We start from the raw sequence: 144,179 nt of genomic DNA on the forward strand, positions 1-144,179 counted from the left end.
CATCAGTCAAGTTCCATCAGTCTCGTGGTAGTTATGCCGCAAGAAAAAGCATTAAAATGGCAACGCATCATCGGCAAAGGCGCTAATATCTTTCAACATTCAGGGAGTGGTTAATTGACCCTTGACTCACATACTGCATTTGGCTGTGAGTTTTCCCTCAGTTGAGTATTAATTGAATGAGTAGGTTCCATTACATTTCTTTCAAAGTATGCTTTTAGATTGAGTGGAAAGGTTCACACCGATTCCAGACACTTTGCTTTAAAAAATTAAAATGCAACCTGCTAAAAAAACAGCATCTATGTTGCAGCGTCTTACGTTCCATATTACACTTCTCAGTCCACCCCAGATCCACTCTCGTTTTGGAACGAGCTTTGTCCGCCTGGTCCTTCGCCTCGCTATATTCGCTCTGTCTGTCATTTTTGTAGCATCCTCTTGCAGCGGCGCTGACAGAATTCCATTTCATAGTACCTACGTTCCCCGATTATAGGCCGCCCTTCCTCTAGGTTAGCTAGCAGGAGAGAGGGAGAGAGATTGTTTCATGTATTTTTTTGCACTTGCTTTACCCATAAAACACTATCCTAAAACTCTGACTTCAGCCTCAGTAAGCCCTTGCTTAAGGCTCCATAGCCCACATAGAAAAAATGTGCAATAAAAGTCACTGTTAAGCGCAAAAGCAATGGATTCCCTCATGATAAGAACAGTCAGACCACCAAAAAAAACCCCGCCCCAAACACAGCAAAAAAAGTGAGAAAATAAGAAAATACAGGCAGAGGGCAGGTTCTCAGAAACAGACACCACCACACACTTCCAGTTAGTCCTAAGCTATGCAAGAAAAATATTGCATAGTATAGCTTTAACTCACATACGTGAACACGTGTCTTGTCCTGCACCTTAGCTTGTTGAATGACTTTGAAACGGTTAGTTTACAGCAGAAAAATGTTTGTCCTTAAATCTGCACATTTTAATCTAATAACTGTACATTCTCCAGCTTCCATCGCTCTCATCTCGTCAGATCGGCTCGAGGATCTAACAGGTTTTCAAGGGAAGGACCCTCCACATCGGATGCTCACGTGAAAGTTATCCCCAAGCACCCTCCGGAGGCCTCCTCCTCGCTCCTCTGAACAACATTAAGAGACGATTAATGATGACAGAGCTTGATCGCTTTCAGAGTCACGCATGGACGGGAAGATAGAGAATACGCACAAACATGATGCAACCGCACATCCTTCATGTTCAAGATGTTCAGTGAAGTTCAAGAGCTGTCGTTATGTGTACAGGTTCACCCATGATGCCACTTGCCAGTTAAAAGTTAAGTGAACATGGAAAATGGTCGTTTTGTAATCTATTAAAAGTGTGTTGTCAAGTCTCTGTTCTTTCTCTCTGACTCAAGAGTTATTCAACACTTAGACTTCAAGTGAAAAATTGTCCACTGTGAAGTAAGAAGGTCAATAAATGCTGCTGGGCTGAAGAACACCGACCAGTAACAGGGACAAATTAAGGGAAATCTTAATTTATAGACTTCATCTTCTGAACTTAGTTGTATGTGGGACGTTAATGTAGGAACACGACCACTAGGAAGAGCACGTGTACTGTATATCATTCTGTGAGGTGAATTCATTGAATGGGTTGGATGAAGACATTAAACATTAATCAATTAAAGAAACTATTTGAAAACATTCTTTTTTTAAAAGGTGTAGGGATGAGGAAGGGGCGTCGTCTCTCTCAGGATCGGCGCTGTTCATTTTATTGGGTATTCTTGTTTTTTGTTAAATGTTTGTCTGTCTACAATCGGGGGTTATGATGTTGATTTAAAAAAGCTGGAATAGTAAAGATAAGCGCTAACAGTGACTGCACATACACTGGGTTTTCATGGTTGCTTTTTGTTAATTTGGTGCATTTTGTTTTGTTGCTTTGTTTGAGGCATCTTATGGTCCATAAAAAAAAAAAAAGCGGCAATGTTCTCGGTTAAGTGGCGATGACAGTTGTACAATTTGATGCAATCCAATCCAGCCTTTACGAGGCACACAGCTTCCATTTGTGTGTCGGAGACGTTGATTCAAAACTAACAATCATTTTTAGGTGGATAGAACTGCATTGTGTTTTTCCTCTTCCTGCTAATAACCCAACTTTACAATACCAAATGCCCCGCAGTTACATGTAGGATGCATGAAGCGGCATCAATTTCCCATTAGCAGCCCCTCGCTCAGTGCTTCCTATGTAATCGTAGACAGGGACACTGAAGCCGTCTGTATTACTGGTGCTAAAATGAAATTAAAAGGCACAGGCCTGTAGATTATGCTAGCTGGTGATTGGAAATGCACAAATGGGTAATAGGATCTAACATTGCCTATAATAAAAAAGTCCCTATACACACTAAAACCTGTATCTTCTTGGCATTTGTGCTTTTTTTTTTCACAGGCATGTCTAAACATTTAGCTTCCTTCGTGAAATTGTAGACTCAGGCGGAACATTAAAAGGCCACGCTCGCACGCTGCTGTATTCACAATTGAAGAGCATCACGAGTAGCTTTTGAGAGGATATGACAGAACCTTGATGGCGCAAAAGATGCACATGTGCAACATCTCTGCCTTAAAACACGAGCCGGAGGAATTGAACATTTCTGTCTTTCTTTCCAGCTCGGGGGTACTTTGTATTCTGGTGAACGATTGGCACAAATCGGGACACAGACGACACCCTGGACACTCCGGCGTCCGCTATAATGACGAGAGATTTCAAACGAAAAGGAGTTCTCTCACGCTGAGAATCCGCTGACAGATGCAAATGCTGCCACCGTGTCTGTGAGGACTTTGATCAAGGAGTCAACCTGCCACAAAAGAAAAGAAAAAGAGCCAGTGTCATATAGTCAATACATGATCCTGAGACTTGCAAAGATGGGTCATTAAAATGTTTGAATCCACATCCCAAACATCTGGTCTGCATTTCTTATGTTGAGTTACTGGCTAATCAGCAGCGTGATATTATTTTCTGTCTAGATTAAAGCAACAATATGGCAAGGTCACAGCAGCCTTTCATCGCATATTAGAGGCTTCCCATTAAAAAAACCCTCTATGACTGATTTATGCAACTGTCTCTTTTAGCTCACATCCATTCACGCAGACACTCACAGATTGCACCGGCAGTACAAGAAGCAGCCATTGCTCTTAGCGTGGTAAATGCTCTATAACTGCCTTTGTCAAGCAGCTTGTTTTTGCTACCAATTTGTCTGTTTTTTTTTTTTTTTTCAGTCAGCAGGATATTTCAAGCACTACTTAATGGAACACTTTACAAAACAAGTATATTAGCATAAGAGCATAACATTGAAAAAAAAATAAACAAGGAGTTACATAACTAAGTGCTGCAGAATCACTCATTTGTCCCTTATTACTACATTTGTATCATGCAACAATTGCAGGAGCGTAGATACTATAATACTGTAACGGAGTCGTGTGACATCATGCCAAAGATGTTGTGGTAAGGAGTTCCCCAAAAATATACCGTAGGTCTATTTACAGCTTGACCAGCAACCCTGCAAATTGTGATGGCTTTTCACATTGATGTATATTTTTTACAATTCATCCATGTGAAGAAAAAAAAAAGTCCTGATTATTTATAATTGCAGCTTTTTATGATGCAGGTCGTGATAAAATATTCTTTATATTTAATGTTATTAACAACGGATTTTACAGCCTCAGCAGAGCCCTTTGTATAGTTGTTAAATAAATGATCTACTTTATGCACTCGTTTTGAATTTTACTAACCGATTGAACGAGTGCCATCAATGGTTATCACTACCGTTCTGAAGCGTCAGACGGGCCAAACTGCACCGATCCATTGAAAGTAACATAGATATAGTTACTGTGACGTCACCAATCAGGTTTGTGTAATACAGTTTTGAAGCCTGTAATCCGGCATGTCGTCGTCCGTCGCCATCTTGTTTTTTTTGGAAGCGGAGGGGACGCGAGAGGGTGGAACTTGCTGAACAAGATCATTTTAGATGATGATTATGATACAATTAACTTTCATAAACTGAAAACACACTGTGAAAGGTTTGAAGTTCTAAGATGAAAACTCCCAAACCAGACAACGCAGCGGTAGTAAAGCATCAATGCTTCATCGTCTAATTTACGTCTAATTTACGTCCAATTTACGTCCAATTTACGGCCAATTTACCCAGCGCAAAATTCCTGTATTTTTTGGTTGTTCTTTATACTATGTCACGCTGGCTTTCTCTTCCTCTTCCAAGATCCTCTCAAAGTCTACGTCATCTTCTTGTATTCATATGATAATTGCCTTCTGAAGCTATTCTTTTCAATGTAGCTTCTAAACCATATCTATGAGGCTGATAACCGCTGATAACGCCCATTCAATGGGCTGATAACATTTGAAGCCGGTGCTTTATTCCATTGTAATGGGAGCTGTTGCAATATTCATTTCTAACATTTAAGCCATGAAAAAAGAAAAAAAAAAAAAAATCATCCTTTCATCTATCCATCCCATTTCCAGAGTCCTGGCTCCAGTGGCAGCAAACTAATAAGGGCAGCTCAGGGATCCTTTTTAACCAAGCCATGTCCTCCAAGCTCCTTCTAGGCGATCCGGAGGCATTCCCAGACCAGTTGGAATATTTAATCCCTTTGAGTCTTCTGGGCTTCCTCCCAGTCAGACGTGCCCAGAATACCTCCACGGGGATGCTTCGGGGGAGAAATCTTAATCAGATGCCCCCAACCACCTCCTCAGCATGCTCCTCAACATAAAGGAGCAACTGTTGCAAGAGTAGTTTAGGAGCTCAGATAGAGTATCAAAGAATCTCAGCCCCCCAGCCTATCCTTGCTAGGAAAAGTAATTTCAGATACTTGTATCTGCAGTTTCATCCTTTTGGTCATGACCCAAAGCTTGTGAATAAAGGTGAGAGTTGGCGCATAGATCAGGGGGGTGAATCTCAAGCTTCTCCTTCAGGCTCCAAGCAAGGCCTGAAGGTGAAGCCAGTACAGCGAATTAAATTGAATACAGAAAAAAAAAGATACAGGGAATTACTGAGGTAGCTCAATGCGTACTTGACAAACAGAAAAACAGATAAAGAGTAAACATTTGCATAAGAGAAGAAGGGAGAGAGAGACAAAGGAGATGGCATTAAAGTCCCATTTCCTACGAGCTGTAACACAGCTAAATGTTAGTCATTATCAATTAGGCATAAGGCTTATCTGCAGTGCTAAATCTCTAATTCATTGTTTTGTAAAGGACTGAACTAATTATCATTGTGAGCATAAATAAGACCAGCCATGCTGAGAGAAGAGATATTTCACGTAGCAAACAAATGACTTAATTTAAGTGCTCGGAGGGGTGACAAAAATCACACATTGGAAAAACCTCAAGCGCCTCAAGAGGAATAAAAATAAACTGCTAAATCTGTCGTTAGCCGTGGAACTGTCAGCAAAAAACTGCATTTTTATTCACCATTGGATGTTCACGAAAAAGAAACAATAGCTGTGTTTAGTAAAAAAAACCAAAAACATTTTAACATTCATTCGGTGCATTCGAGTCTAGCAGAAAAACAGAGCTGAAAAGCTCACTTGATATTTTTGTAATTCGCGCGAGGTAACGGCAGTGTGAAACGCACAAAACTAACGCCTCAAGATGAAAAGGGTTGTTGCTGCAGTGTGACTTTTGGCTGTAAAAAAAAAAAAAAAAAAAAAAAAAAATCCTTTTACTGCTTCACAGCCATGGGGCTCGGCGTTGCCGTGTTTGCTGGTGGAGGAGTGGGTTTATGAACGTGTGAGAAAGAAGACGGCTGACACGAAGTGAGGAAAAAGTAGACAAAAGGGTATTGTACACAGAGGAAAATTATGAGTTTGGAGGGCACAGAAGGAATTGATGGTGGATCCAGTGTAAATGTATACACATAACTTTCCGCTTAACATGCCACACGGCCCATATATTCCAGATAATAGGATGTGAGGAAACCATTGTTATTAAACCTCTCGAGAGTGAGTCGAGGGTTACAAGGTGCTAATGTACAGACTGTAAGCTTTTGTGAGGCTTGTAAAGCTGCCCGGTGTTAGGTTCCCAGCACAGTTTTCGTCTTATTCTGTCCATATTAAATCTGTTCATGACCCACCATCAAGCTGTGTACTAAGGGAGTCCAAACTTTTCCTCCCAGGGGCCACATGGAGTAAAAAAAAGGATGTTATCGCAGGCCATTTAAAAGACTTAATGTTTTCAGCACTTTATGCTGTGCGGTAGGATGATTTCATCACTATTAAGAGAAAGTGGCTCTCACGTCTATGTAGAGCCAAATTAACTGAACACTCGTGGCGCTTCATCTGGGGCAGTCTGGACTTTTCCAAGCCCCTGTAGATCTCTGAAAGTGGAAGCTGCAGTTTTGTATTATCACGTTGTATTTCAATAAGCTCTAACCGCACGTCCTCCTATAATCCTTCCATATCGACAGAGAGTCTGAGAACGGTCCTCATCAAGGGCGGCGGAAATCACTGGTTGAATTCTGTGATCGGCGATGTAAATCACATGTTTCTCAAAAGTCCCAGAGGTGTTGGCGTTTGACAAAAACTGGAGATAAATGCTAGCAGATTTGGAAAGTGTGCAGCATTGCTCCTCAAAAAGTTGTAGCTTCGCAACAAATTGTTTCATGTGTGCATACATTTGCCACACAAACTCATCTTTTCCTCGCAAACTGCTGTTCAGTGGGCTCAGATGGCCAGTGATATTAGTCTAATTTTCAGATAGTTTGAACACCCCTTCTGAATACCATGGGGCCATAGCCCAACCTGTTGAACCCTGGGCCTATTTTTAGGCCTCCGCTCGAAAATAACATAGCCATACTAAAATGAGTATAGTTTTGCAACTGCAAGGGCTATTTTAATAGTTTTGGTATTGAAATAAAGGGAACACTTGTGAGATGTGTTAAGATGTGTAAATATCAGTATATATATTACTGGTTAAGAGTACATTAAGATGGCACACAGCACAAATTGAAAATTTTAATTTTCGCTTAAAACAAAAGCAAAACAGTAAACTGAACAGAAAATCATGCAATTAATCGCAATTAAAAATTGTAATCGTTGCCCGGCACTAATATATATATATATGGAATATATATAAATGAATGGTACAGTTGATGTCATAAACCAAATGTATTACACAGAATATAATGTTGCCCTCATGGGGGCACTGAAGGAAAAGTCAGCGAACCACTAAAATCATTTGAAGACATAGTTTGAGAACCATGAGTTCATGATGTAGACGTTGAGATATTTGGGCATTAATGAGGGATTGGCGACTAGAACGACATCAATGATGATCTCTGGATTCCATATTCTTGCTGAATATTGACCCATAATAAAGATCACATATCATTTTTGTTTGCCCGATCGGACATCTGCTTGAGGCCTTCCGTTTGACCGAACATAGAGTTTACCAGCGACGGCCAAGTGTTAATGTTGAGCCCTGGCTCTTATGATGCTAATATGACTCATGTTAAAATGTACCCTCCTTTGTCCTGTGCTGGCACTGTAAAAACACAGTAGAGACACGTAGGTTTGGCATTACATGACTACCTCTTCCCTCGTATCCCAAAACATTAACGAGAACCATTTTTGTCATTTTAATAGCCCGTCTGTCAGCCAAAACCTCACTTTCCTTTCCGCCAACTTCTTTACATTAAAGGCTCTCATGGGGTCTGCTTACTTATCAGCCACTGCTTCATATTTGTGAGGTGTCACCGGTAATAAGCAGGTACCGGGTTACCTCTGGCTGTGTCTGTCAGGCAGAATATTGAATCCACATCTCCCACAAGGCCCCATTGGGACCTTCTACCTGCCAGCGCCATCAATTAGCGTAACGCACAACAACGGGCCACAGGGAGAAGGGGACTCCTGGGTAGGAGCTTGGAGACACGACTGGCCTGTAGTATTTTCACATATACTGTCCCTCAATAACCAAAGATGGGGGGCTGCACAATATAATTCTTGCAGACAGGTGGAGCATGGATGGAAGCATGCAAGCATACACCGAGACAATGATTTTATATAGAATGTTATTAAATATTTCAAAACTCAAAAAAGCTGAAAGGATACTTTTTTTCTTCAGTCAATACAAGAATATCGGCAAAACAAGACTTGCATCAGATTTTCCTATGATTGCTGAGTTTTGGTCATTTCACATGAAAGATTTCTGTTTGAAGGGGGCGGGGCTCACTTACAAAAAGGTAGCGTGATGTACTACACGGCTGATTTAGGTTGTCTGAGGGCCGGGGGGGGGGATATATTTTTAAAAAAGGCACCAGCTGCATGTGGCGGGGAACGTTTTCCAGAATGTAGGGCGGCCTGTATAGCACCGCATTTCATCCACTGGAAGGACACCCTAGAGATTCCTTTATCTCATTTTATATCGGGGGCGTCCAAGAAAAGCCTTAATAGGCCGGGTAACTGTAAAATATGTAATGTGCAGGTGAAGGTCTCGTGAACTCACCAGTTTTCTGTTCCCTCCATGTCGGTCAGCAGGTGAAAATTCGACATGAAGCCGGAATGTTTGACATTTTTGTTTTTGGTTGTTTGGGGGTGGAAAATGAACCCACACAGTCATCTCAGACATGTTTTCTTTTTGCCGTCCAACTTCCAAATATCAATCGGGATACAATCTGAATATGCCAAAAGACACATTTGATCTGGCTGTCTACATACACCTGTAGAGTTGAGACAGCTCAGCTGATAGAGGAAAAAGTATACAGTCTGAAGGATGCGGGTTCAAATCCCTCCTGGATTGTTGAAATTTTGTTTCTGTCAGCCCCTTAAAAAGGCATCTCTTATTTTGAAAGGCCTCTCTTATTTTGAAAGGCCTGTCTTGAATGGGTGGAGCTCAAACAGAGCTTAAATTCATCGAAATGTGTCACAGACAGTTTTCTTTCATTACTTAATAATAATGTAATTTGCTATGTAGTTGGTGATTTATTTCAATCCACATTTTTACTCTTTTCAATTATATACCTGTAGATTGACAGAGGCAACTACTGACGGGGAGTTATATAGCGGTCCGCTTCTGTTCTGTCACAACACCAAATCACTTCTCACATGCATCAAGTTGAACTCTGCTAAACTTTCTCCTGTTTCCAAAACCACTGAGATCTCTCTCTCTCTCTCTCTCTCTCTCTCTCTCTCTCTCTCTCTCTCTCTCTCTCTCCTCTGTCGCTCTTCGTGTCCGGGTGCTCATTTGAAATGAACGACTCAGTTGCTCAATTTGTCTCTAGATGTCACCGCCGAGTGTTCGGCTATAGAGGTTGTCACATTTTCTGCCAAAGATGGACCCTCGAAAAGGTTTCCTGTCGGATATCTGCTGAAAACAGCATGTTGTCCAGACAGGCTGACTCAGAATCAGTTCGAAAGGTTTAGCTGGATGTTCAACAACGGGGTCAGGACGGCCTGCCTGGATTTTCTGAAGTTCCAATTTCCTCACAAAAACTCTAGTACTTTAAAAATGCTGCTTTAGAGTTTCCAGGAAATGAAATATAGCCAGTCGGAGGACAAATCCAGGGTTCATGGTTTCACGAGTGATTTATAAAAAAAAGAAGACGGTCAGGTAAGGCCGAGTAAAACTATTGCCTCAGTATTTCCTCATCCATTCCCGTTCCCTCCTTAGATTATTATTCCAATTAAGGTCCCGACATGTCAAGAGCCGGCCGCCGTCACGGTACACAATACAAGTTGTAATAAAACGTGTGCGGTTTCACCCTGACATTGCTAGTTTGATATGACACCCCTGCTGAGGTTGAGGAGAACAGAGCTATTTGAAAATAAAAGCTTTGCCAAAACTCAAAGTGATTTCTGCAAAGGAGAAATTCACAAACCCGAACACCTGAAAGCTCTTCAGAGCCAACCTGCAGGAACATCAGCGCTGTGCGAAGAGGCGGAGAGCGACTGCCGCTCTCGAGCCGATCGTTGCAATGAGTCCCCGTCATTGCTGCATCACGCCCCGCGCCGAGAGTCTTCGTGAGATAATGGGCTCAAAGGAACCGACTCCGGCGTGATGCAATATCTGCGCTGCAGCACTCACTAAGAAAGCTAATTTATTGCTTGTGTGTGTGTGCGTCCATGCGGGAATCCGAGAAAACCGATTGGAAAACATGTTGACGGCTTGATTTGTTTTACATCCAGATTCCATAAATGTAAGAGGATCAAAATGATGAAATAACTTAAACTGCCCAACTTGCTTTACACATAGAGATGTCAATTTTGCTCTGATAAACAAATCGGCAAAAAAAAAAAAAAAAAGATAAATCCCAATTTCTCATGTTTCAGAAATGATTCCGTAAAGTCCTGCTTCATATGGAAATCAGATGGAGTTATTGAGACTAGATATTTATTGACAGAGCCCTTTGAGGGGATCACAAATCCCCGTGCGGCCTAACGACGGATCCCAATCCATGCCAAACACTATCAGCTGTCCGAGCAACACGGGTGACATGGAACGAAGGCGACGCTTACATCAAGGAATATTAAACTCTTATTAAACTGTCTCTCTGGCTCCAACTCCAAAGAAATCTAATTCCATGTAGAGATGCAACACTAAAAGAACAAAGACACTTACAAGGAAACGTTTAAGTCTAGAGGACATTTTGTAGATGAACATATTTAATGCACGTGGTGTTAAATGTAGGGCTGATCTGAATTTATACAGCTAATAGTACAAGATGTTGTAATGTATAGGGCTGCGGTTATTGTCATTGTCGATTAATGGATCAATTAGTTTATTATGGATCAATCAATTACTGTTTAGTTCAGAAGTGAAATGCCCATCACATGTTGCAAAAACCCCAAAATATATTCTATTTACTATCGTAGAAAGAAAAACACAAGATTTTCACATTTAAGCAGCTGGAACCAGCAAATTCTGGCTAAAGAACAATTGGCAATTTTGAGGTTAGCTTGAATTCACGGTGTGTGAAATAGAACCCGATGGCAATGAGGTTTCCCTGCAGAAAAGTGTAAAATATAGATAAAATAAACTTAAACCACTCCTGCAGCATAAACCACCTCTTCGTTCTCCATCTGTGCGCTCAATATGTTCCGCTAAAGTAAGGCGAAATAAACTTATTTCCGTCGGTGGTCGTCGAAAACATCATGTCGAAAGGAAAGACGCCTGGGCAGTTTGCAGTGAACAGAAAATAATTAGAGTGGCAAAAGTTCACGTTTCAGTAATGCAAGCTATGTGCACCACCTGCTTAAAAAAAAACAACCATTATCTCTACTTGAATATGGCTCTATACTACTGCTGCCACCAACGTGAAGGACATGCTGATGCAGGTTAAAAGGGTTCTTTTCATGCACAAAAGGAGAGTGCGATTAAATCACCCAATTTAATTAATGTCACCTCAAAGTTACACACAAGAACAAAACAAAAATGCGATTAATTGAGATTGCCGAGCAAACTTCCAGACTGCAGGGAGAGCGGACGGCTTCCCGGTCCACGCAAACACACACACACACACACACACACACACACACACACACACAAGCTCCCCTCTGAAGTCGGAAGTGCTCCACGGGCCGATTCATTGTCATTTGTCCCAAAAAAAAAAAAAAAAAATCGGACTGGTCTCTCTGGAAGGTCTTCCAACAGCACTGAAGCAGACATTGAGTGGTCATTACTCATTGTGATGACAGCGCAGTTACTGATCACACATGAAGGAAACCAGCATATCTGGCACACTTTTCTGTGTTAAAAGTGTTTTCCGCAGAAAAATCATAATTGTGCCACACTGTGAGAAAAATAAAAGAACGTTGGTTCACAACAGCGATCCCATTACCAATTCTAATTGCTAAAAATGTCATACTTAGCAAACAAAATAACCATTCAGCCTGAAAGTAGGCCTACCGCAGAGCATGTAGACAATACGCACTAAGTAATGTCAACTTTATTATTCATGAATACAAACATATTCGCATCTTCTTGTGTGTGTATGGCCCCAGTGTGTGTGTGTGTGTGTGTGTGTGTGTGTGTGTGTGTGTGTGTATATACACAGTATGTATGGCTCAGGGTCAGCTAGATAAAGAAATCAGAGAATCATGTGGCGAGAAAACACGACTTAAAACAAGAAAGGAACAAGGAGGAAACATACAACTACAACTGCTGTAATGAGTCCGTGCGAGTAAACAGCGAAACGTGTCAGCGTCCACCGGTCCCACGACGTCGGCTGCGAACAAGGCTGTTCACCAGCGGGAGACGCAAAGCCTGCGATCTGTTTTCACAAGTTTGCCCGTACGAGCAGATTTGACTTTGCTAGAGCACACTGGCCAGCCTTACCGACACAAGGTTTTTTGACGGTCTGGCGGCTTTACATATTTTTCATATTTAAGAATTGTAAAACCGTGTCTACGTTTACACCTATGTGTTGTTTTGCAGACTGCAGGATCATCAGGATTTAGGTTGCGGTATAAATCAAAGTGTCTTAAAACATAGCAAATTGACGCGACTAAAAGAAAAAGCAACATGCATTTGATTCGGCGGGTAAATGCACCAATAACAGAGCGACAAGCAAAGCAACACAACAGTAACACACGGGTCCATTTGACATTCCTGTCTCTGCAGCAGGCTGCCCTCTGCTTTCCCAGCAAGCATGCTGAGGATATAGCCAGGCTGTAATTCGAATCCCCCCACGGGTGTTCACGGAGTAAAGCCAGGGCGACAACAGTGCTGTGTTATCGGTGTCAGAGCCACTGGGTAGACTATATCAGATAAAGGCTCGGGGAAGGTGTGTGTGTGTGTGTGTGTGTGTGTGTGTGTGTGGGGGGGGGGGGGGGGGGGGGGGGGGGGGGGGGGGGGGGGGCGAAGCTTTACCTTGAAGCAAAATGGGGTTACAGCAGTTCACACGGCAACAATGTAAGAGTACAGCAAGTCATCCAAATAGACTGATGGAGACTGGTCTGTGCAGCGATTAGCTGATAGATTAGCAAAAGCGTGACATGGGCGCTCTGCCTGAACTAATACAACGCTCTCTTTCGGTCAGGTGTTTAGTCGCCTGCTGGAACGCTGAAAGGAGATACTAATGGAAAGGACTGCTAATCCCCCCCCCCCCCCCCCCACCCCCAGAACTGTGTGGCAAATAAGGTGGAGCAGATGATTCTTAGCGAGCGACCAACAAGTCTTCACACCCACCAACCCAGACACAAGCCTATACCTTCTCTTTGAGTTGACTTCTGATGACTTAGACCCTTTGTGTTTCAGTCAGAAGTTATTCACTTACTTGCTAAGAGCGACATGAGGAGAACCGGGTTGTACACCTGTGCATGGAACTTGAGCAAACAGTTGATTAGCTTAGCATCTCGGGGAGTTATCAGGAAGTCATAAGGAATGAGTGAAGATCCAAGGCGGCGCCCCATTCATTCCTACGACAGTCGGTCTGGCAAAACAGTTTTTCAGACTTCTGCGTTACTGAAACCCATAAAGTCAAAGCGTTAAACATTTCCTCCGGCTGAGCTCCATAAATACACATCTGTGACTTATTCAGCCACAAAATCAAGCATTTTTATTGTATCAATTTGGAGATATGCAAATAATTATAATGGCACCTCACGTATTCAGAGACTCTTGCAGGTGTGTCTTCTAGCAGGTTCTTTATAATCTTTCTCCGATTATTACCCCCCCATTACCCTACTCCGTAATAATAATACTCTTTAATTATTGTATTTATATTATACCTGGTGCTCTGATACGCCATCACGGTCACGTGATCTTTACGTGCTGCAATTATTTCCCTCCTCATGCAGTGACTTCCTGTTGTCATTGTGTGCGTGTGTGTGTGTGTGTGTGTGTGTGTGTGTGTGTGTGTGTGTGTGTGTGTCTCCAACATAAGCTCGTGCAACCTTGTTAAAACGAGTCACCTAATAAGACTTTATAACTTATTGCACACAATATTACACTGCATCGTCCTTCCTCGACGGATCTCGGGATGAGCGGGTTGGAATGACATTTAAAACAACTTGACGCCGTTCCACAAATAAGCAAAACACGTTCGCTGCCAATTCTGCACTTTGAAGGGGGCTGAGGAGATGACGCAGCCAAGCACCGCGCGGAGTGTCGAGACACTTTTAACGTCGCGCGCATCTAGTGGCTCTACAGAGACAGAAACTCAGTCACTGACATCATTTGCTCCCTTTTGAACTATGAATCGACGAGCGCGATCACACGCCTGGCGTGCCCCCCCCCCCTCGGTGTTACTCTTGCAATTTGCACCCTCCCAATCATGAGTCACACTACTTCCAGGGAATTAGTAAGTGCACTGTATACCGGCTTGGCTTTTTGATCAGTGACAAGTTGCATTGTGTTTTGCGGCCGGGTTTCAAAACACCAGGGCAGGTCTCGGGGAGGATGTTCAGCATCAGGAGACGGTTTTTGAGTTACCCCTGCTGGAGAGGACGCCCGTGATCCTGGACAGTCGCTCCATTAAAGCTAATTATCAGCATGCACCTTGATGAGGTGGGTAGGATGAAACCCCTCATCCACGTCGTTGGTGATGTTGGAGGAACATGTATGAAAAACTAACGAGATTGTAACCACACATAAAACTATAAAAGCAATAGAAACCGTAAAACAGAAAGCAATGAAACCAGTCAAGCAAGACTTGAAGGCTAAATAGCTGTGGAATTACAGCATTTCATACAGGAACTAATGGATAAACATCCGCAGCCTGTCTACGCTGTAGTTAAATGTTATGTTGTTTATGTTCCTGAGACATGAGAGCTACAGTAATTATATTCTTCGCAGATTGGTAGATAAGTAGGCAGCCCTTCCAACCTTGTTGCAGTGTTGTGACTTATTGGCCCATGAAGGCGCAGCTCCGTGACGCTCGTACCTTTTGGTTGCTTGCTTCTTCCGTGACGCTGTAGTTGCGGATGGCCGACTGCAGTTTCTTCCGCTGTGTCGCAATATTTAGAATCTGGCTCATTGTTTTTGCTGTCGTGTAATTGAGTTTGTCTTTGCGATCAGTCTCCGGCTGTCCAAACACGCAGAGACGCCCGCACCTGTGTCGACTTATGACTCGATCGTCGCCGTCATGTTACCGGCCCCCTTGCGGCGCGGCACGCCAATTCCACCCACACAAATTTAGACTAAGAACCCCCCAAAAAAACACCCAACAATGAGCCAGCTGAGGGAATCATCACGGCACAGATTCATTTCACTGTCAGCTTATTTGGATTGATCAATAATCAAATGACAAAAAGTGCAGCTTTCATAAATATGACATCCAATTTTACAACGTTTCCCCTTAGATTTGCTTTTCCCCCCACATTGAATATGCATGACCTACTTTTCACACAACTGTAAACGTCACGTGGAACTGACCCTGGATTGCCCTAAAACAAAGCAGGACCAAAGAAAGTCCACCCATGCTGCAAGTCATCAGCACCTTGTCTGTGGGAATTAAGATAATACATGATATCAGAGAAAGTTTATTAAAAGCTAAATGATTTCTGCTATCTTTAAATTATTTGTATTCAACTATATTGCCAATTTCGAGGAATGCAATTGCATTGTGTAACCTTGTCCTTGGTAATAGCAGCTCCTCATGGGTTGATAATGCAATACGGGCCAATATTTTTTGTATTATTATTGGGATTATTTTTCGCCGTAAATAAGTTGAGTAACTGGGACACTGCATATGGAAAAGACGCGGTGCTGCTGAGTTCATGTCTTTCAAAATGCCATTTTCTAAAAGCTGCACAAACAAAACAACTGCACCTCTATTACAATGGGTTGGCAGCAGAACACTTTGAGATGCTATCTAGAAAACCTTTTCAAGTAAAGCCTTAACTCGTTGCGTGACCTCTGACCTAGAGCATTTTCACACCGTGGGTCTGCTCAGGCTGCCTTTCTCCCCGAGCCATGTGTCCTATTGTCACGATACGAAACATGAACAGAGGGTGAAAGGCTATCAAATGTCCCGCTTTCCTTGTTTGCCTTCAGCTCGATCAAACCGAACCCACAACCGCCGTAAGCATGCGCTGAGAAAAACCCCCACACACTTCAGGGGTGTTCCCCATTTATAAAATGTGAATGTTTATTAAATGTCGACAAGAACATTAAAACACAGTATCAAGATTCAGCAAAAACAATCTATAGTACTTCACCAAAAAGAAAAGAAACCAAAAAAAAAACAAAAAACAGAGTTAGTTCTGCGCTGGGGCTGAAGGAAAAGGGGAGGACTGAGGGCCGGGGTAGAGGAGAGTGGTGCAAAAAAAACCTCCAACAAGCAGAGCAATAAAGAGGCGGAGGAGGGGGAGGGAGGGAGGGGGGGAGCTGGGAAGAGAAGAAAGGGGAATTTAGGAGCTATGGAGTGAGGGGGAATTGGCAGCAGAGGCTAAGGCAATTAAGGAGGTACGGAGTAAGAGAAGTAGAAGGTTTGGGGACCTGGGGGATCGATCCGGGTGCTGATGCACTGTAATGAGCGGGATAACCGGGAATGATTAGAGCCTCTGATTTCCCTCTTTTATCATCTCTTCCATTGGAGACCTAGCAAGAGAGAGTGACTGCAAAGGCATCCACTCAACACAAACACAGACGGGGGAAGGGGGAGGGAGGGGGGGGCGGCCATGGCAAATAATACTTTACATTGAAATAACAAGGGAGCATCAACATATACAGTGAGCACAACGTCGTGTCAGAGGTGACCGAAGATTTTGGAGTGGTTTTCTCGGGGGAAGGAGAGGGGGGGGGGGGGCGCGCAGTTCAACACAGTACCAGAGGGGGGGGGTGGTGTCCACTCTTATGGGTTTCACAATCACAATAAGTAATAGTTCATTATAATTATGTAAATCTCTCTGGTATCAACACAAATAGCAATGGGGGGGGGGGGGGGGGGGGGGGGGGGGGCAAGTTTTACAGAAGCATCACGTTACTCCAAAACTCCACAGAGAGACGCACTCGGCCTTCCGCTCTGTCGTCTGGCTCATGCACACAGAGCATGTACAAACCGAAGCATGTGCATATATGCGTACACACACAGAGACGCTGCAGACGCACACACACACACACACACACACACACACACACACACACACAGCCTCTGTCTAGCACAGAGACACACACACACACACACACACACACACACACACACACCCACACTGCTCATTCTCCTCGAGTGACCTCACACGTTTCCAACGTTTACATTTGCTATATCCTCTGACACATTATCAAACCTCAATGCTCTGTGCCGTAATAACGCCAGGCGAGTATTTGCAACACGTGTCCGTGCTTTGACGTTTGAAGAGAGGGTGGCAGCAGTCCACCGAGCTGTGTGCACGCGCACGCGCACATACACACACACACACACACACACACACACACACCCACACCCACACGCGCGCGCACAGCAATGGGAGATCCTTCCTAGCACCGGTGATGACAGGAAAAACTCGCAGCTGTTCAAGCGTCAGGGGTATTCTGTGCAACATCGCTGTCAGCTGGGGCAACACCCTTGAGCACACATTCAAAAATTGTCTCCCAGTGCGACGGGACTTTCCAAAAAAAAAAGCCAAGATAGTCAGGAAAGATCCCATATGTCCAGCAAGGCAGCTAATGTGCCAAGGGGTTTAAAATCTCTCTTGTGTTGCGCCTCCGTTTTTTTTAGTTTTTTTTTAGGATTTGTATTTGTGCTGCAGGTTTGAACGACGACGTTCCTCCTCTTCACTTGTTTGTATCCGTCCTCCTGTTGTTCAGGTAGAGGAAGGGGGGGGGGGGGGGGGGGGGGTTCTATAAATACTTCTTGCATCACTTGATTCTTCTTTTTTTTTTGAGGGATTTTTGTGAAGTCCATGTGCTTGAGTATTCTTTGTGTTTTAGCATAGTAAGAAAACATCTTCACATGCTCTAAAAGTCATACACACTGTACAATAAAATCTACAGATACTTTTTTTTTAAAGCTTTTAGTACATCCAAATAAACTCGATGGAAAAAAAAAAAGCTTCAAAATAAAAAATACAAAATTAAGAGAGACGGAAAATCAGGAACGCACTATTTTCTGCCCACAGTTTGCCTTTGTGCTTTTTCCTCATAACACTTTTTTTTCTTTTTCTTATTTTTTGTTTTTTTGTTTTGCTTTCGGCAATTTAGTTTTTGCCAAAACACATTGTGGAATCGCTACTCAGAAGAAAAAAAAAAAAGAGTGATTGAGAGCGTCAAATCTTATTTTACAGCAACTTTCTCCCACCTTTGCATGACAAGAGAAACTGTGTCACTTAAGAATCACCCAGAATGGAGGAGAAACAACAAGAAAAAGAGGACAAACCAAAGAGGTGAGAATGGGGGGGGGGGTTGTTTCCTCGACAGGTCTTTCATTCTGTGATCCACCGGTCTCCCTTCCTAACATGCGTACGCACATTACAGTCTTTGTTATTTCATGGTAACTACAGAACCTAAATGCAGAGTGCAGCGATGCCGGCCATGCGTCACGTTCAGCCCGTTGGTGCTAAACATTGTAGTCAGTCGAGACGCTCCGCTGAACTCATGACAGGAAATTGATAATGTTAGAGAACTCTGTCTGTCTCGCTCTCTGTCGAAGACACACACACACACACACACACACACACGCACACACTTGCAACACACACACACACACACACACACACACACACATACAAAGTGCTGGGTTACCATCTGTGAATGCTGCATCAGTTGGCCAGTACTCAGCTGGCAGGCAGATCAGACAAAGTGCCCAATATGCTTCCTAATGGCCCAAGTCAGATGAATGAGATCCTCCGTTGTCTCTTTCTTTTTCTCATTTTTCTCATTTATCCTTTTTGCACCTCGTCTTCTTCCACTTCCTCACTCCCCTTTGATTCACTCCCCCCCCCCCCCCCCCCCCCCCCCCCCCCCCCCCCACACACACACACACACACACACACACACACTTCCTTCGACTAATTCAACTCTTGTCAGTTTGCTTCCTCGTTCTCGCCGTCTCTGTCTCCCACTAATTATCTGAGACCTCGCCACTTCTTGCCACTACGCCCTGCTGGGTCGAGGACGTGAATGTGACGTAGCGTACCACTGCGCTGTCCCTTCTCACTGGTGGAACTCTGGACTTCCTTGCAGTAGGGAGAAAAAGGGGGATTTGTATCTCCTTTTTATATTTTGTTGAGGGTTTGTTTCTACCCTCTCCGTTCACAGATTATACAGCAATGGGCGGTGAGACTGAACCGCAGTGGAAGGGCCATGGCGGCACAGATGGGGGGGGGTCAGAGTTACATGTCAGGAGCGAACTACTGGTGTGTGGTCCTGCGGGCGATGCTTGGACCACCACGTCAGACTGAGTAAAGCTAGCGCAGCGGACTGTGGCTTCGAAGCTCTGGTGCGCTGCTTTTCGTGAACTGAATGATCAACAAAAAAAAACAAAAACTAAAAAATATGCATGATGCTTACGTTTTCAACAAAGGGAGCTGGGGTAAGGATTATGGTAGCCAGCATGACACCGGTAGCTGAGTGATGGAGGAAGAGGAGCAGAAAAAAAAAAAAAGGGAGCGAGACATCAGGAGGCAAACAGCAGAGGCAACTAAACTCAAAGAGGAATAGTGAACAAACGATATCAAGACAAGTAACTCCGTCTGGCTGTCAGAAATTGTGGTTTGTAATGTTTGAAAAAACTTTTTTTTTTTTTTGATCTCCTTCTTGTCCTTTCTCATTTGTTCTCCGGGTCGCGGGTAGGCCGTATTTTCATCTCGGAGAACTTGAGGGAGTACTGCCAGCCGGTCCAGGAGGACCACTCGATGCCGTCGGCGTAGGAGGTGTGCTGGCCGCGCAGGTACTGCCCGTTAAGGTTGGAGGTGTGACAGTTGCGGTACCACCAGGCACCGTGGTAGAAGGAGGCGCAGTTGTTCTCCGAGTGGTCGTTGTCCCGGTCTTTGGTGGTGAACTTCATCCCGTTGTGCTTCAGCAGAGAGTCACCTAGGGCGGGAAAAGATGTGCAACACAAATTGAATGTTTGAGTAAATATATAAAGAAAAAGGATAAAGGGGAGATAGCGCAGCTTTTGCACCTCCTTTGCGTTTTTTTTTTATTTGAAATCCATATCGGTCTGGAATCAAAAATGAAGACAGAGAGGCAAAACACTACATTTCTGTCTTTCACCGACATATTCTTGGATCTGCAACGAGAAACCAGTAATTAGATAAAGCCACAGGAGATCAACTTCAAAATAGTATAGGACATTTTAATTCATCATCTCTATAAACAGAGGGAGATGATAGAATTAGGCTCCCCCAGTCCTCCAGAGTATCGCTTCTCATTATCTAAAGCAGGGAGTCAGACGGCTTTGTGGCCAATTTATCAAAAGGTTCCGCCGTGACCTTTTTTATCTTCCACTTCTTAATGACACACAGCCAGGGATTTCATCAGGATGTCTGTCACTTAATGGACAGACATGTTGAAAGAGAGGAGAAACGACACAGTTAATGGACTTCATCGCACATGTCGATATCACTCTCTTTATGTTTATCTTTCAAGCATTTTTGTAACTGGTACGGGGGAATCTTGAAAAGCCTGAATAACAGTGACGGGGCAATTCTTTCCCTGCATCCTGTGATCACGATCGTGATGATGTAAGACCACTGCAGGCGAGTCGAATCGTATACGTGCCCCTTAACCGCCCGTCTGCAGGGTTCGTCTGATCCACACAATCAAATTGCCCGAGCTGAAAATATCTACTCGCTATATAAAGATTTCTCACTGGCAAATTCTCTAAATCGATAACTGCTTCGCAAGCCATTGCTCTAAGAGGCTTACAAGTAAAATGAAAGCAACGCCCTCGCAGACACTGCGGTAGATCTAAAGTTTTCAGCAAATGGATGTTCAAACAGCTCGTAATGTCCATTGAACTCCCCATACCTCCGCTGCACTCTCTGTCCTTCCCTTTCTTTCCAAAGCGGGCTTCACACTGCGACCAGAAGTGGATAGAAGGACAAAGCTGAGAGCGGAATGAAAGACGGCTCAACCAGCAATCAGGTGATGGCTAACGGCCCGTCGGGGCATCAAACAACCCTTAATTGCTCAGGATGTGGCCGCCCAGCTTCTTACCCTCTCACTCTGCCCTGTACGCTGCTCTCCATTTGGCATTACCATGGTAACAAGTCAGCCGGAGAAGTATGCTGACAGCCATGGCTGATATTAATGTCGTGTGCTGCTCGACATTAGGGGAAAAAAAAAAAAAAAAAAAAAGAGACAGTAGGGGAGAGAAGAGAAGAGAAAGCAGCAGCTCAATGGCAGCGACAATGGTGTGATGTCCAGCGGGTCTAGAAAGGAGGAGACAGGGAAGAAAAAAAAGCCCAAAACAGAAGCACTTAAAGGCTCATTTGCAGCATGCTGGATGTCACCTTGGTGGCAGGGGGGGGGCAGCATCCTCTGATGTCCATTAAGATCCAGCTGCTCCCAGCCCAAAATGAGCACCTGTCAGCTGATCGGAAAAAGCAGCCACAGCAGAGCAAAAATACTACTACTAATAATAATAACAGCACTCCGTCTAGAGGGAGGCCAAGGTGAGAGCGCGAGCGTCCTGAGAGACTTTGAGCAGCCTTAATTCGACTGCATTCAAATGTCCAACAGGCGGATGAGTTCAAGGTCAGGCCACGCTGGGGACCAGGGGGACCAGGAGGACCAGGGGGACCAGGGGGACCAGGAGGACCAGGGGCGTTACAGGACACTGTGTCTGGGGAAAAAAGCTGTTACACACAGCACATTGTCTTTTTTACCTTCCCTACTCCCTTGTCCCTTAATAAATGCCTGTATCCTCATTTTTATTTACCTCTCCCCTGTTACTCCCCTCTTTTTCTCCACGCTTGTCCCCTCCCTCCCTCCCTCCCTCCTTCCTCTCCCCTCCTTTTTCTTGCCCCATCTCTCATAGCTGTCCCCATTCTCTCTCTCGGTGTTCTCGGAGCAGCGCTCCCCAAAGGTTCTTTAAATTGCTTCCTCATTTCAACGGCTGGTTTCTGTTTACGCTGCGGGTCAAGCAGTGCAATTAATTGGCAGTAATTTAATCAAGGTGACAGGTAGCTGGCTTGGATCTGAAGGTTTGGGGAGCAGAGACACAGTCCCTCTCCCTGTGCAACTGTCTGCACGGTTTAACAAGTGGGCACATCTACTGAACTGTAAAAATAGAATTAGTATTTCACTATGAGGCAGCATAGTTGTCTGGAGGTTTCAGCCACTGCTGTGGCTTTCACAGTAAGGTTAATAGAAAAATGAACATACAAACATAGAGTTACAATTAGAGTACAAGCACAGGAAGCCTTGCAAGCAAAGTCTGACTAGCTCACAGAGCTTACATACCTGCATTGCCGGAGTAGTCTCCCACAGTCAAAGGATATCCATCATCATCAGGGTCTACTGAGAAGAGGCCTACTCCAAAGGTTCCATACTGGGCATAAGCGGTGCTATTTTCAAAGTCCTCCAAGTCGATACGCAGCTCATAGTTCCCCTGGATGGACAGGGCATGGATCTGCTTCAGCCCTGCAGGGAAAAAGATTGAGACACAGACCAAAACAATCCATTACAGAGTGCTGCCGTTGTTCTCAGCAAACAATTTAAAGCCATCTCAGCAGCCTCTCAACGCCGCACATTTTCTGGAAATAAGATGTAACATGGTTTTTGGCCCATTTAGAGTCTCCCGCCGCATTTTTCTTTCTCTCGAAAACAAGATTAGAGTTTCTTTTCAAAAGTGCGCGGAGCGTCCACCGCTTCACAGAGCTGTTTGACACGAGGACAGAGAGACCAGCCCCAATCCCCTAAAACTCTGCATGTGATTCGAAATGAAGTGGTGACACCAGCTTCTTCACGTTGGCACGCAGTTGCAAAACTGCAACTCAGACACATCTGTCACAGCAACAAAAATTAGCATCAGGACATTTGCATCAACATTGCAAAATGTCTCCTTTGTGTTTAGTATGCTCTGCAGATCATCTCAATCTCACAGGAATATCCTAATTCTCTCTCGCCCACCTCAGCCTCATGCCGGTGGGTATAGCTCATCCATTGCCTGCCCTGACTGTACACGATTGTGAATTTGTCTTTAATTGCTCTGAACTCTCCATGAAATGGTGGAGCGAGGATATGCTTTTTTTTATAGAATTTTATGGAATATATTTTATAGAATTTTATGTGTTCCAAAATATTTTTGGGCAATTTTTTTGGACTATATTAAAAAAAAAGAGGGAAAAAAAAGTATTTTTGGAACTAGCAGGGCTTCACAGACTTATCCAGGAAGGTGAATTGCTTTTTGAACAAACGGATTCTTATTTATTCAAATGAAAAGGTATTCATAATTCAAATGTACAAAAAAAAAACCAACGTCATCTGTCTCAGAACCATCAAAGCCAATCCCCTAACACTCACAAGGATACTTAGCTTGATATAAAAGTTGTATTATCGAAGAGGAACATTTTACAGCAGGGTCAACAACATCTGCGGCCTCTCGGTAATGAAACATGCGCAGCATTTTTGAAGTCAAGTGTAGTCTGGTTTTTTTTTTTGTTTGTTTTTTTAAATGGACTCAAGCTTCTTTCAAAAACACACTGATGAGAGACGAGTAATTCTGCTCTCACTACAGAACTAATCATGCGATCATTTCAGTTCCCTTCAAATCAGCTCTATCAAAAAAAAAAAAACCCTGCTATGCACTCATATTTACCAAAGCAATGAAATGAAGGCTCAATGGCCTAATGGGATGTACATTACCAAAGAAAAAGAGTAGTAACGTGGTCGGAGGCATCATTAGCAGGAATAGGTATAAGTCTGGTTGTTTCCTAGTTTTTAAGGCAACACTAATTTGCTTTGCAGAATAATAAATACATACATAAATCCTCATTAACTTTTGATTGCACATGTATGATTAGGCATCAGATCATTCATGCTCATCATTAGTCGTGACTGGAAGAAACACCCTTGAACTGATTTGCATATTAACGTATATATATATACATATATGCTATGCAATAACATTGTCCCTGTATCTTAAATTCATTTTCTTTTTGTTTCAGGAAAAGTATTTTATGAATCCTCGATTGTGGGTCCATGCTTGGAGTCATTACTTCCCTTCCGTAAGCCACAGACATCTTAGTTCACATCCACCTGTCTCAGCTATTCCAGATCCCCGTTTGCCATCGCTACATCGGATGCCCCGAACAGATCTTTTAATTGTTGCTCAATCCTTTGGAGAGAATGCGTTCGACAGAAAGTGCCAGAAGGAAAAAAATGGTTTCCATCCCTTCTTCCTTGCCCCCCCCCCCCCCGCTGCTCTATGTTTCCCCCTGCTGCGTTGGACTGATGGTGCGTCCCAGGGCAAGTTTCACTCTCCCGAGTTGATCAAAGGCACAAGAGGAATAGTGTGTCAGGAGGAGAGGAGCAGGAGGAACTCAACCTGGGTGTCTGGAACGCAAAACTCAAGGCAGGGAAGACAAACAAACGTGAACTCAGCCTCGAGACGAAACAGCCTTCCTCCATGCTTATGGATGCACTCGATGCGGTTGCAGTGTTTATTCGGGAGACGAAAAAAAAGAAAGAAGAAAAAGTTGAAATAATGCACTGATGGAGGGGCTTCAAAGGCTCCATAGTTAACACCGAAGGTTGGATTTAGAGCATGAAGAGGAAGCTATAGGCTGCAATTGCTGGTTTAAGGTTTGTTTTCCTGGCACTCCTGCTGTAATGTGAGTGAATGCAGCTGCACCGCCCGACGCACGGTGATTCCATGAACCTGAACACTGTCATTCCACCTCCTACTGCAATCATCCCGTTCACAAATGAAAAGCCCTTCTCCCTTTTTAAAGCTTACAATCCTCGAACTGACATTTGCCTAATTTGAATTCCGTCGTCGTCGAGAATTGCACTCCGAGAGCGCCTCGTCTGAAGTAGAGGGCTAATTTGATGACAAACACAGCTGAAAGAAACCCATTATTATTCAGAGACAGAAGCTTGCAGTCTGGGCCCAGGCACTTAGTTTGGGTTTAATCTAGCCCAATGGGAGGTTGATCCCGCTCTTTCCATTTTCACAGCGGATCAGGAAATTTGGAGGCGGAGGATCAGTCATTCACGCATTCATGGGCAGGTAACTTCACGCAAGTCCGCTTTCCTTTCATTCTTGCACGAGGATATGAACATGCGCGATGCAGAAAGACACACAATTTGACACATTTTCACTCGGAAAAAGAAAAATGGCTCATTTTCAGAAATATTTCTTTTTTTTTTTTGTCACCTAGTCCTTTGAGAAAAAGTATCAATCCACACAAACACCGAAAGGGAAAAGTACCCTGCAGTGATTTGACAAACTTCAAAAGAAAGACTTAGGATGTTTTCTCTTTCAGAAAAAAAAAGAAAAGAAAAGAAAATACCAGATGCAACACAACTCTATTTAAAGACTCTGCAGCTTCCAACTGTATTTACATAACTCTTATTCAGTCGCTAATTAAAGCCCCAGAGAATCTCAGTGAGACTCTAATTCCGAATAATTAAAGCAGAAGACAAGCGGAATAACAACGAAAACTTCTTTGGTTAAAATCTAAATGCTCAGGTGTAACTCCCTGTTAATTAAATGCTATTGTTAGGTTATTTAAAATGGGTTCTAATACAAGGGAGGGTTTTGAGGTGTTTTGCTTCAATATTAACATGCTGATTGCTCCGCCGGGGAGAGACGCTCCTCTCTTCTCACCGATTTTGCCGTTTATGGAGAAGCTTAGCAGAGGGTCCAAAAACGTCGGTCCTCCTACGCGCTTTAGGACGGCAAATTAGGGCGTGTCTTCTCTATTCTGACTGCTTCTATATCTCGGCCATGTTACGGGTTAGATCACTTTTAATTGCTGTTTGTTTTGATTGTACGGTCTACTTTGTTTTTAACTCTGCAGGACATATTAATAATAATGATAATAATAATAATAACCACCGTGATCATAATCATAATATTAATCATATTGACAATAAGATATGACATTTTTAATAATATCAGTATTTTAAAAGAAGTCTTCATTCACTCCAGGGTACTTCTCGCTTAGGTGTTTTTGTGGATTGATTATTTTTCTCAGAGAAAAAAATATTTCAGCGTCATCGTTGAAATATTCTCTGAATGTGTGTGAAAAAGTGCTGAACTTTGCTGATGTGTGTGTCTGTTTCCTGCATATATATATATATATATATATATATATATATATAAAAAACACGGCTGAGTCTATCACCGTGTTAGCGGCTCGGTGAGGCTGTACTTGATAAATGCTAAATTTAGCACGGTAGCACACACTGACACTGACGGTGATAATGTTAAACATTATCACCGTCTAAGTTTGGCGTGTTGGCGTGCTAACTTTTGCCAATTAGCATTACACACAAAGCACAGCTGGGGCCGTTGTTACTATAGTTTGATCAAACACCAAAGTGTTGGACGGATTCAAAATTTGACCTGATGACGGCGCAATAGAAGGGAAAAGTTAGCAGAGTGGACCCGCGCCTCTTTGTCTCCCTATTAATCCAGCACTTCAAATAACAATGAATGAATGATCTTCTCTGAACTTCTTTCTCCATATTACACAAGCAGCACAGCGCCATACAGGAATGATTACTCAGTGTCACCTAAAGAGAAGATTAATAACACTGGAAAAATCAGCATCTCATTTTGAACAATCAATGTGTTTACTGATAAGGAATCTCATTTAGAGCGTGCCTGATTAACAAACACGTCGATGGGACAAAAATCTTTAAGCGTTCTTTGGCATTAAATCATCCGCGTCTTTACGGTGTCCTTTACAATGTCCATACGACGGAGCTGAGGGACGTTGTGTGTGCAGCACCGTCCACGGTGTCCACTGAAAGCAACACATTATCGTCTTTGTGTCCTTTGTGACGACTGTGAAGCACTTCAGGTGGCGAAAAAGACAAAGAGCATCCTCTCTTCGACAACGTGAAAAGCGGGCCGATGTTGCGATTTCAATAAATGTGATATATATCTGCAATTACCTCATTAACACTAGGCCACGGCAATCCATAGCTCATTTTCACAGCTCTGAGGTTCACAGTAAAGGGGACATATTTAGCTTGTTTAGAACATGAAGATGGTAATTTGTCATATTTTTCTTTTTATCTTTTATTCATTCTAAGAGGGCATGCTGTGTTCTCCAAAGAAACCAAGCTGAAAACCTCCATTGATTAAGCCATTACCACCAGAGACTCCTGCTCCTTAAACGTGATTTTACAGTTAATGAGACTGACATCAATGACTCGATTAAAAATGGAGAAGACCTCTTGCGAGATGTCTGTGATTCCGCTAAAAGGCCCAAATATTAATGATTTATTTGCTTTTATTTGAGAAGTATGTAGGGGAATGTATCGGGAGGCTTTTTTCGGGGACGGCTTACAGTCTCAGCGTAGTGCAGCACTACAGGGCATAAAGGAGAAGAATACAAAAAAAAAAACCAGATCTCTAAACCCAACAGAGAAATGATTACACTTCTCTCTGCCGCTTGTGACATTTCTCAAAGTTAATTATTCATCATGCTTTTCTCCCTCTGTTGCTGGGGGGCAGCTCCTGAGACTGTTTCGAGCTGAAAAGGAGAAAAGGAGCAGCGCTCTTCCGTCTCCTCCTACCATAACTCAACCCCTCCCTCGTTTTGTCTCTCTCTCTCTCTCTTTTTTCCCTCCCTCCGTCTCTCCCTCTTGCTTGATCTTGCTGTCAAGCTCTTTTCACTCGCAGATTGTTGATGGGGAGGAGTTAGAAGGCGACGGTCTATTTCCACACAGCCACAAGGACAGTCGCCATGCCCTTTGCCGCTGGGGGGGGGGGGGGGGGGGGGTCCGTGAACACGCGTCTGCCGAAAAGGCCCGCTGTCGTCGGCTCTTAGGGGGAATAGAACAGAGGCTCGCTTTCGGCCCGGCAACTCCCCTTGTCATGAAAAGATAGGAGCGCAGGGAGGAAAAACAGAGACAGGTGTGCGCTGAACCCTTGCTGCTCCCCCGGAGCCGACGATGACATTTCGTGGGACAAAAAGTAAAATAATGTTAAGATTAACTGTCTCACCTCTGACATGTCTGCCTCTGTTTTTTTTTAGCATATTCCTTTTAGAAACCTGTGTCCTTTATCATTAAAAAAGAAAAATAGTATTGATTTCTAATGTTTGCTATAGGGAGGGATAGTTTTAATGCATTTTTCCTTTGTATGCTTTGAAGTGTAAGCTCCTAATCCGCCTCGCACAAACAGCCATAACTTGGAAAGGTCATATCCTCACTCTTCACAGTGAATGCTCAGACTAGCAGTAGATCAATCGAGGTATGGCCTGTTATGGGCGCTAACAAGGTCCGAATTCTTTCACGCTTGTTGGGAAATAGAAACAAAGAGTGCGAGAAGCCGCACTTCCTTTTTTTTTTTTTTTGCTCGGTTGGCTGGTTTGCGGTCGTGCGCCGCTCGAGCGCCCTGCATTCCGCTGATAGAACAAGTGCATAAGAGGCCGATTCCACTTATATTCAAAAGCAGCGAGATACAGAATAATCTTTCACTGAACGAACACTTTTGGCGGCACTATTTGTTCAGCGGCGAACACACGGTGCCGTTCCCCAGGCTGCAGTCTAATTTGGGAATAATGATCTTGGGAATGTTTGTTCACTTTGCCCACAGCGCCCTCATTACTGCTTTCAGGAGTCACTTGCTTCATCTTTGAAGATAGATACATTTAGCGATATATTATTAATACACATTGTTTCCTTTGAATCCTTACGGGTTTCTGAAGAGACTGAAGCTCGCCGAGTTGCTGTTTTCAGACCTGCAGCATTTTCACTGAATTAAATCCAGCGGCCTTAGTGGGAGTCGTCTCACTGTGGCACAGATGGAGGCGGCTCAGTGTGACTGCAGGTCTGAAGATGTGTGGTGTGTAGGACGACAGTCAGAAGAAGGAACGCTTTTTTGATTTCGCAGCCAGAACGATACGTTAATACAATAATCGTGAGAGCAGTATAACATATTTGAGCTTTTGTTCATTACTTTTCATATTCAAGGCCAAAAGGGCCATATTTAAGTGGGCAGTTTGTGCACACAAAGCTGTACAGGAGCACAAAAGGCAGACGGCCACTGAAAGCAAAGTTATTTTTTTGCGACAGTCCGGATGAGCTTTTAAGTGACGGAGAGACGGTTATTATGTCGGTGTTCTAATGCAAGGTATAATTAAATGTTAATCCACCACAAAACACGTGTTCACTGTGCTTTAAAATGCTCTTCCTCCATCAGGGACGGCTTCAACTGCAATACCATTATTCTAAGTGGCAGGACGTATTTTGGTGTTGTTTTTTTTTATCTGCTTAGAGCAATAAAATACACTATTTTAGCTGTATCATTACATAACGTGAAGGAAATAGAAATCAACAGAGCTGTAAAAGATATATATATATATATATATATATATATGGCTTGTTCACCATTGAGTCAATACCTTTAAGCTAGCTAACTGTTTATCAACCCTCTTTTTCAACCGTTTATACACTACTGTCATCTTACTATTTCAAATATTTACCTAACTTTCAATTCATTTCTTTCAAATCTGGGGTTTTTTTTGGGTCAAATTAGCGACAGGTCTATGTAAATCTATAAATCTATTGTCTGCATGTGGCTGTGAGATGGAGCTGTGGGTCTGTGGCTAACAATGCACCGACACCAGAAGCGACACCGCGGTTGTGAATCGCCACGAAGCTGCTCTCTCACTGCTCTCTCACTGCTCGACGCTTTCCACATTGTGCGGCATTTGGGGAAGTTCACAAACCCACACAGCCTGTTGCCGTTGTTGAGAATCCCTGTATGTGTTAATGTCATTTTCAACGAGCTACGCAAACAACGTGGTGTCTTTGACTACAGCTCAGCCCTGCTCATTTAAAATTGAACTCTGTTTAACTTTCTCCTGTGACTGAAATCTCTCCGCCAGCTGTCACTCCGTTTTCTGTCGCACCACGTCTCCCGGCACTCATATGAAATGAATGAGCGCCCGGTCACTTTGTCTCTTGTTGCTGCTGCCAGCGTGAGCTCACAGTAAGACATGAAGGAGGTGACAAGTCTGCTCGTGTTGCTTGTGATGTAGCTTGAGCGGTTTATTCTCACGTTTGCGCTGTACGGTTCGACTGCTAGTGAGCTCATTTTTCCGGAGCTCCTTCCACGAAGACGCTCGTCTGTTTATTTGAAAAAGCTTTTTTTTTTTTTTTTTTCATCCGTCGCATCGCATTTCTCTGTCATGGCAATAATTGACGAGCGGGTACATTACTTTAATAGATGGGGACAGGCAGATGTTATTGTAACAGCAAGATGCATAGCTAATTGGCAGTTTACAATGATGAATAATAGCGATGAGGCTTGATTAAAACTGATTAATTCACCCCTCCAACTAACATTTCTATCAAAGAATTATAGCAACCAATAATACATCAAGACCACACACACACACACACACACACACACACACACACACACATTTCAATTCATCGCTGACTCCCTCCCATGTTTATTTCCTTCTCATCATCTCAACATTTCACCGGTAAGATCCACGTGGAATTTCCTCGTGGGACCGTTATGATATATTATGTATAAAACATTGCCTTTGCTCCAAGAATAATTCACGCAGACATATTTGAGCACAGAAGAGGATATCAAAAATGTCAGCTGTGACTATGCAGTTTGACGGTGATTACGGACGGTTCTAAATGGAATAGGCGTAGAATGGATATTCCCATTAAACTCACGGCAAGACGGTCAGAGCGGCGGCCATCTTTATGTGTACCGTTGCGACCGTTGTAGCGAGCTAGCGTCCGTTTGAACTGAACCCGACTTACAGCAAGTCGGGGAATCACAAGGTGAGGTTTGCAATAGCGACTAAAACGAGCGAATGAGAAAAAAAATGGAACAACTCCGCGCAATCTACGCACTCCCGTCATAGCGTAGGAAAAGACATCGCTATCGCCAGATGAGGGACAAATCTCTCCAATTGATCCATATTTTACATGTATGAGGTCATCGCTTTTCTATTGATAGTTCACAGAGTGGCTGACATTTTGATTCCTCAGAGCACTTCACTGGTGCACCTCATCGTGAGTGTCTTTTTGAGAGTATTTCAATGGCAGCGTGCGTGTGTGTGTGTGTGTGTGTGTGTGTGTGTGTGTGTGGGTAAGTGAGCCGGATGTCATCCTATTGGTCCACTCCAGATGCTCTTCAAAAGTAGCGACGTGCCAGAAATCATCACAAAAAAGAAAAAACGGCTGCTAAATACCCAGGCAGAGCCAAGCCAGCTATCTTTGTTTATTCCATTCAAACTGGATTCATTTGTCAGCGATGATAGGAGCAGGTAAGACACGGGTGACACAACACATTTAAATCTCTTGAGGTCATGCAGATTTTAATGTTGGCTAATGTCACATACGATTAATCTCTGCGATGCCAGATAGCTCAGATTGATGACAGTATTAGATTCCAGGTTTGCGTTCAACCTCTCGCCTTTGTGAAACTAAATGCTTCCAAATGCCATCCACAGGGCAAAATAAAGGAGGCGATTTTGCTCAAGTGGCAGGATGTGAGTCATAAAATTGTGAGAGAGAAGAATGAGAGCCAACAACCCATCACATCTGATATCATCAGAAATTAACCTTCGGGGTGGAAAGACTGAGCCAAGAGTGGCGAAGGGAGATACAGAGGGAAAGTGGAGAGAACGAGAGGCAGGTAGACAAATGCTGAGGGAGTTGGCAGGCCTGTAAGGCTGTAATTCAGGGAGAAGACCGCATTAATATTTAGAGGTGCTCTCAGGTAAAACAAAATGAGCTCCAGCTGGAATGCCGCAGTCACACGGACACAGAGCTTCAAGGTTTAGCGGTGGAAGAGGCCATTTTTTTTTTCTGACTTAAGTAAATTTGCTTCAAAGAATGTTAACTTTGCAATAACAGGCCTCATCACACAGAACAAGAGATTACACCCACAAGAGGTCTTCATGGGTTGTACAGTTTCAAACCTGATCTGAACCAGGCCCATGGAAAAACCCACCCGAGGTAAATAAAACATTCAAAAAAACGGTTTTTCGAGAGAGGAACACCGACACGGGTAGCAGCTTGATTCACCATTAATAACTAAGCAGCTGTGGTTTGGAAAAACAGCAGCAATGCATGTTCTTTTTATGTGATGGCTGTCGATCCGCCATTTTGGTCCAGACTGAAATACATCTGCATGGATTGACTACTGTACAGACATTAATGGCCCGAGAGGATGGTGACTTGAGGTCGACGTGTCTCGACAACTATTTGTATGGATTGCCATGAAATTTGGTGCACAAATTCATGTTCTTCTCTCTCAGGGTGAAATTACAATGTTGGCGATCCCTTTACTTTTCCTTCTAGCGCCGTCATCCGCTCCAAAGACTTTAGATTAACGACCAAATACTTACACAACCAACGACTTTCTTATCGGCCTCAGCAGCACCTTGTGCCAATTCATAAATGCTAACGGGCTAACATGCTAAACTAAGATGGTGACCATGGTAAACACCACCTGTTGTGCTTCCTGGTAGCTACTTAAGATACATAGTTTGATTTCAGATGGGAACATAACATACCTCTCCCCCTTGCAATCCACTTGGGTATTAGACAACTGGACCCCAGACCCACGCCAGGACAGAACTGGAACCTGACTAATATAATTTGGTCCAGGGTCGAGTCTTGATACAAATCGAGAGAACCGGAAAAGACCTCTACCACCTCCAGCACTCAATCCGCCCTGATGGGTCGAGTCCTTGGAGAGGACTGGTAAAAAAAAAAAGTGGAATGCATTAAAAGGATTGCTGAGCAGCAAATCTAACCGAGCAGAGAGGACGTGTTGGTTGAGAAGGAAAGACACTGACAGAGAGGGGAGAGTAAGGGGAGAGAGTCGACCTGGAGCAATGCATGATGAGCGTGGAGTAGAGATGCCACGAAGACTTTGATCATGGGCACATGACGCCATTAAAGCTAGGCAAGTGCAGCGTCTCGCTAAGCCCCACCTCCTATTCCAGGGTCAAAGTAATGAGAGAGAGAGAGAGAGAGAGAGAGAGAGAGAGAGAGAGAGAGAGAGAGAGAGAGAGAATACACATCTTCAGACCCTTCAGCGCCGTGTGCCTGTAATGAGGTAGCTAAGAGTTCGGCGCTAATTGAGCACCAGGCATCATTTTTGTCTTCTAAGTCATGACACTCCATCAAATATTATCACGGTCAACAGAAAGAGTTTTTGTCACGATTCAGCACTTCTGGCCGAGAAGTGTTGACCGAACGCGAAAGCCACAAAGCAAATGCGAAACCCAACCTCGATACCGTGAGGTTATCGTTGCCCAGAATGAATCCACCAGCAATTAATGGTCGGCTTGTTTTTCACTGTAGAACATGCCTATAAAGAGCTTTCCATAGAGGTAGTAATAAAAGTAGCACCGGGGTGAGAGAAGTGAGAGAAACATGCTTTTCACAGTCACCCTCGCCTCACCCCTTATTTAAAGGTATTATTCACAATGCAACAGGGACGCAAGCCTGCAGACTAAATGTGCTTATCTCAGTGCGGAGCAGACGAGACAGCGGTAGAAATGATGAATTGTTAATCTACGTTGTTCTGGCGTCTAGCGTCTGACCCGGCATGAACAATGTGGCACTGCTGCGTACAAAGTACTGATACGTCTTTAAGAAAACCGCGATGAACGACGACATTGTTACAGAAAGGATGTGGCTAAAAGCTGCGTCATAGAGACATCTCTGACTGTCATTAGGAGATCAGTCACTCCTCACTATAAGTCTCAATCGCCCAATCTGCGCTCGTTCCGCATTCCTTTGTGAGAAGATTCTCATACGTTTTTTTTTTTTTTTTTTTTTACAGCTTCAAGAAAATAAAATCCCTCCCCCTTTTTAAAGAGCCTTTTTCTCGAGCAGGATCGAAAGCAGACTTTGGTAGCGGAAAGCGGAGAGAGGTGTTGGAATACACCTGTAGGCTGGTGATGAGAGGCATCAAATAAAGTACCTCCCCGGTCCTTGTGGAGAGGGCCACGAATTGCTCTGGTTCTCATACATATCGAAATTACTGGCAGAATTGCTGCAAATTGCAGCTATCTCCACTCCAGCGGTGCAATCTAGTGCAGATGGAGTGTCTGCCAGGGTACAGCCACACCAATCAGAGACGGCATACCCTCCTGAAGGAAGCAGAGGCAGAGCTGGAGGCTGAGGCATCATTGTAACAGCATCAGGGCTGATTGGCAAGACCTCAGCTGGCCGGCTCACCGGATCCCTGAACAGCCAGCATCAGTGTGTCGGACTGACAGAGGAGGAATCACACTGTTGAATAATTGATTGGATATGAATGCAGTATTGGAGGAGCTTTAACTGCAAACACTTACGTGTGCTCTAAATAATAGATTGCAGGGGATTCAAGTCCTGGGAGATATTGTAGTTTATCTTTGTCTTTGTTATGCAGGATATGGCATCATGTCTTATATTCTTGCATTTCCGGACAGCTGGGTTCAGTTCCCCTGATATGTTTGGATTTGCACTCTGCAGCTTGTGCTTGTACTTTAATCAACATATCAAGTACATGTAAAGCACAGGTACTCCCACTCGAAATTCCCTACAAGCGGTAGTGTTAACTAAGGTGACCTTGTGGAATAAGAGATCTCTGAAGCTTTTGTTCTAGAGACACCGTTTAGGGCGGAGAGGAGTACACAGAGTACACTTGTGGTCGTATGTAACGCATCCTCACGCATATTTGAATGATAAGTATTATTCATTTGTATGTTGATCTGCAGCAGTATGCATGCAGTGGTTTTTAAGAGTGAATCGTAAAGGGTGAGACTCACGAAGTGAGAGATAATGCTCTTGATGTCGGTAGAGAAAAATGATTCTGGAACAAAAAATATTGTCTCAGAAATGTTGCCGTAAGTCACTTGAATGAGCGCACAGACGAAGCAGAGCACCCACATTGAGAGCCACTTGTCAATGACCTCAGAGACCCATCATTCATCAGTCATATGCATTTATAGTGCAGTAGTATTGCTATTGTTCCTTTCCGGGGGATTTTGCTCTTCTTTCCGAGTATTAACTGAATAGTCAGGGACCATAATGTAATGCATAATAAAGCCGTTTTCATGCGGAGCCACTTATTATGGCGGCAATTGTACGAAACACTCCTAGAATTTTACACTGCGTCATATTGAGGAATTAAACATAGCGTTAGCAAACTGCTGTGCTTGTGCTAACCCATGAAATGGTTTTCTGGATTATAATTATCAGTGGGTACGGCTGGAGGGAAGTCGGCAGGGTAGGAAAGCCAACAGGCGGTATGAGCCACATGGGTGCAGCGCGTGGGCAGACAGTGACTGTAAAGAGCTGCACAAGGCACTAAAAAACAATTATTCTCCTGATGTCGGGGTCATCTTTAGGTGATCACAATACGCACCGTTTGATGTTAGAATTTGGTTGTGAAAGGTTCGACACATATGGAATTAGTATTCCATTTAGTATTACTGAAAAAAAGAAAGAAAAGACATCTGTATTATCGATTCAGTAGGATTTGCAGGGAAGCTGCAATGAACACATCATGGGCCTGTAGAATTAAGTGGCTTGGATAATTATTTATCAAGCTGTGCACTGATAATATTCAGCCAAATCATTACCGATTCACTGCTCTACTGAAAACTAAATCTCGAGAGAAATAGAGTATGTTTTGGTAATATTTCTTCTTTGTTAATTGCTTATTATCACATCAGTGTTATGTTTTTATGGATGACATTACAGGCTACATGCTTTATACTCGATGAGACACCGTAACGACACATCCCCATGTTTATCGTTGTTCCCCTGCTGCATTTAATAAAACAGCAACATGCTCAAACGGAGCCGAAACATGCTAACGCTACGCAAATACATATATGCAAAAAAAAAAAAAAATGTGCAAACCGGCATGATATGGTAGAATAAATTGGCTGCTCTGCAGCGTCTTGACATTCTATTTAGAAACCACGTGAAGAGACGCAGCTGGCTTTCTTGTGTACGTCGGGAGTAATTCTGTCAACGCTGTTATGGACACAGCGGCGACGTGAAAACGCGAGCGGTTAATGAGTCGTAAAAAGAGTACCGACTCACTGCCATTGTGTTGAAAGAGCAAAACTGACATGTTGGAGGATACGTAGACTGACGTATCCTCTGGGGGACCCAACGTCTCCTGCTCTAAAACACCTCACCGGATGTTTAGAAGTTAGCATATTTGATTCCTCGGGCAGAACAAAGCACCAGACAGGACTGGTTCTAAATTGCGCCGTAGACAGACCGCAAAATGATATTGTTTAGAGTGACGTAAAATGTCCAATAATTCTTACATATATGGTTATGGGGGACTATTGTGAGAAGCAGGCAGAATTAATAGTTTAGATAGCAACGTGGCAGGAGGAGAAACAATGGAGGCGACGCACGGGCTCGGATGGTGAGCACCTGGAGGAATAATGAGGCTATTTATTCCCTCAAACGGGAACGGAGAGAGTTCAGGCGGAGACTGTGTGAAGCCGTGTGGAGAGTTTCTCTAAGCTGTGACCTTCCTGCAAGGTAGCAGCCTTTATTGACTTTACACCGGTTTCAAATCGGCCTCTTAATGCACATTGTGGCTGTGCATGTATATTAGCTTGTGCATATTTAGGCTCTGTTCATTTATGCATGTGCATCTGATAAAATACTCCTGGCAGGAATATGGTGGGATTGCAAAAAAGACGCTATTCATAAGGAACCGAAAAACATTTAAAGTAGCTTGCTAATCCGAGGCAGTTTCATAAGATTGCTATGAATATAAATGTCATATATACCTTTTTAATTATGTTTTTGCTTCAGCCCCTTTTTCGCTCCGTGCTTCGATTTATGTTTCTCTTCCCTCCTAACAGCCTATTGGATTTTTTTTCCTCCTACCTAACCACCGTTTCTCCCCTTCTCTTACTCCAGTGTGAACAAACCCTTACTACGGTTGCTTATCTATTTCCAGTGACCAATTTTCTGCACGCATCATCTCTCCCACTTTATTAATTATTATTTTTTACCAGTCCTCTCTGACAAACTCCCTTAATGTATTAATTAATAATGCATTTTCACAAATTGTATCGGCTGGACGTTGGCAAAGCTGCGCTGCCGCCTTTCGAATGAGGCAGGAGAGCATCATCAAGACGGGAGTAATAAATCTCCCGGAGAACAATCGATCAGCGCTGCGTCCCCCTCTCTTCGCCGACCCTCGACCCGGCTGCTGTCTGCGGCACTGCTGCCGAGCTGAGAGACGACGGCGACGCGCGATCGGGGGTGTTTGGCAGATTTTCACAGATAAACCGTCGACAGGGTCAAGGCACGTCCAGCCTATTGTTGTAGTCGCTGCCGTCTATAATGGATGTTTCTGAAGGTTCGTGACGCAATTCCATCTTTGGACTTCAGGGATGTGAAAGTAAAAGTGGAGGAGAGGGGAGAGGTTTAGGACCGGTCCCCATGAGTAGAATCTAATTTATTTAGTTACCATGAATTGTGCGTCACTTGCACCTGCTATTAGCTCCATCTCAAGGTTTCCGATTCACAGAAGACGCTACGCTAATGATATTACAATGCAAACGCAGCCGGCAAGTTTTGCAGCCGAGTGAAATTTGCCACTTTTTCTTTGCCTGCAATTGCAATTATCCATGTGGGAAAGTATGAATATTGCACAGAGCAGGCAGCAGAGAGGAAAAGAGGAATTTATATTTTCAGACCGCAAGCTACAGGTCCTGACTGACAAGTGCTGAGGCTTTCCTTCAAAACTTTAGGCAAGGAATTTAAAAGAGAAACCGTATATTTAATATCCCAGTCTGTCGGTAAACACATCTCTGAAGACGCTTATAAGTTCACTGCAGCTGCGTGTGTCTATTAGCAGGTCATCTTTGTGAATTGGAATGTTGCTTTCAATGAGGCTCATTTGCATAAAAAGGGGGCCTGGTACCTACTTTAAATCTGTGCAAATAGCATAGAGCACCGATGAGCTATTTGCTTAGCGGGGCGTTTAGCGGTGCATTTCACCCCTTGCGGGTGCTTTGAGAATTACACGGGTTGCTTTTGTCTTATTTGTGCAGCAAAAGTCGCACAATACTTTTGTGAATTCGCCCCCAAGTGTCCACAAACTGAATAATTGAAAAAAAAAGAAAGAGAGAAGAAGATACACAAAGAAAAGGCAAAATGGGCCGTCATCCTCACAGGAATTGTGATGTTCTTTGATTTGTGCTCTCTTTTGTAGATACAGTCCTCTCTAGATTTTCCACTGTGCGACAAGAATACAAATACAAGCTGCATTGTGGTGGAGGCAAGCTGTGGTGGATAAATGTGTGTAAGAATGTATTTATGCTGGTCCCTGGGAGAGAGAAAAAGATTAGGAGCAATGGAATGATTTTAGAAAAGAAAAACTGAAAAATGGTTGCAAAGGTTAACTCTGTTCAATATGGTGGTGTATGACCTTAAAGGAGCTGTGTTTAACGCCCCGAACATGAATACAGCGCCAAACAACGGAGCTCTTACACTCAGACTCAAATAAATACGGGCAACCGTCCAATTTAAAGACCTCATCCACATTGTCGAAATCATCCGAGTATTCAGACATGACATAGAAAATATTTTAGATAACACCAAGCTATGATTTTTCTGTAGTCCAACACAACAAACTCTGCACGGACAAAGAGATTTCAGAAGGCGGCTACCCCCATGTCCCCTGTCCTAATGTTGTCAAACACTCGTCAAACAATCAGAGAACTGTCAGCCGCAAAAAAAATAAGCAATTTTCAGCGGACGTAGACGATGGCGTCAGCTCGACTCAAAAGGATTCCATTGCCGCCTGGTGAGCAATCTCCAGCACTCTCACTCAATACTGGGACAATTTCAGAAACCGTTGTCCCTTTTTAAAATCAATCGGACACAAACAACGTGGACAAACGAGGGTCTGAAAAAAAATACCACAGTTACTCTTTAAGAGCTCTTGGTGAGAGAGGATGTGGTCAAAGTCAACAACCTTGACACCGGCGGCTTAAAAACTGTCTTGACAACGGCAGGTAAATCAAAGCATTACCAACTTCTCATCAGAGTGACATCGCGAACCAAAAGGAGGAGGTTTGCATATCGCTCTCTTAAAGCGTTCTATCAAGCCGTTCCATCAGTCCCATTAAGTCCTTGTGTGTGTGTGTGTGTGTGTGTGTGTGTGTGTGTGTGTGTGTGTACTGACGGTGTGTTCTCTCCCTGCAGAGGGTGAATGGGCTCCCAATGCTGCCTGTGTGTGTGCGGCTCCTCTGCTTCTCTAAGCCCACGGACAGTTCTACAGACTTGGAGTTAATTGCCACAGACTCTGGTGCTGGTTCACATTGATCTGAGACACACGGGTCCACGCACGGACAAAAAGAGACGACGCTACTTTGGATGTGAGACGGATGAAGGAAATTAAAAAGGGCAAAAAGAAAGACAACGATTTCCCAGTTCAGCTGCAGGTTTACCATGAGTAGTTGTGTCTCTTCGATCATCGTTACTCAGTTAGGTTACACAATAAAAGACACATTTTTTTAGTGAACACTTTGCTTTAACATTTTTCAGAGTGACACTATGCAGGGTTTCTTCTCCCCTCAATCTCTTTAGGCTGCTTTTTTGATGTGAAGTGGCCCTCACTCGCTCAGAACCGCAACAGACAGCCAAGCCTGTCAAACCGCCCAATCTCCAAATTATAGTCATCCCCCTGCCTGACTCCTGTCTGCAACCCCTCTTCGCGTTTACGCATAAACACACACACACACACACACACACACAAAAACACGCAAATGTCTTATTCTTTGCGGCTAACCCTCTCCCCGTAATCACACGAGCTTACGCTACTCAGGTCGGGCTAAGAGCTCAATTATAGCTCTTGTGTGGTGCGCCCCACTCGTTTAAAAAGGTGAGCTGTATGCTAAGTGGCTAACGCTGCAATTTCTGCACAATTCTGTGGCAATTTTAGTGACAGGCAGGAGGAGAAAAAAAAAAAAAAAAGACTGTAGAGGAGGAAAACAAGGGTTTGCTTTTCTATCTCCTCTCAGTGGCAGCTGTGAGTGTATCTTTAATGAGGCAATCCGCCGAGGATTGCGAGATCACAACGAAGGCACTCGTCAGATAGAGGACAACTTCCAGGCACAGCAGTCGAGACACACGGGTCTTATTACATCGTTCCCCCTTTTCCTCGTACTGCCGGGGAGGGACCACCGCCGACATACGATGATATGACACGCTGCGAGCAGCCTCTCTCTGAAAAGGGAATCGCTAAATACCTGACGTGAAAATGACTCTCGTCCTTTTTTGTAGCGCTGGAATGTAATAATAGAGAGATAATGCCAGCTGTTTGGCCTCGTGGGCGAAATGAAATTCATATGCTAATGGCCGCCAAGAACCAGAACTAAGTTTGATGGTGAAGTATGCTCTCATGATCGGACACAACGGGGAATTTGGCTCTGGCTGTCAGTGCCTCTCTCCGTGTGCAAAACACATTTCATTCATAGAGACACACAGCAAACATGTACTATGTCCAGGACACTGTGAAGACGTGCTTCTGGACTCATTGGAAACTAAGTACGAGTGCAAAAAGAGGTCTAAATAAATGATTATGTGGAATCAATAACGTGACTGTGTTGTGTATAGTATGCAGCTCTAGGCTCAGAACAATGGCTTACAGCTGCACAGCGAGTTGGATGTTATGCACAGGGTAGATGGCACTGCACAGCTATCGGGCAGATATTGTTTTGAGGCGGCATGCGGCTGAGTTATCTGTTCATTACTGCAAAAGACGCGCGGAAAAGAAATTGTTTTCTGTGCCCGATCGTTTTTTTTTTTTTTTGGTGCACGCTGATCTGAAATTAGAGGGCTTCAACGGGAACACAAGCAGATCCGTTCACCCGCAGCATCAGAACCACGGGATGAAAGTCCACACGGTGGAGCCGTCAGAGCCTTCAAAGTACGGCATTAAATAAAGTTTCACTTTAGCTCCCGTGTTGTTCACCTGCTCGCTGTCCCTCTCTCTTTGTACGCTAGTTGTGCAGTTGGATACGAGCCTGTCTTTTTTTTTTTTTTGGAAGCCAGATCAGATCTGAAACGAAAACCGCGACTGAAGTCTGACATTACAGCATCTGGTTGCGTCTCTTGCTATAGGAAATGACAAACTGCCAGACGAGGACACGATCCACAACTTTTTCATCCACTTCTAGTCCTCACCGCCTCAGGATGAAGTTGTTTTAATTAGGCTTATTTTCAGTTCACATCTTCTACAGCTGGCTTATTAAACACTTGAATGACCGTATTCGTTTTTTTTTTGTTTTAGATTAAAACAATCCATGAGGGCTACACATGTCCTATTTTCCCCCCGATTTTTCACCAGAATTCCGACTCGAATTTTCACAACAGATTGTAGGCGACAGTGATCAGGATCAGACAACCTGGCATAAGGGTGGAGAATAAATCCAGGACAGGGTCTCTGCAAAACACGTTTGCTGACTCAGACTTGGGGGGGGGGGGGGGGGGGGGGGGGGGGATAGATAGGTCGGTGCCAGTGATCTTTTCATCAGTTTGGACCACATGTTGTAGCCTGCTCTACAAACACCCAACCTACAGTTGGTGTGTACAATTGATGTAACAGCTCCCGTCGCAATTTCCTCAGCTGGCACAAGGAGAGCAACCTCTGCTGGGTCTTTTTTTACGACGCTCGGTGTCGAACATTCCAATAAAGGCCGCGGTGTCGAGTGGTGAGGGAGGATGTATGGGCAGCTGAGTCTCACAAAAAAAAAAAAGAGGCCCGGTGTCCCCAGAGGCACAGTCATTTGTGTAGAGGAAAAAGAGAAGTGAAACGAACGCACCGGAATATAAAGCCACACGGAGCAAGGCGGGATTGCAGGTGGATGGGTCAAACACAAACCGGTCCTTCGCCCAGGAGATTGCTGTTCGTGCCCCGTGTGAAACGAGAAGTCAGCGTTCTTTAATTTGTCACGCGACTGCCGTACTTAAGCAGCCGTTTTAACCCAAACACAGTCTTTTCCGAAAACCTAATAAAGTAGTTTTGTTGCCTGAACCTAACGAAGTTGTTTAGATGGAAGTTTACTTTGAAAAGACTGCACGCACGTAACGAGCGGAACTTGAAACGTGTCGCCGGACTTTTGAAGGAAAACTTTTCCGGAAAAGATATATCACACGCACACGTAGGAGGATACTTTGAGTGCATTCACTGACAAGAGGAGTTGCAGGACAAGAAACAAGATCCGTGCATACAGTGAGTTTCCACTAAAGACTTTGCAGGATACGTGCGGTGCCATAATGACTGCTTCATTAACCAACGTATTTTGCCTGGTAGACAAACTGCAGGGGATGCAGCAGGGGGGCTGTGATGTGCTTTATGTGGGCCAACACTAGTTTTTCAAAGAACTTTGAGACTACAGATGTGAAGGAAACACGCCTGTAGTCATTGCTCCTGTCACGCAAGCTTTACAGGGAACACTATGGTTATGGAGCATTTGAGAGAAGAGAGAAGCTCACACAAAGTGAGTGATCCGCTGAAAATCTGCGGGAAGACGGCAGCCAGTTGGTCACCACAGGCCTTCAGACAGAAGTGAGAGACGCCATCTGGGCCCAGGGCTTTCCGAGTCTCGTCTCCGAAAGAGTCGCAAGACACCCTCCTCAGTGACGCGGCGTGCAGGTTGACTGGCGGGAGCGGTGAGTGATGGGAAGTCATTCGGAATCAAGGGTTGTGTTGGGAGTGAGATGGGGCCAGAACGATTTCCTTTTGTGGCTTTTTAACCGTTCTTCTTTTTGTCCCTGCTCTAATGTCTTTCCCACCGCTGTGGACCTCATTCGTTCGGCCCGATGAAGCCGCCCGACTTCGGCTGCACAACCCGTTTCTAATGCTGCATAGAGGGAACGCATGTTCCGTCCTCCTGCACCTCACAGTGTTGCAGTACAAGTAATCCCAATAAGATCATTGGCTCATGGCTCCTACCGTTTTTTTTACCACAGGCTTTCTGGATTTTTTTTTTTTTTTTGTAAATTGGGAGAAGATGAGTTGTGAGAAGCACAACAGTAAGCATCCTGTTTCTGTTCCCTGCGGGATACTTGCTACACTGTATTTATTTGTGTCCCTTATGACTGAGGTTTGCTCAAAATTCCCCAGAATAACGAGGAGCGAGTTCGGCGTTCTCGCTCAGCACTGGTTCTCTGCTTAGCCAAGCGTTGCATTCGCATACGAGCTTGAGGCGGGATGCGGACGCTGGCCAGATTTTAGGAAGAAAAACTCCTGTGGTGAGGAAAATGGTTACCGTTGATGAAAAGAGCTTGAAGGTGAGGGCAACAGATTCTCTGTACCACCGTGGCATCGATACACCAACCTTCGCTGATACGAAAGCGGACTGTCTCCTCGAATGTTCCCGATCCACCGGCTCTGAACAGGCGGTCCACTCCTCTGAGGAGGAAACCAGGCAGATATAATGTCCTGGATGGATTCGCCTTGTCAGGTTTACGTGACTCAAAGTAGACCAGAGAGTGAGCCGTTCTCGCTGGTTCCGTCGAAGGGTAACAATTTGTTTATCTTATTGCCCAGAGAGCAAAGATCCATCAAGCGTACGGCGAAAAAAAAACCCCGACGGCCGGAGCTTAAGCTGCGCTAGCGTGTTTTCCCTGTTGCTTCAGAGGACGGCCGCTCCTCAAACTTTGCCATCTGCAAAAAAATCCCCGCGTGTGACGAATATAGTGTCAGAATGATAATAAGGGATCAGCAGTTTTCCCTCCCTACGAGTACAGCGTCTGTGTTTTCAAAAACAAAACGGAGAATCTTGACTTTACCTCGAAGTTTAGGGGTTTTCTCCGTTAGATTATCCACAGAATTATTGTACTTGTGTATCGATAAAAGGAAAAAAGAAGGATGGCATCTTGCCCTCTATTGTAAATAAATGAACGGATGACAGGATTCCAATTCAGCAGTTGGTATGACAACGAATTAATATTAATTCCTATTACTCAGAGCGACCAAAAAAACTAGGATTCCATTTAGAGGTATTGATTAAGCTGTTAATGCTCCACTGATTGATAAAATTGAGTACTGCTCAAGAATGCCAAGTGTTTCTGTTTGTCTCTGTGTGGAAAAGGTAAAGCAAAACAAATCTTTGCCTCAGAATGAATATAATAAGATAATACTGACCTTTTTGTTCTAGCTAAATGAATCACTCGCTGAAATAGATGTTGAAATAATATCCAAGTGCGAATTCAAACATGCTGCTTCAGAGCTGAAATGACAACCAAAACTAACAACCAAACTTTTTGACGAATAGCCTCCGGATCACTTTGAGAAACATTTCTATCTGAATGTCACTCCCAAAAGAAAAAAAAGGACAAAAAATGTCACAGGGAATTGGTTTGCGTCAACTTTAGACTGATATTCCGTAATTCTGCAGAACACTGTGACAGCTTCGGGTTTTTGTTGTTGTTTACGGAAGTATAAATTATAGCGGCAGTTAATGGACTCACAGCGGAGGAGACGGGACATGATTATGACAATAAACAATTTGTCTGTCCTCTTTCTGATGGATTCAAGTGCTGCTTTCAACACTAAACAGACCGAGGTATGTTATTGTAATAGGCCATTTGGAAAAGTAGGTTAGTCTCTTTGGGGCGGCATTAAACTGTTCCAGGACCTACATTACAGGTAGACAGGTCTACATCAGCCTGCGAGACCAGGTGTCCGATGGGTTTGATGGCAGCAATGGAATTGCTTTGACCCAGTTTGATGCTCTTTATACACGGCCCTCGGGGAGGCATTATTCAGCAATATGTTAGTGTTTACAGTTATACACACAGCATGGTGAATCATAGAGGATTCAAATTATATTTGCTTTCTGCACGCCTGACATAGACTTCATCCAAATCACTGCAGATCCATGATGTCCTTCAGTTTAAAAAAAAGAAAAGAAAGGTTCCATATCAAAGAGTCTTCGCTTAACGTCCACCGCATAGAAGACCAACTCGTTGTGCGACTATAAAACTATACCGTCACCATGAAACAGCAACTTCGAGCGGACTTAACTCAAATAGTACCGCAATTAGTCTTAACACCCCTAGTGAAATCTTCAGGCATTCCAGCTAATTAACACCTAAGCTGCCAAACCGCCAAAGGAACAGATAAAAACAGAAAAAAAAAGGGATGCTAAATTGAGTTTATATCATGTTCCACTTGCGTGTGGTACCGAATGTGCTAGAATGTTCTCACAAGTGTGATTGTGTCATCCTGCATACATAAACTAATACATGCAGTGAAGGAGAGAACTTAACCCCCCCCCCCCCCCCCACACCCAAAAAACACATGATCCACTGCTCTCTTATTCTTAATTTTCTCCCCACCGCTCTTCTTCGGATGACTTTTATTGCCGCTATCAACGCACAATTAGAAGATCAATACATGAGGGCAAAAATCCGAAAAATGAAATCCAGAATCCAGCTGCATATTGAGATAATGAGATGGCTAAAGATCTTCAGAGGTGCGGGTGGCATTAGTGAGCAATATTTGTCTGCCGGAGGTAATTGCAATGAATTTCTTTCTGTAGGCTGCAGGCGAGCATGGATCCATTCCTCACTTTTTTTTTTGCCCCCGAGGGTAATCGATGATGGGGGTGACGAGACAACAGCACACCCTGAATGAGCAAGGGTACTCTGACAGGTTCAAAGTAGCCTGCTGGCTCATTGAAATTCAGTCTGCTAAATCCTGAGCTTTCCGTATTCACACCATTTTCCTCCAGCGCGTACCACGGGGGAGATCTAGCTGGCACTCTAACCACGTTTTTTTTTTTATTATGGGCGCACTCTGTAATGGCCTCAGGTCAGCAAACGAGACCTAGATGTCCATTAATTCACATAACCTCTGCAAGCGCTATACAGTACATGCAAGCATTCCTATATCTAGCAAGGACACGGAGTGGAGAAGGTGGCGAAGAACCCGGGACTGTGCAGGCCCACCTAACATTATACAATTACAGAGCAGCAAATGTTTTGTGCTGACCTGCTGTTCTGGTCCTGCAGCCCGACGTATTTACATAATGTCCGTTATGAGTTACTTTACGCTCACGTCTAGGAAAATAGGTTAATGTTAACGTTCTAATAGAAGTAGAATCTTTATAACAAACTCCTGAAACAGCAGCTACATATAACTACAGCTGTGGTGACACAAATGTTACATTCGCAGCACCTGTTCCTGTTCATTTTCTTACAGGCATGTGGCGCAGATTAGTCCATGTGAAAATGTGTGTGTGTGTGTGTGTGTGTGTGTGTGTGTGTGTGTGTGTGTGAGAGTGCATCACCATCTACAAAGCATATATGTATAATTACATTGCAGGTTTCCTTAATTTGTTATCTCTAACGAAACAGACGCTTGGTTTGATTGGAATGAAAGTGATCATGAACCACGTGTCATCATTACTTCACACTACATGGACAGTGCAGTAACCGGAGGACGATGATGATAGATGATGGGCAAACAATGGACATGTTGTCTTTATATTTACATTTAATTCAATATATTTAATTTTACATATGCCGTTGGACTGAATTCAGGAAATAATTCGTTCTATTTTCTGAGGCAGATTTAATCTCCGTGCATTTTAGTGAGACACACTTCACAAACGTAACGCGCCATCGCCTGGCAGTGCAGCCCAATGGAAGTGCGCTTTAATCTGGAGTGCCGATGGGAGAGTATCTCAGCTGCGGTATGGCACGCACGTCCATAACCTTGACCATGACAAGCTCATGTTTTTTTTACAGAAATAGACTTCTTCAAGCTCCACTTGCTCCACCAGCCTGAGCTCATCTGCACACTGCGATGAAAGGTTTTTTTAAAGACACACACAGACATGGCGGTATCTCATTAACACTGCTGCTCAACCCGCATTTCCTCAGGAAAACTACATTTCTGCAAATGCTTAGCGCTTTTGGGACCCAGAGTTTTTTTTTTTTTTTTGGTAAGCGGACCAGATCTGCTGATCAGTAATGCACTCGTAAGATTATGGAAGCGGCTTACTGTCCCAGTATTCTCCCCACGGATGCTGATTGGGCAATGAACTTGTCTTGTTTAATGACGACATTTGGAAAGCTAAGTTGTTTTCACATCAACTCTGCGTGATGTGATGAATCCCCGGTGGGCATCTGGCCAGCATCCGAGCGTTTGTCACCGTCACCATTTCACTGTTTATCGGCATGAATCACGGCGCAGTGGCAGCGTGTGCGACGTGTTGAGTGGGAGAGCGGTAGCCCTGGAGGTTCTGGGATCGGGACTAAGAGAGTGCGCTTGAATGGCGGCCTCGTGGTCCAAGTACAAGCCAGCCTAAGTCCATCAGTGTTTCAAGAAGGAAGCTCTCTCACCTAAAAAGCCTCCTTTCAAGATCCTCGCTATTTTGCTTTTCCCAGTTCAGCTTTTATTTGGAGACTAAAGGTAAGTGACTCAAACTGACTGAGTGTTAAACACAAAAGAACAACAATGCATTGAGGCGTGCCACTGGGGACGTTTGCGTATACAGGGATAATGGCTGAGATTATGCAGCCATATAGACGCAGAGAGATGTTGATTGTGTGATTAGATGTTCCCGCAGGGTCACGCTCCTCTGCTGCAGTTGTTTCTAATTAAGTCACATGTCTCGTTTTCAACCGCATATGAGCTTCATTGGTAGTCAATTTTCATACTTAACACCTGATGCGAGAGAAACATGTTTTTAGACTCCGTCTCATCGTTCTCTCTCCCGCTTCTTGAACAAATGTCAGTCCAATTAAAAAAAAAGGGAGCCGCAAAAGGCCAGTCTACGATGGAAACATGTCGGAGTATGAATGTTAACACACAAATACGACATCTTGTATGAAGGTCTAAGCAGATAACTCTGAGCCGCGAGCACGGACGCGCCGGAGCCGCCGCCCCAAGACGAGAAGTATTTTAGTCTATTTAATGACAAGTGGTGTGAAGAAGAGGAATTTGGCTTTGGAAAAGTTGATAATTTCACACTCGAATTCATTTCTACGTTGGCATTCTTTTCCTGTCAAATTTGAGAGGAGGCATGGACTAATGTGTCATGCTGCCAGCAAGAAATAAAAGGATTTGGACAAGCACACTCTGAAAAAATGCAAATTATAAGCAGAAGGCGACTGTTGAAAAGCTGTGAGGTTTGCAAAAAAAAAAAAAAGAAAAAGAAATTATACTGTTGTTGTGTTTGTCATGTGAAAATAAAAAAAAAAAAAAAGATTGTAATTGAATTGCTGGTCTTTTGGCTTGTGTTGTGATATTGTGATGCTGAACAGACTCCTCTCATAAAGTGCACTTTACACACATATTTTGATTTGCTGCAATAATGTTTGTTGATGTCACTGAAGTGGTTTTCATTACTGCATTCTTGATGATATGAAGAGCCAATGTCATCCAATGTCTCTGTCTGCCTCTCTTTGGGTGTCTCTATTTTTCTCCATCATTCACCATGACTGCTGTCGCTTTTTCACTCTCTGAGAGAGAGTTTCTTTTTTCGGTTTACAGTCTGAGTGCTGTACTTCAGACGATATCCCAACGATATCCCGACGATATCCCGACGATATTCCGACGATATCCCGACGATATCCCGACGATATTCCGACGATATCCCGACGATATTCCGAGGATATCCCGTCGATATTCCGACAATATCCCGAGGATATCCCGAGGATATCCCGAGGATATCCCGTCGATATTCCGACGATATCCCGAGGATATCCTGACGATATCCCGACGATATCCCGAGGATATCCCGTCGATATTCCGACGATATTCCGACGATATCCCGACGATATCCCGAGGATATCCCGTCGATATTCCGACGATATCCCGAGGATATCCTGACGATATTCCGACGATATCCCGACAATATCCCGACGATATCCCGACGATATTCCGACGATATTCCGAGGATATCCTGACGATATCCCGAGGATATCCCGAGGATATCCTGACGATATCCCGACGATATCCTGACGATATCCCATCTTGGAATAAGACGATATCATACACCAAGAGATCCCGTTCACACTGTTTCGTTAACTATTTTATTCATGATGATTATCATGAAGTGTTACTGTTTTATCAAGTCTGGTGAAGCTGTATCTACAACGAATAGACCAAAGTTGATAACACAGTGTAGAAATCTACTTTCCAGGGTTTGGTCTGCCCTGGCAGGTCACATCTATATGAGTCATACACAGCCAAACACACGCACAGACACAGTCTCACAGCTGAGACACTTACCGAGCCAGTGTTCACCAGTGATCTTGCCGAATCCCTCACGATAGGACTCCCATGCCCTGAAGAAGTTGACCGAGCCGTCCTCCCTGCGCTGGATCACCTACGCAGCCAAGACAGCAAGACAAGAGGTCAGGGGTCAGATGAGATTCATCTCACGCAGAGAGCGTCTCATGCTCCTCTGCGAAGAGACATTCGAAGTCCCACTGTTGGTCGCTGAGCTCATCTAGAACTAAACTAAATGTACTTGCTCTTTCACAAATGAATAATGCAAATGTTCTTCCCTCTAAAAAGGCAATTTGTCGGAAGCTAATAAAAGGAATCCATTAAATCTTTGACTGACTTTGAATCAAATCGCCATGGATTTCGCATCCTTAATTGAAGGCCCAGGAAAGAGATGGTATTCATAAAACAATAATCCTTAATACAAGGAGAGGGACAGTTCTCTTCTTCTGTACTGTGGATCAGGAAATTACATGAAGCAATGGTGTGTGGAGAAAACGAGTGGTAGTTTTCTTTTTCTTTTTCATTTATAAAGCAACCCTTTCGAAAAACAAAGGATATAGTAGCAGATATTTAGCAATTTAGCTCCTGTGTGTGTGTGAGTGTGTGTGTGTGTGTGTGTGTGTGTGTGTGTGTGTGTGTGCGTGTGTGTGTGTGTGTGTGTGCGCGCACACGTGTGAGGTGACGGTGCAGCATCTGTATCACCCAATGAAATTGTCTATGCATTAAAAGTGCTGACATTCGAAGTGCCAGGTTGAGGATGAAGGGAAATTGGAAATCTGCTCCTGAAGAGGAAACGCACGCAGATGGAAAATAGCCGAGGACTCGCAGTTGGAAGGCTGCGTTAATGTTGAAATGACAAAGGAAATTCCCTGAGACAGTTTATGTTCAGCGTGACTAATCCCTTAACATACCATAAGGTACCAGATGGCACCAACAGACATATTTGCTTTTAACATCAGCGCAGACGAAAAGAACTAAATCCTGCAGAGCCATGGCAAAGATCTTCGTCCTCAGTAATTGTCTTCATTGTGATCATCTTAATCATCATTACTGTGTCATCATCAGTTATCAACACCATCTAAGGATGGTGGGGATTCTCCTCCTTATCCTCAAAGAAGCTATCAAGTCAGAGCTCTCTGAATACCTCCAACATAATGTAACACAATCATTCCAAAGATTGATTTCCTCCCTTATTCCAGAGATATGATCATCTTCAAACCGATCCTTCCTCTCATCAGTCCAGCAATCTAAGATATGCATGTGCCTCATTGCAGCCACTCAATCAATATATATATATATATATATATATATATATATATATATATATATATATATATATATATATATATATATATATATAAACTTGTTAGTGGTTGTTCGTGGACAAACTACTTCTAGATACAACCTAGTGAGACACTACTACGACGTCTTGTCCTCATGATAACAACACATACACAGAAAGCAATATATCTGCAATAAACTAATATCGGACAGTGCATCAAGAATAACCTTTCAAAATGGCTCACAAACCAAAAGGAATGAAAAAAGGAATGAGTAAGTAATTGTGTGGCTGAGCTCTGTAGTTTTGAACAAAGCATTACTCGGATGGGCGTATATATATATATAAGAGTAAATAATACATATTACCATGTTCATGGTAATAATAACAGATCATGGCAGCATTGGCTTCACAGGCAATACTTGTCTTTATTTATGTATTTGCTGACAGTAGAAATATAATATATCACCACTTATTGGTTGATCTGTCTTCCCTATCACTGTTTCTTTTTAATGCAGCCGAACCACACAACTGTCAAACCGTGTCCTCCCTGCACGCCGTCTCTGTTACGCTATGGCATTTGTTCGGAGGTCAGAGTTCGCGCGGAGCCGTCCGGCTAAGCACAAACAAACGGAGGGATTTGCATCGGCTTTCGCACGAGAGACTCTCAAGAGGCTTTTTGCCCCCCCCCCGTGTCACGGAGACCGCCACACTAGTGTCCCGCTTATCTTCAGCGATGTCAGCGATTATGCCTCTTAACTTCCTTAAGCCGACACGGAAATCCAACTCGACACTTTTGACAGAATTTGACCCCTTATGGATGAAACTAATAACCGTTATCAATAAGAGCAATACTGTAGTCCTGTGTTACTCATTTACAAATGATTCTTTTTTTATGATAACCGGTGTCCCCTGACTAATAAGGAACCATTGTTTAGTTTTCCTGGACAAGTAGATCATTGCTGATGATTCCAACATTAATATATGGTTTACAGTGTGTATATGTATACTGTAAATAATGTCATCAAACAGAGGGGCTGGAGTTCATTTTCACATTCAACGGTATAGAACAGCTTAACGCGCAGATGGAGAGGTTTCGACTCCACTGTGGTTCAGCTAAATACAAACAGCCCTCGTGCTGCAGACTCATATTGTAAGATATGTGTCAAGAGTGTTATCACAACACATGGCATCAAGTGTGTCACAGGATGTGACAGCTATCTCACAATAACAAACATGTCGCTCTGTTAAAAAGATGTATATTTAGTGTTTTCCCTCAACGGAATCGTTTCACGGTGATAATAAGCGATGCGTTTGACTCACGGGGGGGGGGGGGGGGGGGGCGATCGCCCGTTAATAAGGCCGTTACTGCGATGATTAGAGAAATCAAGAGGCTGTGGGCATTTCACCGCGCAAACAACGCACCGTCATCATGATGCTGGTATGTCAGGCAGGGCGCTCGAGGGCCGTCGGGGGAGCCGGGCCCCTGTTGTGTTTCCCACTGATTCCCCGGGTTAACTGGTGAGATTTATGTCAACCTCTCTGGTAAAGGCGCCGCAGTAAAACACCAATGTCTCGAATGCAGAGGCCAAGTGCCAGTTGAGAAAAATTACACCGTTCATGTCACTAAAGTCTCCTTGAAATAATGCCCCCCCCCCCCCCTTCCCCCGACCCCCCCGGCCTCCTTATCGTACTCCCTTCTCCTCCGTACCCCTCTTCGCCCCGACATTCAAATGAGCTGAAATAGAGACGACTTCAAATTGATAACGCTGTTAAAAATGAGGTTGAGGTTTTCCTTTTCATCCATCCCTAATTGTTTTTTTTTTTTTTCCTCTCTCCCCTGGCACTCACTGTAAAAGCAGCAGTTTATGGAGGCATGAGAATTGCCAAAAGTGCACCCTCCACTCAATAAATCACAAGAAAATCTTTTTTTTTTAATTTTTTTTTTTATTATAAATTTACACCAAAGAAAGTCAAACAGACGTGCCAAACTACAGTCAGCCTTCTATTTTAAATCCTCTGTGGCCTTTCAGAACAATTTATCGCTCACATTATCACAGCAAGCCAGTCTGGACGCACGCATGGAGCAGAGCCACCGACGAATACGTCCGCTAGGCTGGAAGAAGAGAGACTGCTCTCGTACTTTCATTGTTCCAAACAAAGAAAACAAACAACACAATTAGGAGACAATCCCTTATGTTAAACTCAGAGCTGGTGATTTAGTAGCTGTGGCGTTTGAGATCAACGGTTATTGAAGACGGCTTTCCGTGCCTCAGCCGAGGTCTCTTCCCGGCGTTGTCCTGATAGAACAAGCTGAGACGGCCAACGGTATCTGCAACAATGAATCACTGGGACAGTGAGGAATTGACCAGTGGTCACAGGAAGCAGCGCTCTACAGCGTGCGGGTTAACCAGCAGGCAGCTCAGTTCAGATGAGGGTTAACACTCGTCTTTCAGGCCCCGCCTCCTTCCACGTGTAGCGTCCTCGTAAGACTGGAGAGCCCCTCTGAGGTTTAATTGCATTGTTGACCCTGAAGGCCAGTATCTGTATGTATGTGTGTGTGTGTGTGTGTGTGTGTGTGTGTGTGTGTGTTCCCTGGAGACATGGAGCTCACAGAGATCTCCAATCCTTTTCTTTCACATGTTTCAAGAGGGAAAGGCTGTGGTCGAAATGTCAGGGTGGAGGGATTTGAGGACAATGCTATTGGAAAGACAATGTGTGTGTGTGTGTGTGTGTGTGTGTGTGTGTGTGTGTGTGAAACGTACACGCCTGTACGCTGTTTGTAAGTAGTACAGCAGCCATCCACATGCTTAGAGTGATGCTGCATGTGCACATATGTCTGCATGTGTTGTATGGGGAGCCAAAAAAGGTCATATTCAACGGAATGTGCATTTCAAAAGCTGTTCAATAAAATGTGTTTTAGGCCTACGTTGCTTTTTTGTGTGTGTGTGTGTGTGTGTGTGTGTGTGTGTCTCCGTAATTGTATTCATGGTTGTATAAGCTTGTGGGTGTTAATATTAATGTTGAAGTTTGTGGGCACCATGAAAAAAAAAGTTCTGTTGCTTCTGGCCTGTTTTATTACTGATAACATGCGAGTGAAGAACACGCAGAAAATATGCAGCCAAGAGGCAGATAAGCAGACAGTGCAATGTCTCTGGCTCTTACATTATGGTTGGCTCATAAAGTACTTTGCTCCCGACGCCGGTCAACACGGCTGCAGAGAGAAAAGGGCAAGGAGGAATTTAAAAGACTGTTAGCGCCACAAAACATCAGCTTTTCAATTTCACCTTTTAAAGAAACAAAAGTCGGCGGACCATTTCGGAGCGCATGAATGCGCACGAGTGCGTTTGTACAGTCGCACCGCGGCTCAGATGCTGGTGCTTTTTTTTTATAGAGCCTCGGCTACTGCGTCGCCTCTACCACTCCGGCCCCGATACAGAGCCGCGGACACGGCTTCCACCGCGACGCAGCGCAACACCCCCGACGACAAATCCCGAGACACAATGTCTGGCTAGTGGGCGGAGCCCGACATCAAAGCCGAGTTTCCGTCAAGGTCAGAAGCTGACAGAACTGTTTTATTGTGGCGGGGGGTGAGGTGACGCTCTAACCATACACAGACTGAGAACTGCAGTTGTTCACACATTTTACGCAAAAGTTTTTGGACCGAGGAATCAAGTGTTTCGCGTCATACGGTACAGAACCGTATGGTCCCATTTACAGAAGGACGGATGACAAAGTAGGGCGTGGCTACTTTGTGATTGACAGGTTTGCGTCCGGCCCCAGTTTTCGTCTTTTCCAACTTTAACCCTTCCACGGTGCGTTTTCAGTTGACGGTAGTTCATTGTAACATTTTCTACAGAGTTCTGGAGAGTTCCATCAAATGCAATGGACGTCTGCTCTCTGGCGGCTCGCGTTAACATCAATTACAGGAGTTTGCATTCGCCCGGTTAAATTTTCATTCATATCGTATTAATAATTGAAGCTCATAAATGTAATAGTTTGGAAGCAGGCGCTTCAGTATTTGGATCAGGTAGCTCATAAAAGAAGACGCGTAAGATGAAGCACGCCGTCGCTTCAGTGTGTCAGAATAATCGACATTTAATACTGGAAGTATCAATAGTAGAGAACTGGGACACAATCTGAACAAACACGCAGCATTTGCTGCTTCATAAAGGTAATTTCCATTGTGTTTGTATTGTATTGTTGTATGTGTGTGTGTGTGTGTGTGTGTGTGTGTGTGTGTGTGTGTACCATCTGTACGGTACAAATAAAGGATGATTCTGGGACAGTTATACTTCCAGCTTCCTCTCATCTTTTAGCTCTGGCACTCCCCATCAGTCTTTTTCCATACTGCAGTGTTTTAACTTTATCTTTGCAGCTCGAAGGTAATTAATTCTTTACACATGCTGTTCTACATGCCCCACAAAGCCTAAACAACCCATCTCTCGGAGGCAACTTTTCTTCTTTTTTTTTTTTTTTTTTCCTCCCCCACCCAGAATTACCTCCATCATCTCACAAAACGGTGAGTGTTGTTGACAAGTTAGTAAAGCAATCGAATCTCAAAGAAGTAGCTGGAGAAGCAGTAATTACAAAATATACCATAGTCTTGGCGTTTTCCAAAATTCATTATCATATTTATGAATATCCACACACGTTATGCTGGGTAAACACTTGTTTTTGCTTCCTGACGATGTTACATTGATGCACCAATTATCTCTAGTCATAGAAATATGAAACTTTTAATGACTTCATTTAAGAATCTGTTAGCTGACTTTCTCCTCGCTGTACTTTTTTTTTTTTTTTTTTAAATCGATGCTCATGTACAGACAGGCCATACAGATGAGGACAAGTAGCTTTGAGGGGGACAGTGGTTGCTGTAACATGTTTTGTCAGAGTGTCTGTGTCAGCAAGTCTCCACAAACCAAGTATCGACAGTTGAACGTCTCATGTACTCTTCCTCCCGAGTCCAGGGGACTCTGTGACGGTCCGTCACAAAAGTGAGACCTGTGTTCCGGGACTGCAAACCCCAAACACAACTTGTGAGAAGGAAAAAAAAGTACGATCAACACTGTCAAAAAAAAAAACGAGTTTCAGTTAAAGGTCAAACTATTTAAACCCGCAAACAGTTCCGTCATGTCAAACGGCCAAACGGTGTTAACAGGAAAATCTCTGATCCTTAACCATCTTTGCTAAAAGGTTCTGCCGCATTGGCATGATCACATTAAGCTCCCTGTAATCTCTGCAGTAGATGAAGGCTACTTAACAAGGTGCCTTAAGCTCTTCAGCAGGCTTTCTGTCACCTGCTAGGAGCCCACAGCATGCACAGACGGACACCCTGACTGACAGACCAGAACCCAGGGAAGAATCAACACGGGCCCTCTGAAGCTGATTGGGGGAGATTTACAATCTGGCATGTGACCGAGGTGGAAAATAGGAAATGTGCCAATAGCTTGTTAGCTCCTGGCATGTACACACTGTGAGCACACTATGTTTATATGTTTGGTGCTTTGGCAGCAGATGTCACTCGGTGCCGCTGCTCTACACCGACTAACTGAAGATAATGTGCAACGTCTCCAGAGAGTGATTAATGCATCAGCAATTACAGAACAGAGAAAAATGGAAGAAAACCAGAAATACATGGGAGGAAAAAAACAAAAAAAAAAAAAACAGTTGTGTTGAGGCAAATAGAATCGGCTCCAAAAAGCTGCCTCCCTTCATAGATTTAAGATGGATCAAAACCGACAGAGGAACCGCAAACAATTTGATTACATTGTTAAGAATATTGATGATACGGTTATAAATTCAACAGTGTCTGACGAAAGCACTCATAAATCCACAGCAGTCTGCACAATTGCTATCTTCAAAGGGGACCGCAAACATCTGTTGGTGAATGTTTTATAATCCTATCAGAAAGACAGATGTGTTCTGAACACAGCAGCAGCAAACGGGAGCAGAAGGAGGAACACAGTCATCCGCAGAAACTCTTTCTCCCACTCCCTCTCTCGCCCGAGCACCACTCCTGCATTTACATGTTCTTACTGTAGGTAAAAAGATTACTGCTGGCTTTCAAGCAGCAACCTGATTCTTCAGACACCACATAAACAAGAAACCAGGTTTTCCTTATTGGGTTAAAGGATTAAGAGAAGCCAGATTAACACAGGTAGATTCTTCTTTTTAATCTGCCTGCATGACAAAGACCCAGTTCAGGGGAAGACTTAGCATCACACTGGTAGGAGCGCGTCAGGACAAAGAAAAAGGTCACAACATAATATGATAATATGATAATATGATAGGCGTAATAGTGTCCAAAAATCTGGAAAAAAAACCCCAACAACTTTACTCTACATAACAGATTGTAGGTCATTTTTACTTTGACTAAGATATTTAAATGCTAACGGTAGCGTGCTCACAATAAATGTATCATTTCATTTATTGAATTACCAGGAAACATGCTGTGTTGCGATTTCGTTATAGAGTTATGAAATGAAATGAGGGATAGAATATTCTGGTCATATCGTCCAGTCCTTGTTTCACAGTAGTTTGCATGTGAATACAGTGAATCAAACTGCTTTTAACTTTCCAGGGGATATAATTATAATACTGAATAAAACATGCAGAAATATATACAGTGGGTCCAACAGCAACGACATAACTGGGAATCCATTGGCATCTATTTGCACACGTAACCGAGAGGGAATATATGAATCAGTCAATGTTTTCTTAAGTGATGTCCGACACCGCGCCTGTGATGACGCTGCTGGTCGACAGCTGCATGCTTCCTCTCAGCAGCACCAGCTTAACGAGGACAGGAGCACACGCTCGTCCAGGAGAGTGAATTAAAAAAAAAAAAACCCCGTCAAGTGGCATCTGAATAAAGTCGCAGTCCACTCCATCTGAACATTACGAAAACAATTATGTTCTGAACAAAAGTTACGATTGTACTCTGAAGTTTTCAATTTCCCTGCCTTACAAAACATTTACAGATAAGACACAACCGCAGAAAAACATCCATCCTGGATTCTCTTCTTTTTTTTTTTTTTCCAAACCAATAAACTAACAGAGATGAAATATTGAAGAGCTCGTGAGCACACATAGAGACACTGAAAAGCCCGTACCGTACACTCCTTTAGAGGCTCAAAGGCACTCCGAGCCTCCAAAGGGGCGATACAACATGCACACAATCGTACAGTTCAATCCAAAACTTTTACTTTTCGGTTCTTCAGCTGAATTGTATATTTGAGAGTGATTGCAGTGCTTCTGATAAAAGCACCATTTGATAATGCAGCCCTACGCTGCACTCCGATATATATCTACTTTCATCCATTATTAATGCTCGCGGCCATTTTTAGTCCCTTCCTTTTAACAAATAAAATAGTAATAATAGAAGACATTACCCTAAGCCGCCAGGCTGGGTTTAAATGCCATTTGGAATCCCCCCCCCTTTTGCCGAAACAGGTAGACCACATGCCCAAAGGATTACTTTATCTGAGTGAGGGGCTTGTGTGTATACATATTTCAGTATATGTGTGTGTGTGTGTGTGTGTGTGTGTGTGTGTGTGTGCGTGTGTGTGTGTGTGTGTGAGAAAGCATGGGTCTGTAAGCACATATGACCACACATTTACTGTACGTAGAGATGGCATATGTACGCTTCTTTGATTGTATAGATAGTCTCTTTGGTATAGGTCAAAATACTCTTTCATGCGTGTGTGTGTGTGTGTGTGTGTGTGTGTGTGTGTGTGTCTTTTGAGGAGCTCGGGGCCTCGTAATGACAGGTTTTTCTTCTTTTTACGTCCTATCTGCCATCACCCCTCTGTGGTCAAACAGTCTCCAGGGCCTGAGTTATGGCTGGTGGTGAAATACTGACCAATTTCCTCTGATAACCATCCACATCAACCTGTACTCCAGTCTCCTCTCCTCCCATTAGTTCTTCATGGACACTAAAGGACACCGTTGTATAGCGACTGTTTTAAAATGAAAAGAACCCCCTCACCCCGTCTCCCAAAATGAACACTACATAACCGGTATGTACTGTATATATACTGTATGTACAGTGTGGGTGCATTCTGGTCTACATGTCCCCATCACATTATTTTCATCACTGGTTGAGATAAAATGTATTCCCCCCCCTCATAGGGATTAATGCTACTTATAGCATATAAATACCAAAAATAAAAAGTTAAGTGCTGCAACGTGGGAATAGTCTTTAGCGGCAAACACTAAAATCAGAAACGGACTTTCAACTGTCGGCGTCCGTGCTTGTGAGATTATCCACCACATCACGTGATGAACGCCTCCACAGGAAAGCAGAAAAAGGAGAATGTTTTCTTTGCAGGTTTGTACTGCAGCTTATTTATTTCTATGCTGACAGTACACCGTGCTGTTGCGTGGCTATTTTCCATTAAATATTGAAGTTTATAAAGTGTCCACTATCCATGGTCCTGAAAAGGGGATTTAATTCCAGCGTCTTTTATTGGCATTTTCACCTTTTTGTTTTGTCGCGTGTAATTGCATTCCCTATGTGTACATTTGAGTAAAAGGAGTGAACATCGGATGGAAAAAATGGATTCAAATATTCCTTTTGTTTGGTTTTTGATTAAGGTCACGTACACTTGCCCTTCGGCTCTACTTGCTTTTACCCAAATCAGAATGTCTGGGCTGACAAAACGACAGAAACTCAAGTTTCCACGTTTTAGCGCCTGCTACAGCATTTACCTTCTTTGTGTTGGTGTGGCTGTCAGCTCCATAAAGCAAACACTACGCACACCTGGCACCAGTGCACGTATATGTGTGACCTATAAGTCACCCATTCTATACCACCAGTGTATTTATACAGGAGCACGCTGCACTCATTACTGTGGATCTGTCTGTTGAATACCTCTACTCCACACATCATTTTCCTCTCATGTTCTCTTGTGTTCTCTCTCTGAAACAACGTCGGCTTCGTTACTCAGTGTGTCGTTTTATACCCAAATCGCCTGGTTTTAAAAGCTAGCTTCTCATTTATGGAGTCAGAAATATTTGTGGGTGGCCGGGTTGGTTTGTACGGCCGGCCTGTGCATCATGCAGAGTGTTACGGAAAATAGTTTCTTTGAGAACAACAAAGCTGTTGCCTTTTTTCAAACAGCTGAGGGCCTCTGATGGACTTTTTTTTTTGTTTTCTTCCTTCGAACTTAAGAAAAGCTCGTCGGGCATCATGAGCGTAGACCGCGAACACCGCATGGCGCACCCACACAACAACAAAACCCATGCATGCAAAAAACAAATCTTTGGTGTGCTCTGGTGAATTTGGACACCGAGAGATGCAGATATACAAACGGACATGCGAGCCAAACGTCCTCGTGATGTGAACCGCTGACACGGGCGTTATCCCTAATGACGACCCCTTTCACTGCAAATACAAGAGAACAGAACGATTTAGTTCATCTGAATGAATGTATTTCAGAGAACGGAGGAGAAAAACAACTAATTGCTGTTCCCTTATTGCGTATTATTTATTTGTATCCGTACGTCTCTCTCTCTCTCTCTCTCTCTCTCTCTCTCTCTCTCTCTCTCAACATCAGATTGGGATGTATTCACCGGGCCCTCTCGCCTTTGTCTCCTGCACTCTCTTCTCCTCCTCGCCTTCTTCGTAACCTTCGCATCTCCCAGGCTTCCTGCAAACGGTGCTGCGTTATGTCAAAAGCATGCTAATGAGGTGGCGGCATATGGCTCATCCCTTATTTAAGCTCAACCCTGCCAGACAGACAGTGAGCCACTCAACTCACCATGCATCATCACCCCCCCCCCCCCCCCCCCCCCCCCCACCTTAACGAGGCGTGATCGCAATCAGCTCAACGCACACGGCACGATCGGTCACTGCAGCAGCGTTATCGCTTCAATCTCAGCCGCTACGGAAATCCTTTCTTTTTTTAATGAAGGGACACGCAAACAGGCGCTACTTAACACTTTCTTACTGAGACCTGTGCGAAAGCTGAAAGCACGATCGCACTCCCAAGCTATTTATGTATAGACGCACACAGTTTGGCACAAACATTAATTCATGCACACACACACACACACACGCACACACACAGACACAAGCATTTACCCACCGACTGTCTGGTATGTAACTCTATTCCATGGTGCTGTGCTAAGCACTCTGTCAAACTGACAGTGTTGTTTTATTTGATGATGGTAGGGGACGACCTTCCCCATCTCGCACAGTTAGTCACCGATTTCCAAGCGCGCGTGCACGCACACACACACACACACACACACACACACACACACACACACACACACACACACACACACACACACACACACACACTCTGCCATGACTTTGAGTTGGAAGTTTGACACGTGCTGTATGCGTTTGTAGAGGATGAGAATATATTTTGCTTTTCTAAGCTTCTGCTAAGTATTGGTTATTATGCTGGACATTTTTTTTTTTTTTTTTCGTAGAAGCAGCTAAGAACAGACAAAGATGCGTTGGCATGTGCAGCCGGAGATCTCTAGTAAAGCCGTTAAGTGGAAACGATCCGTATTAAAAACAGGTTTTACACCTTTCATGACATTTTCACACACGAAACACGTTTAAAACATCCATGACAGTGATGTCAACAAGACCGCATCACACCCACAAGCTGCAGGAAGATAGCAGACTAAAATGCAGCATGTATTTATTCCCTCAAAGCAGTTTGAATGCATCTTGCATGACATGGAATTTATGTCTTGCAAATCAATCCCTGAATACTTTTGAACAGATTCCACAGCCGGCCCCTGGGTGCCTTCATAAACGCATCACAACCAGTCAAAAAAAGAAAAACAAAAAAAGCAGTTGTGATGGATTCATGTAGCTGGAATTTCAAAACTGTTAAAAGTGTTACAAGGCCTTAGTTCTCTATTAAGAACTGCTCTTCTTTCCCAGAGGACTGCTACAGTATACTTCAGAACAAAGAGAAATAAATGGCTCTAACCAGTAGGACGGTGTGTGTGTGTGTGTGTGTGTGTGTGTGTGTGTGTGTGTGTTTGTGCGCGCATGCACAGTAAAATGCATCTAAACCACACTTCCAAATATAACTTCAAACAGCTCAGTGTCAATGTTTGTTCACCTCGCTGTCTGTCATTCCCAAAAGACGCAGCGCTTCCAGTATACAGTCTCTCTTAAACAGCGATGTTTACTTTAGCAAAGGCCAGACAGCTGACGGATGTTTGATCAAGGAGAGGGAAAAAAAAAAAACACACACACAACACACTTAAAGAAACTCTAAGTATATTTCACCGTGTCATCATTGAAGAATCCCAAATCCTGTCAAAATATCATTCCACAAAGACGAGAATGCAAGATTTACAAAAACCAACATCACAGACGGGTCAGACGTGCAGCAGCTCTGATGGAAACAGTCGTTTTAGTTTGACTGTGGTTGAACATTCAGAATGGAGGCCGTCTTTAACGTGAGCTGGCTGTGCACGTCTACAGCACATATGTTAGACTCTTATGATTTACTCACGTTTCTGCCATCAGCTCTCACGGTAACAGCTAACTAACATCTCTCCCCTTGTGATTATGGAACCATTCACTTGTCCCACTAAACGCTGTTCATCGCCTCTCAGAAGCCCCCGTTTCATCGGCCTTCTTTTGTCTCGCTCCTCTATATTCATCTCCCTTTCAGCAGGCTACCTGATGCCGTCCTCACTTAGATGTGACTAATTAGTTTTCTGTTTTCTAAATGAAAAAACAAAAGAAAAAAAAAAAAAAAAAAGAAAAGAAGAAGAAGCTAAACATGAAAATGAACGGACTGCTTTCAAACGGGTCCGCGAGAAAACTTAAGATCTCCTCGCTGTGCTGTGATCAAACTCTGATGAGACCTTTTCAGATTGTTACATGACGACGCTGAGGCAGTGCAACTGTAATCACAGCAGGTGTCCGGTAAAAAAAAAAAAAGAACAAAAAGAACAACTCCATGTGACGTCTTGTGCTGCATGACTGGGATTCAAATGGAACCGGTGTTGCAGTTTGAATCATTTTTATGTCGTGGTTATTAAGTAAACAACAATAGATTTGTAAAAGCAGACGTAGTGAATAGGCCTCTTATTTATAATGATGATTATAACCCCCCAAGTGAATGTTTTTCTATATTTTAGGTACATACATATACAGCCTGGGTGTGTGTGTGTGTGTGTGTGTGTGCGCACGTTTCCCACTGACTCACCGTCCAGCCTCCCCCGTCTGTGGTCATGTCGCAGTAGACCTGGAAGCCTGCAGGGTGGTGAACAGGAAACACTGAGTAGATGCCGTCCTCTCTCTGACCACTGGCGTACAGATCACCGCAGTCACGGGGACGCGAGCCTGGGGAGAGGTGAAAGTCGCGGGGACATGAAATAAATTAGATCCAATATGGCTTGCAAAAGGGAATGATTGCCTCGGAGCGGTAAAAGTGTAATCAGTAATAAAGAGGAAACGAGGAACACATGAGATCACACTTGTCACACTTTTGTCCTCTGTCTACAGCCGTAGAGAGGAACGCAAGTATGCAGTTAACACGGAGGAGCGGTGCTGGGTCTGTGTTGTGAAAGTCTTCCTGTCAAAATGAAACCTCAAAGTGTTGTCTTACTCAACAATTTTTTTTCTCGAAAAAAGCTCGAAAAAAAGAGCTCCCTGCTCTTGAAAAAAAAAAAAAAGGCTAGAACGAGCAATGAGGAGGTAGAGGATGGCCGTGCGGAGGTGGGAGACACACACACAAAAGAAAGATATATGGCGAGGTGGGTTGATAGATGACACGGTGGTGCAACGGAGTCTAAGTGCAGCGAAGATAAACGTGAATGAAGACGGAACACGAGCAGGTCGAAAAACGGAGACAGGAAGGCACGAGGGCGGAGCGAAGACGCGACGCGGATGTGTCGCACGGAGACGGGGAACTGAGATGACACAGGTTTTAGGGAACAGGAGGAAACGGAAGACGTTGTAGAAGTCTGAGAGAGGAAGAAGCGTGGCTCAGTGAGATATATAGATTTGAGCGACAAGGAGAGACGGGGGAGAGTGAAGAGAGAGCATAATGAGAAACAGACAGAAAAAGAGAGAGGTGAGGGAAAGTTAGTGCAGAGAAGAAGAGACGGCGTCAGGGAACTTGGAAGCTACAGCGGAGCAGAACAGCTGCGCCCTTCACTGTGACTGAGAAACCAGTTTTTACACAAGGGATACAAAAATCTATTCCCCAGGAAGGGACAATGTCATAGATTATGCATGCCGGCCTTCGCAGGGTCAAACCCCCGAAAACAGCCAGCAGAGCTCTCGAAAAGGCCGTACAAGTACAACCACACCATATGGAACGCTCGGCCTACCACAAGCTTTTTCCGTTTCTCCGCGTTAATCCTCGACTACCGCGCTCCGACTTTCATCACCGTCACCGTCGCATACATGGTAACATTTCCCGGTTCTTCTTTTCGTGACAGAAAACCGAAGCTGCCCGGACATTAACTGACTGTGACAACATGTAGCCCAGCTACCAAACTGGCATGACGCGTCACATCCTTGTGTGTCCATTCGTCCTGTTGCCTGTTGTAACCATTGTGGACTTTATGGTCCCATGTATTCTATATATCGTTCTCACTAATAGCAGATCCAACAAAGGCTTGGCGTCATAAGCTACGGTACGCTACTTGTTAGCCGGATCATACTGTGTCGAACAAACACAGGACTTTTCCCCCAGGAGACCAAAGTCTGAGTCCCGTGTGAAACATAAAGTAAGAGTTGACTTTACATTGTTGCACTCGTCGCATATTGTTACATGGGCGACTGTGGCTCAGCGGTAAGCAGACTTCAATCAGAAGGATCGGCGGTTCAATCCTCAGCTCCATGTCACTTAACCCCAAATTGCTCCCGCAGGCTGTTCCTGCGGTGCGTGAATTTTACATGAATGATTAGATAGTCCTGAAAAAATAGAAAAGCGCTGTAGAACTACAGTCCGTCTAGCGTTCACATAAGACTTTAGCTTGTTTTCGTGTTACGTTGTCCTGATGTGTCGTATGTTAAGCTGTTCCATTACTGTTAAACCTAACCAATCGTTTGTTTTTCTTTCTGCTAGAGCGATACGAGGCTGATATGAAACATATTTATGAAGCGTATTTTTGGTTGTACAAACATTCTGGCAAATGGGTCTCCTGTCAGACTAGGAGAGTATCCGTCCTGAATCTCATCCTCAGTTGCATAAACCCTTCAAAGTAAGTCACTCTGACATCACAGGCACCGCACAGCGGGATCTGAACTCATTTAAATGCCCCCCCCCCCCCCCCCCCCCCCCCCCGTACTCGCCTCTCCAGCTAACGCTGCTCGTCTGTGGCAGCCCACCGTAGTCCTATCCAACCATTGCACATGTCCCGCGTCTAACCTTTTTATGTATGCTTTGTCTTCCTCTCTCGCGTTTTGAAATGCTCATACGGCTGAATAATTAATGTGGCAGCAACAGTAACAATAACAGAAATGGGCTTTCACTTCAGCAGCGGCACAGCGAAGTCGGGCAGCGGCACGACCTGAAAAGTAAAGGACTCCTACGGTGTTTTTGGTAAAAACTCAGTAAAAAAAAAAAGCCCCGCTACCGTCAGAGCTGAGATGGGGCTTCACTCGCTGTCAGGTTTGGATTCGTATAACTTTGAAAATCTAATATGCTCTTATGGGAATCCAATGCAAACAGTACAGAGATGAATACTTCAAATATCCACAGGCACAGTGGGACAGACAGGCAGCCAAAGATGTGTGTGTGTGTGTGTGTGTGTGTGTGTGTGTGTGTGGGTGTGTGTGTGTGTGTGGCTCAAACGTATGCACACAGACGTAAAGAAATGTAAGAAAATGTGCGGTTTAGAGAATGTGCATACAGTTTTTTGGTTTTTTTTACCTATTGTATAATAGATGGTCAGTCCCCGCTGACCCAGTCAGAATTCACATAGGGTTACAATTTGATGCATTATGTGTTCGTAACATCTGTTATTTACGTAGCATATACAGCACAAACATTCTATATAAGAGCTGTCGTATCTCAGCTATGGAGATAGCTAACCCAGCACGAGAGTGGCATAATAATAAGAACACGGATATATATATATATATATCGACCTAATAAATAAACATGGGTGTTTAGAGAAGATGTATGTTGTATATCAATTTTAAACAGCACTGATGTTCCCGTTATTTCTTTTTTTTATAGATGTTCTCTAGTTCAGTGTCCTCCATGAAAGGTCAAGGCTGCGCTCCACACAAACAAAAAAAAAAAAATACAGACTTGCCTGCCGGCTGCTGTGGAGAGGAAACCTGGACAGAACTACATCTCAAGCGGGACGTGGTGGACAACATAAACATGTAGCAAATAACGAATACTTAGCATACTATATATATATATATATATATATATATATATATATATATATATATATATATATATTATATGAATATATTTCATGTGTTGTATGTAAGAGTGCTTTCAAAAGAATCCTGCACCCTGAGCCATGAGCTGAGAAGATGTGAGGCGCTCTCCGTGGTGCTGAACCGCATTACTGTTACAGCTTTACTCCTGACATTCACATTTACATGGAACATGTGTGGGGGGGGGGGGATCAATTACAAACAAAAATAACAGAGAAAAGATTCCCTGGAACCGTTTGGTATTGTCAAAGCAAATTAGTCCAGCGCCAGATTAAATCCTGGCTCTATATAGACGGCAACGCCGACAAATCAGTCTGCTCCGGGGAGAATAATAGCTGGTTTTTCTGCTTAATAATAGGATGTCATTCCCTCCTCCCTCGGCTGTTTAGAGCCCAGGACAGAATGGTGACAGGTCAGGTGTTTCTGCTGTGAGGACAGGTGGGGGTCTTCCCTTGCGGACAACATACAGAAGTAAACAAGGATGTGTTTTATTCTCCTCATATCTCTTGTGTTAATGTCACAGAGAGGAGCATGAGGTCCAGAGTGCCTCTGCTGGATCTCTGCTTTGTGTACGAACAGGTCTGCATATTTCAGTAACCCCCAAAATCCCCAAACAGACAAACCCAATAATTTATGTACATTTTTATTTTGTTTTAAACTTCAAGAATAAAACTGCACAAAAAAAAAAAAAAAAATGGCTTCCTAAAAAAAAATGCATTGGTTTTAGTAAACACATCTTTCATATATTAATTTGCTGCAAAAAAAAAAAACCGTGTTGATCAGGAATGGATTTTTTTTTTAAAAAACACACGGCGCTAATACATAATCATCCCTGATTATGAACACTGTACCAGACATTTCCCTATATGACACAGTGTAAAACACAAACGCGCGTTGAATCAGATGCAATGCAAAATGACAGTCCTGCACTAAATGTTGCCTCATTAAAATCATTCTCTGCTTTGAGTTGGTCAGAGCAGCGACGACGCTTCACATCCTGCTGCATCACGCTGCGAGTTATTCTCGCTCTCCTCATGCAGCTAATACGTCGACTCAATCTTTTTGGTAACGACTTCAGCTTCAATACCTGCTGCGACGTAACGTTCTGCTAACGATCTGAACATGTATCGCCACCCTGGATGCTGGTGTGTTTTTAGGAATCTGTTTGCTTATTGCTTCAGATAATCGGGTTGAGACAGATCTGGAAGAGGGGATGTCAGGCATACAACTGTGTGAAACACAAGTTCAGCACCATGGACAGAGATCCAACCAGTCCATTCAGCTTTTTCTGATACTTCAGCGGGATTATTGCTGGAGATTTTTCAATGCACAATAACCGAAATTGGAGATTTCACAAACATGCGATGTTAATACATTTTTGGCGTAACGGTGTGTTTGGTCTTGATCAGCTTTTAGGGAGACTTAAGATAAAATGATGCATTACTTTATAGTGCAAATTAATTTGAAACATTTACTGACAAGTTTAATTGACACCACATCACAATGTAAATCCCCAACAGATCTGTAATTGTATTCAATATAGCAACACTTAAACATATCTAAATATATATATATATATATATAATCATATAATCAGGACATGAAACTGTACTGTCACACTCCTGTACCCAGAAGATCCACTGACATTAACTTTAAGAGTAAAAAAGGTGCACATTCGAGCTTTTAGATTCATTTTCAACCCATCATCAGGCGCAGGTAAGAATCCCAGGTGATGGATTGCTGACAGAAAGCAGACGCGTGAGGCCCATTCAGCAGCGGAGGATCGGGGGGGGGGGGGGCTGATGATGTCACTGGCCCAAACCGTTTGTAAGATAGCATATTAATTAATAAAACAACCCGATGAGCCGTGTGAAGCACTTCAGCTCCTTAGCGCAAAAGAAAAAAAGCGCATGCCTTCGCACTCATGTTTGCAGATTTATGAGACATCTTCCCCGCGCTGCTCTCTCCCCCCCCCCCCAAAAAAAAAACGTGAATCTCTCTCTCTCTCTCTCTCTCTCTCTCTCTCTCTCTCTCTCTCTCTCTCTCTCTCTCTCTCTCTCTGTGTTATTGCATGCCGTGTGCTATACACGAGTAGTCTTCGCTCCTGTGCTCCTTGGCTACCTTTGCAGGGGGAATCCAACAGGGGGGAATGCCATTGGGTATGCCGCGCCTGGTTAAAAGCCTTCCAATGGGACGACGCCTCGGGCCTTTCTCTGCCTCTCAGCAACACAGCCCAGTGGACTATGCAAGTCATTTCTCATGTATAGTGAAAAAAAACAAAAAAAACAAAAACAAATCCACAGCTCTACCAAGGCCACTGGATAGCGTGGAGATGTAGCCCAGGGAAACACACACTGATACCACCAGGAGATGTGTGAGTCGAATGGATGATAGAACACACTGGAATACAATTTCAAAAGAATAGTGGAGTCGGGCTGACAGAGGATGGGATCAACGACACAGAGCGGAATACAGTGGCAGAAGGTCACACATATAGGGGGGGGGGGGGTGATGTATGAATAACATACACAGAGGCAGAGGGACACATTGAGAATCAGACACACAGATCTACAAAGGAAAGAATCAGATCCGGCCGGGACGACGGGTACGGATCGTACCGGCCGCGCCTCATTTCTCTTACCGTTGGCGCAGCCCTTGAAGCGGGCCCCTCTGACCGGCGCCCTCTGCAGGTCGGCCTTGACGCGCGCCTTCAGGCCCACGTTCTCCTTCTGCATGGCGTTGAGAGCATCGCTCACCGAGTTCACCACCTTCACCATGTTGATCTGACTGTCTGACAGCAGCTGCAAAACACACACACACACACACACACACACACACATATACACATTACATTTATTAACAATATAATTATGCATGGTGCTACAAGCTGGAAAAACCTCATATTCCTTCTGACCATTTATGCGTATTTACAACCTTCCAGGCAGTTAGTGGATTTATTTTACCACATTAAAGACGTGTAAAACTTTTATAATCCTTAACATTATAATCATATCAAACCCAATTTGCAATACTATTGCCATTACATCCATATTCCGTCATTCCTACGCTGGATTTGAACGGTGTTAGATTCACAGAAAAGAATTAAGCACGAGCATAACTTGACATAACAAATGCAAAACTCTTGTAATGCCGTAATTTGGAGGAGCCGAGCAGCCGGTTCCCCGGCATTTTCCGGGAGGAATCGCGCTCTCATCGCACACAAGCACAGCGCGATAAAGAAGACGTACGAGGACGTTTTCACCGGGCCTGAACAAAGAAGGAGTTGCTTGTCTTCCTCGGTAGTATTTCTCACAGGGTAGCTGCACAAAGTATGTTTTCCTGCCCCCAGTCATTTGGAACGGAAGTCTGGGAGTTTGTATTGTAAAGAACTTCTTAGCGTTATCACCGGTAAGCACAGGTGTCGCCAAAATCGACCAGAACGGAACGCTTACGGATTAGGACTTTAAAGATAAGCGATCCAAAAACAATTTTTTTTTTTCTTTGCCTCTGATTTTGTCAGAGTTACATCACATTTGCACAGTAATGCAACTGCAAGAGGGAACTTAGGAAAAAAAAAGAATTCTCCCCTTGATCTGTCTCACAACGTCTGCGTAATGTATGCTTTCTGGGTTTGATCCCATGTTAATAGCTTGAGGAATGCAGCGCTTTTTCAACAGCGAACTCGGATGTCGGTGCATCCTTGAACACACCAGCAAGGACAGTTTTCACAGTATGTGATAACAATGTGACTTTAACAAAAAAAGGGGGCAATCTATCTGAAAAGTGTTTGTATTCTGGAGGAAACGGCACCGATGTATAGTATATTTCATTTGTAGTTAACGGGCTTAACCGTACAATATTTAACCACCGGTACAGCATAGTGCTTTAGAAACACCGAAGTGCAAAGTGTAGCAAAGACGCCACATGGGTACCCTACCCCATAAAGCACCCCGGTGAACGCCGTGAAATACAAAGTGCCCTATGGGAAGCCCGGTGATGAATGTGTGTGCTGGGCCGAGCGGAGAGCAGGGTAACCTCTCTGATCTACCGTGGTCACTTTCTTACCTGCATTCCTTTATGCGATGTTCATTGCCGGAAAGGTCGTTTTCACATATTGCCCTAGTTGGCCAACACCTATGCTCAGCCAGGTGTTGGGGCCCCACACACACACACACACACACACACACACACACACACACACACACACACACACACACACACACACACACACACACACACACACACACACACATTATACTTTTGCTGGTATGAGAAATGTTCTAGTTTTTCCGTACCTACCGTCTCTCTCTCTCTCTCTCTCTTTCTCTCTCACTTCCTTTCTTTCCTTTTTCCTCCACTTTATCACCCCCCACACACACACACACACACACACACACACACACACACACACACACACACACACACACACACACACCAAGGCACGCAGTGTTTTAAAGTCATTTATAAAAAGGAGTTCAGAGCGTCCTATCCAAGGTGTGTCTGTGCAGCTATATTCAGGTGTTAAAACTGCATTAGACAGAAACCCCGGTGGCCTTTCCCTGGCCTCAATAACTATGCAACGCACCTCTGAGGCACAGCAAGCTGCACAGCAATCATATTACATGGGCACTGGGGCTTTAACCCACACACACACACACACACACACACACACACACACACACACACAGCCATAAACAACAACAGCACATTTAGGTAGCCACATGCCAGTACAAAAGGAGACCGCATGCATGCATACTCTACAGAACTGACACACTGTGCTCAGCAGCTACAGGCAGGACGCGTAAAAAGAAGACGTGTGTTACCTGCTTCGTTCATGTGTGTGTTTGGCAGCATAAGAACGTTTTTTTTTAAAAAGGTTAAGGTTATTTGATGAATGCGTTGGCCTCTATACTTCCAGCGTTGTGATTTCATTATAGAATACGGTGCGTTGCATGTTTTTGTTCAAAGGCTGGAAACTAAAAAGCAGGGGACTGTCTGCAGCCTTTATTAAAAGCCTTGGCTGACACATCAATTAGCGTCATGATGTAATTAGCTCTCATTAGGCAGCCTTTCCATTGGCGCACAAAATCAGTCACACCGCGGCACTTCTTTTGCGAGCAAAGCTTTAAACACCAGCATTTCTTATTTGTTTTTTTTTATTTGGTTTTCACATCTGCGTCAGATTTAGGGAAGGGATGAATTCAAATGTTTATGAAGACGTCCTTCATGCACAAAAACATGCGGCGCGCCTTCACCTCAAAAATCAAAGTTCTTTGGTTGTTACAGAAGTTCAAATCCAGTTTGCTTTACGCTTTGTCTAATGAGTCTAAAGCGAATTAAACACGATCGAAAGTCACAGAACAGTGAGGAGGTGCGAGGCTGGAGCCGGACGGGTTAAATCAAGTCATTCAGTCACCATCTGCCTAACAACCCGTCTTCACCTCACAGACAGAGGCTGTCCGGTCGACTGGAGCCCGGAGGGGAGAGTGAGAGGGAGCCATCGAGGAGTCGCCCACTCGCTCCTCTTGAGTGGTGTGCAGCTCCTCAAATTTAAAAGCCTCGAGCACATTTCAGCTGTTCCACGACTTCACTTAGAAATCCAGAGTGACCGACTGAGGTTGAGATAATGAGAAAATTTCAAAAAGAAATGTGCTTTGCGGGACACCAATCTGTGCTTTCAGAGAACAGGGAAACACGACGCGGGTCATCGTGGAGCGTAATTAATAACTTGTTTATATTTATATATATATATATATATATATATATATATATATATATATATATATATATATATATATATATATAAAAAGTGTTTTTGTTTCTCACAATTTTGATAAAATAAACAATTCATCGACTATTCCTGCAAATATCCCGCAGATTAATTGTTTTAATTCATAACTTGGAGCCCCTGCATCTCCAGAATTAATTCTGCCAAATGCGGAGATGCATAATTATGCTAATGAGGAACGCATGAACATCAGATGTCCACAGGGCGCCGATTGTTAACCCCATTCTTTCGTCACCGCGTTTGTTGCACTGTTTGTCCCAGCCTCTCCGCTCAGACGCTCCTACACCCTGCATTGAAGAGAACGCCCCGTCTTTATTATCGAACTGGAAGCTTTGTTCATCAGACTACACTTTGAGAGCATCAGGGTGGCTAATTGCTTTCCATGTGGGCTGTTTCTCTGATGCCAATAAGCTACAGCTGGAGCTTGTTTTTTTTTTAAAAAAAAGGCAGTTTTGAACCCAGAAAGTGAACCAACAGTCACCTTTCTGGGTTAACGAGCGTTACGTACGCCCTCCGTTCACACACTTTAGATTCCTCCCTTGACCACCAGTACATACTTGACTTGACCTACTGTACGAACAACCTCCGCCTCGCTTACTGTATCCTCCCGACTAAACCCAAATCAGAAAAAAAAAAAACACAGACATATATGCGGCCCTCTGAAGCGTAGAAACAATGAATAAAACATTTCCCCCGCTGACTGACGGAACCTTCACACATAAAGGGAATGTTTTCATAGCAAATCTGGTTCACATCATACAGAGAGTCTCCGGTCTTTGATCAGGCTTTTGATTCCGTCCGTGTGTGGTTTGACGTAGGGGTCGGGCGGGGCGAAAAGCTCCAGCTGTGCAATTAAATCATTACTCATGAATAATGTGCAGATGTGACCCTTTAATGTTTCTGCCCATTATACAGTATGTCTCTATTGGGCAACAATCCCTGCAAATTGTATCCCATTCGTGTCACAGTTTTTAACACATCTGTATGTCAACTTGATCTTATTTTGCTTCCATAATAATTCACAAAAAAATGAATTTCCAGTAATTCATGTTGCACTGAATCATAAGCAATCTCTAAAGGATATTGTTCTTGTTCTAAGCAAATGGCTTAATTACATATTTTCTGTAATTCCCTTAATTAGAGATGTCTTTGAAGCTACCCATTTGCTTAATTGAATTTGCTTTCCCTCATCGTATGTGACTTTTATCATTATCCACTCGTATTGAGGGGGATGGGGGGGGGGTTGAAGCTATTTGTATCACATCCCTGCTGCAACAAGCAACTCTGTGGATTTTTGACTTTTTCAAATCCTCAAAGGGCCGCGTGTCCACCAGAGTGAACATCTCGAGGCGATACGGTTTCCTATTATTCTACAGCAGCAGAAGGTTGGCACCGAGATCCGTACGAGAGGTTGTGGGCGAAACTAGTCAAACGCATTCATATTCCACAGGCGCAAAAATTCAGTTTAAACTGTGACCTGCGGTTCAAGGAAATCAGTAAGTCACGCTCTTCCTTGCAGTCTTCTTTTTCCTTTTTTTTTTTCTTTTTGCAGTCAGACATTGTGCAAAGCTGAATGTCAAGTCAGATGAATATGTGAACTACACATTATGTCTGCTGGACTTCTGCTACGGGGGGATATCGCACCCTTCCATTTTGATGAAGGGCTGCATGTCACATGACCTCCAGCTCGTGGCTCAGGGCCGCCACCGCTGCTCAGAGCTGAACAAACAACATTCAGCGAGTGTTTTAATGCAATTTATACCACTGCCGAAAGTTTGTACTCGATACTGTGATGAGAAGACTTGATGAGAACTGTGGTGCCGAGGTGACTTAGAGACACACTGTTCCGTTACTGTCAAACAAACAGCGAAGCAAACGGAAACTTCATTCTATTTTTAGAATGTGACATACAACTGTCAGTGAGGTGAGGCAAATGTCAGGGAGTGGAGTTGTTAAGTGGTGACAGTCAGTTATCCACAGGTGATGACTACAAAGAGGCGTCTGGATGACTGTGTGTGTGTGTGTGTGTGTGTGTGTGTGTGTGTGTGTGTGTGTGTGTGTGGTAATTCCGCGAATTACTTTCTAAATGTAAATAGATTTTTTTTTTTGACAATATGCAATCTGGCTCATGACAAAATCAGAGCACAGAGACAGCAATAATGAAGGCATTAAATAATGCCGAATCAGGGAAAAAAAAAAATAAAAAAATCCCAGTCCATCTGGTTCTGTCCTCCGTCAGTTCAGGTTGTATCTAGAAATCATGGGCGATGTTGTGAGGACATTAAGCCGCCAAGAGCCCCCCCCCCCCCCCCCCGGGGCTCAATTCAGGGCTAAGGGAAGGAGGAGGAAATACACGGCCAGCATTATGCGAGAGATTTGACTTAGAGCAAACAACGAGCACGTGAAAAGCTTTCTCTCTACACGGCAGGGTGGAACTGTTCTTCAGGGGGCCGCGGTCACACGGAGCCATTACTAACACTGGCACAGTCAGCTCTGTCGTCGGCGGCGTATAAATCAGAAAATCCCGGCCACAGGTGGCTCATAGATCACACAGTCACACCATCGTGTCAGGCAAAAAAACAGCGGATGTGCACTCCACATGCCTCGCCTCCGAAGAGGAAATCAATCACCGGGAGTGTCTGGGGCTGCCATGCACCACCTCCACTTAGCCCCGGTGCCCACTGCGCCACGCCACCTACACAACATTAACAGCAATGGGCACAAAGCCCTCTCTCTCCTGCCTCCAGTGGACTACCAATCAGCACCCGCGGTTTCTTTAGAGAGGCAGCGGCGAACCAATCCGGTGAGCTTTTGAGTTTGATTTCCGAACAATGCTGAACCCACGAGCTACAGAGAAAGAGAAAGCACTGGCAGAGGCAGAAAAGCACTCGGTTGTTCGAGCTGTATGGCTGGCAGCTATGAAATCTATTTACTGCGGAATAGAGAGAATGAGCCTGATGGGCCAAAATTAAAAGAGCATGCAGCGTGGAGATTCTCCACGCACATTTCGGAAATGCGTCGTCGATAAATCAATGTAGACAGTGCGAAACTAAAGGGGGTCTAATCATGTTTTCATCCAATGTGGAGTCTGCCTTGCACATCTAGGGACACATTATGCTATCTTATTGAATTAATGGGCGAGTTGTTCGGTTTCTTGAATCTTGATGGGCATTCCTTCCCCTGTGACCTCATCTTCAAACACTAGACGGAGCGAGCTCTGCTCGGCGGAACGCGAGCCTTATTTGCACTTCAATCTTGTCGCTATTGGGTTCGTGAAGTGCAAAGAGAAATTATGAATGGTGGAGTTGGCACCGGCTCAGTGAGGGATGGTGTTAAGATTTTGCAGTCGGGAAAAGGAAGGGACTAAATGAGACCGGACTTCCAAGTCCACTGAGCTGTCACGCGTCTTAAGGTGGTTCCAACGATCGATACCTATCGATAGGGGGTTTCAGAGTCCAGTCCTTCAGCGCCTCCGTACAGTGCTTACAGTCGGGACTTTTGTGTGTTCAATCATAAACAAATCCCAAAAAAAAAGAAACACATTTACACGATGCAGTGTTTCTTCACAGATCTAGTTGTGACTAAAAAACCACTAGAAACCATTCATGACCTCGTGCCTGGATGGAGCAAACATGGGAGATGACACATGTTCAGCGTTCCAGATCATTTGCAGTGCATTGGGACGTCAAACCCTTGCATATTATCGATCGCAGTAGAAATTGATTATTATGATAAATGACTACTTTTATACGGCGTTACGAGGAGGATGCTACGGCTTCTGCAAATTCAGAAAATCATAAAAAATACCACCTTCAGTGTATTCAATGATCACCGTTTCAGCCCTGTATCTTTGGTGTTTTGCATGTAGTATGTATCTAATATTTTTTTCCTTGTATATATATATATATATATATATATATATATATATATATATATGAGGACAAGGAACAATGTTGGGCTCCACTTCTGCAGGAACAAGATCTATATCACCAGTACTAGGGAATGAAATCCATATCTTATTAAGCAGATTCATTTCCCTGATAGTGATTATATGATAAAATGATTATATAATACAACTGTGAGGAAAGATAAAGCTGGAATTCCATAATCAATGTCTTTTTTTGTGTTACATAGGGCTCAATCACCCCTGTGACCTGGATGGTGTTTTCTCTTTGACCCTTTGCGACGCTGTCTCTGTCCTCTGTGTCTCTGGCATTAATGCTTCGATACGCTTGCGTGTCTCACCTGTATGAGGCGTCCCTGCTCCGTCTGCAGCGTGTTGAGGTCTTGCCCCAGGCTGCCCTGGCCCCTGCGTAAGGATTCATAGTCCATCTTCAGTTGCCCCGCATGGGCCGACAGCTTGGCCACCTCCTCGGCCAGACTGACGAGAAGAGCCCGATCCTGGCCTTTCACCGACTTCAGGTCGGAGTCGTGGTCGGTGAGCGAGTGGAGCAGGGACGTCTGCACGCCCTCCAGGCGCAAAAAGTTACTGTTGTAGTCGGGACAGTTGGGGTCGATGAAGATGTTGATGCGAGAGCCGTCGCCTCTCTCAACAGTGACCAGGGCGTTGGCTTCATCCTGGTTGGTGGAGATGTGGGGTAGGCCGTCAGACATGGGCGGGGCCTGGTAGTGATTCATAAAAAGGATGGTGCCGGTTACAGTGACAGCCAGCAATACGGCCACGAAGAGCAGGATGGTGCAAAGCAGGTAGCTGCAGCTCATCCTCTGTAGGAAGGGAAGAGGGAAGGAAGGAAGGAAGGAAGGAAGAGAAAAAGGAGGCGTTAGGATCACAGTTGCTAGAAAGTAAAAGTTACGGCAAAAAAACAAAAACTTGCCTTATTCAAAAATAAATGACTTTCATCCATCACTGGGGATATTTTGAATGCCAGATGCTCAGCAATATAAACATATTCCAATTTGCGAGAATGTAGTTGTGAATGATTTATGTAGAAACATAACAACTGCCGGTTGTCTTGGGAATCAAAACTCTGTAAAACTTCCTGTATGTCATTAGAGTAGCGGCGGTGCGGTGGAGGGAGGATGTCTAGCCTGAGACACCTCTGGTCAAAGCGCCGACGTTCCATATTTCCACTTCAGAGACAGGAAGGAAAATAATAAAAACCTGAAACAACAGCAGCCAGGAGGAGACAGCAACAAAAAAAAAAAAAAAGAAAAGAAACGAAGACGGCCAATAGAAGTGAAATGAACGAGCAGAACGTAGAATCCTCTTAGAGGACAAAGGCAGACCTCTACCAGTAACATTGTCTCCATTAACTGGACTATAAAGGCCTGTATGATGGCTTTTTTATGATCCATTTTCCCACTCAGGTCCAGAGAACTAGCAAAACGTAGGAGAGAGCAATATGGCCCACCTATGCATGATTAAAAATTCCTAGCTCCCCCATATCTTCCTCCAAATGAATCAGCAAGTGATCTCTTACAGATTTATTTTCTTTCTCTGCACTGGAGGATGTTCTCTGTGAGAATATGTGGGCAGGTGTTTGCGTGTGTGTGTGTGTGTGTGTGTGTGTGTGTGCGTTTGCTGTCTTTTTGGTATGTGGAAGTGTGAGTGAGTGCAAGCTCATTAATATGTAAATTGGCTGCACAAGCACAGTGAAAGCACATTAATAGACAGCTAATGGTCTGCTTTACGAGAGAGGTTTATGGTTTCTTTAATGTGAAGAAAATCAATTGTGTTGTCCAGGAAATACTCCTATCCACTGTGTTTACCCACAATAAATAAGTTGTAACTTCCCCCGGCAACTTGTCCTTGTGTGGGCTGAAATATGGGCTCTGTGGACAACAAGTGTGCGCGGCATACACTGTGTGGCTCCCAAATATTAGCCCGCGTAGTGATGGCGCAACAACAACAACAAAAAAAAAAGGTTCTATTTGAGGCCTCAGATATAGTCCTCCGTACTCCGATCATGAGCCAAAGTAAAAGGGGTTCGTGTGGAGCCTGAGGGCGGTTGCTCTCACGTGGGTCCCATTTGTAAACCCCCTGGCTTCATTCACAACTCACATGGGCAGACACACATGGGGCCCCCGGAGCCAGGGAGCAAATGTTGCTATCGGCCTTCGCTAGTCTGCAATCTGATGTTGTCTACAGGAGAAAAAAAAAAAGTGATTTCTTTTAGCTTTTGATTTCGAAAATATAAACCCCCCAAAGACAAAACAATAGGCAAACGTGGACTCGGCGAGGAACACAACACACGCATTTAGTAGATGTCATTTTAGAAGAAGACGAGCCGTTTCACCGCCTACGCTAAAGCCGAGGAATAAATGATCCCTTTATTCTGGAGGGCGACACAATCGTTTTTCAGAAGGTGATTGGGGAAATGCTTACTTTCAGCATACACTGCATGTATTGATCTGTTGTTGTTGTTTTTTTGTTCTATTCCTGTACTATATAAGTCTATTTGGTAAGAATATACTAAGTACATTGATGAGAAGAATGCATTATTGTTTAACTTCTATATGACCGCTGTTTTCTGAACACCGCTGACGTATCAGCACTGTCACTGCGAACCTCCCCGAGGCTCCATTTGTCCGAATGGGTCGGAAACTGTGTACACACACACACACACACACACACACACACACACACACACACACACGCACACATTATTTGCACACAGCCCATTCTGCCTAATACTTGTAACAGACAGGCAAGCACATGCACATATTGCACATGAAAAATAAAAGGATTACTTTGTCTGAAATTTCCCACTTCCTCCTGGTTTTTTTCACCCAAATACATCATCACAGAAAACGGCTCCAGGGAAGTATTGCCGCACGTAACATTATTCTTTTTTTATTTCCTCTCCTTGCTCTACCTTAAGATGCAGACCGTGACGCCGTGATGAAATCTCTCTTCGCAAGTCAAACAGTGTTTTTTATAAGTCTCTTTTTTTTTCTCTTTCCGCCCCGTGTGCTAGAGCGCAGGTGCGGCTGAGTGATTATGACGAGCTTCTTCGGCTACGTGTGCGGATGTGTGCGGCGTGGCATTAATGTGCATAACGGCGCTCGCGCTGCAGTGCAACGTTACAACCGAGCTCACTGAGCTCTACCGCCGGCGGGCCGGGACATCAGTGGAAACCATCATTGGCGCTGCGCTTAATATTCATTGCTAGCATTACTCATCGTTGACTTACCATAGAGAAAGATATCTATGGTGACCCCGTCCGATGCGCTAAAATATACCTAGAGCAGCCGGGCATGTGATGAAACCATCGCAGATTACACCGTAACGAGCACATGATGGTCAGATGCTAACATCTTAAGGTATGAAGCGGTTTCTCACTGTTTTCGGAACAAATTTTGGACCAATAACAAACGAATCAAGCAGCTAGGCGGCGCCGGGGGGGAAAAGCACACGGCTAAAGATGCAGTTCACAGGACGCATAAATGACTCGAGGTCAGGCGGGAGGTCAGAAGGGAGCGACTTGACGGAATGACGAGCGGAGGTTTGTGCTTCTGCCCCTTTTTTTTTTTTGGGTGTTTTTTCAGATGGTCAATAAAAACTACAACTTTCGACCCGTTTTTTTCATGTCCCCAACGGAATGAAAAATCTGTCGAGTCAGCTCGAGAGCTGCAGCGGGGTATGGTGACACTGAGAGCGGTGCGCATGAAGCCTCGAAACACTGTTGTCTTTTTTTGTAAATGAGTCTCTCGATCTCGCAGCGGGAGCCCTCTCTGTAATTAGCGGCTGACTTTCAGATCCTCTCGTGTTCTCTACTCGTGCCACAACGAGGGATTCAGGACAACGGGGGGGGGGGGGGGGGGGGGGGGGGGGGGGGGGGGATTCTGATGGTTGTGCTGAAAAGGAGAGGCAGAGAATGAGAGAGAATTCTTCTATATGAAAACGATGTTGTCCACCCACACAGGAACACTGGCAGACGAAAGGCTTTGTCTGCTCATTAGATAAGCGGGAAACAAGACTCTTCCTCTCACTCGAATACTCAAATACACACACACACACACACACACACACACACTTATACAAAAGATATTGATTATTACCCAACTAGAACATATAGAAAGGCACAAACATTAAATGCTGAATTGACACACACACACTATATGCATGGCAAGCCTGAAGCAAAAAAACTCAGGATTTTGATTTTCACCGGCCCCACTTTTGTATTTCATTCACCTCCAACTTCTGAATAACACTTTCACATCGGGTATCCGACTCATGCTGCAGCTATACCGCCAGACGTCCTGCCGTGAAATCGTTCCACGACGACTCCGCCGCGTTCAGAAGCATCTGCGGGGCTTTAATCCCGTCTAGAAACTTGTGTGGTTTTTTTTGGTACTTGAGCCGAGGTTGAGTCGCTGCCGCACGGCGGCGACGTGGAACGCGTAATGTGCAATAATCCTCTGCACCGCCGTCACCGAAGCAGGGAGAAAGCGGATTGCGAGGAGAAAAAAAAAAAAAAAATCATCGTCGACGACGACGACGACACCTAATCCCATCCGCGGTTTAGCAAGTCACTGTTCAAAAGTGTGCTCTGGTTTTTATTGGAAGGAAGGTGGTGGGATGTATAATCAATTTAGTAGAGTAGTTTGTTGGGTTTCTTCGTCTATTTCTATACCAATATCTTTGGGTTTTTGACTGTTGGTCAGACTAAACAGCAATGTCCCCTTGAGGACATGATGGACATTTGTTTCACTATTTCCTGTCATGTTATAGACCATATACGATTAATTGAGTTTATGGTCTATACTCCCATTTAACCAAGAGTGGGTAACAAATAGTGGATAAATTGATTTGGGCGATAATACAGCATAATTTCTTACATTAACACATTAATTACAATAAAGCCTCTAATTTAGCTATCACTAATTATATCCTTCTGATATAACCGAGGACACAAAAGCACATGTTGCTGTGTGTGTGTGTGTGTGTGTGTGTGTGTGTGTGTGTGTGCGTGCCGATCTGCTGGCGTACACAGTGCGCTGTGGATGACAGGGCCTTACCTTGGCAGGAGTCTCCCTGGCAGTTTCTGAGTCTGACCAGCGATGTTTGAGCTGGGAGGAGCTGGGCACACACTCACAGAATGTCTGCATGGGACAAACAGACAGGGCCACCAGTGTTGGCGTTTGTTCAAGTCACATGTGCAATCAAGCATGCAAGCACATGCGCACAAACACACACACACACACACACATGCACAAATACGCACAGGGGAGAGACAACGGCCTTTGGATTCCGTATTTAAATAACAGAGAAATCGAAATAGTGGTTCGCAGCACATTCTCTGAGCCCTCAAATGTAATATTAAATCATTGTTTAGAGATCAATGCTGCTGGCGCTGATAACCTACAACCACCTACACACATAACGCATAAGGCATCTGTACATCTCTTAAAAAGGTATCACTGAACTCAATAGATTGTGACAGACTCGACGCGTCTTCCAAAAGACGGCGTCGCAAGATCCTCGGTACACACGGTCTCCTCCTACTCCAAAACACAGAAGCGAAGCAATAATAAAAAAAGGAGAATTCCATGGAATGTGAGTGGGTACAGCATGTGCAAAGAAGCAGGCATAAGCAGTTGAACGTGTGGGTGTTTTGTATACAAGGTCTGAACATAACATGCTTCATTCAGCATGTGTGCGTCTTGTGCTCGTATAGATGCGTCGGGGAGTACTTTCTAGCTGCTGCACAGATAAAAGCGGAGTAATTATGAAAGTGGGGGCTTTCTAACTGCTCCAGGAGAGCACGTTGTTCCGTGACCGTAAACCCCCGCTGCTCCCACTGTGGAATTGCTTAATTAGCCTGGGATAACGTCGACAGACAGACACACACACACACACACACACACACACACACACACACAACGCCTGCACACAAAAATGCCTCCCTAAAAAACGGATGCAGGAAACATTAGCAATTAATGTATCAGAACGTGCTTTCTCTCTGAGCATGGTGTTATAAGGCTGTGTATGAGAACGTATACACGACTGAGACTAAACATGCTCTTCACACTTGTTTATGACACTGTGTGTGTTTTTAATACCATCAACAGGAGTGTAACAACATTATTTTTTAAAGCTGCATTAATCAATGTTCAACCACTAGGGGGGAACAAGCTCAATTTGGCGACGACCAACATGGGTTTGGTTAATGCGAGTTCATTATTTACTCTCCTTTCATCGCCGTTTCTGTTTCTAATAAGAATAAAGAAACGTGGAAATTTAGAAATACTCGCCGGTGACTATTTCCCATCAGAACTATATAATAATAATAATAATATTCGCGCTCTGTGTGATGCTTTACGTGACAAAAAAAGAACAGCTCAAAAAAAAAAGAAAAAAAAGCGAATTGACTTGCGAATGAGTGCGAGAGCATTGCTGTGTATGCAGCTCACACAGACATTGTTATGATGGCTGACCAATAGTTCACCCCTTCGCTCGAAGCATTCTCTTCCAATGTGTACGACAGCAAGACGGGGAGGGGGGGAGGGGGGGGAGGGGGGGGGGGGGGGAGAAGAGAAGGCAGCAATAGAGAAAGTGATGGAGGGATATTTGGGAAAGGTGTGCTGAATTCTAATGAGCAGCCTTAGGGTGAGCGATAAAAATCTGTCTGTTCCGTCTAAAACATCGCAGCTGTCTTGTGCTCGCCGTACACAGACGAGCTACAGAGCTACCACTGCTAAATAAACACAGACCCCACAGTGAACGAACTAACAAGTCAGCTGCAGAGCGAAGGCAATTTGTGTGTGTGTGTGTGTGTGTGTGTGTGTGTGTGTGTGTGTTAAAAGAAACCAGGTATGTGCGTTTTATGCTGTTGTTGTGTGCGCCAATACATTGTAATAATACGGAGGAAAAAGGTATATATACACTGCGCTCCGCTGCAGGAGATAGAAAAACACGCGATAGAAAAATCACACAAGCACAAAAGGTTGTGTGTTGCAGCTGCAGCCCACTAGATCCCTGACAGAGTCCTCCCATTACACCGAGCAGCACGTATCTGAGCTTTAGTTTGTTCATCCCCCTGCCTGCTAATGCTCACATTGGGGTTCTTTGCAAGCTGTGCACCAAAAAAAAACAACAAAAAAAAAAAAACATGCACACACAGTGACACGGCAATATCTGTGGGGCTTCTTGTTGGCAGTGGTCCCGGCGTGGGCTTGACTGCTTGGCAGTGTTTGTCTAGTCCTAATCTGACTCCACAAGCTCCACCAGCGGAGAGGATTTGCACTTAATAGAATATTTGGGCTTTTTTTTTTTATTGGTCGGACCTTACACGCAGAATCCTATCTGATGGGCCAAGTCTTAGAAGACAGAAGGCTCAGACTTATCCCGGCTGTGACTGAACGTGTACGTGCGCTCTTTTAGAATGAGGGGGGGGGGGGGGGGGCCCTACGTGTTCACGTGAGAGTATGTGAGGCCGTCCATCTTCAATGAAAGAAATCCCAGCAACCGCCGAAGAAGAATGTTTGGATTGTTTGAACTCGTTCTTCGAATATATACCGGCGCACTTTGCTGAATACCTTAATGTGTGTGTGTGTGCGTGTGTGCGTGTGTGCGTGACAGGGACTTTAGCAAGGTGTGTTTAAACCTTGCTGCTCACTAAGCCGATGGAGTGGAAGAGGATTTGCATATATTCACTTGTGGGCTTACTAATCATTTAACGGGACTTGCAGACTGCTAAACGAAGGGACTGAGACTGACAGAATGATGGGGGGGAGGGGGGGGGGGGGGGCAGAATAACAAACACATGGTGTGCGCAGTTCATCAGTGGTATATATAAGAGATTATCTTGCTAAGTATGCATTGTCTGTAGATATTGCTATACCTCAGACTCACAATGAGTCTGAGGTCTTGGATGACTCCGACAGAGGAACTACGTAACAATTAAAGAAGTGGCTTTTTTTTACAGGGAGCGTTAATGTAGATGTTCATTGAATTTTTTTTTTTTTTTTTTTTTTTTTTTCGAGGATTCTCTCGATGGTACATTATTCAAGAACTAATGAACTACTACATAATGACCCAATAAATCCGAAAACTAATGACACTCCCAATAAAAAGTCAGTGGCTACTTGAAAGCTGAGTCAGATTATGTGCTATATTTCACTTGAGGCGACGCGAGTGAAAGTCACGAATAGAAAATGCATGTAATCAGGAAGTAATAATTAGTTATCGGTTATGTGCTATTAAGCAGCTGAAACTCGGGTTTAGAGACTACATCCAGAAGCTCGTTAAACGCTGCATCGTTGGCGTACTGTTTCAGTAACTTGTCGTTATCGATAATCCTCAACTCCGTTATTCTAGATCTGCTTATTGATCAGCAGTTAGACCCTGATGTGCTGATGTGATTCTTACTTGATAATTATCAGATTTTCTGTACTTCATTAGAACGTTTCTGTGAAACCGTTCAGCCATGAGAAAAATATGAAATGTTATTTAAAACATAAAAATAGTTTGTCCAGCAGACACCAACATCTAACTGTAACGCTACATGAGTCTGTGTGAGAACCGTTCATCCGATCTGCTTCACACTTGGCAATCGATATATGCTACTCCGACACCGCAACTCAAAAAGTTTTTGCCAAAGTAACTTATTAATGAATGCTCTACTTTATACCCGCGATGGTTATATGTCAAAGTAAGTGACTAATATTCAATTTCAGGACCCAAGGAGGCCCGGCGTCGACTGTGAGGTTCTTTGTGCGGCCGATTGTCGAGAATACCACAGGCCAAGCATTCAGCCCATTGTGAACAGGCGTGTTTTGCACGAGCGCTGCACATGTACTGTATCACACACACACACACACACACACACACACACACACACACACACACACACACACACACACACACACACACACACACACACACACACTTCCTAAAGAGGAAAACACATTTTGGAGACAAGAACAAAGTCCGACGTGCAATCTGAGAGGGCAACGTCAGAGTCTGACGCACTGAAAGAAGAGCGTTTTATTTCTTTTATAAGTAATATATTCTAAAAGCAAAAGTTGCAGCAGATGTTTTTTTCATTAAACAGAGATTCAAGACCACACCATTTAGACAAACTATTTTCATTTCCTCTCCCCCCCACCACCACCACCACCACCACCACCACCTTCATAAAACAAAAACGGAATCGAGCGGCAAACAGGAGATTGTCGCATGGACTGCTGAATATGATGAGGGAGGTGTTTACCTTGCCAGAGCCTATATTCTATTCTGCAGACTACAGAGATTTGGGTCTGGATATTTTAGAGGACACTGCCGTAGTGGATGTGATGGCCGGCGTGGCGGCTTTTACAGACTTTAAAAAAAAAAGGGGACCCTGTACAACTGATGGCCGATGACGGTGTGGACACTTTTTTTCTGGATTACTTTGCCACTGGTACATAAATAATGGCTTTATGTGGTACCAGGAGGGGCACTGCTGTGATTTGGTTGCAATAATAACAACCTTATATGAGCCCATATGATACATCAGAGATTATAATGCCAGATAAATCATTGGTTTATTTGTCATGTCCTCTGTTCTAATTATATTCACACTTTATTTTCAGTTGATTTCTGGCTAACTAAAGTGAATAACTAGGAGAGATCTCCCCGTGTTTTAATGAGGCTGTTTGTTTGTTTGTTTCTTCATTCGGCGGATTTCTTCTTCTTTGCTTATTGGCTGCGTCTGCTCGGAGAAAAGCGTTTCAGAGGTGTAAACTAAATATTCTTTCAACACACGCTACTGGGCAAAAGAAAACAAGCACATCTAAACAAGCCACGGTTGGAATAGAGAGTCAATTAAGACACCTGAATTGGAGAGACATTCTTTAAGTGGGCTGATGCTTAAAAAAAAAAAGGTGCTAATTTCAAAATTCAGAGCGTTAAAATAGCAGTAAGTAACTGTTTGCTATGTAAAGGCATAGTGTAGTAACGGTCACACCCCCCTGAGAGTGCTGTAATCCCAGTTTCTCTCTGCTTTGTTTACATTGCCAGTCCGGCCTGTATGCTAGTGCATGCAGTCGCTACTAGCTAGCTAATCTGCACTGTTGCCGTCGCTTGCGTTGTTCACAGTAAGCTGCCGCCATGTTGGAGGCAGTTCGTCAATTTTAGATGTGCAGCGAATTGAGAATTAAGCACCTTTTTTAAATGTTTCTGTTGCAAACTAAAGGGTGGAATGCAGGGTTGTGTTTTTCTGTTAAATAATTCTAAAATCCCCAAAGAGGTACATAGAGCGCTGCAAGGATAACGGGTTTTTGAAGGCTAAGCTCAGAAGCTAGCATCGCATTGGTTACCTCGAAAGAAAGGCAATGTGGGATTAATGCGAAAAGTAAGATTTGTGGCAAACGCGAGTTTATGATACGTTTTGTTCAGCAAGATAATCTTCACAATTGGCTAAAGTAAAGACCTAAAGTTAGGCTATGAACAAACTATACCATTTTTCCTTGAGGGCGAGTAAACACAACGAGGCTACCGTTTGGCGTGTTGACAATTAGTACTCACACATAGCCACTTGTTAGCAACCACCTTTTTGAAGACACGTAAAAAAGTCCTGAGAGGGGTATTTTACTGACACATTTTATATTTCATTGACTTTGAGACACATTTTCGGGTTTTAGGACTCATTCCTGCAGCACTCTATAAAGGAAGTGCCTCTGTATTTCTACAATGAAGCTCCATTGACTGAAATAGCGAAATGAAAACCCCCATGGATCATGTTTTTATTACATCTATATTTGAATCTTCTGTGTGTAGACGTGTGCTTGAGTACAACACGTATGTGTTGAAATCCTGAAAACACAATCGACTGCATCAGCTAAAACGGACGCACGCAAAACGCAGAGAAACGCTCTTCACCTTCGAAATAAGACAGCGTGCCGAGAAAAGAAGAGGGAGGAGAGGCCCGCGGGAGACCAGGGCAAGATGACTTCAATCCTAAGAGACAAATCACCCGCTCTACCCTCCACTGCTTGTCCTTGGCGCTCGCACTGCAATCGGCCCCACGCGGGGAGTGAGTCTGTCACCCACTGTCCCTGAGGCGCACGCACACAACTGGAATGCAAAAAACATATCACTGCAGCCGCTATTATAAAGCACACAATCACCGGGAGGTCAGAATGGCTGCTTGGTGAGCCTGAAGTGGAAACGGCGAGATTGAACGAGGAGCTTTCAATTCCATACGGGCGTTAATGGCTTAAATTGTTTCCTTCTCTTCTCTCACGCACAGAGGATCCGAAAAAAAAAAACTGCTCTTGCTTATGCTCCCTTATCCGCTTATTCATTTACTAAGAAGCTAAACACATGTTTGGACAGAGCTCCAAGCATGTAGGAGCTCAACCAGTCCAACAGCTACACATTTTTAGTAATTGTTACAACTTTACTTTCATTATCTGCCTTTTCCCCAAGCTACTGGTGCTGCCATCCACAGTCATCTGAAGACAGAGGATCTCTTTTAATTTCCTGTCCTGATTTTCTCATCATTTTTTTTCTTCCATCTTCAGTTCGGCTTCGGCTTGAACTGCCGTTTCACTGGGCTTGTGTGGCTCATTGAGACAGTGAATGTACTAATAAAGTTGACTTCTGTGGACTTGACGCAGGCTAAGTAAGGAGGACGACTGCCGAAAACGCCATGTGACCGCCGGGCGCGCAAATGTGTTCTAATGGGGGGGGGTGAATGAATGCGAAAGCAGCATTTCTGCAGCATTTCTGCATTTCTGACAGTAGAAACCATTCTTATTGCACTGCGAGGATCCTTAGCAACGGAATGGCCACCTTGCTAATACCGCTCCAACACACGGACACAGAGGAGTCTTCATTAAAAGGAACACTGTCATTCCTACGGAAGAAAGCGGGGGGGGGGGGGGGGACACTTAAATTATGCCGCTATTCGCTATACCTTTTGTCAGGAATAATCAAAATGATTCCCATCAAGGACGCCTCGCATTTTTAACTTCACAGGCTTGCGTCACTTTCTACCTCCTTTCCAGTCCGCACTTCAATTCCTCTTTTTGAAATTGCTCGCCACTTACGGTCTTGATTGTAGTTGCAAGCACAGTTAAGTGCACCGGCACAATCACACATGCACAACTAGACACGCGAACACATTCGCACACCTCTAGGAGCTGCACACACACACACACACACACACACACACACACACACACACACACACACACACTCTCACACACACACGCACACATGCCATTAAAAGACAAGATGGATCTCCGCCCCGCAGCCTTGCTATTTTAATAGAGGTGGTGATAAGAAGGAAGACACTTCTTCAAACAGGCAGGTATCAAGAGCCTCCTCTCCTTAATGTATACATTTGCATACATCGCTATGTGCCAACCGTACAGGCGCTCATGAATAATACATGCGTGTTATGGATACTGGTGTCTACACTTCATGGTACAGCTACTTTGCAGAATGACTTATGGCTGTGGCTCAAGTAGCACAAAAGGCTGACCTTACACCGTGTGTGTGTGTGTGCCGTTTCCTCTCTGCGTCGATCTATCTCTTGGTGTGTGTGTGTGTGTGTGTGTGTGAGGGTGTGTAGGTAGTTGATAACCTAAAACTTGACGGTTTGACCTTGGCAATGAGATCAGATATCGATGCTGATGGTGCGATCCAAACGCGGTGTTTGCTCCTTTACTCACACGGGTCGTGGGTTTGGTGGATATATATTTATGCAAAAAATAAATAAAATGCAAGTATTGGTGTGTGTGTCTGTGTGTGTGTAGGTGTGTGTGTGTGCGCGCATGTGTGTGGCACTGCGTGACTAAAGGATCAACGTTGGTTGAGTGCCATCGGGTGGTAAGTGCTGCGTGTTCATCCTCTCCCCGAGGGGGAGGTCGCAGCCGCAGTGGATGTTGGTCTTCGTAGGTCACGGGTTTCTACGTGAAATCAACTTTCCCATCATGCACCCAAGCTACGGGGATCACAAACACACGAACAAAGCGGTTCCCTTGACATGTCAAGAGCAACAGCTCGCCTCTCTGGGCTTTCTGTACTGAGGAAGATGGGAGCATGAAATAGAAAATGAAGATGAATAAATAAAAACACAGACGTGGACTCGCTCTTACGTGGTCCTGTTCGTGGAGGTTAATGGGAAGCCATCTTTTTTTTTCCCCCCTTTGGTCCTAAACCTGACTCCTTAAAAGCGAACGTGAACGCATTGTTTCTGGGCTAGCGTCTAGCTAGCAGGTACCTAGCATGCCAACAGTGTGGTGCTACAACTTGTAGTGGCACTACTCGTAAATACAAAAGCAATTTTCTCAACAGGGCCTTCACTCTAATGGAAGCATTGTACATTTCTCTGCAAAATAACCCGACGTTCAATGAGTGCAGTGCGTCCAGTAGAATGGGGGTATGAGCGCGCTGTGAAGGGGCCTCTTGATGCAGAGTGTGGGGGTTTGATCACTGCCTTTTCAAGAGGTAGCATCACCAGCAGGGATGTGTTCATGCAATCGTGTAACTTGTTAAAAATTCGATAGTTTCAGTCTCGGCGTGAGTAAATGTTTATTTTGGAATTTATTAATATGGAAGACGTTTCATATTTTGATGCTTTTGGCAGCGTTGCCAATAAAGCCACATCGAGTGGAGTTGAACTCTAACGTGGTATATATGAATTTGAAATTGAATGAGTTCCTGTGGCAAAAATCTTCAGTTTGTTCAGATACAACGTAAGCTTTGCATTTCCTCAACATCTGTTAACAAGGCAATCTAGTGTGGAGCAGCCATTTAACACTTCATACGGCAACATCTGAACCTTTCACAAAGCGTCATACTTTACTTTAACACTACTGTCGATATGCAGAAAAAAAAAAAAAAAAACTGTGACAGCTTCGGTGAAATACAAGAGGCGTGTAGGAGAGAGAGATGTAAAAACGGAGGTGCACTTTATTCTGAAAAGCTAAGATCTTAAGTCAACAGTCTGAATCCTCGGGACTCGGGAGCTGGCAAATATGAGAAGCAGCGGCTTGCTCTCTGGCTGTGTGTAAAAGGAACTGCCACAACTGTCTTCTTTTTTTCTTTTTTTCCCCCCATGAATGCAGTAAGGCGATGTCAAAGAAACTGTAATCCAAATGAACACTGAAGAAGGCAACAACTAAATCAAAAGCGGGAAGTGACTGCAAAAATAGGCCAGTGTGAGTGTGGTTAGCCGGTGCTAAACATCAGTGACACTCTGGAAGTAACAGACTAAGCCATTCACTACGTTCACCCGACTGGAACTAGAGCTCGCATCACGTCTAATGCGTGGTTTACTAGCAACTTGCCACGATATGCAGGTTCAGAAGTGAGGCGGTAAACATAAGCATGTGTCATTTGTTCTGTTAGAACGACAGGATCCGACGAGCAGCTCAGCAAAGCTCCCAGAGACTACGCATGAACAGATTCAAGATGGTGGCCGCTTTGATTTCTGTGGACTCGAATGGGGAAATCAATGCGCCATCAAACTTTTCAGAGCGACAAACTGCATTCGTTTCATTCGGACTAATCGACGCGTTTTCCCCAGAAACGCATGCAAATCCGGAGACGCACGAGTCGCAAAGCAACAGTCGAGCGGCGGCGGCGGCGGCAAACATGTTGATACGGTTCTGTGGAATGTGGAAACTTTCAAAGCGAATACACGCAGGAACTTAATTAATGCAGTCCTCTCTCTGGAGTTACGAGATTAAACCACTTCATTAGTGTCTGGAGAGACAACAGGCATGAGATGAGAAAGGCAGAGCTAGGGGAGAGAGGAATGGGGGAGGGAGAGGAAGAGCAAGAGCCTGCTTTGTTAGCGTTTCGAAAAGGGAGACACTTTCAAGGCAATAATTATGACGCCGAAAGAATGTAATTATTTTTCCCAGAATGCCAGAGGCCTCCGAGTGTCTCCTAATAGTGATGGGTGACAATCTAATAGACCGTAGATGTAACTAGTGCACGGGGCTTAATTGGTGTTTAAACGTAGCTTGTCTGAACACATCCCGGCTCGCTCCTAAACGTGTCGGTGGTGCCTCCACCCTGTGATCCTGCCTGGCACGACGTGACAAATTTGATCAGAGGAGAGCGACACTCTTGACAGCTTGCGGCGATGAGCCGGAGGTATCGCGAGGAGTCTCTTTTAAAACCGTCGCGTTTCGCACTTCCGCGGGGGATCCTCAAACTGTTTTTCCTACCAGATCCACAATCAGAGGGAGAGACTTAATCTGAATGGAGATCGCCACGGGTGACTTGAGGATGTATTTGTTTTGTTGTTGTTGTTGTTTGTTGCGACGTGTGCGACCATGAGAATGAGAGCAAAGCGAGAAAAAAAAAAAAAGAATCGCAGCGTTTTTTTCGAGTGAATTACTTTTTTTCTTTTCTTCAAATCTATCAACAGTGATTTTGAAAAGACGGGTTTGGCGTTTCTCCTCGGTAAATAGTGAAGAGAGATATCTCACTCCAAAAGACTTTTCTCACATGGGCAAAAAAGTGACAGAATAAATTATCCACTATAATGGCGAAACCACTTTGCACCTTGTTGCTGCTTTTCCCAGGGTGCTACTGTGAACACGGCTGTATGGGGAATGAAACATTCTCTGTGTAGCTCCTGAGGGAGAGCTGCAGTGATGAGTTAAAACGTCTGGACTCCTAATGGAAGGCTTGGTCGTGAGAACAAAACACAAAAGGTTTTTAAAAAAAAAAAAAATTTTTTTTTTTTTGCCGAGCCTCTGTCAGCTTTCATTTGCGCACTCTCCTCACACAGTCAATTCCTTTTTTCCTCGCCACTCAGCCGAAACGTCGATTCAAGAAGCTTAGCATTCTGATTGAAATCATAAATCCATTTTATTCATTTCCAGATTTTCATTTTGTCAGACGTGTCGTAGAAGAAAGGTCTATTGAAAGCTCAAAGAGCACAGCATGCGGTGACATTTAGAGGACGTCACTGCGACAAAGTGATGTCGCCGGTCGCATCGGCTCTATTGAGAGCGGAGAGCGAGGTTGTGTGACCGTCGCTCACGTGACAGACGCGGGAACTCCTTCTCTTCTAATACACCGTGTCGCTGGGGTTACGTTCGCCGACCCTCCCCAATACTCTGGATCAGGGTCGCTGGATCAGCGTTTTGACCCGTGACCCCAGATCACAGCCAACTTCTAATTGTGACAAGGCACATATGGCAGATAATTATTCTGAATAATCTGTTGCCATGGCGATGGCTGACCCTGACGGCCAGTGACGCGCCCTCTTCCGTGTCCGGCTCTGTGGTTGGAGGCGGTTTTTCCCCTCTTAAAGTGCCGGGGATTAGAGATGTACATTATCACATTAATCTCCTCTTTTAACCCCTTCAATGAGGCTCGCGGCCCCCGCACAGAGAGAGAGAGAGGGGGGGGGGGGGGGGGGGGGCCGCGACCACGGAGAGACGTATGTTTCACCGCTCGTGTATTTCACGAAAGCCTAATATAAATAAGATTTCATTCTCTCTGTGGCGCGGTCCTATCTCAGTAATCCACTTCAATCCTCATCTCCATCAGCCCCCCTTCAGTGTTTCTTAGCGTATGCCAATGATAGAAATACACCAAGCTACCATTGAGCTTCTTATTTACTCCGACTCCCCTTCCGACAGTCATCGTCTCCAAAATGGATAAACAAGCCTTTCACTCTTGAGATGTATAAAATAGAAAACAAAATTTACTGTTGAGGCATCCCTCCTGATATCCCCTCTGAGCTGCGTGAGCATGAAATACGAAATTGCTCTGAGTCATAATTGAGCGGCAACGGCAAGATAATTTGTTTGGAGTTTAAAAAAATGCTAAGATTGAAAGTGACTCAAATAAATAACAACAGTCAAAAAAGCCATTACAAAATGCATTATGTACAAATGAACACTTTAATACGGTAATAATTTAGTTCAGAAAATAGCAGACAATTTTTTTTTTTAAAAGATGCCACATTCCAATAGTGATAACCATGAATAGCAGCCAAATAAATGGATTATGACACGAAGGTGACTCACACACTTTATAAAACAAATACTGTTTGGCCAGTGCTTTAGGATAGTGACGCCACTACTGGAGTGCCTTTAACGTGCATTCTTTATTATGGCCAGCAGGGGGCGACTCCTGTGGTCTAAAATAGAAAATGACCTTACTCGATGGATTGCCTTAGCAAACATTGTAAACATGAATGTATGGTCTCAGCTGCTAGTTTCCTCAAGACAGCATGATGTTCATTTTCTCAACTATTCTATTATTTAGAGTAAAAAAAGACAAAAACAATCTGTATTTATTCACTACTTGTGAGCACAACGGTGCTGTTATTTATATTTATTTGTAAGTGCATTAATAAATAAGGTTGATTCTGAAGATGGCGATGGCCTAAATGCCAAACTTGAGGCTTCCAGGCTTGGTTTGTGGCAGTCTGGGTCTACAGTCTTGTATCAGGAAAGCCTTCGGAGATTTGGTCCAAAGTATACTGGACCAAACATAACACATGTTTAAAGGCGACAGACTTTACTAGAGCACTAACGTTTCAACCAATCAGACCAGGCGTGTCTTAACCAGTCAAAAAAGTTTCGATATTTTCCCCAGTATATTATTTACCATCTGTTCATTTTGCGCTGCGAGCGGCGAGGGGGCTTCCTGCTCTGCCCCCTCCTCCTTTTCTTTGACGATGGAGAGTGTTGGCCAAAAATAGCGGCCATGTCTAGATCGCTAAACCTAGATTCGCCCTCTGCCCGGCAACCAATCCTAACTTTAACCCTTCAAGGACCCGACGTCAACCGTCTAGCGAGAGTTTTCGCAAATTCAGGTTTACCATCTCGACACAAACAAACTCTGTGTTGGTTTTCAGCCTCACTTCCCTCTTGCCGGTCGGAGAAAGTCTAGCGGTACTTTTCTTTCTTCGGCGTGAACGTCTCTGTGTCCTATTTACGTTATAGACCTTGACTTCAGCATAGTCCTTTGTGTGTCTCCTTCGTATTTATTGAGGTTGTGAGTCTGTAGTCGGTGTCTGGTGAAGGACACTCCTGTCCAGTCTGCCCAGCAACCCCAGGTGTAAAGAATGAAGAGGTATAATACGCTGTGAACCGCCTCTCAGAGCAGGGACATATTGTGTGACGTAAAACAATAGTCCTATAATAAAGTCGGTTGCCTTAAACCCGTGTGCTCTACTAATACTGTGGACCAGATCTCTAGTAGTGACATCAACACACAACATGAGAACGCTACAATGCAAGATATATGGAGAAAGTTGTCTTTCTGCTTGTCAGGTGAGTTAACTGATAGCGTCTAATGGGAATCCAAGCCACCCGCCATCTCCGTGACCCCTGACCTCACCCGCTACGGCGCTGACAGCAGCTGTCACGCTCCACATACTGGAAAATCACAGCACACAGCAAACGCTATCGCAGCCACCTAAACTAAAAAGATTTTAAAAAAAACCACATCATCATCGTTTTCTCTGGCCCGATGACGGACAGTGCGATGACCCTGAGGTGAACAATGTCAGCCTATCAAAACAAAGGTCAGCAGACCGTGATCCCTCCTCTTTCCTCGCTCCCCCCCCCCCCCACCCTCTCATCCCAAACCCGCTCATCCTTCTCCCCTACATCCACTCCCCCCTTGACCAGCCTGCCCCAAAGTGCTAAAGAGTTTCTCTCTTCATCTTCAACACATTTGCAATAAATCAATGGGAGCTGAGGGGCTGTAGAAATACTGAGAGCCTGATTGATTTCTTATGTTAGCACATTACAGGAGCCTGTAAGGAGCCTGCCAGAGAGAGAGAGAGAGAGAGAGAGAGAGAGAGAGAGAGAGAGAGAGAGAGAGAGAGAGAGAGAGAGAGAGAGAGAGAAACTTTAACATGCAGACGCTGTGTGAGCCAAAGCTGAAGAACAGTTTTCAAGATTTGTAGGCAATTATTGCCGTTTCTGTGTCGTCACAAACCCGCTCAGTTTTAGTTTTGAACTTTTTCTCTCCAAGTTTCTCCGAGCTCGACTTCTCCCAAAAATCTCACGGACATCACATTTTCCAAATAAGTCCTCACACTCTCTGCAGTCCATCCCCATCTCCTGCAGACTTCATCTATTAGTCATTGCATCTGTAAGGGAGATTTGACTAAAGGTGGCAGACAAATGGCTGAGGCTGTGCTCTGCTGACAGGCTCCAACAGTAGAAGGGCTTTTTTTTTATATAATACCAGACCGACTTAGACTGCAAGTACAAGTATTGGATTATCCGACCAACGCGGCGAGAAAATTTCCATTCGAGATTTCTGACGGAAAGCGAAGATGAAAGCGAGGTAGTTTATCGTAGGAAGGGGGAAAAAAAGGGTCGTCTGCTGTATTCCAACTGTTGCTCCCAGTGTGCATCCTCAAGATTTTACATAAATTCTCATCAACTGAAAAAAAATATTCCGAAAACACAAGGAGGCACAGATGGAGGGGAAAAAAAATAATGACTCTGGTTGTAACAGCGTGAGTGAATACTGAACGGGAGCTCCTATTGACACGGAACGCCACGATTTAATAATCTTCCCATGACTGAGGTGAAACTTCATATATGGTGACAGATGAGCCAAGATTGAACGAAACGTGTACATTTCTAAACATCTTGAAATCTAATCTGATACCTCAATGTTTTAGACACATTCGTCACAACCAAGTATATATATATCTATATATCTGCATATATATATATGATGAACAGGAAATACTGGAACTCGTCGGGCTATTCGTAGCTTTGGAGAACGAGGAAGTCGGACCGAATGCTTGGGATTGACGACGACGAGATCCCATTATCGGCCAATTTTTCTAAAGTTCAAAGAGACCCGAGCTTCTGTTTGGGACCGGTTGTCATTGATCGGACGCCGGTTGTATCGCACAGATCCAATTGCAGCGCTCGACTGAACCACGGACGGCAAGCCAAGTGACTGAACGCTGCAGTGTTTGGCCGGCGCGTTGGCCAAGTCCTCGAGTGGAATAACACAAACAACTGCAGCGCAATACAAACAAGAGAACTGAGGCTTTAACACATGCTATATAGAGTTTAATAAGCAACCCCCCCCCGACACGATCTCAACAAAACATTCACATTAAAAGCCTGATAACTGTCGACACTGTCTGGGGTATTAGATTGAACGGTGATGCATAAGTGGTCATTATGACTACCGCCTGGGTTGTGTAATGACACTCTATATCATTCTCATAGTAAACAAAGTCATGTCTGCAGAACAGCAGCATGTTGGCGTTGAGTGAGCATGCTAACGTTAGCATTTAGCCCACCGCTAGAGTGGCTGCAGACTCTAACATAAGACGTGTCATTGTTCATCACATATGATACACAGTATGTATTATGGAGAGTGGCGTTAATAGCTATGTTCATCTGCAGTAAAGAGGTAATAGATAGCCTATCTACCTAGTTAAACTGTATTTTCCCCAAATGACGCTTTACTGCACCATTTTACTGTAGCGTACTACATTAAGTGAAGAGCGGCGTCCGTGCATGCGTCTCAGGTTTCATGCGTCTGCTCGCCGAGCGCCGTCTGCACGCGGAAGCGTTTGTCTCTCGGAGGAACGCGTCCCGCTCTCTATGCTGCCGAGTTCCCACAACATCAGCAGAAACCACTGGTCTGCAGCAACTCCACACATTTCCATATCCAATCTCATTCAGACTTAGGTATTGCCGAGAGGTGCAGAATTGCACCAGAGGCGAACCAAAACGTTGTAAATATGAGCCTGTCTACTGCAGCCACAGCGGGGGGTGGGGGTGGGGGGGGGGGGGGGTCGCCAACTGTCCTGAAACGAGATGCGAGTTGAAAAAGTGCAGGAAACACAATGTGTTCCTCTCCCGCTAATGAAAAACAAAAAGGCAGATGGTGTGCGACAGAGCCACTTCCAAACAGTTTGATGAGTCTGATTCTAAATGGCCAAAAAGAATAAAATGTTTGAGCTTCTTTCAATGACATAATACGCTATGTGAGCAAGAAGGGGCATTCATTTTTCAATATCAAACCATCTCCTGGATTTGTTTGGATTGATTTAACTTTTGAATAATTGAAAATGAAGGGGGGGTTTTTGGGAGGGGAAAAAAAAACAAGCCATGGGAGTGAGTCCTACAATTTCTCATTTATTTAAATGTGCCACTTTCCCCCAGCACATCTGAATAATGGCACACAGTCTGCCAGATTGAATTTTTGATGATGAATAAATAATGGATGTTGGTGGGTAAGTCAGTTAATATTTTAGCCATGAGTTTGTCATAACTGTTTAATAGGATAGCTGCAATAAATACATCTCTGTGACTCTTTTGTGCCTCCGTCTCTGTCTGTCTAGTTCTGTATATATATATATTTTTTTTTAGGCATCATTCAATTTTTTATCGCTCTCCTAAAACTACATTTACTTCAAATGCTTCTCGTATCGGGCTCCTAACCCCTTTCATGAAGTTCTCCTCTCACTCCGTTTGTCACTAATTTAAAATAAAATCATATTTATGTTTCAGTGAAGTGAACAAGCCGTACCTTTCCAGTGGGTTCTGCTGGACACGTCTGACAGCGAAGCTACATGTTGACCACAAATGTCTTCTATCCTGAGATAGCTCATTTCATAATAACGATATATAACATATATGAAATAATAAGCCTTTTTTTTGTAAATTAAATACTTGACAAATTCAAAGTACTAGTAAGGATTTTCTCTGCTTAAGTTAATAAATGTCGGCTTCACCTATATCATTTCTAAACAAAGGGGACAGCAAATGTGCGGGCATCAGACATCAAGGCTCATAATTCATACATGCACATCTCTGACCTCACTGATTCTTGCTTGGTTTTGATTGGCTGCCGTTTAATTTTGCTTTAGGAGCCCATCGACACATTTTTATATTTGGCTTGTTAAAAGCAAAGCACCTGCCCCTGAAGATAGAAATAATATACATCTGTGATTCTTCTGACATTGGGCAACGAGGCGATCCTTCTTTCTCTTTGTGGCATCCAAAAGATCACGGAAAAGGACTTAATATAGGGGCAACGAGGATTTCTCAGCACTTCATTCGTCTAGACAATTAACGCTCGCGACACTTGATGGCGCCTGGTCCGTAATGACGCCATTATGTTGCAACGTTAACTTAAGCAAGTCATTAGCAGGTAAATATATGAAGTCGAGTTTGCTGAGGAAATGACTCAGAGGAGAAGCAGTAATGGGGACTTTTTTGGAGAGGCTACCAAGTATGAGAGGGTAAGAGAGCAACGCAGCTCAAATTAAGGCCACCTCGGCATCTTAACGCCGCGATAACCAAAGGGTCTCCCGTACGCCGGCAGTGAGACGACGGGTGTCACACTGTGGCATCACCATCTTCACAATCAGTTTCCAGAGTTGAAACTCCCTCTCCTGTAATATTCTTCTGCTCCAGATGCGGTGGCCGGAGTAGATTGATCGCTTGATTAAGCTCCTCCATTCATCGTAAATTATTCACTGGATTTTCAGAGTCTAATTAATTTCCCCCCTTATTATTTACTGTTCCGTCTGCATTCCTCGTCAGAGACGTTACCCATCGCACCAAGGGGACGGAGCGCTTCGAGCGCGCACGTCGTCTTCCCGTCCGCCGATTGATGACGAGCCGAGGGAACGGAGAGACAGAAAAAAAAAAGAAAAAAAAAGGCCATTATGTTATGGGAAGTGTGATCCTTTTAAAAGCTGGCCTCTAATCTCAAATCTCTATTTGATCAAGACTCCAGCGTCACACGCTCACAGCTCTTTAACTCTTCGATTGAGATCGGCGGGAGGAAATTGGACACTTCTCACTGCAAATGTGGAGACAGAGCCATCTGTCAGCGGAACGGGCCTGGCTCGTTGTCCATCAAGACGACTGAACTCTGGAACACGTGGTGCACACTGCGTCTCTCTCATCCCTCACTCCACCACTCTGCCTCGTTCCCACCCCCCCCACCACCACCACCACCACCACCTGCACGCCTCTCGCTGGTGATTTCCAATGCATTTTTAATGATGATTTAGCGGGGAAGTGAATGATAAATTTCAGAATGGCGATATTACGATCTTCCAGAGTAAAAATAATGGGGTGAATGTACACATTTATCTTTTCTTTGAAGTGTATTTTTTTTTTCCTCCCCACTTTAATGACCCTCCTTGGCAGAGACACACACACACACACACACACACACACACACACACACACACACACACACACACACACACACAAACATGCACGAGGGGCCAAATCCTGCAGATGGAAATCTAATGCCTCCGCCTGCCTCGTCTCCCTCTCTGCCTCACTCTCTCTCACACTTTTAGCTCCTCTGCTGTGAAACCCTGCCCAACAGGTCAGCCTGCTGACACATCTGTCAATACATACTCTGGGAGGTGGAGTATAACCTTGCCCTGCGGTACCGTCCTAATGTTTCCTACTCAGCATTGCTTTCTTCACAAAGGAAGGATCCAAACGGCGACGGCGCGCGACGTGCACGCTCGCCCACGCTCGCGCGTGCGTGAGCATGTGCGGCGCATTAAATCAACACAATTACCAAAAATCACGAATGAATTAGGTACAATTACGGTGGATTGCAGCTGTTGTGCTGGATGCGGGCGAGCCCTCGGTGATGCTTTGGGGCTTTCGCGACGAGCCTCGTAACCGATCCAAGAGCCGACCGGAAGAAGTCTCTCTTCCCTCCGACAGCACCGTGTGGTACATCTGATAACAAGCCTTTGTTGTGGGTATGTGGGATTTTGAGCAGCTGGAATATATCTGCGTCATCTTTTGCAAAAGGTACATGTGCCCCCAGCTAGCCTGCTTGCCTGCTCACCGCTGATCTGGGACCTACTGTGATTCATGCTCACCAAGCCTCCCGTGTCCTCTCATCTCTGCTCTGGGTTACTCTTTTGTTTCTCTCTCTCTCTCTCTCTACTTATTTTTATTCTCCTGCTTTCATCGAAAGCTCCCGTTTTTTCATTCGTGTTCCTGTTCCTTCCTTGCCTCGCCCTATTTTATTTTTTTTCCCTCTCAAGGCCCGCTGGCCACCTTGCAGCACCACAAATCTGATATTACAATGTCCCGTTGCCCCCCCCCTTTCCTTTCGCGTCAGCAAGAGATATCGAAAAGGGAGAAAATGAGGAAAAAGACATGGAGGAGCGCGAGGGTCAGATAACAAAAAGGGAGGATGGAGGGAGAGCGAAGCCAAGAGCGCTTTGGGACGGCTGCCGTCATTTGTAACCTTCACACTGGTGAAGCCCCTGGTTCCACAGGGCTACTGTACGCACGTTACCCAAAATGGCTCCATCTGTCTGCAGCAGAAAACTAAACAAGTGAGCACGCTGCTCCATTAAAGGCACTAAATCCCTCCCTATGCAAAAAGCACTCTTCACTTACGTAACGGCTCGTAATGGCTCGTTACCGCTTTGATCCACCAACACACACACACACACACACACACACACACACACACACACACACACACACACACACACTCCTCTCACACATTCATACCGTCATTCTAACAATAGGCCTATACTCCTGCGAGCCACTTAGGCTTTGATACCACAATCCAGCAATGGGCTTCAACTATATAGATGTGTCCAGAGCTAAAGAGGAAGATAATGTTGCGATGATGAAAAAAAAAAAAAAAATGATCAAAAGAATAGAGGCGATTAGAAAAAAAGGATTTGTGTGTGTGTGTGTGTGTGTGTGTGTGTGTGTGTGTGTGTGTGTGTGTGTGTGTGTGTGTGTGTGTGTGAGGAGAACATGCCCACCGGAAGATGAAAAAAAAAAACCACACTGCAGCATTGAGGCTTTGGAATTCATTTTCGTACATGCCAATAGAAAGGCGGTGTTGTTATGAAGAGCAGTACCAAACTGAAATCAATGAAACCGGGGGATTGTTTTTTCTCTTTATAAATTGAATAACTCTCTTTTTCTTCCCTCCCCCATGCTCTTCTTTCAAAAAGGAACAATGGATTGATGCAAGGACGCGATCACGGCACGCACACACACTCACACAAACGCATCAAACTGTCTCTTTGTATATATTCTACGCAGCTGTTAAACACATACTGTACACACACACACACACACACACACACACACAGTGTACACACAGACTGACGCGACCTAATTTGATCAATCCCTCCTCTGAGAAAGTTAACTTCTTTCAACGGCAATCTACTGTAAGTACAGGCTGGAATGCGCAAATGGAACAATATGTGCACGCACACGGGCAAACACAAATCCTGGCAGTGCTGTCAGACAGTCACACATCACACTACTTCGTGAGGAGTTTCCATCTGTACAGGCGAAGGCGGCGCGGGTACAAAGTGACAGCGAGAGAGAGACACACACACACACACACACACACACTCACACACAGTACAAAGAGTTAAAATGCCCCAATTTTCACTTGCTGAACTTGTCTGAGTGCAGGATTTGTACATCTAAATGCATCTGCCAGCTGTGTAAGGGATCTGACAAATGGATGGGGTTCTTTGGGGGGGCTTGAAAACTTTTTTTGCTGGCCGGCGTTTCCTCGAGGCCACCCAGAGCGGGGGAGAGGACGAGACAGAAGCCGAGGTTGTTAGAGTTGCCACTGCTACCATAGAAGAACTCCCCCCACACACACACACCCCCCACAGGGAAATCACAGGCCCACTGAACCAGGGAAGTCTCTCCGCTTTGCTCTGCTCCAGTCCACACTGCCTCCTATACCTCCAGCCAGCTCAGCAGGTTCATTAGTTCCAACAAGGATACCCACAAAACCAGCCGGTCCATCATGTAACACACACACAGCACAGAGCTACAGTCTTCACCCCCTTTTACTTACAGTAAGAACATGTAATGTCGAGTGGTACAAGTCTACTCTTGACATGTATTGAAATACTTAAAATACAGCATTATGAGTAGGGCTGTATAATTAATAAGAATTCGCAATTTGAAACGTTGAAATATTCAAATCGCAAGAGCTCCCGTTATTCAGAATTTGCATAATGGTCCCTTCAGTTTAAGCAGGCGGCTGTTGATTTCATTTGGCTATAATGACCAAAGAAATTCTGTAAGTTTGCATGTTAAGTTAAAAAAAAAAAAAAAAAAAAATATGAATATAAATCAATAAATCAGGACCTCCAGGATTCAGAGCGGTTGTCTTCAGTCTGTGGAGCCAACGTTAGCTTGCAGAGTGCTGCAACGTTTTGCACGTCTTCAGTCTGATATTATCATAAGTGGCAAACTATGCAGCTGTGACCAACAAATATAAAGCCACTTTGAACACCGTGGTTACACTAGATTTGAATACTGTTTAGCAATCTCAAATATACCATCAACTATACCACACTAAATATTAAGTCATCAAAGCAAGACAAATTGGTCATTTCGTTCATGCATATTTAAGAATATGCAGGTTTACTTCTCTGACTGGCTTAAAGAAAATAACATCAAACAGCTGCATTATTCTTTGTGAATCTATTCATGTAGAAACTATATAAGCATGTGATCTTGCTTAGTGCAATTAGATAGTTTCCATATATTGTTCAGGCCTATTTACAAGACATGTAGGAAGATGTATGCATGAAGGATGGTCATGCCCTCTCGGTTCTGCCTGATGTGCCACAGTTGCCGCGTATGGGAGCCTTAAGGAGTATTAAAGTGAGTTAGAGATACATCCTGGCAGACAAGTTTGTGTCTGTGTGTGTGTGTGTGTGTGTGTGTGTGTGCATGGCTGTCATGCAAGCCTGATATAATATCTGAGCTGGGTCTCTGCCGAGTGTGTTTTTGATAGATGTGGGCCTGCAGTGGGTGAGCTGTCAAGGCAAACCTTCCACCTTTTTTTTTTTTTTTTTTTTTTTTACAGCGGTGTGTCGGATGCGTTGGAGATACATAAACATCCTAACAGTTTGGTGATTTGCTAACGTATTGATGTGGTGGTTTTGATCCGTTTGTGTTTCCTCATGGCACAAAAGTGGAGCTTGGGCTATAAAAATCCAACATAGCGTCTGTAAAATATATACTTCTTTAGTGCGAGTGTGTGCGAGTGTGTGTGTGTGTGTGTGTGTGTGTGTGTATCTCAACGTGTGAGCTGGCAAGGCACAGCTGTACTTTATGGTATTCTACTCATATACAAACAGTTCTTTCAGTGCTTTGGAAAGTTTGGAGAGCTCAAAGTGCTATTGATTGCCTACAATCCGACTAGGCAACCCCATTGGGCTTCATTGAAGTCTCAGCTATACTTTGTATGTGTGTGTGTGTGTGTGTGTGTGTGTGTGTGTGTGCGTGCATGTGCCATGTGTACAGCTAAGCTATCACTTAAGATCTTATATTGAGAAGATAAAAGAAGAGTTGCTCAAACTTAGCTCGTGTGTGATTCAAGAATGATGTCATGGAAACAGATGTGCAGCAAACGGCCCTGTAAGAAATCTAGCTCGCAAAAAAACAAAACAAACAAAATCAATATTGGTGTTTTTTACAGCACAATATTGCATCCCTTGTTGTTTGTGTTTCTTGTGTGGAATTAAATTGTATTTTCGTCAGAGCAATCTTGGAGAAAACTCTTTTATGAGAAAGAATGTTGTCGTCCTGAAGTTCAATTTCCCTCACATTCATTTGGAAAAGATTGGAAAGCAGCAACCTTGACTTATCTCGGCGTTCTTTTGTGTTTCATCACAAAAGAAAGTTATATACGACAGTGTCACTGGTGCATCCACTCATAAGTCACGGTAGCCATTTTGTTTCTTTCAAGTGTCTCGTTTTTTTTTTCCTCGACGCGAGTTAAGAGCATATCTGACGACGTAGCCTCGGTCACCGTTTCTTATTATCCGGTGAATTGGATTTCAAGGCTGTTAAGTAGCACTCTAATCTCCATTTTTACTCTAACTGGCCTCCATCTGTTGTAAAAAAAAAAAAAAAAAAAAAGCACAGGGCACGGGTGACAGCACACCTACAGCAACAAATCAAATATGCAGAGTTACCACAATAATCCCCGACCACGTCTTGTGATACGAAAACAAACATGACACCACGAGAGATCTCTATTACGTGATCCCCTCCCCACCGGGTCTGAAAGGACTGTGTCAAAAGGAGCCGAGGCTGGAAGATGAAGGTTTTGGTGTTACTGCTTTAGATTACATGGGAGAGAGACGGGCTGACTCACGGAGAGAGAGAGAGAGAGAGAGAGAGAGAGAGAGAGAGAGAGAGAGAGAGAGAGAGAGAGAGAGAGAGAGAGAGAGGGGGAGAGAACGAGTGTTTACGTGTGTGATAGCGAAATAACAAGTGCCGGAAGATGGAGACCGATAGATGTAGGGAGGAGAGGGACTAGATAGCAGCGTTAGCCATCCCCCCCCACCCCCACCCACCCCCACCTCCCTATTTTCACACAACCTCTCATCTCATCCGACGCTCCCCGATGCCGACTGATCCGGAGCGAGTGTTGGGGTTGCGGGACATGCTTTGCATTCTCATCCCTATCGGCTTCACCATAGCAGCTCTCCGTTTAGTCAATCACAGTTGTTTTGATTCGCTTCAGGAACACTGGAATTAATAGGTTAAAAAGAAAAGAAATCACGTGGGGTATCATTTTCCTTTGCACAGATATTTTCTTCTGCCAAGTTTACTGACCTGAGACAAGATATGGTGGTATTATAGGACACACAATCATCAAATGAAAAACCCAGGGCAGGCATATTTACATGACCTTTAATAAGTGGATATAAAAAAGGGAGGCAAGGCAGCTCATAGGCAGCACATTGTTGGTCATAGCCACTTAGTCATTGATCAGCTCCATCACAAAACATAAAGGTTACATCAGCCAACTGTAATGTAAGCGTTAACTACAGCCTTGTGTTCGAGGATACTGGTGGGACTGTGAGAGCTCAAACCACAGGCCCCGGTTCAGAGAGCCACCATGCGAGTGACTCCGACTGATCTACGAGATCTACTGAGGCACATGACAGGAAGCAACATATCGTCTGACACCTGTCAAGCTTCGTAAATTACGAGACACGTGCCACAAGTGGGATTCCTTCCAAACTGTAGCTTCTGAACGACACGATCCACATAATTTGAATTGGTTTGAAGTCAAACAACCGAGAGGAAATGAATTGTTTTTGGGTGAACTATTGTGCTGAAAGGGGTGAGGAACTGTTCTTTTGTATATACACACACAAGTATAAGATATTATAGAGCAATTCATAGTCCCTGCTGCCACCTTTTTTTCATAACAGGTGCATTCATTTGGACATTACATCAAACTAAGTTGCCCATTTTTTTTTTTAAAAAGTGCAACATGGAACACTACTACTTCTCTTGTCTCAAAACATGTTGCAATGGCACCAGAGGAAGTTTGCCTTTTTCTGTGGTGCCACACAATAACATAAGCCCATCCTCGCGAGGAGGTAAGAGGATAGGAAGGGTAAATCCTTCTTGGTTTCCAAAAAGGCGCCAGGCTTTCTCACTGCCCCGAAATCCGATCCCGGTTTCCAGGGGGGAGCCCTCTCCCTCATGGGCCGTCAATAGCCCTCTACTGACCTTGTGGAACATTGACTATTCCCCAAAGTGGAGCTTGCCCGGCTGCAACACAACGCACGTCGGCTCCTGTCTCAATTCATCCGAGCGGGCTCTGGGAGGATGTCTGTGTGCCATATGTCAACACTCCAAACAGCGCAAACACGATTTCCAGAGATTCAGCTCAAGCACAGCCCAGGGCTTACATGGGAGGGGACGATTTAAGAATATTTAGCAAAAGACGCAGCCGAGATGCGCAATACAACTATCCGCCTGTTCACACTCGCAGCCGTGATTTCAGCATTATTCAGATCCACTCAGATCACCAATGTGTATATCAAGTAGCCTAATAACACTCTGGAGCGTCGTGTCACGCTAAACGCAAGCAGCCACGGGGACCGTGTGATCCGCGGCTGGGTTCAGACATTGTGACAGGAACAGAAGTGCCAGTGCCCGCCGGGAGCTCGTGTGCAGCTACCGTCTCCACAGCGCACACAGATTCACCCGAGAGACACATTCTCAAAAAAAAAAAAAAAACTCGGCGTGGTGACACTGCGCCAAGCAGATGCACCACTCCTCGCGAACCCCACGGCGCAAAAAAAACAACAACTGAGTGAACATACCTGGTTTTTATGCCGAGTCCCATCTTCGAGTTCAGAAGAGCTGTTCATGATTCCCCATTGGTCATTTACCATACTACGGAGAATCTGCGCATCCGATCCGCCTGTGTGTTCCAGGCGACAGAGAATAAGCCCGCTCTTTCGAAGTCTTTACCTGTGATTTAGCCTACTCCATGGGGGGAAAAAAGGGGGCTCTTTAACGCCAAAAATGAAGAGAGGCACAACTACTTCTGCGGGCTCAGCAACCGCAAACACCGCACAAATTACGCACCAAAATCCACCCCCCCCCTACCCCCTCTTCGAGAGTCTCCCGATTATCTTGCCGTTATTCCAATTAAAAAGAATGAAGAGGAGTGTTGGTAGGCTCCAGGGTTTGTAACTTGACCAACAAAACGCCTCAGAATTATGTTGGATTTAACAAAAACAAAAAATTAACCCCAAAAATGATCCAGAAAGCAAGTCGCAGTCCTTTAACTCCATAAAAAGGCACCGACACAATCTTCCTTGGACTGAGCTTGCAAAGTGCAGTCTGACCTTTCTGTCCATCCACTCCCGTGTCCTGGACACTTGGACACCCTGGTTAGCCCGGACTGTGTCCAGTTACGACTGAACAGAAGTCTCCAAATACCGAGCCCGGGGACGGGGACGGGGGGGGCGGATAGAGTCTCCTTTCTTTTCTGATCTGGCTGGTATTTCACAGAGATGCCTTTGACAAGCCGGGTACGGGGGAGATTAGCGTGCTCCGCTTGTGTGCCGCGCGGGGCGCTCCGTGCCTCCGACTGTCAATCAGCGCGTCCCTTCGGTACGCACGCCGCGCTCCAAGGCAGCGTTCCTTCCCTGTGCCGCCCTGCCCTCGACTGCTGAGCCGCCGCCTCCCCGCCTGCTACTTCACTTCCACCGCACCACGGTCCCTCCTATTCCACTGCAAACCCAAAACAGCGGCAGATTGCGGCACCTTTATGCGTGATGTGTGCACACTCACTGTCTAAGGGGTTCATGGAACATAATCCCGGAAGGCAGAATGCTGATGGAGTCCTCTCGCAGGAACACGCGACGTGTGCAAATCTACCAAAGGTTGCAACACATTTTGAAGCTCGCCTAGTGCGTACATTGTTCCACCCGGAGACCTGGTTAGGTGTGGTGGTTATCTCAAAGTCTTAATGAGTGGCTGTGACATCATCCAGCGCTGCTAATTTGAGTGGCAGCCTTTGGAAGAAGAGCTGCTTGTTTGGGAGTTTAAAGCAGAGGGACCTCACTACAGTAGAAAGATGAAACAGAATAATAAACCTATTTATTATCTATCCACATTTTTATAATTTATTGCATAGAAAGCCAATTTAAAACCAGCCGAGTGCAAACATATAGCTGCATCTAAGCAAGGCTCAGCAGCGGTAGCCTATAGCACATGACTGGAAATAATGAGGAGTGATATTGGAAGAAAATGCACCGGGCTGTGTTAAGTTTTTTTTTTTTTAGTTTTTTTTTTTAAGAGGTCCTTGTCTCAGAAGTACGTTTCCAAACAGGAAATGCTCTCACTGTGTAATGACTATCATAAAGCGTTATTATGTGACACTTGAATAACTCAGCTGGGTTTACATAAGAGCTCTAATGTTTGAACTCCAGGTACACAGTAAATTAATCAACCGGTGCCTACAGAAATCAATTGACAGTTTTCTGTTCCTGCTGACAGGCAACACAGCAGAGCACAAAGACGCCCCCCCCCCCCCCCACCCACCCTCTCTCTCGCTTATACACATAGTCATTACCGTCAATAATGTGGTCCACAACAGTGGCCATGTTTTTGCTCAGTTAAAGTGGTTTGATAGACAGATGATTAGAGGTCTAATCCCTAGTGCAGCGACCAAGGCAAGTGTCAGATTACTCATCCCTGTGATGAACCTGCACACACAAGGGGGGGGGGATGCTTGTATTGATGGATGACACCCCATCAATACAAGTTTTAATGTTAAATGTTAGAACATTAAAAGTTTTCACATTCTGTGATTTTTTTATTTCTTATTTTTGAAGGAAGATTCCACACATAACTGGGCTTTGATTCACAGCCAGCACACTTTTTTTTTTATTTTAAGGTTTAACACATTATCATGAACTCAGCAATTGGTTTCATCAAGAATTATGAGCTTGGCAACATAAGTGGACAACCCTGTCGATCGTCAACTTAACCTTCAATGTAGCCAAGTTAAAAAAAAAACAGTCCATAAAACATAATAAATACACAATGCATAATACAAATATGAAGAAAAAAATATATATCACATGTGATGTCACATGTTTCCAACTAAGTCCCGCCCTCATTATGCTTGTGAGAGTACAAAAAAGAAATACAGATGATTGATGAATTCATTAAATTAACCTTGAACATGGTGTTTATTTTTGTGTACATGTTATGTGTGCATATATATTAATTATTTTGAATTAATAGTCAAATTTTCCACATTTTTCATACACATATTAATTAGTTTTGCCGCTCTATTCTGCCTGAATATGCTCATCGACTGCTCTTTCAAACATCAAGATCACATCATTCAGGAAACAGTAATGGTAAATTGCAGAGTCTCGACATGTTTGCATTCATCACCAAATAGCGACTCTATTTGCATGGATTGTGTTTGTTGTGAGTCGGAGTAAGGTGACATGTCATCGATCATTATGTAAAAACAGACACTTTGACTTATGCCTGGAACAAAAGGCAGTTAACACAAAATGTCTCAACACCCCGAGGCCTTGGTTCGTATTTAATGAAAAAAGAGAAATGTGCAAACATTGCACATTTGCTGACAAACTGCAAGGGGTATTGAACTCAGTCGATTTCCTTCCGGGCTTTTTCGGCAAAATATTGTAATAACACAGCGATTTCCTTCACAAAGAAAAGCCATGACTGTAATATCAAAAGGAGAAGGACTAAAGGACGACTGCCAAAAGACACACCAGCTGGTGATCATGTCTTTGTATGATAATGTGTGTGCTTGCAGAGGTGCATGTGTGTGTGTGTGTGTGTGTGTGTGTGTGTGTGGCTGCTCAGTTCTGGCTCCGTGTTTGAATGTCACTGAAACCTGATCAGCCAAAGGCATTCAGAGAATAGGAGAAATCTCCCAGGAAGAGCTGTTTATCTCTACAATTAGCCCAGACAATACAGCCTTTTATTGGCTTTGCTGTTTGATGTGTCCAATATCCAAACGTGTGTGTGTGTGTGTGTGTGTGTGTGTGTGTGTGTGTGTGTGTGTGTGTGTGTGTGTGTGTGTATTGCTAAAGCCCTGCACTTGGTTCAATGTTTCTGTCTGAGATTTTTTTTTTTTTTTCCCCATGGCTGTGTTTTTTTTTGTTGGAATTTTTCACGCATGGAGTGGCAGCAGTACAAATGCACAGAACTGTGAAGAAGCAACAGAGTGAACTGCCCTTCCCCAAAATGCCAAAGCCTATAATTTGCAGAACGACAGAATTGCAAAAAGAAAAAAAGAAAATAAATAAGAAGGAAACGGTGTAGTCCGGAAAAAGGATGGGTGTAAGAACAGCACCGAATGCCACCGAGTCGGTTCTGCTAATACAAATGAACAGCTGTTTGAATCTAGTGAGAACTAAACAGTATATATGCACATAGAAACACACACACACAAGTACACACACGTGCACAAACTGACATCCGCACACAAAGCGCTCCACAAAACACACACCTGAATAACTGTAAGTGTAATCAAAGTGACAGTCCCTATACTCCCATCAAAAGAATTCAGTACAAAAAAAAAAAAAAAATCAATGGGGGACACAAACAGAGGCTGTGCAGACTGAGGCAGAAGTCTCTGGCGTTATTAATGTCTAATGATGGGTCTTTCTCCAGAACCTCCAGAGGCGGGGCAAAGCGCTCGCACCTCTGAAGTGCAAAGTCAAGTGCAGCGTTGCACGTCTCCCTGGCTGCTCCTGTTAATTCCCTAACTTAGCCCGAGGTTAGCCACATATAGGTTGAGGGATGTGAGCGAGGTTACTGATGCATCAGGTTCTTTGCAGGGCTCTTGGCCCCCCCCCCCCCCCCCCCCCTTTTTCTTTTTTTTCTCGGTTAACCCTGTGTGGGCAAAGCTGTTCCATCTAACACTGCACACATACTCGCTCTTGCAAACTCGCAATTCCTGAGCAGCGAGGGGTCCACTGAGTACACACCCATAGAGGTGACATTTACTAATGAGGGTAATTAGATGTAAATCCAGGAGATGGAATTCCATAAGTGGTGGTGGTGGTGGTGGTGGTGGTGCTGATGATGATCACAGAAATGATTGTAATGATCATGAGCTTGAAAATATGGTGGGTGTTTCAAATGCTTTACGACTTTTTTTACTGTCTTCATTACCGTCTCCAAGCTACGAAATACGATTATGTCCTCCATGATAACTAACAGCATTTACAGGATGGATCGCATTCTGAGCTCTGCTGTAGTCGTCTCCCTCTCCGGGCCCCCACCCTCCCGCCGGTGAGTCAGATGTTCCCTTTTTTTTTGCAAACTTTCGATCCATGTTTTTTTTTTCTGATCAGGCGGCCCCCGTGTTTTGCTCGCGTCTGTCTCGTTAGAGTTCTGTTTGTCTCTTTGGCTCGCCGTCAGGAATGACTCGAGCTGTGTTTGCTGAATGGTTTGTAATTATCCGCGGGACTCCCTCGGGCAATGCTCCCCCGGGGGCTCCTCTGCAAGTATACAGTGCTCCACCCACCAATGAACCCTTTCTTTTGGGAGCTGTGAGAGCAGCAACACGGCGCATCATAAAAAAGAAAAAAAAAAGAAAAAAAAAAAAAGGCGCAAGTATGTATAAGGGGCTTATAAAAACATGCGAGCGGAAGAAAGCCTTCTCTGTGCTCGGTTTACCTGGAAGCCTGATCTTCCTCTGCGATCAACACTGCCCTCTCACCCCTTTTTCATGTATTACCACTTGCTTCCTCCGTGTCTCTTCCGATTGTACCGTATGGCAAAAAAAAAAAAAAAAGCTTACCTACCAAAAATACACGACTACGTGATCCTATTGCTCTCTCTAAGGAACGTCTTTAATGTGTTTTATGTGGGGCTGAACTCCTAAAATCCAATCTGTACCTTTTTGGGGGATTGGGAATTAAGTAGGCAGGCGGTAATCCCAGAATTCTGCTCCTGTAATGTCTTATAATTCCATTTAAACTCCTTACCCCCCACTGGGACATCCCTGTACCTATGGTGTAGCCCAACCCTTTCTATTAAATTCGCTCCACAGTTCCAAACTACTTGTGTTTGTGTCTGTTCTCCTCTCTGGCCGTGTACTATACGACTTTGTTAATAAGGTGGAAAGTATTGTAAACCAGGTTTCCGTCTTCCCTCTTATAGTCAAATTTCACGCATGCGATCGCAGCTTGAAGGTTATTTACAATGGAAGGACACCTCGTCTTACACTGCAAACAAGGCGCGTCGTTATTTGGAAGCTGTAGCTCTTGGGTAAGAGCCACCAGCAGCCAGTGACAGCGCTGTCATCACATTCTTCGCACCTGTGGACCGCATTCTGCGTGGGAACGCTGTGGTTCCTTCCGCTCCGTCATAATCAGCCTTCAAGTCGTGGAAGGAGGAATGTCATTTGTACATAATTTGGGACTCGGGGCGTGTAATCTGCATTTGAAAGTTTGCGATCATTTCCCAGAATTCGATGGGACTGCACTGTTCGACCCCACAGCTCTGGAAACAGATCGGTTGAGAGTGAGAGAGTGAGAGAGGGAGAGAGAGAGAGAGAGAGAGAGAGAGAGAGAGAGAGAGAGAGAGAGAGAGTCTCTTCTGTGGCAGTGATGTGTGCGAGACGGGAGATGAAATTCTACTCCTCCACTGGGTGTCTGTGCACTTTCAGGTGAAACCGAAGAAAGGGAAACCAAAGAGATGAATGGAAATGACATATAATAATCCCAATATCACAGTTCTGCAGCTTGAAATAATGCAGCTTGTTGGAGCCGATGGCGGAAAGGCAAGACTGACGTTAACCTACCGAATACATTCCTGAGGAGAGAGCAAGGTAAAAGGGTGTCTTGATAGAAGAGGTGTGTGCTTGAGTGGGCATGGATGAAAGAGACGCCAACTCTTTCATCTTTGTGTCAAGTAAAAAAAAAGAAGAAATAAAATCAATCAGTGTACAAATAACGTAAATTGCTAAGTTGGGGAGGCAGCCGAAGGTGACAGGGTCTGCTCTCCGAAAAGCATTTTCTCCCCTAAATATATTTTGGCCTTCGATTTTGTATCTCAATCTAACAATATACGATGCCAACACAGAATATATAAATATTTGAATAATTGATACTTGGCTAAAAAGACCGGATGCCATCAGTCAGTCAGCGATGACTTTCACAATATGGAGCAATTGTTTCTCCCAAAAATTGAAAATCTATGAATGAAAACATGACCTTTCAGCCATGGGCATTCATTAAATACATGACAAACAACAAAGACGGAGCATATAGATCATTGTTTCCTGTTGTGGGTCGATGCTCTCCCCGTAGATAATTTTGTACATTTTAAAATTGAAATGTTCAATCTGGGGACCTTTGAGAGCAAAATCAAGAGGCTGGATCTGTGAAGAACTCTGTTCTTGTGAACGGTAACGAAGTACATTTAGGCTACTCAAGTACTTAAGTACGATGTTCAGGTACTTGTACTTTACTTGAGTAACTCCATTCCAAGGGAAATATTGTAAAATCTAGAGCCGGTCGCTGCGGATGAAAATATGTGTAAAATAGGCGTAAAATATTGTCAGTTCAATATGAAACTGCAGCAGAACAAAATAGACTTTGGCGAGCCACCAGAGTCTATGTAATTAATGGGAAACGCTGTAAACGTCTATTAATAGCTCAAGATGAGCAACGTTCTGTTTGACCGAAAAGGACTTCCTGGTGGGAAATGCATTAGGATCCTCAGTTAAAGATTTGCATTACAGCCAACAAGAAGCGGACGATAATCCTCCCAGGCCTTGGCCTATTCAAGACAGGATCAATAAACAATGATCAATGCAAGAGATGCAGGGAAATGTCAAAAAAAAAAGCTGAATAAACTCAATGATTTCACTCTACGATACATAGACATAGAGATAACCTAGCCATATATGTGATCAAAAGAACATCGAGTGACCTTATTTTACCAACGTTTCGACCAAATATGGTCCTTCAAAAGACACCCGGCGATGATTTGTTTAGAGTTTCCTATATAATGGAATGAGAGAGAGAAAAAAAAAAAAAAGAACTTTAGCAACAAGAAAAAAGAAAAAGAACAATTTTAATGAGGCCTATCTATTTACAGAAAAATGAAGTATCCCTCACATCCAATTTAGTCTCCTGAGGAATGAACACGCAAAGGCACAATGAAGATACAACAATTCAACACTGGCTGTGCGCCAGCTCTTGGCAGTCATCCAATTAACGCCTCAGTGTGGGTTAATGTATTGTCATGCCCCTTTAATAGCCTGCAATTGAGGATCCTTGTAGCAGTGACTAAACCAATGAACACAACATTATCGCGTGGAAAAATAGATAGGACCCCCCCCCCCCCCCCCCCCCCCCCACACCTTTCTTTTTGAAGGTGATATCGTGCCACGCTGTTTAGATGTAACGGCGTTCATTTAGTGCACCTGTTTTATACGCTACTCCTCTGCAACCCATCATGCTTTGAAGTGTAAGCGCATGCCATAATTAGAAAGACGGGGCAAAACGGTGGTAATAGATGGAGTTAGTAATCCGACATCGTGCCCCTTTTTACCTTCTGCTTCACAAACTGACCCTCGGGTATTTTCAAAACCCCACGACCTCCACAGATGCTCTCAGGGCTGGGCCACAGCAGCGATTTAAAACAGCGAAAAACATACAGCAAAATGAACTCGTTCCAATGGTAAAGTTGCACCACTGACCAATTAGCAAACCGTCTTGACAGTGCTGACCTTTGAGTCCGAAGTGGAGGAAGCTATCGTATAGCTTGTTGGCTGTATTGCACCATCCAGTGCATTCATACCATGCAGAAGTGAGTCGATACGATAAATTAAATTTCCATAATCAAGAGTTACCTATGCTTATTCTATAGTAAACATAAAGCAAAATACAAAAGGTTGTATGCTAAAAAAAAAAAAAAGAACAAAGACACATTGAATTTGAGATGCTGCCTGTTTAAAGACCAATTTGGCCAGAACATATGGTGCACTGGTGTTCAAGATAACTTTATCCAGGATTAGCAAATCAATCCTCAGGTTGCTTTTAACCAAATTAGCTGGATGAGAATACAATGGATTTTTTTTTTTTTTTTGCCTGATAACAGCATATTAGCAAGAATTAGTTAAGCCACATTTAAAGAACACGGCCCAGGCTTTCAGGATGAAGACAGGAGTTTATGGGGTCCTGGTTCTCCTAACCCCTGTCCACTGTCCACTATGTTTTTTTGTCGTTTTTGTCCACAGTGAGTTTTATATGGTTCACATCATATCACTCAACCAAGTAGTCCGCCGGGTCCCTGCGCTCAGACTCCTGCTTAAATTTGACACATTTGCAGAGTCATCCGAGGCATCCTGCAAGAAGACGCGACTCCAGGTTGCGTTTGAAGTCTGCGGTTGTACAGCGGCACACATGAAAGGGGACAGGACTGTTCCCTGCAGGGCTGCAGAGCTACTTACCAGCTGTTCAGGCACACACAGTGCCAAAGCTGCAGGAACCTGTCAGGTAGTCAGGTATTAGTATTGTGTTACTGGACCTATGGGGGCTAAAACTGAGCCGAACTGCGAACTGAGTAGCAGCGACAAGTGGAGGAAGTGAGGACAACTGTCCACGACGCAAGATGTGCATTTATCCAAAGAGGCTTTAATAAGCTGCAATGTGTGTGTTTGAATAAAGAGAGGTCAGTCCATGCTGGTGACAGAATACCTATGAAGAGATGTGAACAGGACCAAAATAAGATGAATGCAGTACCGACGGGGGGAAACATGTATTCACCGATTAAACTCCAAGTAATGGAAGATTGAGACACAATATACAGCAGATACCTTCTAAATATAGAGTTGATTACGAGGCTCAGGGAAGATAAAAGATGCATTTCAAGTATTAAGAGCAGATGGGGGGGGGGGGGGGGGCTCTCATTTCATCACAGGTAAAGTTACAAACAGTTCCGTCCCCTAGTTAAATGCTTGTTCAGAGGGACAGAATGAGCACACGTTGTCTTCTCTCATCTCTATTTTGCGTTTTTTTGAATTTCAAATACTGTGATTTATTTTATTTTTTTCTTTCCATGAGAACAAATTTAAGCAAAATGGTATCCCTCCAGTTACAGACACAAGCCCAAGGAGATCAGACGACAGATGAAAACCCCCGAATTTCCATATCAATTGCTTTTGCTTGATCAGACAGCCCTTCCCTTCTGCGTACAAAAGCCGCAAAAGAAGTGCACCGTCACTGTAATGTGAGTGTACTACAGTCACAGAAGTATTTGAAAGGATTACGGTTATTGCAGGTTTTTGTTTTTTTTACTGTTGGTGGTATGTGCATATGAACGCTCACGTTACCCAGCAGACCCTTGCCTCCGGGCGCTGGTGGTCCAGAGGGGAGCCTAACGCTGTTCACCTTGCACACACCGCCCGGACTGCAACTGTGCAAAGCCGGGTGAAAATTGGCAAAGTAATCCTATAAGTAGTTGGTGAGCTAACTGTTTTTCTATAGGCGGTTTAGCTGGTCTGTAAGTTCACAAGGGAGCAAGTAAAGTTTGGTTTAATAACCCAAGTCTGTCAGCACATAACCCAAGGGGCCGGTGATTAGCAAACCACCTTAAGCCTGGTGTTTGACCAGCCGACACATTCTCACTCCCAGCTAAACAAACGGCGACGCTTAGTGAGCGGCCAACGTCTCAAAACGTGACGCTCTAGGTAACAGTCCAGCATCAGCGGTGGACGTCAGTTGCTGCTCGTTAAACGTAGTTTCTTTTCAAAATGACGCTTCAGTGTCCACAGGGAAACGTGGGGATTTCCACCCTCACACACCAGCAGCTGATCACGACTCATGAGGCGGACAACGCGACCGGAAACGAAGAGCTGCAAGACGCTGTGGAGCTCCGTAGAGCGGAGAGGAAGTACAAAAATCAATTGATAGTTCTTTGTTTTTTTTTGGATTGTCACAACAAGCGACAGCTCTCACATTACACATTCTAAAAAACAATATTGATTATAGCTGCTTGCAGTATTTTTGGGATTGGAGGCGATCCAGTATGCCGTGACATTTTATATGGATGACACCGCCTGGTCCGGAATCAGCAGTATAGACAGAAAATCTTAATCCCCCTGTGCGCAAAGTTAATTGAGTTAAGCAACAGAATGCCAAACTGCATCCTCCCGTTCTCTCACCTTTCATCCGGATCCTTCCCCACAGTGGGGAAAGAGAGGTTTTACTGCTGACAACGCTGTTGCACAGCCAGATTGTGATAACGTGGCGTCGGTCTGACAGGACTTCTAACAGGGAAGTGAAGTTAAAGAACATAAACAACTTCTAGAAGAATGTTCTTAAGCAGCCAAGTAGCTGAACACACAAAAGAAACAACAATTATCCAACTTCTACACCCACCTGTTGAAAGTTGAATCAACTCAACGGGCCCCTGCAGACATCTTTACATTTTAAAAAAATCGTGTTGAGCCGTTTCTACGCTGGTTATGTTCTCTGTACGAGAACAAATGTCTAGTTAGAATGTGCCCGACTGAGTGATCAGTGGAACTCCACCAAAGGAGCATAAAAACCTTCTTATAATAAATTACAGCTTGCACTTAAGCCTTGAAGGCAATCCATAATTCATTTGAATATTGCTAATTTGCTAAATTACAGTAATTGCATTTCTTTTAGTAACAGCGTTTGACGTTTTAAGACTAAATGCTAGAGTACAAGACTGTACCAATGGCTGATACATAATGCCAAATATCATGTCTCTGTTGTTCATTTTATTGTCCCGAATAAAATACAACAATTTAATAATAATAATGACAAATAGGACCAAAAAAAAAATGCTGAAATTAAAAGAGCATTTATTAAACATTCGTATACTCTCTATATTGTCTCGGTTTGCTTAAGAAGATCTGCACTTATTTTAAATAAACGTTTGGCTGCTGTCACCACAGCAACACATCACTGACTCCTGTCTTATACTGCAAAAATGGTGGCGCAGCCGTTCCGCGGCAGCCGCAACGACCAAGTCGACCAACGACCAACGACCTGCAGGTTGCATCTGCAGACGTTTTCTTGTCATCGGCCGAGTGAGCGCAGGCATTGGCCGATGACAATTATCTCAAAATGGCATTAATTGGCCCAAATTTGATCACCCGTCAACCACTAACTTCTTTACATTAAAATAAAAGAGGACAGTACATTAAGTTTCATGTCTTTACAGAACCACTTAAGTTTTTGGAACTTTCGTGACACTGAGAGGATCGCTTAACTCTCGTGATGCTCCGTTGCCTCTGGGTGACTTTACTTTAACTGTCCTCAGGCCAGAAGTGATCGTTTCCAGTAAAAGGGAAACTATGGTACATGGTACACCTGCCAGTGTGCAATTTCCTCTTATACATTTCCAAGTCAACTTGGAAATGTGCGCACGTGGATCCGCCTCAACGGTCAACGCAAAGCGCCTCATGAATGTTGATGCATGCGAAATGAGCCCGGCGATCAATCGTTCTCCGGAGGTGAATGACGGCAGAGATGGAGGGTGCTTGTGGGCGAGGTGGTCCCCCGAACGCTCGCTCCCTCCCAATTCTTCTACTCCCTTCTTCCTCCAGCAGTGCATCCATCACGCAGCGTTACACAAGAGCGGATCTCACTGCAATGTGTATATTCTTTTTTTTTTTTTTTTTTTACAGCAATCACACTGATTGCTTCCCGAAACGGCCTGCGACAATCAGTGGTATACACCACCCTGGGATATCATTTGAACATAGTGTTATAGTGGAACATGATTTATTTATTTATTTAAATCTTTGTGTTATGGTGACCTTGGCTGGCATTATGATTAGGACTCGTCACGAGGATATGGAGTGTAACGATTGCGCAAGAGCTTCTCTCTGGCTTTGCTTTCCAGACGTCGCTAATTTACATAATCCGTAAAACGCGTGGCGACGGTGCATGAGACTGGAGGAAGCGGAGGGTGAACAGTCCACCGCAGTGTTCACTGCAGGGATTTTACACACAAAAAAAAAACCATTTGAAAATCGCAATCCTACTTGGTGATGTATGCACAATAGCAATAAATACTGCTGAACACTGTTGAAGCTATATCCTGCAATGCCTCGATGCTATTATTGGATTTCTGCAACCGTGTGCTCCACAGTTGCAGAATGTCGGAGTGTCGGTAGTCCGAGTGTCGGTAGTCCGAGTGTCGGTAGTCCGGCCCTCTCCTTTGCTCTGATGACACATTGAGCGAAATTTGATTTTGAGATTTGAGTTGGTTACACAAAAAAAACACTTGACGGTTTGGATGATTGCGATGAATCGTATGTAAAGCAATGTGTGACACGAAGTGCAACTAAATCATTACAGGTGTAATTCATTTAATTGATGCAGTGTGGCTGCAGTTTACCACCTCACCGTCTGCATCACCTATATCCCCTGACTCCATGACGTGTGTATACACAAGTGTCAGCGTTACCGCGAAGGTGCGCACATCCTCCTGTCAAGTTCTGCCTTTGTAGATCACAGCTTTTGCGTGAGAACGAGACCCCAAAGCAATTAGAAATGGGGCGACAAATGTGGAAACTCACAAAAGTGTTGGTGGTCAAATCTAGGCTTTGACTTCAGAGGACCCAGAACTATGGGAGACATTGTTTTGTTTTTTTAAATACTACAGCATCTCCGTGACATGAAAAATGATAATTTGCTACAGATTGACTGAACTGTCTGGCTAATAACACCTTTATTTGTTTTAAATAATGTTATAATTGATTCATACAATTGTCCCATGAATTTGTTTCATAATTATTAATGCAGAGACTTTCATCAGCGTATGAGCGCGCTTGTCCCTAATCCCATTCGATGGCAGAGCTGCCTCATTATTCCAAACTCATTTGCATCAATACTGAAATTGCACCAACAGTCCCTCCCTTGTCACTCTGTTGAGCTTTTTAATAGATAGATAGATAGATAGATAGATTCAAATTGAAATTATTTTGTTGCAAGCAGCAATAAGTTACAGGTAAGAACAGGTAAAAAAATCTTAATATAATATAAAAAATGCACATGTCAATACACAATATACAATTATAATAACAGAGTAAAGATATTAGATAAAGAATGCACACTATATACAATGAAATAGAATACTAGAATGATATTAAATCAACTAAATAAACAGTGGTGCACAGATTTAACAGACAGTGAATGATTCTTTAGCTCTCTTTTCTGAAATGCTTTAAATATATTAACATGGATAAAGCTATGTAACCCGTAAATATGATCTACGTTCCTAAAAATGCATCATGAAGGAGCCTTGTAGAAATATACTCAAAGAAGTTTGCATTATGCAGTGTTTAAAGTCTGCAGAGTAGAATATGAAGGGATTATTCCACAGGGACGCCTACCTGAAGAAGGACGTCATTGTGATTTCATTGTACAGCCGCTTGATATGGGAGGGTTACTTTGTATGCAATCTACCCACCACTTTAATTAAAACATGCTTGAAGAAAAGTTGAGGGACCTGTTTGAAGCCTAAGTGAATATCACAAAAAAAAAAAAAAAACACCCACGTCAAGGCTATTTTCGCACAGCCGCCACCAAGGCCTGAATCGCATCATCAAATGAAACGGGCAAAAAGAAAAGCAGTCCAGTAAATAAAATAGTCTGACGCACGAAATGAGCTGCCTTGGGACGGTGAAAATCAATTAAGTCGGGGGTCCGTTGGGTGTTTGGTGGGGGGGGGGGGGGTCTGCTGTTCCTGACTGATAAGAACATTTCTGTGCTTGATTTGGTTATGCCAAGAGAAGATTATTGCCTGGCAGGAGCAAGCAGTAGGCCTTACTCATTAAGTGGTGGGTTATTGCCAGTCCTCAACAGCAGAGCCAAGGTTTCTCTACAATGTAACAACAGGGGCTGGGGGGGGGGGGGCTGGGGAAAGACTCAAACACGCTGGAAATCTCGTCCCGTCTTTAGTTTTGCTGAACTAAATTGCCTGCTTTGTATTAACCTTGATCCTATTTTAACGGTACAGGGTACTTCATCTGATGTTTAGCCATGGGACATGCGGTGATGCTGCAGTGAAGGTATGGATTTTTACGATTGAGAGAAGCTATCTGTTTATCCTTTAAAAGAAGGAGACACGGGTCATTACATCGGCTTCCCCGCACTGCTGCTAGTATCTATTGTTTCCTCTTAAATGATTTGCGGGATTCTTTTTTTTTTGCAGCAGCAGCAGCAGGGTTTTGTTTTAACCAGCAGAGAATCCGTGGATGAACTGCACCGCCAAACAAGCTGTCCATTTGTGGTTCAAGATGATAATTGGTCTCGCATGAAGCAACGCTAGCTTAGTGATACTTGTCTGTCAATTATATCATTTCATGTTAACACATTTCGGCCTTAGTGTGCTGTAAAAATATACCCAGAGGGCGCACGGTACGAAACAGACTTTGCAAACTTCCCGCGAAAGCCTGAAAATCAAACCTCAACTCTAAACCCCACAAACAAATCAAATTATCGTTAAAAAACGACAACCTCTAGGCTTCATTAGGGGACTGTTTACCCTAATCCCCATAGGGGTGTTCCTGGTTTGCCCTTGAACATGTTTAGAAAGGTTTTTAATAATGACATCATCACCCCAGGTCCCAGAAATGAAAAAAAAAAAAAAAAAAAAAAAGCGCCCGACATGTGTAATTGGTGTGTGTGTGTGTGGCATTGCGCTGAGCCACCGGGACCCAGAGTAAATACAACCTGACAGTGTGAAAAAAAAGGGAGAGAAAAGGCTCTTTTGATCCCTTATTCATCTCTCCTCTGTCACCGATAAGGCTGGCGGCGTTGGACGACGAAAGGATGATTTTCCCCGAGGATAGAGAGAGGCGCCACAATGCAGACTCAGAGAGGGTGGAGGGTTGAAATCGAAGAATAACGCTAAATGTGAGCGATTACAGAAGCTTTTTCTTCTTGTGGAAACGGAGGGCAAAGTTAGAGAGGATGAACCACCTCACCTATTGAACTGAGTGTTTCTCAGAGTGGATGTATTTGAGGAGCTTCTGCAGTGTTTGCTCTCTTCCCTCATCTGTCTGAGACACATGGAATAAATACTCTACGTCTCAACATTTGACAGTAATGCTTTCTTCTTCTTTCGCGTGTGCCTCAGTGGTGTCGGATGCATTGTAGTCAATGTGCAGACAGCGTTCTGTAAATGAATATTGGAAAGAAGTGAGTGTGTGTGTGTCTGTGTTAAGATAGAAAGGAGAAGAAGAAAAAAATAGACAGAATGAGAGAAAAGTGGAGAGACGCGGCTGTTCGTTCGAGCATGATTCCATTACAGTTGGTGGCTGCTGTGAAGAGGAACCATTAGAGGTGTAATCAGGATGGATGGATGGTGATGAGGACAGAAGCGACGAGCAACGGGAGATATACAGCTGATGCTCTGTGATTGAGCCATAGCCCGTGACCCATAACCCTGCAGTGGGGGAAGAGCTATAAGAGAATGAAATGACACCTGTCAGTGAAGGTGGTAATCACTGGCTCACTATTTGGTGCTCTTGCTGTCTTTCCCCTCGCCGTCTCTCTTCTGACCCTCTTTGGGTCCTCAGACAGCAGATGCATCTCACGGATCATTTTTGCTGATGGATTCATGACATGTCAGAATGTTTACTGTCGCAATCGACAAGGTGGAGATTGTTTCAACAACTTTTCATAGTTTTCGGCAGATTCAATCTTAAAAAAAAAAAAGACATTTACAGGTTCAATGTCTTTGTAATTTGACATTGCACGCTGTCTGTAGCAGTACTTAGTTTAGTATATAATTCAGTGTTTTTGAGAACTAAATTGGCTTTGTTTTAATTATTTTTTCAAATTAGTAGCCAATGATGGAGAAGAAAAGTGACAATGCATAAAATGATAATTGTAATCATAGTCATAAGGATAACAAAATGACTTACTAGTTTACAAAAAGAAGAAAGGAAAGACGAGACAAAAGGGGCGAATAAGCCGGAAAACCTTGATGAGATATCAACAGAGACACGAACAGAAGAGCACTCAAGAGAAGACAATGACACATGTAAGAAAGCAGACGACACACAAAGTAACAAAAGAGAAAAATCAAACGAGCTGACACACAACAGAAACACAGTTATTATTCATTAAAAACATAACTTGAGAAGTGAGTAGAGAGAGTCTTCTTTCAACTGTTCCCAGTGAGTAGAGAGAGAGTCTTCTTTCAACTGTTCCCAGTGAGTAGAGAGAGAGTCATCTTTCAACTGTTCCCAGTCAGTAGAGAGAGTCTTCTTTCAACTGTTCCCAGTGAGTAGAGAGAGTCTTCTTTCAACTGTTCCCAGTGAGTACAGAGTCCTCTTTCAACTGTTCCCAGTGAGTAGAGAGAGTCTTCTTTCAACTGTTCCCAGTCAGTAGAGAGAGTCTTCTTTCAACTGTTCCCAGTGAGTAGAGAGTCTTCTTTCAACTGTTCCCAGTGAGTAGAGAGAGTCTTCTTTCAACTGTTCCCAGTGAGTAGAGAGAGTCTTCTTTCAACTGTTCCCAGTGAGTAGAGAGAGTCTTCTTTCAACTGTTCCCAGTCAGTAGAGAGAGTCTTCTTTCAACTGTTCCCAGTCAGTAGAGAGCGTCTTCTTTCAACTGTTCCCAGTGAGTAGAGAGTCTTCTTTCAACTGTTCCCAGTGAGTAGAGAGAGTCTTCTTTCAACTGTTCCCAGTCAGTAGAGAGAGTCTTCTTTCAACTGTTCCCAGTGAGTAGAGAGTCTTCTTTCAACTGATCCCAGTGAGTAGAGAGCATCTTCTTTCAACTGTTCCCAGTTAGTAGAGAGAGTCTTCGTTTAACTGTTCCCAGTGAGTAGAGAGTCTTCGTTTAACTGTTCCCAGTGAGTAGAGAGTCTTCTTTCAACTGTTCCCAGTGAGTAGAGTCTTCTTTCAACTGTTCCCAGTGAGTAGCGAGCGTCTTCTTTCAACTGTTCCCAGTGAGTAGAGAGCGTCTTCTTTCAACTGTTCCCAGTGAGTAGAGAGAGTCTTCTTTCAACTGTTCCCAGTGAGTAGAGAGTCTTCTTTCAACTGTTCCCAGTGAGTAGATAGTCTTCTTTCAACTGTTCCCAGTGAGTAGAGAGCGTCTTCTTTCAACTGTTCCCAGTGAGTAGAGAGCGTCTTCTTTCAACTGTTCTCAGTGAGTAGAGAGAGTCTTCTTTCAACTGTTCCCAGTGAGTAGAAAGCGTCTTCTTTCAACTGTTCCCAGTGAGTAGAAAGCGTCTTCTTTCAACTGTTCCCAGTGAGTAGAAAGCGTCTTCTTTCAACTGTTCTCAGTAAGTAGAGAGAGTCTTTTTTCAACTGCAAATGGAGGACAAGCTTATTTTGGCTGCGTATGACAAGCTCATCTATACAAAACATGAAGCAGGCATCCTCTGTTTGGTGCCCATGGTGAAAAAAACAACGTAAAACAAATAGATAGTAGCCTAAATAGTTATTACAAAGCAAATGAGCTATGCTGGTCTGCCACACGCCGGTGGTTAGAGTGGTGACATGTAATAAAAACAACATTTCCTCGTTGTAATGCTGGGATGAAGCGCTACCCAGTGACCTGCTGGCCACTTTTCGGGCCTTAAGCTCTATTTGAGATAGCCCCTAATGGATTGATAAAGCTTTCCAAAGCAGAGGACGTCATACTGTTATACTCTTTTCAAAAGGAGGACTATTACTTCTCTTCTCAAGAGTAAACAGATCTACCCTTTAATAAAGAGCAGTGCTGGAGTAACTGTAAAGAAAAGGGCTATTACAAACGCCATTAGGCATCCGTCAAGGCGTGCTTATTGAAAAGAAGCAAAAATAACAGTGTTTTTTCATTGAAAAACCTTTTTTATTTCATAAATAACAGATTGTTTAATATAAAAAGCAGGGAAAGCAAAAGATATCCTTCTTTATGTTCCGATGAATCATATCACTGAGAGCCGCAGACCTGCAAAACCTTCACTTCGATTTCTTCATAGTAGTCTGGCTGAAAAAAGGACCTGTTTTTTTATGAGCAGCGTCATATCATGCGGAGAAAGTGGAAAACATCTAAAACTAAATTCTGTCAGCATATTTCAGCCGTGAAGCTTATGTCTATTCGACACGTGGAAAGCCCTCGACTTTCCCTAACATTGCGGAGAGGGTAAAGCAAGATGATGTTATGTTAAAGGCAATCAATCCACACTATGTGGACCCCTTGGGTTCCACGCCATGTGCTCCATTTTCTTCCCAAGACGTGGTGCTGAATCTAAACTAAAGCGAGGGCTATTCGATGCGAGAAGGGGAGTTGCGCGGCGGCCCTTAGTTCTCCTAGAACGCCGGTCCTTTCTGTAAAGGCCCGGTGCGTCACAGGTTATGTTCGTGATTAAAATTAGATGGTAGGGTCAGGTGATTGCATTCCCCATGTGACACAGGAAATGGTAGGGAGTGAGTGTAAGGCCGAATCAAAACACAATCAACAGGAGTAGCTGGGTCCTGTTACGCAGGGCATTACAAATCAAAGTAGGATGGTTATTACGATAATGTCAATGTTGGCCAAATCTGTAAAAACGTCAAAAAAATATGTTTTTCATTCTTGCTTGGTTAAGGTAAGGTTATGGCAAATGAACTATGGCAAAGGTCAGGTAAGAGTTAACAAACAAAAACACTTAAATGTGATTAGGACTGGGTGATAATTCAAAATGATAACTTTATCGTCTTTCAATGGAATCATATAGTGACCAAATCATTGAGATAACATGGTGCACAGTTATGTAATCTATAAGCACATATTGACTAAAATTGTAAAATATATAATTATGTTTGCATTAAAGTTCTTAATCAAATGAGAAAATATTCATCAAATCACACAACAGTGTAGAAAACCATGTGTTTTTTTTTACATAGACTTTTTATTTACTGAATTACCAAAAAACATACTATATCGCGATATATATCACGATATATCGTGATATATTGTGATATATCACGATATATATATATCGATTGAGATGTGAAATGACCTATCCTGTGATAGAGGCGTCTGGCCTATTGCCCAGCCCTACCTGTGGAGTAAACATGGGTTCTGTTTACATTCAGCATGACTCCCAAAAACGCATATTGTGCATCAAGGCTTAACAAAACATATTGAATACATTTTCTTCCACAAAAAAAACCCAACATTTTCTAAGCAGATTATTTCGTTTTTTGTTGTTGTTTTGAAACCTGCACTTCCATTCTACTTGCTGGCCTTCCCTGCCTTTGCTGGCGCACCGCTGCGCTGCTTGGCATGATGCCACCGCATGCAGCTGAATTAAATAGTGTGAAACCATTGGCTGTACGATACAATCTGTATCGCATTGCCCCTGTGCTCATGAACAAACAATAAAAATAAAAAAAAGCATTGCTCCGTAGTGCTACTATGATCAACACCAGGGCGTCTCGAAGATGAGGCAGGGATGGAAGGAGCAGGCTGGGAAATAAATTGTCGGGCCTAATAAATGTCAACGTGTCGGCAACACAAGTTGAGCAACATCAGCAACATGAGGCCTATAGACGGCATTTTGCAGCCTCTGCATTTGACTTATAATCAATATCAATACGCAACAGTCATCTGTGTCTCCTTATAGAGTTAACCTGAATCAATAGAAATAATAAACAAAATCATTAATAAAAAAAGCAACAAGCACCATTAAGCCACATGCATTGAATAACTCTCCACTTCTTGCAGAATCAACAGCAGCCTATAATAACTATATGCACGAATAATATAGTCTCAACTGCGGTTGCGGCCACACACACACACACACACACACACACACACACACACACACACACACACAACATGCAGCGGGTGTTGACGTTTTCATCCGAGTGAGTTGAAAAAGTGTGTCGTCTTACTCACCTGTCAGCAGACAGCGTTCTGTGAGACACCGTCCTCGGCCCGCCCCACGTCCAGCTTCTCCCCCCCCCGGTCATTCTCGAAGCGTTCTAGGCTGAATCGGTTCCAGTCCACTCGGCCTCTCTGTCCCAGTACAACCAGTACCACCAGTCACGAACAGCAGAACACATGACGGAAAGCTGCAGGATGAGCATGCTAGCATTTATAGCATTTAGCGATTTCAGTACCTGTTGGTGACGCAAAAGAAAAAAAAAAAAAACGTGGGTGCGTTTGATTTGCGTCACTTTGCGCGTTGGCTGGGTGGCGAATTAAATCTGATTAATTATAGTAGGTAGGTACAATACTGACCATAACCACAACCCAACCTGATGTGACCCTTCATTGTATTCCAATGGGACTAATATATGGTGACTTGATTATTTATTATCTGTGTTGATCACTCCTGGTTATTGTATTCTATTATTCGTAACTATTGTCAACGTGTGTATTTAAGCATGTTTATGCATGAGTGTGTGTATGATCTATGTTCTATGGGTGCGTGTGGATTGTGATGCTGGCAAGTGTATTGTGCGATGCAGCGGATTGGAGCCCAAGACAGATATAATATATATCTTATCTGATGTTATCATTGTACACTTATGCACGTTATGCACCGCTCTGATGAAGCTCTCTTCTGGCAGCTTCTTCTCTTTTCAGCAGCCGATCAGCTGATTGATCAAATGTGTGATTTGTGATATTGGGCTACATGCAGTAAATTGACTTGATAAAAGTAAAATTGGCATTTTTTTACACACAAAAACACATGAATTAGTCACAGTAAGAAGAGTAAATATGAATTGTGTGATCGGGATATGTTTGAGGTCAGGTAAACGGATTGAGATCAATTTCCTCCTGCAGCAGTGACCGTGTCGCTCACACCTCGACCTTCACACCTACTGCATGCTTCGCGCTGCGCACGAAACATTTGGCGTCGGATGCAAATTGTGACGTGTGAAATGGTCCAAACGCGGACGTAATTCCTTTCGGGCGCTGGGCTGCTTTACAGACAGAACGATGTGGATGAAAGGCGCTTCAAGTATAGCTCTGCTCACACTGTGTCTGATTCATGTGAGGATCTCAGTCCAGTGGCTTGTCCACAAAAGCTCCGGCTGGGGGTACACAAGCATCAATACCAGATGACTCATTCTCAGCTGGCAACGGGGCCATGAATAAAGTGGTAGCTGGGTAGTGGGTAGAGTTACTTGCTGCTGTTTTTCCACCACAGACTGACTCATGTGGCTGTAATCCAGTGCTCCGGGGCAGCTGTGTTATCGCCACGGATTGATGAGTTCTACTCACATCTAATCACATTTGCAAAAAGAACTACTGTCTGAGAGTGAATAAGGAGTTTGGAATGAACGCACACTTGTCTTTTTATTTTATTTTGTATTTTTCATGTTATAGCCTATAAACTGCCGGGACACGGCCATACAATGTGAATACGCAGACACACGCTGCACGTTTGAGTCACCACATGCATAACAGTGATCGATAAGAATGCAAGATGAAAGGGATGAAAGGGGACGGCCGTTGTCTAACGTCATGACATATTAATGACACGGTGATGCACATTCTTAACAAGCTACGGAAATTATACGGCGTGGAGTGGGGTGTAAAAAAAAATAAAAAATCTATTATTTGCCAAAGAAAGTAAATATTCATGAATTCTAACAAATAGCTAATGGCCCAAACGAAGGGAAAGACTGATGAAAGATACTGGTTAGTAAAGCGTGACTCAGTGAAGATGCAGTGCTCTAATGCACACTATTGTTGGACCTTCATACATAATGATTTAGCCATGAAGCACATTTACATGCCACTTAATTCAGTTAAAAAGAACCGGGTTCCTTTTATTTTATTCTAACTGAAAGGGAAAATGGGGTTGGAAACAACCTTTCATATTCAGCATCCACTTAATGTTACGCCACAGACTGTGTAATGAAGACAGGAGCAGGATCGTGATTTACAGAAACACAGTTGGAGCGGAGTGTTTTTGGCCAAATGCTGAGCATTGAACAGGTGGGCTCATAGTCGGCACTGTGACATGCATCGGGTCTGCAGATGAAAATGACCCTGTGAGGCTAAATCTGGCACATTTACATGATGGACTCAAAGCGCTCATGTTCATTATTAAGCGTCCATCAGATCTTCAAAAAGGAAATAAACAAGCTGTTCAGGTTTTTTTTTTTAGCCTGCTGGCAAAAACACAAGTTCTCTTTCCGTGTGTGAAATGTATCTTAATTTACCCGATTTTGATGAACATATCCTTCAAACCTATGCTTTGTTACTTGTGTTTCACACTGAACATCAGCCCACTCTCGTGCTTTTTGTAAATGGCTTGGTGCAACCTTGTAGCTCGAGTGAGGCTAAATGGTTTTTCATTTTCTGTTTTCTGAAATGCTCACAGTATATCAGCACCTGATGCCACAATGTGCAACCAAAAGACTATTGGTACACATGTACACGTGTTGTTTGAGTGCACCTTGAGAGCATTTACGAAAAGTTGCTTACAAAAAGCACATAAAAACCCTGAAAAATGTAAACGTATTTCTTTTTTTTAGATTCCCAGTACGACTCCAGAGCTTCCAATGATTCATCTCTTTGAACATTTTGTCACTTGCGCAGAACATTATTCCCCCCTTTTTAAATCTTCATGGGGAAGATTTAGATCTTTTGGAGGTTCACCCAGATGTCAAGTTTTCCTTTATTGTTGTTTGATGAAAAAGTAGTCCATTGTGTTGCAGTGATTAGCAGATAAGGCACACCTGCACTTATGTCAGGCTAGCTTACCAGGGGGGGGAGGGCACCGCAGTGGGCCTTGCAAGCCCAAAAAAAAATAGCATCTTAACACAACCACTTTTATAACGTGACGGAACATTTCTACAGATTTCTGGATTGAGGAAAACATTAAAATCCAGGCTAGCCAATGTCTAGAGATAGAAGAAGTACCTGCAGTCAGACATAGAGCAGACCGCAGTGATAATCATTCCACGGTCGGATTTTGATGGAATTCATACGATACTGTCGAATCAATTGTTGATCAAATTCTCGCAGCGATTGCGGATGCTTCAAGATGAGCCCGTGATGCCAGATAAGCAGCAGAGCCGCGCGCCGCGTGGACACGGAGGCTATTTCACTTTAGAGGGACGGGCCTCACCCAGCGAAAGGTCAACGTTATTAACACAGCGGGACACTATGGAATCGCAGTGGTCCTTGAGACAATTATGAAGGTTGACCTGCCTAAGCCACCTGTCCAACACTCTCATAATAATCTCTGTCAGTGAGCTCAGCTGTGGAGTGGTGAGTCACTGGAAGTCTAGCTTTTAGATGTCTCACTCTTGTGTTTCACATCACCTTCCTCTGTCTTTGTCAGACTTGAAACATCCCACTCTTTGATGCGTTTTGGAATATTATGGGATCCCTGTGTGTGTGTGGAGTTTATTTGTTGCTGTTGTTTTTTTTTGGACTGTGAGTGAATATGTATCTGTAGCCGGTGTGGCGTAGCACTGTAGCTCGCACGCTTCATTCGTCACTTAAAAAAAGGTATCAGATGGCTCGCGATGCAGGCTGAAGTCTGTTCAGTAATTGGATGCTGCAGCTGATCTGACGGGACTGTAAAAGAATAAAGTGGAGCCAGCGGAAGTCAAGGGCAGGTTTTATGTGCGTGAATTGTAACGAAACAACATCTAGAAGGTTGATCTTCGGATCGGCTGCAGTCCGCTGTGATACATTGTAACCATTCAAGAGTTTGAAACACATTCGATCATTTAGAACGGCTGAATGGTATCGGTTCCGTGAGATATACTACACACTTGCGCGACAACAGCTGTGCAACATGTTAGCATTGTTAGCCGAGGACTGACTGCCAATTGACAAATGCTGTCCAATTTGAGAAACACATGATCCCAATGATTCCTCCGCATCTCATCCGCATCTCATCCCCTTCTCCCCTTGTGTTGTTAGTGTGAGGAATTAAAGAGGGAGGGAAAGAAGTGTTTTCTGGTGTTCTCAAGTCAGAAACACATTTTCAGTACACACTCATGATTAGTACAGTAATAGGAATTCAATACGGAATAGAGACACATTTAATCATTTGTTTGTCTTAGTGTCAAAAAAAAAACCATTAATAACTAAATGTGTTAGTCTGTCTCTCAATACTTTCTGTCTGAAGAAATCAATGTTTAAAAAATAAATAAATACTTACAAATATTTTGATTCAAAAGGCTCAATATCCTGAAATAGATGGGCAGTTTTTAGCAAATCAAACAGAAGTATGCGGCGCATTTCTTCCATGTGTATTCATCATTAATACACATTTGGTTGGTGAGTATTTACTGCAGAGGGACTTCGTATGTGAGATTGATTCATGATAGACTACAGTGCTTATGTGCTTCACTGCAATAAGGAAATGTCCATTTCTAAATGTTCCTAATATATAATGATTCGTTTTTTTAAGTGCATCCATGAAAGGTGAAGAAGAAGGAGACAAAGATGTCTGCCATAACTGTCCGCACGCTTTGAATGCACTTCCACGTGAGTCGTGTATTTGTTATCTCCTCACACCGTGATCTGATACGACGCTTACACAGTCGGAGAAAATCTGCTCGAGTCCCACGGCGAACATTTCACCCCGTTGAATCGTGCTCGAACAAGCAATTGGACCTCATATCCTGTGATCAATATCGCAAGCTGTGAGGCATTGCTATGGTTGCATCAATAATACGGTTATGAAATAATGCATGAACCTGTGGTAGAAAAAAAAAAAAAAAAAAAAGGAATGGTCTCCTGTGCATGTAAGGTGGAAAAACAGGCTATAGCGCCGAATCACCCCTCCTCATTACAAATCATGCATAATGGATCTTGTTGGGGTTGAAACATTTTGTTATATATTGTGTGTGTGTGTGTGTGTGTGTGTTTTGATGTTTATGTGTTTTGTATGCTGTTTTTCTGTGACCTAAAACATGCTCTTGAGAGGCGATCCGACCGTATATTCAGCGATGCCCTGCGGCCGAGAGCCTAATTGGTCTCAGAGCCCCTTCATGTCGCTTCTCTCATTTTAAAAGTCATTCGCACCGGCTAACTGCTCCCTCAAAAAGGGGGGCTTTTTTTTTGGGGGGGGGGGGGGGGAGCAGGAGGAGGGACACACTCAATTCATTGTTGTCACCGTTAGTATTTGCCTTTTTGATTTAGTTTGAAACCTTCTGACCTCTCATTTCCCAGTGTCACGCTCTGATCAATATGTAAGACAAATGTTCACAACCTTGGCTTGACCTCCTCTAATCATGCCAGGCGGACATAAAGGTGTATGCTCTGTGAATTGTGTGTGTGTGTGTGTGTGTGTGTGTGTGTGTGTGTTGGAGGATGATGTCGACGTACCTGAAAGTGTATTTTATGTGACGCCGGCTTTGTTCTACTCGATGGTACAAGCTTTTAGTAGACACACTCTACCACACCAAAGTGACCGTTTAAAGCAGAAATGCTTCTGTCTTCTTATTTCACTTCCCACGTCCTAAAGTAAATGTCACAATAAATACTTTTCACATCACACTCTCTTTTATTAGGCCATTTTCTCTTTTTTTTTTTGCCTTTAATACGTAGAAAAGCTGAAGACAGATGGATGAAATGCAGAAAAAAAGGGCCACGGGCCAGATTTGAATACTGGGCACTGCAGTGAGCTCACAAGGCCCCCACTGTACCAGGTGAGGTACCGGGTCACAATTTATTTTGGCTTCCTCTTCAATGGTTGTTATTGCTGTGCCATACTAAATATACACACACACACACACACACACACACACACATGCTGTGCACACACACTTAATTTTGTTAGAAAACTAATTCTGGTGCCATGTGTAAAGTTTGTCGCTTGTTAGATGCAGGGAACCTGTAATGGATCATTAAAGTGCCTGTGTGTGAAGCAACTCGCATTTTGTACAATTTGAATTGCTTTCACATTTAGAGATGCTCTCTGATGGGCCCTCTGTCTTATTAAGCCGTTAGATCTAAATGATACAAGTTGAATTTAGTTGTGTTTAGCCGTAAATGGTTATTTTATATAATGGTTTTCTGTAGGATTGGGGTTAAGTCGTATTTTTCTGTCCCCCATCTGGTTATTTCTGGACCCAATTAAGGGGCAATTGGCAGCTCTGCTGCAATTCTATGACAAGTGCCTTCATAACGGCAGCAGCAGTCTGTGCCGTCTTTAATATTATTGTGTACCTTTCATTGGATTGTTTAGTTTGACATCATTCAGGGAATCCACACATACAGCCTAATGAGGGAAGGTAGGATCAGCTCGAAGTAAAAGACACAATAGATAACAGTTAAATAAAATAAAATCACTGTGGGGATAAACATTCAAACTCCTCTTATCAAGATATTAATTTATACATGAATTTACCTAAAATTGGAAAATGCAGGTCCTTTAAGGTAGAAATTGTTGTTTGGTACATTTTAGGGGCTTTGAAACTTTTTATATTTTCCATTAAAGTAAAAGTTGGAATTTATAGGTTAAGGGATTCTTTACAAGGCAGGTTTACTGTATAATATAAGCAGGGGAATATCACATGATCCGCTCCTTCATCATCTGCAGAGACAGCTGAAGAGCCTGCAGATAAAAACACTGCAGATAATGTAGAGTGAAAACAAAAGCAGCCAAAAGAAACACGTCAAACTAGTCGCCTTGCTGAAGCTCGTTAGCTCGGCCACCGTGGCTCACGAGGACGTTCGAAGTTCTCGGTTCCTCCTCGTCGGTCGGCGGTGGAAAATGTGAAACGTTTACAATTTTAACAAACAGCTGAAACCGCACACATTCATCACAGTGTCAGAGGCAGGGTTCGATCCAACGTCTCGAGGTCTTTCACCGCATCACGAAGAACCAGTGAGAGCGAGAAGATCGTATTGAAGCTGCAGAATCTTCTTCTTCATAACCTGCAGAGAAACAAAGTTCACAGACTTCACACTGGGTTCGAATCCCTCCTGGGTTTTTGGGGAGTTTCTATCTCAGCTGACTGTATCAGGACAGCGTCTCCTATTTTGAAAAGCCCGTCTTGAATCAGTCGAACACAATCTGAACCAGGATCGGCATCGTTTCATAAAGAAACGGAGCCGGTCAACGCCTGAACGCTTCAAACTTCTGGATGAATTCAGTCTGATTAACCGGACAAAAGGTGTCAGAGTGACGCACGTCTTCTTCTTATTCAAAGATCTTTAGGACGAAAAAGCAGAATAACATTATTTATTTGTCATCAGACTATAGCGTGACGCTCCGAATGTGATGGAAAAATGAAAGAAATCTTGACCCCTTGGTTTCATTTCCTCTTTGTTGGAATAGAAAGGAGAGAAAGATAATCTCCTCACATAATGCAGCGTTCACCGGCCCGTAAAAACGGCGGCTTCGGAACGTGCCCAGCCCTGACGGTGACAATATGTAGCCGAAATTAGAAAAAGCCTTGTGAGGACTTGTCAGGTAGGGCCGGTGAGAATACATTTCAGGAGGTAAAGCAATGCCGATACTCCACTACTAACTGCCATTATCACCCCACTAATGTGGAGGAATATACAGGAGACGCTGAAAGAGAGATCATCCCAGGCATCCAGCAGAGTGAAGACATTCAGGATTCACTTCATCATAAGATCACAAGCCGTCCTATGAAGGCTGCTCTATAGAGAAGTGCGTGGGGGGGTGGTGGGTGGGTGGGGTAACATCTGAGCGAGCTGCAGCCGGGAAGAGTTCGAGGGGAAAGACCTCAGGGGGAGCAGGGAAGAAAGGAAGAAAGTAAAAGAGGTGAGAGGAATGAGGCATGAGTCGCCACCGCCCGCCCGCCAGACAGTCAGTGTAATCAGGTAATGACCTTCTCCCCGCGTCGTCTTTGAGCGGGTCTGAGGACGTCTTCGCCGATGTTTCATGAAAGGCTAAACGTTGGCAACGTCAAGCCAGCTCAGCAAATTGGTGAGTGGGAGCGATTTCCCCTGCAGTCGAGTGTTTTAAGTGTTATCGGGGCTTTTAGCTTTCACGTGACCCTGTTAGGGCGACGCAAAGGTCAGAAATAATGAAAGGGTTTAAGTTCGACGCCGTGTACCGGAGTTGTATTTCAGTTGCTGGAAGGGAGAGTTGAAGTAGAGTTTTTTTGTTTTTTTTTAATAATGAGTCCTCGTTCAGTATTAAATCTAAATGCAGGAGTGGCTTTCCAACGCCGCTGGAGTCTTACAGAGGCAGTGACGGAAAATGTGGATTTACAAAGCTGTCAGCAAGTGTTATCACACCCGCCTTTTTTGCTCTGAGTCAGCGGTATCTTCAGGGAAAAAGAAGTGTCTTTCTCTCAGAACAGGATGAGTGATTCAGAAAACGGACGGAAGCATGTTTATTCCAATCCATATTGGTTTAATTTTGATGCTTTAATCGCTTCAACCACCTTCCCGCATCATCTACGCCCCCAGAAACAATCGACAGACATCAATCACCTGTTTCGATGCTTCCTTTCGATGGCGGCGATGAGTCCTCTCATCGAGGTCGACGCGCTGTAACTCTGGATGAGACGACTTCCCCGTTTCCTCTCCGAAAAAAAACTCCCCGCCGCAGCATTTTTGGGTTTAATTAGCGCATAAGTCATCTTCGTCTTTCCATATTCCGTCCGCTTCACTTTTCACTTTCAAAGTCCTGCATTATAAATCATTATAAATCTCCACATTATTAATCATGTGGGAGCGCGTGGTCTCCATATTGATATATGATCCTGATCAGAGCATGGCTGAGCCCTCAACAAGCTGCAGTGAAAAAAAGCAAGTCATGATCAATTCAGCAGTGAGTGTTTCACTAATTCCCTACATGTAACTTGCAAAACATCTAATCAATCCAATTGCATCGCACATTTAACTCTAATGCTCTGTTCAGGGGGCCCCGGGGACACCCGGCCCTCTTTAAATGCACAAAAAAAACCAAATTGTTTAACCACGAAAAACCTCATTACTTCTCCAAATTGTATAAGTATATAAGCTCTATGTTTGTGATTGTTTAGGCAGGACTACTCCTCCTAGATGTTAGCTTGGTCTGTTTGAATTCCTCTTATTTATCAATCTGGAATCTAACTGACTCCAATCATAAGTAAACTGAAGTAAATTGATTTGTCTGTGATTTACTTTTTTCTTAATTTGTTCATGCATAGCCCTTATGGCATATAAAACATATTTATGGTGTATTAACAATGCTTTATGGTCAGTAAATGTGAGCTCAGTTTGTCAAGAGGAACACGAAGATGTACAGTGTGACCAACCAGGGCGTTACACCGGTGTGCCCGCCTCCCATCTAACTGGTGTGTTGAGGTTTTTTTTCTCCTCTATTGAAATTGGCAGACAGTTTTATCCCTCTGAAATGAATTCTGCCTATTAATAATATATCATAAATGAATGAACAAGATTATAGAGCGTACGCTGTTGCATTCAATTTCCCCGAGGCGACTAGCTGAAGAGTAGAAGGGTGTCCTGAGCAAACAGCAGAGAGTTTTGCACCGTCCACCGTGTTAAATCTAAAAAGCTGCTCAATCAATAAAGCAGGAAAAAAAAAAACAACCTCTCAGGGATGAATCTTCATTCCGTGGCACCGGAGTCTTGTGGGAACAACAATGACTCGGTGTCGTGTCAGGAATTAGAATTCGCATTTTTGGGATTAATCACTGGAATCCAAGCTCTTTTGCCTCCGTGTGAGATGAAGACGATCAAGGAGTGAGATCAAAAAAAAAAAAAAGAGACTTCCTCTTCTTTCTACCAAAAAAGAAAATCCTTCCCCCGGATATGAACGGGAGACATGAATGCAACGCTGCACATTTAAGCTGCATCTCTGCTGACCTGCTGAGACATGGGAAGACAATTATATGAGAAGAAGGTGACAAGCTTGTCAGTGTGACGGCTCACTGTGAATTCCATTTGTCCTCGGAGCCTTTATTCACCATGAGTCACACCTGATTGAACCTCCTCGGGGGAGCGAGGAGCACACGGTGGAGCAGAGTTATTCTGCACCATCTGGCTCAAATCCACACGGCGCGATGCATATGTGCATGCATTTGGAATACTGTGGACATTTTAGATGATAGCATGCATAGCGTATGTGTATGCTTATTCACATAATACCTCCAGAACTATAGATCTCATGCTTGAAATGCAAACAAGTGAACAAGGAGGCAAAGATAACCGGAGAAAAAACTAAACAATGGAGAAGGATACAAAGAGCGTATTGGAGGGAGAAGAAAGAGAAACAACAGGAGGCACTTAGGGGCAGTTTACAATGAATGGATATGATAGATAAGGATTATGGAGCCATTTGTAAGTGGTGAGTCACAGATGGTGAGTCAGAGTTTGTGGGGAAGAAGAAGTGGAGGTTATGAAAGAAAGAGAGTTCACAAAGAGAATACAATGTCCAACATGAATAACATTACCATTGTCTTAATTGTTTATTGTAACAAATGATGTGTTGTAATAAAGTCTTGACAGCAAGCCTTTGGGGCTGATGATGCTGCTGAGACTGGGGAGGCTGAGGAGGCGGATGAATCTGAGGAGGCTGGGCTGTGACGGGGTGTAACGCAATAAAAGGCAGAAAGAGAATCTTATTCAAAAAGATAACAGGCTAACAAATGTAGGTGTGGACGGATGAGACCGGCTGATACCACAGAGAGGAGAGAATGGCAGGATATATACGAGAAACAGGCCTCATCATGTAAAAGTGAAGTCTTCCTGACTGGAGCTTCATTCAATTTATTTCGATAAATTCCGCATAAATGCTTTGAACGGGGCAGCAGGTTTGGTTGCCATTCACACTGCTTCTCAAAGGCGAGGATTAAACATGCGGTGGGATAACCAAACGCTGCTGGTCATTTACAAGGAAATTGATCACAGAGTACGAGATATTAGGGACGATGGACCTCTCAATGTGGTAAACAGTCGGGTTAAAACAAAGCTGGGCTGAAATGTCAAAGATCCAATTAACCTGCGAAGCCATACAGGTTCCGAGTAAAAAGGAATGAAAGTGTGCAGTCAGGCACACGGTTTCATTCCTGAGCCTTCGACTTGTCGTCACGCACGCCCCTTACGAATGCACGGCGCCGTGAGTTCACGCGGCACAACGGCTCGGAGCTAATCATTGATAGAATATTCCCAATGAAATAACTCTTTCAGTGAATTAGCGGCAGAATTAAATTTTAATTGTCTCCCTGCATAACAGTCAGCGTTCAATGACTCATACTTCAGGGAGAGTGGGCATAAAACTGCATCTGTGGAAGGAAAAAAAAAAAAATGAGCTTTGAATGCAATCAGAATTTCGGATAATCAGCATCACAAGAGCCACGCTGTGTACTGGAATCACTCATTAAGATGGGGGGGGGGGGGGGGGCAAAAACAAAGATCAATGCATGGAACTCGAGGATGCGTAACTGAAAAGCTCCGATTTTTTTTTACTGGCTGTATTATGAGCTGCGAGACGCTCCTTCAGTGCATATATTATAGATGCTCAGCAGAACTGCTCTCGGTCCCAAAAGCCTGCGGGCCTTTCCGCTACCCAAGAGGTTGTCATCGGGACAGCTGTTCCTATAAACTTAACAGGTGTTGCTGATCTCTGCTGAGAGGCCCCTTCTTTTTGCACGCCGTCTACTTCCCACCTTGTTTTCTTTCCGCGTCGGTTTTTCACCAGGCGTCACCCACGTCTTTTGATTCCTCCTCATTCGAACCGGAGAGGTCGTTAACGACGAGCAGCCAGACGCCGGTGTGGTCTTCGTGCGGAACAGATGCAGAAGAATAAACGGACGATCCGCAAAGAATGAAGCACGTTATACAATCGGCTGAAAAAAATACAACAGTGTCTCAAGATTCTGAGGTTTTTTTTCCCAATACAGATGTTACATTTTACAGCAACGAAATGTACGGGCAAGCACACTTTAACCCTCAGGCAGCACCTGGGGTGTATATATATATATATATATATATATATATATATATATATATATAAAAGCAGCTACTGTCCTTTTCATGAATTACTCTTTATGTATTCAAATCCACAGCATATTCTACAGGTGTTTTGTCAATGGTAGAGCTTTTTAGAAAGTGTCACCCTGGAACAAGGAACAATATCGCTGCAAATCTTGGGAAATTGTCGTTTATGCATTTACAACGTCTGCAACTGAATCTGTTCGGGAAAAGGATATGTTTTTGCCACTACACATATATACATATATTTGTGTTTCCCAGGTTGTTTGTGTGTGAGACTGGGAGAATGTATTGTAAAGGTTATTTCTCACATCCTGCCATTTTTTTTCTTTCTTTTTTTTCTTTTTGTGGAAAAAGCCTGTTTTAATGTTTACATCCAGAAGATTGAACACAATATATCAGGCCCGGCCCCTCTCAGACACACCATTGTTTCCCGCAGAATGAAGCACGGTTTATTTCCAGCTCGCAGAGGCAAACAATGCTGGCTCTGCCATCATGTTCCCATCGTATCGTTATTGTATCTCTTACATCGAATAACTCAGACAGTCTCAGTCAGAGCTGTGGGTGTACCCTTGAGAGAGGATAAAAAAAAAAAAAAACCCAGTTAACTGCTGTTTTAGTGAGTCTGTCAGTAAGTTGGAGAGAGGGCATAAACATAGTTTAATAAGATGCCTTGTGATGCATTTTCTATATGCTCACCCATTTTTTCTCCATCCTCAAATCTGTAAATTAGGTTATGAATATGGATGAGATGTTCTGTGTCTCCGGTTAGTGTGTGAGTGTGGCACTAAATGGCCGTTTTGTGAGGGAGTGTCCTCCCTTAGTGTTATGAAGAGTTTAGCAGAGACTCAGGAAAAAAAAAAAGCCTGAAGAGGGTTTGGTGTGCAGGAAGCAGCCAGTCTGAGACATAATTCGCTGGTCGACATACTCATAGAAAAGGGAAATAAAGAGGTAAAGACATGGTGGGAGGTTTGGTTGGACTGGGTTTTCCGAGAGCTGGGCTCTGAATTAAGTGTTCCGATCAGAACAGAGACTGTATTTTCACCACATCCGGCAGCGAGGCATTAAGCTGCACTAAAAACAGGAGAAGGGAATGTTTCTTCAAAAGCTGTTGAGTCAACGGAGAATTCTACTTGCTTTCATCTTTACTCTTAAGGTTTCCACAGCAGCACAAATCATATTTTTTCCTAAATTTCCTTACTGTCCTGGAAAACAGTTCTTCAATATTCGCAGCCTTCGAGTGACTGCTCTGCAACCCAAATACTGTACAGTGCATGGACTGATGCGTATCTGCGTTCTGCTTGATGTGGTTTAGCCACCATTGCTGGTGGAAACAGTAGCAGCATCTGTTAGATCCTGTAATCCATCCAGTTTTTTTTAGCTCCGGGAGCATCTGCTGCCGCGCTACTCTAAGGGAGGATCTGTGCAGGGAGGGAAGGAAAGGAGAGGAGGAGAGAAGAGGATCTGTGCAGGGAGGGAAGGAAAGGAGAGGAGGAGAGAAGAGGATCTGTGGCACGGGGGAATGACAAGAAGGAGAGTGGAGTGATTCAAATGTGTAATGAATAGAATGAGTTTGACCCTACAAATCCAATTTTTTTTTGGTACAATGTGACTGCATGATCCTCCACGGTAAACACGGTACGACGAGAGGTTTGCTCTCATCACCGTGAGGTGGCAGACCAGCACACTTGTGTCTTCTAACGGCGCGATGTGTGCGCCTGTGCCATAGCAGCTGTCGTGGTCATTACAAGGTGGCGGCAGTGCCAACCTCTTGGTCGGCCGGCAGCTGCCTTAGCAATGTGGGTCTCTCAGATTAAGGCCGGCTCCAATCTGCCATGATCTGTTCGAGGAAACGGGTGATAATGAAGGGACAAAACAACTAGAATCAGAGAGGGCGCGACTAATCCCCGACAGCCGTCAGATTGCGCTCCGAATGTCGCCGCAGGAAATGACTACAAGTCGCCCCGGCAAAAAAATGCCTTTCGCGCGGCGACGAGGCAATGGGCAACGTGTTCTTGGTCAATGTCACACATCTTTGAGAGTCATTTTGGGGACTGATGGGAATTATTACACCTGTTATCAGAGAGGGAACGTCGGAGGTATTCATTCATCTTCAAGAAATCGTTCATTTTCTCTACCTCGGTCGAGTCCATACCCGACCGCTGAACGTGTCTCAAAAGTCTCTACAAACTTTGACACCTATTTAAGTGACTCAAAAATGAGTGTGTGCGCGCGTGTGTGTGTTAACGCGAGCTCGCATTCTCCCGCAGAGTGGCGGTGACCATAACAATGTTGTTTCCACAAAAAAAATGCATCTGACTGAGACACTCAGACTATAAACAAGCAGCCGAGCAGCATCAGTTACATCTGTGTTTTCACAATATTAAATATCAGCCGCCTCCCGCCAAAAGGTGAAATGAAACATCCTGGACCGTCTCATTTATGTGGCTGGAGAGAACAGCACTATATCAACTTTCCTAACATCCTCATCGCACACAGTATTACCTGATTAATGGCTTTGGCAGCAGGTAGAATTAGATCCTCAGAGGCAGTGTGTGAGTGAGCAATCTGATATAGGTAGAAAGGACACCTTCACCCAATAGTCGTTTTTTTTGCTTGAAAGCAGTTGGCTGCTTATCCGGCCTCTCCTTTTTATTTTGCGGCACTGAGGCCATATTTTGTATTTATATTTGAAAAGCTTATTGGCCTTGAGTTCATTTATCTTTTTTTCCCTTGCAGTTGAGACAGAATCCGTTGTGCCTTCATTAGGTGTTTTTTTTTTTCAAGAGACTTGGATATAATCTTTCGCCATCTGATCAGCTCGGTGGTGCAAAAAAATAGCAGATGAATAGAGAGAGATCGCTATGCTAACACGCCGATGGGCTCCGTGCTACCAGTGTGGATTGACTGCAGCTATGAGTGTGTCTTTGCGTAGAGTGCCGTCTGGCTGCCAACGTTCCCGAACACGTCGATGCAGCCAGTGTGCCTGACATGTCAATGAGAGGCGGGTTAATTAATCTCGCTTAATGCAATAACATGTTTGATTGGCAATCAGTAAATAAGGTCTGCAGCCGTGCATATACCCAAATGACACACTAACCGACCGACAGCGGGTGCACACACTGGGTCACCTTCATCAAAAAAAAACAAAAAGATCAAATATGAGTTTCTCTCTTTTGGCTTCTGAGAAGCTTGCATGTTTGCTTGCACAAGAGGGCATTAAAGGTGAACGCTGTGGGGAATACTAACAAGAAGCCAGTGGTTGATACTGCGCATAGGAAGTAAGTGGGTAGTGCAGGAATCGATTCAAACTCGAGAAGACTTGTATAGACAGTAGGCTCATCAATTTTAATATACAGCTGTCTGCTTTCATACCCTTAATGCAGCGGATTCCTGAACAAATGAAGTGGGTTTACTCCTGCTCAGTAGTCCCAACACGGCCAGTCGCTTCTGGCCACACGAAGCAAGGGAAGACACAGATGGCTCACGCTCCAATGTCATAGGACACCGTGGAATTGGCTGTATCTTGTGCAAGGGCAAGGTTCAGTCCTGCATGGCACTAAGTCCTGCTGGGATCAAACACAGACATGGAGAGGTGGGAGGCTAGAAGTGGACACAGTGAGGGACAAGCAGCGAGACTTCACAGCCCACTCTTCATTTAATAAAGCAAAGTCAGTGTGACGCGATCCGGCCACTGTTCGAGCAGAAGTGAGTAGGCGCCTTTAAAAAGGCTCACGCTGTTAAAGACATTGTTGTAAAAATAAAAGCTCCCACAAACAGTGATCAACCCTCGCTTTTCAAGTAAAGAAACAATATATAATGTCTTGTTATCCGTCATTTAGTGCAATTTTTCACCTGCAACATTCTAAGTAGCCAAGTCAATGACTTACAAACCATAAAATATGAAAATATGAAAGCTGAGCTGATCTGCCTTCATATCTATGATATTGTCATTAAACCCAATTGAATATTTTCAAGGTACAGAGACTCTGATTGATCCAAATATTTAAGAACACGTATTACTGAGATATACTGTCTGTATGTGTTAGAGACCAAACTATTAACTGGAGGGAGAGCTGAGCTGAGGAGGTGTATGCAACATGAACATTAGCACAGTAGGACTTTTATTTTGACGAGCAGCTAGAATGCGACTCATTGCCGCAAAACAATGCCGCCGGTAAAGCAGGCGGTTGCAGTGTGCAGCATCAAAAGCAACGGTTGCCATGAAAAGTAAAGAAGCATGGCTGAAGCGTGCGGATAATGTAAAGTGATGACAAAAGCAACCAAAGTGTCTGTCAAGCTAGGTGGCTAGAAGCTAGCTAGCTCGATCACCTGGGCTCACATGGACTTACCTGTTGTCTCTCCTCTTTAGTGAGTCTGTCAGTAAGTTGGAGAGAGGGTGTGAACATAGTTTAATAAGATGCCTTGTGATGCATTTTCTCTCATTTTATATAGACAGTGAAAAATGTGGAAATTGAAAGCTGATGCATTCAAACGTTTGAAGTTTTCAGCCAACAAATAAACGCACGTACTGTATGTGTGACATACCTCAAATCATTTAGGGCATGGACCCAGATCACTGGTCAGTGTCCTTCAGCACTGGACCATCTCCACAGCTGCTTAACATAAAGAATAAAGAACCAGAGAGAGAAGGAATATGTATTTGAAGAAATGTCCCTTTCGTCAACCTGCCGATTCACGCAGAAACCTGTTCACAGAGTCACAGAATCCAGATAGCTCAGCTGGCAGAGGAAGAGCTTTAAAGTGTGACGGTTTGTGTTTTCCTTCTGTCAACCATTTAAAAAAAAAAAAAAAACCTTTTTATAAAAAGGTGTCTCTTATTATGAAAAGCCTGTCTTGAATGAGTCAAACGAACTGAGCCAGGATCAGTCTGTCTCAAAAAAGACACTCAGCGCTGAACAGAGCGTGTGTTTCTGCATCGTGTTTTTCTCCACTGCCAGGGCAACCCTGAGGGGCACTCTATTACATTTTATCTACCATAGGGGCATCCAAAGGGCACTTCTTCAGCATTAACACCTAACACGGGGGGCAGCCCGAGTCCCCCAGTACCGGAAACAGCAACTCAGTAATATAACTGGGATCTAAAGCGCGACGTGCTTTAAAAGGTAATCAGTGAAATCTTAGAAGTCAATTACCTACGGCAAAGAGAGGCTACAGCAGGAGTGATGTAATCGCGTCCTCTTTGTTAGAAGCAGAGCGGCGTTTAGTACCAGCTTGAAGGCTTAACTCCAAATACAATGAATTACAATAATCTAACGGAGATGAGATGACAGCGAACAACCTTTTGGAAAGGCAGGCCGTGAAAGCAGAGACGTGGATTTTGAGATGCTCCTCGGTTGATAAAAACATGACTGAACGACTGCTGTGAGTCGTTTTTCAAGCGAAAGGTCACATTCACAGTCAGCTTTATGGTTGCATGTTTTTGCCATTTGTAGACAGGGAGCAAAGATGTGTTTTTTTTTTTTTTTTAAATTGGGATAAACTTTGGAGGACCAAAAAGATTTTGTTTTCATTTACTTGGATGAAAGGTCTGGGACCGTCTGCCTTCTTCACTGTTTTTTTTATTTTGTGCCGTGTGCAAAATACAGCGAGGGACTGTGGCGGGGTTTTTTTTTTTTTCACACGATTAAGCCGCTCATGAGCAAAATATAAATTAATGAAACCGACTCGTGTGCTCCATATCCTTTCAAACGCACCTGGGGAATCCCCATCTGCCTCGCTGGCTGATCAAGGTGCATCCATCCCACTCAGGAGGCGGGTGAAGTGCTGGAAACTGATCCTGCTGAGAGAACTTCTGTCTGCACTGACGAGATCAGCAAAGAGCACAGCGGTGGATTTGTTATGATGGGTGGCTTTGTCAAATCAATTTAAAGAATAATACACAGTGTAAATTGAGGGGTTCAAGTTTTGACGTGTGGGGTCTTTAGGAATCCATACGCTAAAATATTTACCCAAGACGAGGGAAAATTGTGATTTAACACTGACAACTCCACTAATGGACTCGTAAACATGCACATGCAACCTGTAAATTACTCGGAACCAAACATGTCATTCATTGACCGGCTGATTTGTTAGTAAATGACATGCCAGCATAGGTTAGTTTTGTCACTGTATTGTTGCTATTGGATACGTGTCCGTTCAAGTTAGAGTTCTGTCAGAAAACTTTATAGATAGCCCGGAAGCCTCCGTGCAATCAGAAAACAGCTGTCTGTCTGGCTGGTTGAACTGATGGATGTAACGAATATCTTGATGAATGACAGCGA

General features: G+C 43.8%; 1 protein-coding gene across 2 annotated transcripts; it reads right to left on the bottom strand.

Annotated features, from left to right (window-relative positions):
- Positions 1-18,886: 18,886 nt before the first annotated feature.
- Positions 18,887-106,857, bottom strand: fibcd1b (fibrinogen C domain containing 1b). 2 transcript variants are annotated; one of them, XM_068706636.1, is made up of 8 exons: positions 105,832-106,857; positions 80,762-80,845; positions 76,025-76,504; positions 68,633-68,792; positions 62,789-62,925; positions 49,316-49,412; positions 22,321-22,500; positions 18,887-19,944 (listed from the first exon to the last, which is right to left on the bottom strand). In XM_068706636.1, exons 1-8 carry the CDS (start codon positions 105,901-105,903, stop codon positions 19,679-19,681), a joined length of 1,476 nt encoding a protein of 491 aa, XP_068562737.1. In that variant the 5' UTR covers positions 105,904-106,857; the 3' UTR covers positions 18,887-19,678. The 2 variants fall into 2 exon arrangements, with proteins under 2 accessions (XP_068562737.1, XP_068562738.1); XM_068706637.1 differs by lacking the exon at positions 80,762-80,845 and having other exon boundaries at positions 105,832-106,856.
- Positions 106,858-144,179: the final 37,322 nt, after the last annotated feature.

The sequence above is a fragment of the Cebidichthys violaceus genome, unplaced genomic scaffold (assembly GCF_023349555.1).
Source record: "Cebidichthys violaceus isolate CVI_PGR_0920_01 unplaced genomic scaffold, fCebVio1.0.p SCAF_12, whole genome shotgun sequence".
Lineage (NCBI taxonomy): Eukaryota > Metazoa > Chordata > Actinopteri > Perciformes > Stichaeidae > Cebidichthys > Cebidichthys violaceus.

What these genes read in the sequence shown, in the direction of transcription:
- fibcd1b (XM_068706636.1), bottom strand. Translation starts at nt 105,903, where the DNA reads ATGGTAAATGACCAATGGGGAATCATGAACAGCTCTTCTGAACTCGAA. An exon ending in CCAGGGAGACTCCTGCCAAG is followed by an intron (nt 76,505 to 80,761) that starts GTAAGGCCCTGT and finishes CCCTTCCTACAG; the next exon opens with AGGATGAGCTGCAGCTACCT. An exon ending in AGACTACTCCGGCAATGCAG is followed by an intron (nt 19,945 to 22,320) that starts GTATGTAAGCTC and finishes TTCCCGCCCTAG; the next exon opens with GTGACTCTCTGCTGAAGCAC.